We start from the raw sequence: 139,537 nt of genomic DNA, 5'->3' as shown, positions 1-139,537 counted from the left end.
AGTTCCGTGCGGAGAACTCGGGAGGGAGACGTGGGTTCACGCTGCGGCCTCGTGCTGGCCCCTTCCCCTCTCAGAGACTCAGCCTTTTGTTCCAACAGTAAAACGTCCTCACCTCTGTGCAGCTGTCACTGTTGACAAAATGTTTTGTAGCTCCCTTTTGCAGATAAGAAAACTAAGGTTCAGCCCTAGCCGGTCTGGCTCAGTGGATAGAGTGTCGGCCTGCGGACTCAAGGGTCCCAGGTTCGATTCCTGTCAAGGGCATATGCCAAGGTTGTGGACTCGATCCCCAGTAGGGGGCGTGCAGGAAGCAGCTGATCAATGTTTCTCTCTCATCATTGATGTTTCTATCTCTATCTCTCCCTCTCCCTTCTTCTCTGAAATCAATAAAAATAATAATAATAAAAAATTAAATTTAAAAAAAGAAAACTAAGGTTCAGAAAAGTCAATGATGTACCCAATATTCCCCAGCAAGTGAGTGGCAGAGGTGGGAGAGGAACCCAGGGCTTCTGATTTCGTCTCTAAAATCAATGCTATGCTGTCTCTCTCATCTTCCAGTCATCCCACACACCCCACTGCCCCTCTGAGAATCCCCTCCTCCCCCATCCCCAGCCCTGGGCCCCACCAGAGCCACCTGGTTCTGCCCTGGGGAGTCAGGGTGCAAAGGCCAGACAGGCCTCCCACCAGCATTCCAGCTGCCACTGGGAACACAGCTGTCAGCAGGGCCAGGAGAGCCAAAAGCCGCCTCCCAAGCAGGCCCACATAATTGGTACATTGTCAACTCAAAACAGAGCTGCTGTGGGATCTCGGGCAAGCCACAGTCCTCTCTGGACCTTGGCGTCTTCGTTGGCTGCCGTGGACGGGGCTGAACCATTTGCAAGGGCCTTTCAGCTTGGACAGTTGCCTAGGGAGTGGCCAGGAGAGGCGCGATGGGGGAGCCAGCTGTACCAAGATCCCCGGCTGGCCACGTGTGTGTCTCGGGTGCTTGGGGCAGCGGAACTGGGCCCCTGCCTCACCTATAGGCTGCGGTTGCCTCTGGTCCTTCTCTGAGCTCCCACTCTGGGAGGGTGTGCAGGATGGATGGATGGACAGACAGATGGATAAACAGAGGTGTGAAGGAGAAAAGGGAGAGAGGCCCTCAACCAGTGCCTAGCACCCCCTGAGGAGGAAGGAGAACAAAAGGCAGAAGGAGGCTGTCCCCCTACCCACCTCCTCTGTTTACTCCATAAACCTCTCCCTCTCCGGATGCTACAGGGCAGTCTGTGGGAGGACAGATGTGGGACAGACACATCCAGCAGGTGGTGAGTGCTGTGGGGTCTGTCCTATGCAAGAGGCGCCCAGCTCCCCTGTGGGGGCGAAGAACAGCCTCTGGGAGGGGTCACAGGCACTGAGCTCAGGCTTCTGGGGTAAGTCGGAATAGGCCTGGTGCAGTATGCATGCCTGAGTGTGTGTGTCTGCTCAGGCGCAATTACTGTCCCATTCTACAGAAATCAACACTCAGAGGTGGAGAGCTAGAGCCAGGCCTCACACCCGGGCCTGCCTGACTGCAAAGCCAGTGTTTTTGTGCTATGCCACAATGCCTCCCGAAGGAGCGAATTGCTAATGGTGGCATTTCCGATTTCAGATGTAGTGACAGCAAACTAGGGAAGAGGTTCTGGACAGATGGTTCCCAATCGGGTCCCTGCCTCAGGCTGTCAGGGCAGGCAAAGCGCCCTCCCCTCCATTCCTCTTGTGTGTGGGATGCAGGCAGGTCCCCCACACGCTCTCCTCACCATCCCCCTCCAGCCCTTTGGCCCTGCCTGGGTGACCTGCATGAGCTCAGCTTCCCAGCAGCCCTGCGGAGGAGTCAGCCAGGGCAGAGGCTGTCTCTGCCCTCTCACTGCTTGGCAGTGCCAAGGGAGGCGGGGCTGCAGAGGGGTTGGGGGGAGCTTCCCAGCCACCAGGCCTCCGGTCCTGTCCCCCAACTCAGGCGCCCCCTGGGGTTTGCTGCAAAAGAGGAGGCTGAGACAGGTGGTGCAGGGCTGGGGCACGCTGGTCAGGCCCGTCCCTGTTGCTGCAGCCTTGTTGAGCTGCCATTAACAAGTGGCCGGAGGTTGCCGTGTCTCCATGGAGACCAGACAGTCAGTGCAGCTCCTCCGGGGTGAGGGCCGTGATTAGTGAGTGTCAGCTTTGCCAGCCCTGCTCTTCCCACCGCCCTCCGCTGGGCTCAGAGACAACAGGCCTGAACAGGGGTGGTGAAGGACAGGGAGGGGGCTCTGGGCTCCCACAGGCAGGGGGCTCCCAAGCCCAGCCCCAGGTGCTATGTCTTTGTCTCCCCCTGTGGCTCCTCAATCCCCCCTGCCTTCCCTCCTGATCCATCTTCCACTCAGCCCCCAGGGCGAGCTTTCTAAAACACAAGCTGAATCTGACACTGCCTTCCTTAAGAACTTTCCATGGCTCCCCAGTCCCTTGAGGCTAAGAGTCAAATTCCTTATCAAGGCATTCAAATCCTTCCTTCCTTCCTTCCTTCCTTCCCACTTTCATACAGCAGGTATACACACAGTCAATAAAGCAAGCAAGGTCCCTGACTTGAAGGAACTTCCAAATTAGTGAGGAAGACACACTGTAAGTAAAGTACAAATCAACAGCTACCCGACTGCAATCACTAGGAGGGCTGGGAAGGAAATGGAGAGTGTGTGTTGGTAGAGAATAATTTTTTTTAAAAGAGTATTTGCTCTCTTTCTCTTGTTTTTATTTATTGATTTTAGGGAGGGGAGAGAGAAACATCACTTTGTTGTTCCACTTATTTATGCATATTCATTGGTTGCTTCTCCTATGTTCCCTGACCAGGGATCCAACCACAACCTTGGCTTCTCAGGATAACGCTCTAACCAACTGAGCTACCCAGCCAGGGTGGTAGAGAACAATTTGTGGGGGGTCAGCCTACCGAGGCGGTCCGCATGGCTTCTCTGAGGGGGCCATACTTTGGCAGAGTCGTGGACATTGATGGGGACCCACGCTGGGGAGACAGACGTGGAGCATTCCAAGAACAGCCTGCGCCAGGCCCCCGTCTCCAGCCCTGGCCTGCTCCTCCTGCCCACCTCCACCCCCACCCATGTTTCCTATCTTGATTAAAGGCATCAGGGCTTATCCAAGGGAGACGCCTCTGAGTTTTCACCAACTCTTTCTTTTCCCCTAGGCTCAGCTTTCATCATTCGTGTGTCCTGTCAGTTCTCTCACCATCTCTCTCTCCTCATTGCCACTGCAGACCCCACCATTAGCACTCCGGCTATCCCCACCCCACCCCCGCCCCCCGCGCCCCTCTAATGGGTTTACCCATTCACTCCTGGCTCATGCACGCATCTGGTCAGGGGGGTTGAGTGTCCTCCATGTGCTGTGTACTCTGCTGGGACCTTTGGACACGGCAGTGAGCAGGACCACACAGTCCCTGCTCTGGTTAGAGTCATTCACATCCACAAGTGCTGAGAGGAGGAGGAGGAGGAAGAGGAGGAAGAGGAGGAGGAGGAGGAGGAGGAGGAGGAGGAGAAGGAGGAGCCCAGAGGAGCTTCGAGGAGAAAGTGTGGTGAACAGAGACCTGAAGGAGGGGGAGAAAGTGGCTGGACAAAGGGAGAGGAAAGACAACCCTCATCCAGGAAAGAGCCTGTGGATGGGCGGGACGTAAGAGAGGTCAGAGCCTGGCCTGTAGGCTGGTGGGGAGCCACTGGGGGACTTTAAGCCACAGGGAGCATGCTCAGATCTGCTCCCCGACACCCAGTCTCTCCCCTTCCGGTCCACTCTCCACACTACACTTAGAATCATCTTTCTAAAACAGGCACAATCCTGTCCCTGCCCAACTCTGAACGTCCTGCTCTGTCCCCAGGCCTCTAAAGTCTAAACTCGGCAGCCAGGCACTTGAGGCCTTGAAACCGCCTTTCCAGCCTCATTTCCTATCACTCCTCCCAGCTGACGCTGCTCGGCCACACCCAGACAGGTCATATCCTTCCACATCTCTGGGCCTTTGTCCATGCAGTACAGCGGTTCTCAACCTGTGGGTCGCGGCCCCTTTAGGCGTCGAACGATCCTTTCACAGGGGTCGCCTAAGACCATCGGAAAACACATATATAATTACATATTGTTTTTGTGATTAATCACTATGCTTTAATTATGTTCAATTTGTAAAAATGAAAATACATTCTGCATATCAGATACTTATACTACGATTCCTAACAGTAGCAAAATTACAGTTATGAAGTAGCAACGAAAATAATTTTATGGTTGGGGGTCACCACAACATGAGAACTGTATGTAAGGGTCGCGGCATTAGGAAGGTTGAGAACCACTGCTGTAGTACATTCCTCCTGGAATGGCCTCCCCGCTTCCCCAGGTGAATTCTTTATCCCTCAGGGCCCGACATAGCTGTCCCCTTCTGCAAGAAGGATCTGACCCTGTTCCCCAACAAGAATCAGTTTTCAGTCTTCGCCCTTCATTACAGGCAGTTAACACTCATGGAATGCTCCTTCCTATGTGCTAGACTTTATGGAAGAGTTTTATGCTCGCGACATTATGTAATCCTCATGGCTACATGTAAAAACGTATCTTACCGTCATCCCCATTTCACACAGGTGAAGCCCAGGCCCCGAAAGGTTAAGTGGCTGGCCCGGTTTCCAAAGGTAGTAAGTGTGATTCATCTAGGGTCCCCAGAGCCTAGCCCAGAGCTCTACACACGGGAGCGGGGAGCAAATACAAATAAATAACTTCAGCTAGAACACTACTAGAGGGTTGTGGGATGGGCTCACAGAAGGTTTCTGAGGGTAAACTAAACCCCTCTATCTTGAGTGGATCTGGTTATCCTCCTGGGATAGACACCATGCCCAGCCAGCCCCTGACTCCTGGCCCAGCCCCAACAAGGATCTGCTGGTGACCGATCCTTGGCTAGCAACCCCCTTCAGGATCAGATCCAGCTTCCACTACCAGCTGTGTGACCTCAAGCAAGTGACTTTACCTCTCTGAGTCTGTTTCTTCATATTCTAAATAGGCAGAATAGTGCCTGCTCTCCAGGTTTGCTGAGAAGAGAATGGATGACAGCCATTCTTACTTTCTCCCAAGTGTTTACCCTGTGCTAAGCTGGGCTTTGCCATTTACTCTTAATTAGCTTGGCCCTTAGGCCCAGGCAACCAGGGAGGCAGGAGCCCCTGCGTTTCAGAGGGCCCACTCTAGCCCAGCTGTGTTAGGCTCTTCTTCACCAAGTGAGAAGCCAGATAAACCAAGAGGCCATGCACACGAGAGCACACCCCTAGCCCCTTCTAGACAACCTCTGGGTGCCCCGATCCTAGAGTCCCCTCAAGTAGCTTCAAGGGCCTGAATGGGCCATTGCCTCGTCTAGACCCCACGATCAGGGTGGATTCCTAGGCCTGAGAGGTGGCCAAGGGGCCACTCTGTTCTGGGGATGGGTGACTAGAGCTTGGACGTGCAGATGGTGGGCCAGGGAGAGATGGGCAAGGAGAAAGGCCTCCAATGTACCAGCTTGCCCTTACGAATCGTCCCCAATGCCCTTGAAGGCAGGAATTCGCAGTATTTTCGAGATGAAGAAACCGAGGCTCAGACTAGAGGAGCGACTCCAAACTTGTTCATTTTACTGCCTCTGAAGTGGCAGTGCGCCATAGTCACATACTTTACCTCTATTATCTCATTTAATCCCCACAACAACCCCATGATATAAGTAATGTTATCATCCCACTTCACAGATGAGGACACTGAGGCACAGAAGGGTTAAGGGACTGACCTAAGCTCACACAGCTCATAAATGGCAGATCTGGGAGTGGGGCCTTGGCAGTTACGCTCTTAACTAAAAGCTCTGCTGTTTTCCTGTTATCATAGTTATGACTCAGTTTCTTAATTTGGCTAGCAACCACTCTGCCTCAGTCACCTGCCTAAGGAATGGCATACAGGATAGGGGCTCTGAGTGCCCCCTAGTTGTAAAGCCAGGAAGAGGCCGAAAAGTGATCCAAGCCGGAGGGAGGGTCCTCTGGAGGGAGCTTCAGGGACTGGAGCTTGACTCAGCTCCGCATCCTCTGCAGCCCAGCAGAGCCAGGCAGGGCCCCGGGGGCTGCTCAGAGAGGCCCCTCTGGCCTGAGCTCACAGCCATGCCCTGCTTCCCAGCCTGCGGCCTGAGAAGATGGTGCTTTCCCAGGGCCAGAGCCGAGGCGGCCCCCCACCCCCCCTAAAGCCCAGCTGTGGGGCGGCTGCCCAAGCTCCCGCCAGCCCCTCCTCTTCGACTCCCTGGCCAAGTTGCTGCTCTGTGGTCACCTGGACCCAATTTCCTCCTTCCTGCCTCCTCCCCTCTCTGGGAAGCGCCCCTAGGCTGCCCTGCCAATTTCCACAGGCTTCTCCCCCAGGAAGCCATGTCTGTCTCACCCCACCCCGCCCCCCAATCCCAGGTCTCCTGCCCCTATTTGGAACTCCAGCCGCTCTCCCTTCAGCCCCACACACAGAATCATTTGGACCATCCGCCCATTTTCCATTTGGTTCCTGGCTGAACACTGGGTCCCTCCAGCCAGACTTCGAGTTCCCTGCCCCAGGGCGGTGATCACATCCTGTGCTTCCCTCTCCCCCCACCGTGCCTGGCAGGGAGGAACCCGGAGCCAGAGTTGCCCCTGCTGCAGGAACTGAACCTCGATGCTCAGAGGCCTGGGGCCAGCATCACTGTTCTTCAAGGGTGTGAGGTCAACCTACGCCTCATTTTGGGTGAAGAGATCCAGGGAGCCCAGGGAAGGGAAGAGATTGGCCCAAGGTCACCCAGAGGTCAGGCCAAGACTCAAACCCAGGCCTTCTGACTCTAAGGCTCGGGCTTCTGACATACGACCTGCATCAAGTTTCTAACCCTCCCAGGCCCTCATCTCCAGGGAGGAGACCCAAAGAGTCCCTGACAACGTATTTTCATAACCCAGGGGGGCAGTTTTGCCCCAAATGCCATATCTGGAAAAGCTCCAAAGAGATTATTGGTCCAACCTGCCTCCGTCCACCTCCATTTCATAAACAGAGACCTAGAAAGCTGGAGTGACCTCTTCAAGATCACACTGAGCTGGAGCTGGAGCTGGAGCTGAGATATTAGATTCCACGTCCAGTTCTTTGAAGAAGAATTAAGCATCACCAAGTAATTCATTCATTCCACAAAGATTTCTTTTTTGAGAGCCTAATAATGCCTGTGCTGAGTGCTAAAAAAGGGTTAAAAAGAAAAGAAAAAAAAGACAGTTATAGCTGGCAGGAACATGAGGGGGCTTCCAGGTACAGGAAATGTGCAGCCTCAGAATGTTCTATGTCTGAATCTGGGTACCATTACATAGTGTGTGCAGTCTGTGAAAATTCACCAAGCTATATGTTTTGATATATTTCAGTGAAAGGTTTTTTAAAAGACAGTCACAAGCATTGAGCTCACAGAGGGACAGTACACTCGAGGAGATGACATACTAAACAAGTAATTACACAAATAATTATTTAATCACGAGTGTAACAAATGCTACAATAGAGGGTGCTATGGGCTGTGGAGTAGGAGGACCGGATCTCGTGCAGGAGTAGTCACGGAGGGCTTCTCAAAGGAGGTGAGGCCTAAGCAGGATTGTAAAGAAGGAGTAGGAAGTAACAGAGTGGGAATGAGTCTCAGTCCCTACCTCGAACCACACAAGAATTAATTCAACACGAATCGTGGACCTAAGTGCGAAAGCTAACACCACAAAGCCACTAGAAGAAAATATATGGAAATAGTTCCATGACCTTGGGACAGGCAAGGATTTCTTAGGCATCAAAAGCACTAAACATAAAACAAAATTGTCAGGGGATAGTGAGAAGCAGCCAAGACAGAGAAAACAGTATGTGTGAAGGCCCAGCGGAAAGAAGGGGCAGGGTATGTTGGAAGAACTGAGAAAAGGCCAGAAGACATGAAGCGAAGGCAGCAGGAGAGTGAAGTGAGAGAAAGTCCAAGAAGTATACAGGGCCAGACCATCCAGGGCTTCGTGGGTTGGGTTAGAAGTTAGGGCTTTATCCTGAGGAGAGTAGGCAAACAGAAGGGTTTTAAATTAGGGGAGTGGCAGGAGCAGCAATTGAAGCAGCAGTTGGGGAAAGTGTGACCTTAATCTAGGTTTGCAAAATTGAGTATTGCCTTCTTTGATGCACGCCAGGATTGCAAGGTGTTGCCTATACAGAAAGGAGAATAAAAGGAAACACTCCCCGCTCAGCAACCGGACAGGACAGGCTTGGATTCCGCTTCCTTGCAAACCAAGAAGTAGCTTTACAACTTGAAAAGTCACTTAATCCATGTGCTGGGATGAGGCAGGGCACTGCAGGTGGGGACTTGGGCTGTGAGGACGTCCTGCCAGGCCCAACCCTGGCCTTAGAGGAGCTGGAGTCTGCCAGCTCCCACCTACCCCCCCAGCTCTGGCTATAGCCCCACCTCATCCCTGTCCAACACCTCGGCCTCCGCACCTCGTCTCCCCTCTTTCTCACTCCCTTGGAGGATGGAAGAGTCTCCGCCAGGAAGAAAGAGCCCAGAGGTCAGGAGTTTCCTCCATCCACTCATGCACAAACCAATATGCCCCGAACCAGAGCTGAAGTAGGACCTAAGCAGTCAAGTACCAGCAGAGTCCAGCTATCTCATCACTCGGGTCTCCTCCCTGCAGGGACTCAAGAAAGGCACTAAGAGTGGTGACTTCAGCCGAACCGGTTTGGCTCAGTGGATAGAGCGTCGGCCTGCGGACTCAAGGGTCCCAGGTTCGGTTCCGGTCAAGGGCATGTACCTTGGTTGGGTCCCAGGTTCGGTTCCGGTCAAGGGCATGTACCTTGGTTGCGGGCACATCCCCAGTAGGGGGCGTGCAGGAGGCAGCTGATCGATCTCTCTCATCGATGTTTCTAGCTCTCTGTCCCTCTTCCTTCTTCTCTGTAAAAAATCAATAAAATATATTTTTAAAAAAATTTAAAAAAAAAAGAGTGGTGACTTCATTCAATTCAACCAACATTTATTGAGTACCTGCTGCATGCCAGGCTCTGTGCTGGAGTTGAGAAGAGCACTATAGCCCTAGCTGGTTTAGTTCAGTGGCTACAGCGTTGGCCTGTGGACTGCAGGGTCCTGGGTTCAATTCCTGTCAAGAGCACATACCTCAGTTGCAAGCTTGATCCCCAGCCCTGGTCAGGGCACGTGCGGGAGACAAGCATTTGATGTGTCTCTCTCACACTCTCCCTCTCTCGAAAGAAAGAAAGAAAAAAAGAAAGGAAGGAAGGAAGGAAGGAAGAAAGAAAGAAAGGCACTATTGTTCCTACTCTCAGGGAATTCTTGGGGTAATGGGAGAAAGAGTGCACATTACAAGCGCTTTATAGAGGTGCAAAGTGCAAGCGAGTATAGAGAGTGAGGCTGATTTCACTTGGGGAACAGAGTGTGAATATCAAGGAAAATTTCTACCAAGAGATGACATTTGAGTTGGGTAATAAAAAATTAGTAAGACTGACAGTAAAAAATGCCCTTGGTGGCAGAGGAAAGTATAAGAACTATAGTGACTGTTCAGAGTCTCAGGTACTGTGCTCAGCACCTTATGTATTCATTTCATCCCTACAATGATGCTAGGAGGTAGGTATTATAATTATGCCCATTTTCCAGTTGTGGTAACTGAGGCTTAGAGAAGGGAATTGATAAGTTTACAAACACTCACAGCAGGTAAATGGTGGAACAGAATGGAGAACCAGGTCTCTGCTTCTATGCTCTTAACTTCTACTATATACTAGTCTAGTGGCCTGGGCAAAGGACACGTGGAGGAGAGGGGCAGGAGGTGAGGCTGGAAGGGTGGAGGTAGGGGTTGGGTGGTGGAAGCCTTGATGAGGAGTGCGGGCTTTATCCAGAGAATGACGGGGAGCCACGGAAGGTTCGTTAGTGAGGAAAAGGGTAAAGAGGGTTGGCACCCCAATTAATTTTCTGTTTTTAGAGGCCCACTTTGAAGGACAAGACATTACAGACAGAGAAACCTGTGTAGGAGTTGCTGCAAAAAATTCCAAGAAAAGGACAGGGATTGAGGGATGAAGAGGAGATGCACTGGGGAGAAACTGCAGAATTGGGGAGTGACTGGCTCTGGCAGATGAAGTAGGAGTCAAAGATGATGTCCCAGAGTTTTGGCCTATGTGCTCGGCTCCAGAAAGAAGCCCAATAATTGGTCTTTAACAACAGAGTAGTCCCTCCTTATCTGTGGGCGATGTCCAAGAACCCCCGTGGATGCCTGAAACCACAGATTAGTACCAAACCCTATATATACTATGTTTTTTTTCCTATACATACATACCTATAATAAAGTTTAATTTATAAATTAGGCACAGTAAGGCGTTAACCATAATAATAAATTGAATAATTATGCCTGACAGGTGTGGCTCAGTGGTTGAGTGCCAACCCATGAAACCCAGAGGTCACTGGTACAATTCCTGGTCAGGGCACATGCCCGTGCTGTAGGCTCAACCCCCAGTAGGGGGCGTGCAGGAGGCAGCCAATCGATGTTTCTCATTGATGTTTCCATCTCTATCCTTCTCCCTTCCTCTCTCTCTCAAATCAATTTTTAAAAAATAGAATTATAACAACGTGCTCTAGTAAAAGTTATGTGAACGTGGTTTCTCTCTCAAAACATCTTATTGTACTATCCTCCCCTTCTCTCTTCAAGGAAGCACTTTAAGCTTCTTTTTTTGGCATGTCCAAATTGCCAGCATCACTACTCTTTTGCTGTGGGCCATTATGAAGTAAAACACAAGCACTGTGCTCCAGTGAGAGTTGATCTGATGGATAACTGAGGTGGCTACTCAGTGACTAACAAGGTGACAGGGAGTGTATACAGCGTGGGCACCTGTACGGGGAAGGACAGAGTGGGTCGGCGAGAGATTTCATCATGCTACTCAGAACGGTGCGTTGTTGAAAACGTATGAATTGTTTATTTCTGGAACTTTCTATTTCATATTCTCAGACCTCAGCTGACCGCAAGTAACTGAAACTGCAGAAAGCGAAAAGGCAGGTAATGGGGACGACTGTAGTCTACCAGGCACTCGCTCCCCTCACCATGGCTCAGCTCCTGTAAAACTCACTTGTGGAAGGTGCTTTATTCTTCGCCAAATACTCCTGTGCACTCGTTACGTTTATGTATTCCGTCACCTACTGTTTGTACACGGAGCGCTTACTGTATACCAGATGTTCTGGGAGCTGGGAATAGGCAGGAAACAAGCTGGCTTATTAGTGGGGTAATAGTTACAGCTTGGGGTCTGGGTTTGAATCCTGGCTCTGCAACTTCTTTGTGCTAAGTCCCGGCTCAGCCTCCAACTTGCTGTGACCTCAGGTGACGTACGGAACCTCTCCTTGTCTCAGTTTCCTCGTCTGTAAGATGGGGAACTAATGGTACCTGCCGAAGGGATGAAGTGGGTTAGGTAATACCTGTAGTCTCTGGCACCGGGGAAGCGTTCAGTCAGTGTCAGCTATTATTATTACAGGGTTCACGTTTAGTGGGGAGACAGATCCAATTACACAATTAATTATTTAATTACCGCAGTGATTAATACCATGAATACCCAGAAGCAGCACAGACTGGAGGTGGGGGGAGGCTCCCCAGAGCAGGGGATGGTTCTGCTGAGCCGAGCGGAGTGAGCAGGGGCTGGCCAGGGCGGCAGAGGGGTCTCTGAGTAGGCAGCCCCTCAGCTGAGAAGAATGCATTTCTGTAACCTCACCTCTTTGGAAAACAACGCTGAGAAGTCAGTCAGGCGAATACTCTGCCCCCATTTTCCAGAACGGGCACTGAGATCCAGAGAGGAACAGCTAAGTCATTGGCTGGTCAGTGACCCCACCTCCTGGTAGATTCTCTGCCCTCACTGATCCAAGGGGCTGGAGGGGACAGGCCTGAGAAGAGGCCTTTGTCCCTTTGCCCGCTGGGGTGGGAGCAGCAAGAGCTGAAGCCGCAGCTGGCCACCAGCAGCTGTGGCGGCCAGAACTGCATTCCTTCCCCTGCCAGCAGAGCAAGCCCAGGCTCATGTCAGGGACTGGAACGGTTCTTTTTGTCTTAAAAAAAAAAAAAAAAAAAAAAAAAGGCACTTTAGTCAACATTAAGCTTTCAAACAGACACAGCTCCTAACTGTCCTCCCTACGCCTGGGTCTCTCCAACTCCCCAGGGTAAACCCCCAGGCAGCCAAGTTTCTGGGAAAGGGAATGAGGCCTGGACTTGGAGTCCAAGGACTTCGTGATGAGTCCTGGCTCCGCTTCCAATTTGCTGTGTGACCTTGGGCAGGTCACCAGCCCTCTCTGGGCCTGAGTGTCCTCTGCAAAACAGGGAAGGGAGGGTTGGATGACATCAGGTGGGGTGGGGAGCACAACAACCGGCTCCAGCCAGCTGTAGCAGCTTTACTGCCCTTCAAGTTTGAGGCATTGGGGCCTCAGGGGTCCGGAAGCTGGGGACAGGCAGCCTTTCATCTCTGCTGGCCCAGGGTCGCTGCAGGTTGGCAGGCCCCACATCCCGAGATCGCGTTTCAGGCTCGAAGGGGCCTTCCTGTGACCTCAGCCGGCCAGCCCTGCCCCTGCCCCCCTCCTCCCCATTCTCACCAGAGGAAAGCAGGCAGCATCCCGCCCAAGGTCACCAGCCAGCAAGTGGCTGTCCTTCGGCCTGCCCTTCCCTCCCACCCAAGGCAGCCCCCACCGGACTCCCTCTGTAAAGCCTCAGGTCTCCTGGGCCATTAGGAATCTGCCAGGCAAGGCGTGGTCTTTTTCCTCTCTCTTGTTTCTTGGCTTGTTTTCCCGGTTCTCCAACAGCCGCCTCCTGCAAAAGCCTCCGGGTGCGTGTACAGGAACATTTTTCTTGAGAGAGAGCGAGAGAGAGAGAGAGAGAGAGAGAGAGAGAGAGAGAAATGTAGCCATATTTTGGGTAAAAAAGCAACCAACTCCTTAATCCTTCCCTGTAACCTCTGATTCCTCGACTGGGTTGGCTCCAGCCACGGGGAAGGAAGGCCCTGCTGGGGTGAGAGGTCTGGGCTTGTGTCCCGGCCCAACCCATCCTCACCCGCCTCTGTTCTTCAGAGTCTGGTCTGATTTCTAGAGCCAGAGCACAAGCTGCAGGGCTCAGCAGGGCTGAGAAAGCATGGGCGGCTGAAGGGGATGGCTGGGGCCTCTGCCCCTCTGCCCACTCGGCCACCTTCTATGGAGGTCACGAGATCAGGATTCACCCGTCATCGATCGCCTCCACTCCTGCTCTCATTCCTTCATTCTCTTGTGTGAATCCTTGATCTCTCCACTGCACGTTCCCCGAGCGCCATCTCCCATTTTGCTGCTTCATTGTCCAGCATGGTCTTACCTTTCTCTCTGTGGAAGTTATACACATTCACACTCCAAACCTTTATCCATTCAGACACCTTTGTAGGTGCGGAGCTTGGTGTCCCTGCACGTCTTGCTCTGCCTGCACAACTCTTAATGATCTGTCGCAGCCCCAGGCCTGGGTCGGTGCTTGAAACACAGGAGATACATGGTCTCTTGAATGAATGAATTCAAACCATAAATAAGTCTCTAGAAATATTCAGAGTGATCTCACAAAAAGGACATTTGATTATGACAAATCCCCATTAAAAGTGCCTTCCCAGCACCCTGAGAATCTAGTCCAGTTCTCCTTCCCACCACTGTTACCCACCAGCTCCATCTAAAGATTTCCTCCCTCCCCACCACGTTTTCTCTTGCCTCTGGGCCTTTGCAGGTGAAATTCCTAGTGCCTGCCACACCCTTCTCCACCTCTCACCTGCTGGACTCCCTCTGGCCTATCACCCTGTTAGATTACCCAGTGAGCAGAGCAGCCATGTGCTTAGGCACCAGCCAAGCAGGGGCTCTAAAAACATTATTTTCAGCCCGGCCAGCATGGCTCAGTGTTGAGTGTCAACCTATGAACCAGGAGGTCACAATTCAATTCTGATTGGGCTCGATCCCCAATGTGGGGCTTGCAGGAGGCAGCTGATCAATGAGTCTCTTTCATCATTGATGTTTCTATGTCTCTCTTCCTCTCTGAAATCAATAAAAAAATATTTTTTAAAAATTATCAAACATCAAATTATTTTTAGAAAATGTTGTTTGTTGTTTAAGAATATTTTTTTTTAATTGATTTCAGAGAGGAAGGGAGAGAGAGATAGAAACATCAATGGTGAGAGAGAATCATTGAATGGCTGCCTCCTGCATGCCCCCCACTGGGGATTGAGCCTGCAACCTGGGCATGTGCCCTGACCAGGAATCAAACCGGCGACCTCTTGCTTCCTGGGTTGATGCTAAACCACTGAGCAACACTGGCCAGGCTGATAATTTAAAAAAAAATTATTGAAATAGTGTTCATGGACAAAATCAGAACTTTTATTGGAGTTTCCTATTTTAATTTTTAAATTTATTCCAAAGAGGAAGGAAGAGGGAGAGATAGAAACATCATGATGAGAGAGAATCATCGATTAGCTGCCTCCTGCATGCCCCCTACTGGGGATTGAGCCTGCAACCCAGGCATGTGCCCTTGATCAGAATCAAACCTGGGACCCTTCAGTCCGCAGGCCGATGCACTATCCACGGAGCCAAACAGGCTAGGGCTCCTGTTCTTATTTTATAGTTAGTATTGCTTTTATGTTGACTTTATATATGGGCTGGGTGAGCAGTAGGTGACATAATCCGGCTCTGATCTTTAAGTCTCAGCCTAGACATCAAATACTCCTCCAGGAAGCCTTTGCTGAACCCGTTTAGGTCTCTTTTTGGTAGTCCCAAAGCTTCTCTGGATGCTTCTTTAATATGAATATTTTTACTTTACTTGTTGCTTTTTATTCCCCCCCCCCCCCCCCCCCCCCCCCGCACCAAATCTGTAAGTTCTCTGAGGGCCCAGTTAATATCTTTCCACCTCTATACCTGCAGCACCCAGTGCAGGGCCTGGCTCTCTAGCCTTAATTTATTCAATCCCTTTCGCAGGATCTGCACTATGCATCGTATTCTATGTTCCCATTTCATAACTCTGTTTGAGGAACTCCTATTCATTCTTCAAGACCCCACTCAGATGACCCCTCCTCTGTAAGCCTGTCCCAACCCCCAGTTAAGTTCTATGCTTCTGTGAGCTCACAGCTCCTGCTGAATTGGCATCTCCCTCTTTTAAAATTTATTTATTTATTTATTTGAAAGAGTAAGACATCAATTTGTTTTTCCACATTTATGCATTCATTTATGCACTCACTGGTTGCTTCTGTAGGTGGCCTGACTGGGCACTGAACCCACGACAATGGCATATCAGGACGGTGCTCTAACCAACTGAGCTACCCAGCCAGGGCTGGTGTCTCCCTCTTCTTTTTGTAATTTTTATGTATGTGTATTCTCCTTCAACAGATTGGGAGCCACTGGCAGGCAGAGACTGGGTGGATTGACTCTTGGGTCCCCACTGCCCTGTGTAGGCCTGGCCAAAGCAGATACCAATATAAGCTTGTTAAATGAATAGACTAAGAGATGTCACAAAGGAGGGAAAATTTAGGCAGGATTTTGAAGGTAGGAGGAAAGAGATAGATAAGGACAAATAATCCTACATAATAAAAGGCTAATATGCAAATAGACCGAATGGCAGAACAACCAAAACAACCCAACAACCGAACAACCAGTTGCTATGACGTGTGCTCACCACCAGAGGGTGTGCGTTGAACATACCAGGTGCTGGTTGCAGCGGGATGGTGGAGCAGGTGAGCAGGGGCGCCAGACCAAGGCAGGGCGCTGGTTGCTCTCACTGGGGCGAGCCTCTGGTGATTACTAAAAATTCTTTGTTCCTGTGCACCATAGTCCCACCCAGTGCTCGCACCCACTGCCAGTGCCAGCCCCGCTGGCAGCCGGTGCCAGAGCCACCACACATCCGCTGCCAGTGCCCAGTGCCAGTCCCAATCACTCAGCGGTGCAGGTGGCTGCCGGCCCGATAGCCCCTGAGGGCTTCTCCACCTCCCCCTGCTCCTGAGGGGCGCTCGGGGCAGCAGCTGCCACTCGCACCTGCTAATGGCACTGGCACCACTCGCACCCACTGCTGGCGCCGACCCCAATTGCTCTGCACTGTCAGCGGTGGGAGTGGCAGCGGGAGTGGGGCTGCCAGCATACAGGGACTGGGGGGGCCATGGTGGGAGGGGCCGGGTGGGGGCATGGAGGATGGGCCGAGACCCACCCCTGTGCCTACCGAAGCCTTGCGGCCCACAGTTCCTTTCAAGGTGTATGAATTTGTGCACTGGGCCCCTAGTATTAACAATAATAATGGCCAACTATCACTGAGCACACCATAGTGTAGTGGGTTAGAACAGAGATTATGTTCTGCCTCTTACTGGCTGTGTGACCTTGGGCAAATTATCTAATTTTTCTGTGCCTCCGTTTCCTCATCTGTAAAATGGAGATAGTAATGGTATCTACCTTATCAGGAATTAAAGAAGCTAAGATGTGCAAGGTGCTGAGAACTGTGCCAGGCGCACCTGGGCATGGTGTGTCTGCTGTCATTGCTATGCTCTCCGTTGCTGAGCACTTTGGTTGTGCCAGGCACTTTCATCTGGCATCGCAGTCCTCACAGCAGCCTGAAAGGCAGGGATTGTTGTGTCCTTTCACAAAGAAATGTGGTGTAAGCAGGCCACTCACTGGGTAAGTGGCAGAAATGGGATTTGAACCCTGGTCTCTCAGGCCTGCCGCCCACCAATGTTCCTTGACTGTGGCACCTGCCTGCAGGAGGAGGGGGAGGAAGAGAAGATGGCGCAGTGGGAAGGCAGGGAGGCTTCACTAAGCTGGGGCCTCGGGAGCAGACCAGCAGGCGCTTTTTCTAGAGCTTTCATTTCCGTCTGCCTCTTCTGAGCAGGTGAAAAACCCCACAGAGGGCTCTTCGCTGAGCTCTCCCCCTCTTTCTCCCCCTCCCAGCGCTGCCTCGTCCCCAAGCTGGGAGGGGGAGGTCAGGCAGGCAGCGTGGGGTGTGCAAGGGAGGGGAGTGAGGAGGTGGGGGAGCATCATTCCAGATCCTTTCCCTCCAGCATCCGCCTCGGCCCCATCAAAGGCACTCCAGGAGGAGAGAGCATTCCAGGTGGAAGGAATGGCAAATGCAAAGGCTGTGGATTAAGGATGTGGAGGCGGAGAAAGCCTTGGAGCTTGGCTGGAACCAAGGATGGGGCCCCCTGGGATTGCTCAGTGGAGAAGAACTTGTTTGACGAGAGAGGGGAGAGAGAGGAGAGAGAGAGAGAGAGAGAGAGAGAGAGAGAGAGAGAGAGAGAGAGAGAGAGACCAGCTGAGCTGAGAATTCTGCCAGAGGTAGGGTAGTTAGTGGCTGGAAACCATTCTAGACTCTGAGCACAGAGCTCTCTACTGTCTTCCCCTCAGATAAGGGGTGGTATGGAGGGGTCAGGGTGATTTTTTTTTGGTCTCTTCCCCTAGAATCCCCTTAGCAGGCTTCGCTCTGCCAGCTCTGTACCAGCCACTGACTTATGACTTCCTATGCAATTTCATGGTTTCTTCCCAGCTCTACAAGATCAGCAGTATTCACTCCATTCTGTAGATGAGAAAACTGAGGCTCAGCCAGGTTACATAACTTGCCCAAAGTCACACAGAGTGTAAAAGGCAGATCTTGGACTCGAACCCAGGACTGTTTTTCAGAGAAGGCTATTTTGCCTGTTATATTGGTTTGGGCTGCGTTCCCAGAGTGCTTGCCATCCCCATAGCAACCAGGAGAGGAACTCTTGTGCTGATAGCACTTTATAGTTTATGCAGGCCTTGTTTTTTCTGCTCCTCACAACAGCCCCAGAGGCAGGGCTGTTATTGTCCCTATTTCATAGATGAGAAAACTGAGGCTCAGAGAGGGGGTGTGACTTGGTCAAGATTACAGACCCATTAAGTGGCACAGTTGGGACTCAGACTCAGTTCTGGTGACTCTAAATATCTTTTATACCCCTGGTAGAGGAAGAGGGTCTGTTTCCTGCTCTTATCAGCCTCAGGGGACAAGGAATAGACCTGGGTTACTTTTTAGAATTGATGTGAAAGGAATGAGGGTTGGCCTTGGGAACCTGGGGACTTGCTACTAATAGTGAATAATTTTGTTTGTTTGTTTGTAAATCCTCACCCGAGGATATTTTTCCATAGAGAGAGTGGAAGGGAGGGGGAGAAACAGAGAGAGGGAAACATCAATGAAAGAGACACAGCGATTGGTTGCCTCTCGCATGTGCCCAGATCAGGGGTGGGGATTGAGCCTGCAACCGAGATATGTGCCCTTGACTGAATAAAATCTAAGCCTACACTCTATCCACTGAACCAAAGCAGCTAGGGGGCAGTGAATAATTTTATCCCTCTAACTCCAGGTGATAACTCTAATTCTTTGAATAGAAGAGGGAGGGCTTTCCCTCAAGAACAGCAAACCCCCCAAAATCAAGGTTTGATTTAAATTCCAGCTGTGCTGTTTCCTGGCTGGGGAGCTTTCGGCAAGTCACTTACCCTCTCTGGGTTTCCTTTGTCTCATTTGTAAAATGATGATAATAATAGGACCTGACTTGCAGGACTGGCTATGCAGATTTATTTATTTGTTTTATAATGTTTGTTTTTTAAAAAATTGAATTTAAAGAGGAAGGGAGAGAGAAACATCCATCGGCTGCCTCCTGCATGCCTCCTGCCAGGGATTGAGCCTGCGACCTGGTCATGTGTGGGACTAGAAGTCAACCAAACAGATGACCTCTAGGTGCATGGGATGATGCTCAACCAACTGAACCACACCAGCTAGGGCATGGCTAATGCATATGTAGCACTTAACACATAGTTGGCACATAGTAAATAGTCAACATCAGTGCTTATTATTACCACCATTAAAATGACAGCATTACCCCCTCTGAAAGCAACTTGTCTATCTTTATTGTCTAAAAGCAGAAACTACCTAGGCTCCTATTGCCAGACAACCTTCAAGCAAAGCCCCAGAGTCTTATCTAGTATAGGTAGTAACTGCTGATATCAATAATAATAATTATTATTAAAAATTAACATTCAGCCCAGCTGGCGTGGCTCAGTGGTTGAGCGTCGATCTATGAACCAGGAGGTCACAGTTTGATTCCAGTCAGGGCATATGCCCAGGTTGTGGGCTCAATCCCGTGTGGGGCCTGCAGGAGGCAGCCAATCAATTATTCTCTCTCATCACTGATGTTTCTCTCTTTCTTCCTCCCTGAAATCAATACAAATATTTTTTAAAAATTTAACATTCAACAACTGCTTACTATGTGCCGATCACTGTGCTAAGTGCTTCACGTTTATTCTTATTTAATCCTCACAGCTCTGGGAAATAGAAACAATTATGATCTCCATTTTATGGATAAGGAAACTGAGACTCAGATAGGTGACGTCACTTGCCTAACATCACTCTGCTAGCAAGTGGTATAACTGTGATTTGAACCCAGGTTTTTTTTTCAATCCTCATCCAAGGATATGCTTGTTGATTTTAGAATGAGGGGGAAAGAAAAACATCAATGTGAGAGAGAACAACAATTGGTTGACTTCCATTTGTGCTACAACCGGGGATTGAACCCACAAGCTAGGTATGTGCCCTTACTGGGAACTGAACCTGCAACATTTAGGTATATGGGACGACGTGCTAACCAACTGAGCCACACTGGCCATGGCTGAACCCAAGTTTGCATGGCTCCAAAGTCTTCTATGACAATTAAGGTCAGATGACAACTTGCCCAGGCGATAGCCTCTTTTTTTTAAAAAAAAATATATTTTATTGACTTTTTACAGAGAGGAAGGGAGAGAGATAGAGAGTTAGAAACATCGATGAGAGAGAAACATCGATCAGCTGCCTCCTGCACACTCCCCACTGGGGATGTGCCCGCAACCCAGGTACATGCCCTTGACCGCAATCGAACCTGGGACCTTTCAGTCCGCAGGCCGATGCTCTATCCACTGAGCCAAACCGGTCTTGGCGAGGTGATAGCCTCTTGCACCAGCTTTCTCCCAAATGCACCTATCTGCTGGAGGTTCACCTCCCTTTATGCCGGGAAAACCAAGCACCATTTTACGGAGTGCCCTCATGTGCCAGAATGCTTTGTACACATTTCCACGTTGAATCCTCACCTCCACCTTATGGCTCCCTATTATTATCCCCATTTTTTCAGAAGAGTAGCTGAGGCACAGAGAGGTGTAGTGACTGCTCAAGGTCACACAGTCTAAAATAAGATCGCAGAGCCAAGATTCAAATCCAGATGGGTTGGCCTCAGAGCTTGCACTCTTTCAGGAACTACAGTGGGGCCTTGACTTACGAGTGTCCCGACTAACGAGTTTTTCGAGATACGAGCCGTCTCTCGGCTGATATTTTGCTTTGCGTTGCGAGCTGAAATTCGGGTTACGAGCCAGCTTCAGATACCCCACCGCTAGTTGGCGCAGCGAACGTCACAGTGAACACCACAACATCAGCCCAGCATCACTGTGTCTCGCTAGTTCACTTTATGATTTGACATACGAGTAATTTGAGTTACGAGCTCCGTCACGGAACGAATTAAACTCGTAAGTCAAGGCCCCACTGTATCAGAAAAATATAGATGCCCTTGGAGAATAGCCCCACTTTCAAAGCTAGGTTCCCTCCCCTGCAACACCACGTTTGTTTAGGCCCCAGTGAGCTTTGTCCTCCCTTCCCATTGCCACGATCTCTATTGGCCTAGATGTCTTCCACACCCTCTCCCCAGGCCTGCAACACTTCTCTCAACTACCTGCTGCCTAGTTCAGCCCCACTCTAGACATCACCTCTTCAGGAAGCGTCCTCCAACCCCACCCCATCCCTTGACATTTGCTCTTATAAACACATTGCACTTTGTCTTCTTGTTCCTTATCACAGCTTCTAATTGTATTTTGATCCATCTGATCATTTGTTTAACAACTTACTTCCTCACCAAACTCTAAGCTCTATGAGGGTCTGAGTCTGTTTTGTTTGCCATTGTAGCTGCATCACTAACAGGCTGCCCTACATAGTTGGTGTTTAGTAATTTTTTTTTCCTGAATAGATGAATTTATGAATGAATAAATAGCTACTAGGCACTTTACACACACGTCTCATTAATTGCACAATTACTCACTGAGTCCTCACAACTACCTATGTTAGAGAAGAGGTAGATGAGGCTCAGAGAGCTAGAAAGTGGTTGAGTTTGGATTAAATGGAAGGTCAGTCTGACCCCATTGAATCTCTGCACAGCACCTGCTGTCTCCCCGCACCCAGTGGCCACGGACAGGATGTAAATAGTAATTGATTGTCAGACCACATGTCCCATTTTGAGCTTGGGGGTCATGACTCAGCCAGCGCTGGGGCCATGGACACCACCTGCTTGGTGGTCTCTGTCCTTCTAAAGCTGCTTCCCTTCCCGTCCCCCACACTCCCTTCGACTTCCTTTTTTTACAGAGAGGGAAAATGACTAGAAATTACAGCCAAGGCAGCCCTTCTGGGAGTAGCCATCCTGCAGTGAAAAGAGCACTATCCTGAGTTCAGAAAGACCTGGATGTAAATCCTGGCATGGGTGCTGCCCCCCGAGGGCCCACAGTGGCGTCACTGCCTCTCTTGGAGCTTGTGACCTCCTTTGGGATTCTGTCTGGGTTGCTGACCAACCTGTCATCCCTTACTCACTTCCGGATTCTTAGGATACCAGAAGCAGCTCAGGCACACCCGGAGGAGGATCACTTTTCCCCTGAAACCTTAGTGATTGATAATAGCTTTGGCGGGGGTGGGGGGTAGGGGTGCTGTGCCAGTCTTTGGTGACCAGAGAGATGGGAAACTGGCAGGGCACCCTCCAGACCCTCCCTGGAATGCTAAGGGTTTGGGGGAGGGAAGTCTTTCTCAGGGGACACCAGGCCTGCAAGGGAGACATACAGGAGAGGAAACCAAAATATACAGGTTTGAGTCCCAGGGTTGTTTCAAATTCCCTGGGTGACCCGGGATAAGCCATAGAGTTTCTCTTCTCCAAAACAAGAACACCATCTGTCTTACAGAGTTGCTCTAGAGAATTAAACGAGGTATCTTTGCCAACTTGCGAATGTCACGCGGATATCCAGCTGCAGCCTTTTATAACCAACAAGATGCACATATACCCACTCACGGGACTGCTCCTATTTCGCAGGACAAACTGAGACCCAGATAAATTCAGGAAGTGGTCTGAAGTCGCAGAGTTAGGTGGGGGCCATCTGATCCTGGCCTTTCAGAACCGTCTCCCAGTTCCAGGACCCAGGGCCTCCCCCCCGGATTGGATCCTGCAGTGGAGGGTTCGAGCCAGTGACTCACTCTCTCCACCCAACTTTCTGCCCCACCTGAGACCGGGAGGGAAGAGACAAAACGATGCGCAACTTGAGGGGTGTCCACAGCAAGTGCATGAGCTTGGCCCCTCCGCTCCACCAAAAACATTGGTTCTTTTTAACTCTAAGAAAAAGAATTCGCCTTTCAATACACTTTGCATGAGTTTTTACACTTTCTTAGGTGGAGTTTTCCTACTCTGAACTTAGGAGTTGATTTAACGTAATCGCCACCCCCTCGCACTTGGTTTGCCCCCCCGCTGTTTACTCCGATTGCGGAAGTAGCTCGGGTGGAGCTCCCGGGACAGTTCACTTGAGTACGTCTTTTGCGTGGCTATTTAACTGGCATTCCGTTCAGGCCAATGAAAGGCCCGGAAGCCCCAGGCGGGTGGGGCAAAGAGCCAATCAGGACCGTTGGCGGGGTGTGGCTGCGTCCAGGGCGGGGAATCGCGTAATGGCGGACGCGGGCCGGTGAAGCACGGCTGGGGGCGTAGCGCACTGACCGGTGTCCAGCAGTGTGGCAGCTGCCTGGGCGGCCCGCGGGGACAGACCCGAGGCGGAGAAGGGCGACCGGCCGGCCCGTCTGTCGCTGAGGGCGGCTGCGCAAGGCCAGGTGAGCAACAAGTCCCCACGGGGCGGCCCCGCCGGGAGGTGCTGGGCCCGGCCGGGCCGCCCCTCCCGAGCGGCGCTGGGTCCTGCGGGAGCGGGGTCCTCGCCTGTCACGGGCCCGCAGAGGCCGGTGAGCGGCCTGCGCGGGGCGGCGTCCTCCTCTCCACTCCCCTCCCCCGAGCGGAGGGATCCCGGAGATCCCCTCTGGGACTCGGAGCCACCGAGTCTGTGCGGTTTCGGAAGTGCCCGAACCTGACCCGGCGCTGCCACCAGCTCGCTGTGTGACCTTGGGCAAGTCCCTTCCCCCCCCTGCGCCTCAGTTCCCGATTTTTGAAGCGGAGACGTTGCAGTCTCATATGTACATGAGTTGGATCCCAGATCCTGTCTGAGATCTTGGGCAAGTTCTTCCCCAGGCGGAGCCTCAGTTTCCATCTATGGGCCATGAAGGAATTGAGGTGCTTTTTGAAGCGCCTGGCCTGCTAAGTTGCCGAATGGCGGCTGGACTGTGTGTGTGTGTGTGTGTGTGTGTGCGCGCGTGTGTATGTATGTGTGTGTGTGTGTGTGTACACGTATGTGTGCAGGGCGGTGCTGCAGAGTAAGGATAGTGGCCAAAGGGGCTTTTCCACGAAGACTTTGGACGGACCCCAGAGTGTGATGGAGTGATGTCTCGGCCCTCCAGGATCCTGGAGCCTCTGAGATGGGAAGTAATACATAGTTCTCCATAAAATCAGAAGAGGAAGGAATCCTTGGCGCCTCTTGGGGCTGTGATTGAAATTTATGCCCCAAAGAATTCAGGAAGAGGAGGAGGAGGAGGCGAGAACATGCATGGCGCTCCCTACTGTGTGTCAGACCTTTAGGCATCTATTCTCCTTTCATTTTTTTACAGCTGCCCTTGAGAATTTGCACATAAAGAAAACTAAGTGAAGGAGTTAAGTAACTTGCTCAAGATCACCCAGTAAGGTGCAAGGATAAGGTGTTTCCTTTGAGGCTCACTGGGCAGTGGGGAGGTCTCTGTCCACGTCAGAGAAGCTTGCTTTGCCACAAATGGGGTGAGGGGTCTGGTCCCAGACACTTCTGGCATGAAGATGAGCTGGGTCTTGATGTCCTCTTTGTTCAGTCTGTGAGTAGTTGGAAAAGACCATTTTTCTAAGTTGTCAGCGTCACTTTGAAGTGTGTTAGAACTCGGGAGAGCTCAGTTTGCATCCTGGCTGGCTGGCTTGTAGAAGCAAGTTCACCCACTATCTATGGTGGGTCGGCTTCACACTGGTTTCAGAGTGCTGCCAGCCTGGTAATTTTCCCTCCTCCCTATGAAGGCCAAGTTTTCTTGGGACGGAAGAAATTTCCCATTTGTTAGTTCAAATGTCTTTGGATTCTTGAGTAAAAAGTTCAGTAGACTTCCTCCGATTAAGCATGTTTCTTTGTGGTCCCTGTTATCAGAGTCCTAGCTGATTAAAGATTGTGGGCCTAGATTGGGAGGTGGCTGGGTACTATAAATTGCAGCCCTTACTTTTTCCAAACCTCAGGGCTTTCGGTTCATCAAAATGGTAGAATTGTCAATGTGTATTGTTCTCGGATGTCCATGGTAGGGAAGAAAATTGGAAGAGGAAGTTGCAGAGAAAGAGGGCGTTTCTTAGCAGTGGAGCCAATATGTATTTCTTTGTTTGAAATTCTAAAACCAGAAGGCAGCAACTGCAGGAGGAAGGAAGGAAAGGACTGTGAAACTCCCCCCCCCCCCCACACCCCCTCAAATATATGCAAGAGCTGTCCCTGTCCGACTCTGCTTTTACAGAAAAAATCAATTGTCATTTGTTCAGCGTTTAGAAATTATAATCTGGAATAGATCATTTTAGATCTTAAACTCTGAGATAAAATTTTTTAAAAATCAGAACATTTTACTGGGTACGGTATGTTACTTATCAGTAGATGATTCTTTTTCTCAACATAACTAACCAATTGCAGTCCTTGGTTCTGTTTTAACTATGATTTAAATTAGTGCATTTTAACCTTAGAGGAGTTGATCTAGGTATTGGATGATGCAAATGTCACCATCACTTAAAAAACACATAATGGTATTTTAGGGTTTTGACATTAGTTAAAAATCTCTTTAGTGCTTTGTTTTAAAGGATTGTGTACTGTGAATTACTTATAAGACACTGAATTTATTGCATGTGAACATTTACCTTTATTCTCAGTATTGGTTATATTTTCCGTATAATATTTAATTTTAATTAGTATACCAGTCCAAAGTACCTTGTGGCTAAAAAAAAAAAGTTCTTGGGGCTGCAGGTGTTTCTGAATTTAGAAGTTTTTGGATTTTAGAAATGGAATATAGTACACATACTGTGGTTATGTAACATTCAGAGAGGTATGGGGCAGCACCTTGTAATCACACACATTACTATTTCTGTAGTAAAATGTCAGACTATTCGAACCAAGTGGGATGAATAAATACTATAAATAGCCTTATGTCATTTCACATCAGGTTTTGCTGCCAAATGAATAATGAAAAACTTGTTTTTTGTAGCCTTTTGGATTTTGGAATTGAAGTTAAGGGATAGTGAACCTCTATGGATAAAACATATGATGACAAGAACAATTACAAGAAAAAACATTGTAAACCAAGCTAATTTCAAAGCCATGGGTTCTAAGAACAGTGTTACATAGAAGATATATTTTTGTTTGTTTCATATAATAATCTTATTCTAATATGTGCCAATGTGCATTTTTCCTTAAGTACTAAAAATTGCCTCTTTTTTAAAATATATTTTATTAATTTTTTACAGAGAGGAAGGGAGAGGGATAGAGAGCTAGAAACATCGATGAGAGAGAAACATTGATCAACTGCCTCCTGCACACTCCCCACTGGGGATGTGACTGCAACCAAGGTACATGCCCTTGACCAGAATCGAACCTGGGACCCTTGAGTCCGCAGGCTGATGCTCTATCCACTGAGCCAAACCGGTCAGGGCAACTTCTTTTTTTTTGAGGATCTGTTTCTGATGATCCCTAATCATTTCTTTAAAATGTATTTATTTATTTATTTTTGTTAATCCTTACCCTGGGATATTTTTCTCATTGCTTTTCAGAGAGATTATAAAGAAGGGAAAGAGGGGAAGAGACAGAGGAGAGAGAGAAAAAAACATCGATGTGAGAGGGACACTTTGATTGGTTGCCTCCCAAACAGACTCCAACCCAGGCTAGGGATGAAACCTGCAACCCAGGTACATACCCTTAACAGGGAATTGAACCCGAGACCCTTCAGTGCGTGGGCCAATGCTCTAACCACTGAGCCATGCCAGCCAGGGCCAAAATTTACCTTTTAATACACTCAGTGGTCAGTGTTTTAGATGTTTGACTGACACCCTATTACCTCCACCCCCTTTTTATTTATTTAATATATTTTTATTGGCTTCAGAGAGTCAGGGAGAGGGAGAGAGAGAGAGAGACATCAATAATGAGAGAGAATCATTGATTGGCTGCCTCCTGCATGCCCGCTACTGGGGACTGAGCCCACAACCCAGGTATGTGCCCTTGACCGGAATCGAACCAGGGACCCTTCAGTCCACAGGCCGATGCTCTATCCACTGAGCCAAACCGGCCAGGGCCTCACTTCCTTTTTAATGTTTTTATTGATTTAGGGAGAGAGAAAAACATCAATGTGAGAGAGAAATGTTGATCGGTTGCCTCTCCTGCAGGTGCCTTTTATGGGGATCAAACCCCAAAACCTGGGCATGTGCCTTGATTGAGAATAGAACTATCGACCTTTCAGTGCCTAGGACTACGCTCAACCAACGGAGCCACATTGGGCAGGGCTACCCCTCTTTTAAAAAAAGTAATTAATAGTGTCTTACGCTCCTCTTTGTATAGCAATTAAGAGAATTGCACCTTTTCATATAATTCAGAGAAATAGTTAGGTGAGGATATGTAGATTCACGTTTGCAGAATTTAAAGCTGATGGTATTTAGTATAAGTTATCACTGCTGGATGGTATTTATGTCAAAAATTTTTATTTTTGCCCTAGCTGGGTGGCTCAGTTGGTTGGAGCATTGTCCTGTACACCAGAAAGGTTGCAGGTCCGATTCCAGGTCTGGGCACATACCTAGGTTGTGGGTTCAATCCCTGGTTGTAATGCATATGGGAGGCAACCCATCGATGTTTCTCTCACATCAATATTACTCTCTCCCTTTCTCTCTCTCTCAAAAAAAAATTAATAAAACACAACCTTGTGTGAGGATTAAAAAAAAAGAAAAAATTATTTTTAATTTATGAAGCCTCCACAATTTGCACATCTTGGAAAAGAGTTTTCTAAAATACGTTTAATTTTGAGTATTTTTATTTTAAGTATATGCTATATGAGAAGTGTGAGTTGACTAGTCTTATGAATTTGGGTGATTTCTTTAAATGGCCAAGGACCTCTAAGAGCATATTTACAAAAACTCAGTTTACTCTCTACTTTTCTTGAACATGCTAACTATAGACTGTGGTGACTGGGATTGTTGGAAGTTAAAGAATTATTTCTTTCTAAAAGAAGTTCCATGACAGCATGAATTTGAGAGATTCTGAACTTCAGGATACCACATATCCTTATCCTTCTACTTGGGGGTCTCCACAGTTCCCGAGAACAATAGAAGATAGAAGGAGCGTAGGAAGGTATAGCAGAAGTTGCAGGTGGGGTTGGTGTACAATTGGACCAGGGAATAGGAGCAATTCTTATCCACATTACTCCAGTTTCTTCTATTTCATAAGCACAGATAATATTGTAAAAGGATTACAAATTAGTGGACTAACATCCTATACCAAGACTGTTGTGATTATTCCTCAAGATAGGAACTCTGTCTTATACTTCTTTTGTATTCTGTAATGCCTAAAGGCTAGGGAACCAAACTTACCTTGCGTCAGAATTTACCATTTAAAGATATTCATATCTGGCCTGGGAGCTTCGATGTCAATGCACAACCAGGATTGAGGACCACTGACAAGCACATTATAGGTGCTCAGTATATACATATTGATTAATTCACTGGCATGAATTGGGTAGTGTGAAAGAGGCCCCAGATTTTTTTATAAAGTAAAATAGCTTTCCAAGATACCAACACACATCGATCAGTTGGCAGATCTGGACCCATAGTCAGTTCTTTGCTAGCTACTCTGCCAGCATTACCACCCTGATTTTATGACCCAGGCATGATTACTCTCTGTGTCAACAGGCTCTTCAAAGTTTTGTTTACTTCTCGAGTGGTGGCCTTACTGACTAAGATCTATTTGGGTGATAATTGCTAAATGAGGAATAGGTAGAAGTACAAGAATTGTTGGGGTTTTGGGTGAGCGAGGTGGACTGCTAGACACCAGTGATGCCAGGGGAAGAAATATGGAAAGTTGTAATTTGACTGGGTCTCCAACACATAATACAGTGCATGGAACATAATTGGTATTCTATAGTTTTTTGTTGACTGAAGAAATGAATGGCTCTCTGGAAAGAGGCATATGAGTTGTGAAATAAGATGCCGCCTACTCATCCTTCAGAACTGAGCTAAGATGCCATCTAGTCCATGAAGCATTTTCAGGAAAAGTTGAGTGACGCCCTTGTATGTTTTTTCCTTCCTTAAAGCATTTATCAGATTATCAGATCTGACATCAGACAAATTATAAAACTCTTTCCTTAAGGACCAGACTGTATTGGTTTATTTTTGTATGATTGGTGTTCAACATGCAATAAAAGATGTAATAGATGCTAAATTATGGCCTCTGTTTTCTTCATTTTAGTAGGCTTCTCTTTCTTCCAATTCATGGTCTTTTTTAGTTCAGATCAGCAAATATTTATTATTCTGAGAGGTAGGTCTTTCTTGAGTACTGGGGTAGAGTTTCTCAACCTTGGCATTATTGACATTCTGGGCTGGTAATTCTATAATTGTGAGGGCTTCTGTAATTGTGGAGGGCATTGTAGCATGTTCAGCAGCATTCCTGGTCTCTACCTACAACTTGTGACAACCAAAAATGTCTCCAGATATTGTCAAATGTTCCCTGAAGGGCAAAATTGCCCCCCTGTACAACTAAATCAAGGGTAGGGGTGGAATATAGTTATAGAGAGAAGTGAGTATAAATGTCCTTAGATGTACACTCATATTCCTTCTTTCTAGTTATATAGTCTCTTGTCTCTGACTTTTGGATAAGAAAGAAAAATGAGGGAAATCAGGAGGTGACAACCTTAAAATAGCCCCATTATTTTTATTCTGTTCAAATTTTATTTGATTTGATTTAAATATATTAGAGCAGTGCAGATAGCTGAATTATTTATGCAAACAGATCTATGTAAAATCAGTCTCTAGCACTAGAGTAAAGAACTACTAGGATATTACTACCTTGCATAAAAGACTTTTTCAGAAAAGTTCATAGCTGAAAAGTTGAACACCTAAAGAATAGTCAGCATTGGTTTTAGAGAGAACTTGCCAGCACTTGTCAGGATTCTTTGCTAATTTTTGAGTTTCATGGCTAAAATGTATCTTTTGATGGCCCTGTATAGATACTCTATAACTCTAAAAAAACATCTTTAGGCCCTGGCTGGTGTGGCTGAGTTGGTTGAGTGTTGTCCCATGCACCGAAAGGTCTTGGATCCAATTCTCTGTCAGGACACATATCCAGGATGTGGGTTCCCTGATCAGTAACCCACAGGAGGAAACCATCCATGTTTCTCTATCACATCAATGTTTCTCTCTCTCCCTCTTAAAAAAAAAATCTATGAAAACATATTTAAAAAACAAAACAAAACACATTTACCCAACAAGCATGTTTTTCTAAGCTCATTGTTTTTTGTGATAGGTAGATTGGTCAAGGCTGCAATCCTTGGTCCCTTTGGGCATTCATAAAATGATGACAAGTTAGTAGTAACATTTGGGGATTTCATTCTTCTTTGGTCAACTTTCCACAAATAGCGTTATAATCATTCATGTCTTAGTAACCATTAACGTGAAGTTGAATGAATGTTTTTTTTTCCCTGTTCCCTTAGAAGTTATGAATGGTTCTCTAGAGAATTCAAATGTATAGTTATGAATGGTATCTCAGAATAGTTACCATTTATGTATATGAAACACTCTTTAATTCAGAAACCAAACAATTGAATTAGAAACAAGAATTGTTGAATGCTTGCAGAGGAAATGATGTTCAGATATAGACGTATCTCAGAAAATGTTGATTTTCGTCATGATTTCCTCACACTAATAAAGAAATTGATTGCCTGTGATATTATTTTTCAAGCTGTTTTTCTTTTTTGGCAAAATGTTGAAAAGTCTGAGACATATTCTCTTAGTTATAAGAAGAATTCCATTGGAACAGAATTAAGTTTCTTAGTTTTAGAGTGTAGAAGACATTTTGGGAAGAAGAAATGGTTCATCTTAGTTCCAATTTGAGTGAATATGTGTGTTATATGCACACATACCTACTTACACACATATACATGATGGCAGCATTTAAACTTTGTAACTGACATAGTAAAGTAACAAGAGCAGTTCTTTTACTCTCAAGCATTTAGAATTGAGAGCCTTTTCTCCCCTGATAATGCCATTGCTCTAGCAAGTACTCAGTCTATAAACTTTCTCTCAAATTGTATCTTGAGAAATTGTTTAACTGTGTAAGAGAAAGTCTTATGTCATGCCCATTAAGGTTCCCTTCTATTCACAATTGAGAATGGGAAGTAAATTTTCCTTTGTACGAATACGGATAGTCTTTAAGGAATAGTATTTCTGATAGCAAAGGCATCTGTGGAATTATGAGAAGTATAAGACCAACCTAGCCCCCTCTTTATTTTTATTTTTTTCCCTTTATTTTTAAAGCTCCTTCAACATTCATTGAGTGATAATTTGCAAAGCACAGTGCTCCCACTTTGATCTGTGCTATTACAGTCAGTCCTCAGCACTTGAGATAAATTCTATTATATTAGTAGCTACATTTTATAGATAAACAGGCTCAGAAAGGTTAAGTAACTTCCTTAGAGTCACTCAATTAATAATGGATTTGAGATTGAACCTTGTCTTTTTTTTTAAATCTTCACCTGAGGATATTTTTTCCATTGAGTTTTTTAGAGAGAGTGGAAAGGAGGGAGAGGAGGGGGAGAGAGAGAAAAACATCGATGTGAGCGAGACACATTAATTTTTTGCCATTTGCAGGTGCCCCAATGGGAGGGGGCGGGGTAGGGATTGAGTCTGCAACCGAGGTATGTGCCTTTGACTGGGAATTGAACCTGCAACCCTTTGGTCTGAGGACGGACATTCTAACCACCGAACCAAACAGGCCAGGGCAAGTAAATTTTTTTTTTAAAAGATGTTTTTATTGATTTGAGAGAGAGAGAGAGAGACTAAGAGATAGAAACATCAATGATGAGAGAGAATCATCCATCAGCGGCCTCAGGCAGCAACTCAAGCATGTGCCCTAACTAGGAATCCAACCGTGACCTCCTAGCTCATAGTTTGACACTCAACCACTGAGCCACACCAGCCAGGCTCCTGTCTTTTTTTAAATGAGATCTTTTAAAGGTAAAATTTACATAAAGTGAAATGAATATATTAATTAGATGAGTATATTAATTAGATGACTTTTGACAAATGTAAACACGTGTAGCCAACATCCTAAACAAGAGAACATTTCCATACCCCTTCAAAGTTTCCTCACATCCTTCCAGTCAGTCCCCATTGTCTTTTAGGCAGCAGCCAGTGTTCTGGTTTCTGTCACATATTGATTTTGCCCGTTATTAACTCACAGTATGCACTCCTTTTTTGTCGGAATTCTTCTGTTCAACATAAAGTTTTTGAGATTCCTCCACATTGATGTGTATATCAGTATGAACCCAAGTCTTTTGATACATATCTAGAGTTCTTTCCAACAAACAGTAGCTTCTAATTTGCTTATTCGTATATCATATCCATTTTTATTTTTGCTTTGATATTCACGTGTAATTTATTTCCTTTCCCTAATATCCTAGATTTATTTGTTTATAAAATCTCTTTGAAATTACAAAAGTAATACATGCTCATTGCAACAAATGACACGACCAGAAGTTAATAAAGAATGAATGTTTCCGCCCTCACCAGTTTGGCTCAGTGGGTAGAGTGTCGACCTGTGGACTGAAAGGTCCCAGGTTCGATTCTGGTCAAGGGCATGTACCTTGGTTGCGGGCACATCCCCAGTAGGGGGTGTGCAGGAAGCAGCTGATCCATGTGTCGCTCTCATCAATGTTTCTAACTCTCTATCCCTCTCTCTTCCTCTCTGTAAAAAAATCAATAAAATATATTTATAAAAAATAAAAAAGAATGAATGTTTCCTCAGATTTATTTTTATTTCTGCCTTTTTCCAATTATGAAAATGAGTGCTCTTTGTAAAAAAAAAAAAGAAGAAGAAAAAAAAAGCCATATGAAAAAATAAGAAGCAGAGAATAAGAATCACCCATAATCCCAGCAGTTAGCATTTTGATATGTTTTCCTCTTTCTCTGCACTTTGCTTACCATAGCTGAGACCATAGTTCAGGGATTTTTAGGCTTCCCTTCTTATATTAGGCTTGTCATATCCTTATTAATCAGTTCTTGTTATTTCAGTGTTCATGCTTATGGCCACCCTAAATCTAAGTAGCTGGTAGGACCTTGGCTGGGTTGGCCTTGTCAGGCAACATTTTTGAATACTCAACCATACACTCCTTCATCACTAACCTCATTCTCATATATCCAACACCCAACATTTCTTGTAGAGTAGGAGGCGATAATAGTTTTGTGGTTATGAGTGTCGATTCTGGAGTCCTTCTATTTGGGTGCAGATGTTGGCTTCTCTGCCAGCCCATGTTGCTCAGTGGTAGAGTGTTGACCCAGGAACCAAGGGGTCACTGGTTTGATTCCTGGTCAGATGTCCTGCAAGCTGCTCCCCTCATCCCCCTCACCCCCTCTGCCTTGGGGAACGGGGATCAAGCCTTCAACCTGGGCATGTACCCTGACCGGGGACCTCTTGGTTCGTAGGTTTATGCTCAACCACTGAGTCACACTCGCCGGGTCACTTGTTGCTTCTTGTATTTGCCTTGACTGGAGATTGAACCCGCAACCTTGGCATATTGGGACAATGCTCTAACCAACTGAGCTACCTGGCCAGGGCTGAATTATTATTTTTTATATTCTGTACTTCCCATCTGAGTAATGAATTTTAGCACTTTATTTACTGAATTGGGTAGTAAACTATTAAGTTTTTTGTTTTGTTAATTCTTACCTGACAATATTAATCCTCACTTGAGGATATTTTTTCCATTGCTTTTCAGAGAGAGTGTGAGGGAGGGAGTGGGCGGGGAGTGAGAGAGAGAGAAACATTGTTGTGAGAGACACATATTGCCTGGTTGCCTCTTGCAGGTGCCCCAGCGGGAGGTGGGAGCAAACCCACAACCCAGGTACATGCCCTTGATCAGGAATTGAACCCAAGACCCTTTGGTGCACAGGCTGATACTAACCATTGAGCCACCGGCCAGGGTGAGTAAACTATTATTTTTTTATTGGTCCTAATAAAAGCAATAGCTGCTGAGAAGTAAGTATATACTATGTGCCAGGTGCCTTGTCTCTCCCTACACCAAACCTTCAAATTAGTTGTTATTTACAGATGAGAAAAGTGAGGCTCAAAGAAATTCAGGAATGTGCCCATGGTCACACCGTTAGAGTACTGGGGCTAGAATTCAAAACCAATCAAACTCCCTCCTTTGTCTCTCTGTCTCTGTCTCTCTCTCTCTTTGACATTTCTGATTCTAAAACCTGGGCTTAACATTTTTTAAAAATAGACTTTATTGTTTCTTTAGAGTTCTGGTTTATAAGTTCTAAGATTTGGTGCAGTCTCTTTTTACTATTTCATACCCTCTGTTTCATATTCAAGTGTCCTTTATATATCTGTATCTCTATTTTTAAAAAACCCTATGCATGCAGAAGCTTCTCTGTCCTTTGGTCTTTTTGGATACCTTTCTAGATCTTCTTTCTTTTACCTTTTTTTGTGCTATGGTGACTACAACTGCACATTCTATTCTAGGTACGGATACACTTTGGTTTGTAGAAGAGCAGGATAATGTGCTCTGTGTTTCCACAGCTTTCATGACAACAGCTAGCATTTTGTTGCCTTTTAGTAGCTGTATTCAGGGAAAGTCCAGGGACTCGGAAACGCTTTTCTTTAGAGCTCATCACCTAATAATTATAGTTTGGACTATTTTTCCATTTGCATTACCTTATTTTTGTCTACATGGAAGCTATTTTCCACATTTCTCAACATGCAACTTTGTACCATCATACTTCTAGCTATTGCTGTAGAGTTATCTGCAGATTGAGAAAATTTCACTAGTTTTTTTCCTAGATAATTTCTAAAAGTGTTTTATTCAATGTCAACCCCTGGGTGATCGCTTTGTTTATGCATCTTCATCTAGAGAAGGAACTATATCGGACTCTTATTTCTGTTTCTAAATTAATTCTCGGGGGTGTGGGGGGGTTAGTCTTCTTAAGTCATTTATTTGCTGTTTTCAGTAGCCTTTGGAAGAGGGTTTTAAAAATTCTATCTAATTTTTATTATAACATGTGTCCTCTCACTTCAGGTATGCATATGTGTTACTGATGTCTTATAAATTTCCAAAGTGGCTGCACCATTTTACATTTCCACCAGCAGTGTATGAGCCAATTTTTCCACATTCTCACCAATACTTTTTATTGTTTTTTTAATTATAGTCATCCTGGTGGGTTCAAAGTGATAACTTAGGTCTTGACTTGTATTTCTCTAATGATTAATGATGTTGAACATCATTTCATGTGTTTGTTGGCTATTTGTGTATCTTCTTTGGAGAATGTTTATTTAAATGATTTTACCTGTTCTTTTTTTTTTAACATTAAAAAATATTTTTATTTCTTTTATTATTTTTTTAAATCTTTATTGTTGAAAGTATTACATATGTCCCCTTTCCCCCCTCTTTGATCCCCTCCAGCCTGCCCTCTTATTAATTTTAGAGAAAGGGGAAGGGAGAGGTAAAGAGAGTGCAACACTGATCAACTGCCTCCTACACGTCCCCTACCAGGAATCAAACCAATTTCTTTCTTTTTTTTATTCTAGTTTTCCTCATATAAATTTTAGAATACCTTTTAATTTTTATTTTATTTTTTAAATCCTCCCCAAGGATATTTTTCCATTGATTTTTAGAGAGAGTGGAAGAGAGGGGGAAGGACAGAGAAATATCGATGTGTTTGATTGGTTGCCTCCTGCATGCATCTGGGCCAGGGCCTGGGCTGGGGAGGAGCCTGCAACTGAGGTATGTGCCCTTGACCAGAATCAAACCTTGGATCCTTCAGTCTGCAGGCCGATGCTCTATCCACTGAGCCAAACCCGCCAGAGCCAGACTAATTTTTATTAATAAATATTTCATTATATATCTTTCAAATACAAGTATTTCCCCATTGGAGCATAATTATATCAGCATTGTCACATCCCAGTATCTTTAAATATCCAATCATGTAAGGAGTTTTAAGCCCTGGGCGGTGTCGCTCACTGGTTAGAGTATCGGCCCATGAACTGAAGGGTTGAGAATTCAGTTCCCAGTCAAGGGCACATACCTGGGTCGGGACACTTGCAGGAGGCAACCAATCCCCCCCACCCCCTTCCACTCTCTCTAAAAATCAATGGAAAAAATATTCTCAGGCCCTAGCTGGTTTGGCTCAGTAGATAGAGCCTTGGCCTGCGGACTGAAGGGTCCTGGGTTTGATTCCGGCCAAGGGCACATGCCCGGGTTGCGGCAGCCCATCAGTGATTCTCTCCCATCATTGATGTTTCTATCTCTCCTCCCTTCCTCTCTGAAATCAGTAAAAATATATTTTTTAAAATATCCTCAGATGAAGATTAAGAAAAAATAAATTTTAGGCAGCGGTGGGTGGTAGGGAAGGTGTATATGATATGATTTCCATTTTTAAAAGATTAACCCAGTTGTTGCAAACAAAGTGGGTTATCTGGGAGCAGGAATTGATTGTTCCAGGTAATGCTAGATAGTTCAACTAGATTGATGGAAAAAGAAATGGGAAGTGGTTGTATTTTGTATATATTTTGATGATGGATTAGATATGTGGGTCAAGGAGGAAGATAAGGATTGATCATGCCTTCCTTCTGAAAATTCTTTTCTTAGCTTTTAAGACAAAGCATTGGTCTGATTTTCCTTCTACCTTCCTTGATACTTCCTTCCTTGTCAGTCTCTAGGTTGTCCTGTGACCTTGCCTCTCTCTTTGTGCTTTTGTACTGGGAGGTCATCTATTCTTTCATGTCTTCAAGTATAACCTCCATGTAGTAACTCCCAAATCTGTATTTCCACCTCTCAATCCCAGTTCCAGAATTCTTTTTAAAGAAAATAATTTAAAAGTAACTTTTCTATTGCAGTTGACATACAACAGTCCCAGAATTCTTCTGGATCACGCCACCTGGATATCCCTTTTGCATCTCCAGCTTTTTGTGGACTGGTTGCTTTTGGGAACTAGTGGTGAGATTTGTATAGCTTATTTCCTCCTTGCTTGGGAGATGCGTCTATAGGTTTTATGGATGGATGTTACACCTTTTATACAGGTTTTAATGATGGAGCCTTTGCTTTTCTAAGAAAGGTGCTTAGCACACTTGGGCAGCATTTTCCTTCAGGGCCTTGGCTTCCTCATAGGTTAAAATGTGAAGGTTAAGCTTATCTTCTGCCCTGCCAACAATCCCCCCCCCCCCCCCCCCCCCCCCCCCCCCCGTCTTCCATGATGTGCTCCTCTTTATCCTGACTCACATGTTTCATTCATTCAGTCAGGACTGATATAGGACTGCCAGCATACCAAACATTGGCTTCACTATTTTCCCAGATCATTCAGATGTGAGGCCTTAGTTACTGTTGACTTCCCTGAACACCCTGTCTCTCTTCACGCCAAGACACTCTCAGGCCCTTCCCTGTCTTTTTCTCCCAGTACTCCACTTCAGATCCTTTGTTACCGTATGCCTTGACTGTTGTCCCTACTTCCAGTCTTCCTTTCCAGCTCTATTCTGTTCTGTGTTTAAGTGAGATGTGCATCATCTTCCTAAATATTCTGTAATCTGTGATTCCATTTGTGTGACTCTTATCATTTAATGACTAAAGTATAGACTCAGCCTGATATTTGAGATTCTGTGATCTGACCCAGCTTGTCTTTCCAGTCTTGCTTCCCACTACTTTTGCAATACTGCACTCATCTTTGTTCCCTAGAAATAATCTCATTATATTTTCTGCTCACACTGTCTATCCACCTTCAGTATAATACTCCTTGACTCTGCTTGCCCCAATCCGGACTTTTTTTTTTCTTCTAATCCTCACCTGAGGATATGTTTCCATTGATTTTATAGAGGAAGGGAGAGGTAGAGAGACAGGGAGGGAGGGAGAAAGAAACATCGATTGGTGGCCTGCCCTCCTCCTGCACACACCCTGACCTGGGATGGAACCTGCAACCTGGGTATGTGCCCTGATTGGGAATTAAACCCGTGACCTTTTGTTGTATGGGATGAAGCTCCAACCAGTTGAGCCACATTGGCCAGGCTCCTGCCTATTTTTTTTTTAAATTATTTCTTTTGTTTTGTTACTCCTCACTCAAGGATATTTCTCCATTGATTTTTTTAAAATACATGTTTTTATTGATTTCTTTTAGAAAGAGAAGAAGGGAGAGGGAGAGAGAGGAATAGAAACATCGATGAGAGAGAAACATCAAAGATCAGCTGTCCCTACTGGGGATCAAGCCTGCAACCTGGGCATGTGCCTTGACCAGGAATCAAAGTGGTAACCTCTTGGTTCATGGGTCGATGCTCAACCACTGAAAAATCAATGGAGCCATACCAGCCAGGCTCCATTGATTTTTAGAGAGAGTGGAAGAGAGAGGGAAAGGCTCCTTCATTGAATGATAAATGAGGAAACTAGAGTCTAAAAAAAGTAGAGTGATTTAACCAAGGTCACATGAATTTAACAGCATGATCTGGCCTAGAACCCTAGCCTGGCTCTTTGCTCTATGGCATTGCTATTTTGTTTTGCTTCCTCTACCTAGCTTCTAGGACAGGTGGTTAACTGTATTCGTGCTTTGACTCTAGGACAGCGGTCAGCAAACTGCGGCTCGCGAGCCACATGCGCCTCTTTGGCCCCTTGAGTGTGGCCACGAAGTTTCAATCGCACTGTACATGCGCGCCCGCACGTGGTGTTTTGTGGAAGAGCCACACTCAAGGGCCTGCAGTTTGCCGACCACTAAGACATCAGGAGAAATAGTTTTTTGTTTTGTTTTTTAATATATTTTTATTGATTTCAGAGAGGAAGGGAGAGGGAGCGAGAGGTAGAAACATCAATGATGAGAGAGAATCATTGATCGGCTGCTTTCTGCACACCCCCCATTGGGGATCAAGCCCGCAACTCCGGCATGTCCCCTTGACTGGAATCGAACCCGGGACCCTTCAGTCCGCAGGCTGATGCTCTATCCCCTGAGCCAAACCAGCCAGGATGAGAAATAGGAAATTGGTTTTGTGGGTGATCACTGGAGGTACAATCAGAACTCATTAATTTGGGCTAATTGGGGTAAATCCTAGTGAGATTGTTGTATGTTGTTTTTCTTTAGGTGCAGCTGTTACTTGGGAGTCATACAGTAGCTGAAACTAGGCTGATCGTGTTACCAGGTTATTTTATTAGGTAGAGGTCCTTGGACCTGGTTTAATGAATGGCTGAGAATGAATGGCTGAGAATTAATTGTATGTAAATTAGACTCCTGAAATACTTAAAAACAGTTCGTTAAACATTTTCCCCTGCAATCTTATTTACACTGTTTTCTTAGCCAGTCTTCTTTATTAGAGTGCAGAGGTAAATTTCAGCTCAGGTCTGAATTTATCTCAAGTTTCAAATGTGTGGAGTTTGTATTAATAAAGTGTTGCTGCAAAGTTCAGAGAATTTTAGAAAGAATATTTGAAAAAGTGAAGAGGAAGAGCATCTGAGCATGAGACATCTGGCAGTTTCAGCCAACCAGGATGCAACTCTTTGCATTTAAAAGTAAGCTGGCCAGGCCACGGTGTCTCAGTTGGTTGGAGCTCTGTCCCATGCACCCAAGGGTTGCAGGTTCGATTCCTGATCAGGGCACATACCCAGGTTTAGGGTTCAGTCCCCTTTGGCGCATGTTTACACATGAGGAGGCAGCCAGTCTATGTTTCTCTCTCACATCAATGTCCCCCCCCTCCCTTTTCTCTCTCTAAAAACGGAATGAAAACCATATCCTCAGGTGAGGATTTAAAAATAATAAAATAAATTTATAGTAATATAAATAAATAAAATTTAAAAATGCATTTGAGTGGCAAAGAGCTTTCAGAAAGCTTCTTCACTTTACCTCAAAAGCAATCATCACCTTAGGGCCTCACTCAGTGATACTTGTGTATTGAGAAACAGAGGGTCCAGGTATGTGAGGGTTGACTGTGTTGCCTGTTGGCTCTGTAGCACAAAGTAAGTCACTTGACCTCTCTGAGTCGTAATTTATTCATCTATAATAAGGTAGTTAAAATTGGGAGTGGTAATACATGTTTTTTTTACCTCATAGATTTCTTGTGAGATTCAAATCAGCTAATTAATCAACTGATATAGTAGATACTTATTGATTTAATGAGAGATGATATGAAAGTGCTTTTTTAGCTAGAAGCTTTGTATGACCCTAAGCATTATTAGAATCATATAGATTAGGTGTACTAATACATACTAATGATCAGAAGCAAGACAGCAGAAGGAGGAGATTTAAGAAGTCTATCCAGAACTTTATAGCCATTTTACTACAAAGGCATATAGCCCTCACACCGCAGGGCCTCTGAGAGCATCACAGTTTTGTAGCATAATTCCACTGTTGATGTGAAGACCCTGAGTTACCAAGAAAAGGTTAAATTATGATTAATATATTCTGTTTAAGAAATAATGGATATGCTCAATATATTTTACAGTGTTTTTTCATAAAATGGCTTAAAAAAGCATAGTATCTAAAGAATTATTTCCATGATCTGGCAATTCTATCTTATGTGGAATCAGTCATTCTCCAAAAGCAGCTAACAACTGCATTAAATGCCATCTGCTGCTCTATGTTCTTTATGTATATTTTCTCCTCTATTTCTCCCAATATCCCATGAGATAGGTACTGTTATTAATCTCCATTTTACAGATGGAGAAACTGATATACAAAGAGATTAAGAAATCTGCCCATGATTCTGGATTGGGATACTGGGTTGAGGGGAAAAAAATCCTATAAAGAACATTATTGGGATGCTGGTAGAATTTGGATATGGACTTTTTGTTAGTTGATAATGTGTCATTGTTAAATTCCCTAAGTTGATAATTGTACTATAGTTTGTTCTTAAGAGTTGACTTTGACTCCCTGAAGTATTTAGAGATATGGGCACCATGTCAGCAACCTATTATCAAATGGATAAAAAATTAGTAAGAATGGCAGCACCATGTCTGCAACCTATTATCAAATGGTTAAAAAATTACTAAGAAAATTATGTGTGTACTAGTATACCCTAGCTGGTTTGGCTCAGTGGATAGAGCGTCAGCCTGCGGACTCAAAGATCCTGGGTTCGATTCTGGTCAAGGGCCCATGCCTCAGTTGCGGGCTCAATCCCCAGTTGGGGGCATTCAGGAGGCAGCCAATCAGTGATTCTCATCATTGATGTTTCTATCTCTCTCTCCCTCTCCCTTCCTCTCTGAAATAAATAAAAATATATTTAAAAAAGGAAAGAAAATTGTGTGTGTGTGTGTGTGTGTGTGTGTGTATGTGTAAAGAAAGAGAGAAAGTAAAAGTGGCAAAATGTTCATTGGTGAATCTAGGTGAAGAGCATTGGGGAGTTCTTTGTACTGTTCTTGCAACTTTTCTCCAAGTTTAGAATTATTTTAAAATAAAAAGTAAAACAACAAGAAATTTCCTGAGGTCACACAGGTAGAGTTTATATAATAACAGGGCTGAGATTTGAACTCAGGCCATTTGTTTCCAGAAGCCATGTTATTCTTTCTTTCTTTTTAATTGTCCATCAATTCTTCCCCCCCACCCCCCCATTGATTTTAGAGAGATAGTGGAAGAGAGAAACATCTTTGGGTTATTCCACTTATTTATGCATTCATTGTATATTCCCTGACGGGATTGAACCTGCAACCTTGCTGTATTGGGAGGATGCTCTAACCAACTGAGATACCCATGTTCTTAATCACAGTGCTATTTTGCTGTTCTATTCATGGTGTTAGATAAATGAGGTAAATCTATACTCAATGTTATATAATTGAGACTTTTGCGTGGATTCTGAATTTTGAACTGTTGTAGCAGTTCTGCCTCCTGGTTCTTCAAGGATAGAGTTTTTATGTAACTTTTGTTATTGTTAATCTTCACCCATGAGTATTTTTCCATTGATTTTTTTAGAGAGTGAAAGGAAGGGGAGGGGGAGAGAGAAAGAAAGAAATGTTGATGTGAGAGAGACACATTGATTGGTTGCCTCCCACACGTGCCCTGACGGGGCCAGGGATCAAGACTGCAACCCAGGTACATGCCCTTGTCCAGTAATCGAACCTGCGACCCTTTGGTGCTCTAATGACTGAGAAACACCGGCCAGGGCAGGTGTTCATATAATTTATTGTGTGGACCAGTTCACTTAAAAAAAAAAAGACTTTAGAGAGAGAAGAAAGGAGAGAGAGAGGGAGAAACATCGATGTGAGAGAGAAACATTGATCGGCTGCCTCCTATACACACCCCAACCAGGGATTGAACCTGCATGTGCCCTGACTGAGAATTGAACCTGCAACCTTTAGGTGTACAGGACAAAGCTCTGAATAACTGAGCCACACCAGCCAGGGCTAACCAATTCACTTTTAAAAGTAAAAGGGGCCCTAGCCAGTTTGGCTCAGTGACTAGAACATTGGCCTGGGGACCAAAGGGTCCCAGGTTCTCTTCTGGTCAAGGGGATATATCTTGGTTGCAGATTCCTCCTCAGGGCCTCATGCAGGAGGCAACCAATCGATGTGTTTCTCTCACATCAGTGTTTCTCTCTGTCTTTCCCTTTCTCTTCCACTCTCTCTAAAAATCAATGGAAAAATATCCTTGGGTGAGGATTAACAACAACAAAAAGAATAAAAGGATATACTGTTAATTACTCTGAAATGATATAAACCAAGATGGATGGACATCCTAAAAGGATACTTCTTGGTAGAGTCCAGTCTTAACAAATATGATAACATATGATAATTGCTTCATTATAATTGAATTTTGTTTACCATAGATTCTTTTTTTTTTTTTTTTAAATATATTTTATTGACTTTTTACAGAGAGGAAGGGAGAGAGATAGAGAGTTAGAAACATCGATGAGAGAGAAACATCGATCAGCTGCCTCCTGCACATCCCCTACTGGGAATGTGCCCGCAACCCAGGTACATGCCCTCGACCGGAATCGAACCTGGGACCCTTTAGTCCGCAGGCCGACGCTCCATCCACTGAGCCAAACCGGTTTTGGCTACCATAGATTCTTGTGTACACAATACAGACACTTTTTTTCTCCTGCCAACAACAAACCTTCACCTAATGTGTTTTCATATTTTCTCCTCTCCATTTTGTTAATTCTTTTGCTTCTTTCTAGACCACTTGGGAAGTATTCTTTGTCAAACTCCATTTCCTCCAAGTTTGAAAAATACCAACAGGAATTTCTGTATAACTTGTCCAGTTTTTTAAAATTTTAGCATTTAAAACCATAAATACCCTAACATCTTCATTAACATGATTTCTGCAAGGAGAGGAGCTGGTAAAATGCATCTGATTTACTGGATTGGCAGAGAAGTATTACCATTGTTAACTTCCTATAGATATTTGGGAAAACCTTATTATATGGTAACTGGAGGCTGTTAATGTTTGTTAAAAAGTATTATACCAGTTTAGAATCAAAGGTGTGTGTACTGTCTCATTGAACAATTGCTCAGGCAGTGTCCATTGTCATTCTTCTAATTGTACTTATTTGTAATGTACTCTCCTGGAGCTGTGTTCAGGTAAAGATAGAAGAACAGTATTTTTTGGTCAATCTCTAAAAAAGCTTTCAAAATTATTCTAGTACAATCTGCTCTGGGTATTTAAAGATCAAACTGCCTCTTTGTTTCTCCTTCCTCATACAGAATGTACTTAACCAAGTACATAATCTACTAGGGCAGGAGAGGGTGGTATAGGGCAAGGACACTAGAATTTAAATCAGAGTTTTCATTCCCAGTTAGCTTTTATGGTATTAAGGTTTGAGGAAGGAGTGGATAAAACTAGCTAGCATAACTTGTTTGTTTGTTTATTTATTTTTGTAACTTGTTTTTTAATAATTAAAATGACTTATTTTTATTAAATTGTTTAATTTGCTTTCATAGTAACAAGTCTTAATAATTACATTTTTATTTTATTTCAAAGCTGATAAATTTATTTTATCTGCTGATTTTCTTTAAGTTCAGTATATTGCTTCATTTTAACAGGTAAAAAAATTTACATTTAATTTAATGAATAAGAGTAGCCTCTGAAGCTAATATTTTACTGAACTAAAAAAAATCTTTATTTTAAAGACAAGGGCAAATGTCACTAAGGTCAACCATGTATTAATCAAAATCAACTATTACAATTATATAAAACCTGTTGAATTATCAGTTTTGTATTTTTTATTTGACATAGGAAATCAACAAATACTTTTGAGAACACATTATATACAAGTGATTATGCTAGACATGATCTTTTATTCTTTTTTTAAATGTATTTTTTATTGATTTTAGAGAGGAAGGGAGAGGGGGAGAGAGAGAAACATCAATGATGAGAGAGAATCATTGATTGGCTGCCTTCTGCATGCTCCCCACTGGGGATCAAGCCCGCAACCCGGGCATGTGCCTTTGACTGGAATCAAACCCAGGACCTTTCAGTCTGCAGGCCAATGCTCTCTCCACTGAGCCAAACCGGCTAGGGCATGATCCCCTGTTCTAAAGAAGCTTATATTCTAGGAACACAAAGAACATGAAAATGTTGCAATATTGTGAAATCTCAAAGCTTTGTGTCTTGGATTCTTTTTTAAATTTATATTTTATTGTTGACAGTATTACAGATGTCCCCAATTCTGCCTCCTTCGCGCGCGCCCCCCCCCCCCCCCCCCCCCCCCCCACTTCTGGCCTTCACTACACTGTTGTCTGTGTCCAGGGCTATGTATGCATACATGCATATAAGTTCTTTAGTTAATCTCTTTCCACCCCCCACCCCTCCACCCCCTTTGGAGTCTTTTCTCTGCCATTATTTCATTCTTCTAGCCATTTTGTTTTCATAACAATATATTTTGCTAATCATTTTAAGGAATATATGGTTGCTATGTTGATTTATTTTAAAATTTAGATAAAAGAGACAAACTAGTAGCAAAAGATAACTTACCAAGATGACACAAGAAAAATTGGAAAACCTTTAGCTTAAGTAAATTAAAGTTGTAATTAAGCAACTTCTATAGAAAACACCCTATCCAAATAATTCCCAGATGAATTTCAAGGTACAGGCTAAGGTTTTAGAGTCAGTTATAAATTCCACTTTTCTGTGCTATTGTCCCCCATTAAGAAAGTGACTGAATAGTTTACATTTTCTCTTCCTGCCCTTTGTGACGTGGGTCTCTATTAAAGGGACCTAATTGTCACATTTAAAAAAAAATTGATTTCAGAGAGAGGAAGGGAGAGAGAGAGAGAAACATCAAGGATGAGAGAATCATTGATCGGCTGCCTCCTGTAACCCTCTATTGGGGATCGAGCCTGCAACTTGGGCACTTGCCCTGACCGGGAATCGAACCCATGGCCTCCTGGTTCATTGGTCGAGTCTCAACCACTGAGCGACACCAGCCGGGCCTAATGGTCACATTTTATTCTTCATTATCTCTCACTCCCTTTCTCCTTCCTTCCTTTTTCTCTGATTTTTTTCCTTCATAGTCAGCATGAGTCAGAAAGGACTTTTCCATTGTTTAGAGACTGACCACCCTCCTCCCCCATCTTTCTATCCACTTATCCAATATTTTATGAAGAATTGATGGGTGGCAGAAGTGCTGCTTAGCACCTCAGGATTAAAAGATAGTACCTTCCCTCAAAGAGCTCACAGCGTATCCCCATTAAAACTGTAATATGGGATGGATGCTATAATAGAGGAATAATAGGTGGTTTTGGAAGTGGAGGAGGGCTTGATTAATTCTTTCTGGGGAACAGGGTCAGGATGACTTTGTGGAAGCAATTACATTTGGACTGGGCAGGGAAAGATTAATAAAATTTCAAGAAGCAGGGGGGGGGACAAAAATGGTGGATATTCCAGGAAGCAGAAAATGTCTTGAATGAAGTCACAGAAGCATGAGAGTGCGGGAGGGCCTCTGTAGTGAACAATGGTTGAAGTACAGAGTATTGGAAAGGTATGGACAGAAAGGAGGCTAAAGAAGTATGTCGATGTCCGATAGTGAAAGGGCTTAAATACCACATATTTGCCCTGATCATTCTCTCTCTGATTTTTCTATCTCAATCTTGTTCTAAAATACCTTTTACCTTCAGTTCTCAGATGAAAAATTTCAGGTTTGCCTCTGTGTTAGGTATTAGGTGCAGGTTCAGTCCCTGGTCTGGATGCATATGGGAAGGCAACCAATCGATGTTTTTTTCTCACATCAATGTTTCTCTCTCCTCCCTTTCTCCCTTCCCCCTCACTCTAAAAGTCAATAAGCATGACCTCAGGTGAGGATTATAAAAAAACACACAAAACAAAAAAATTGAGGCCCAGAGAGGTTAATTTAATTGTTCTAGAGAGAAAGTTTCTCAGTAACCACCTAGTCTCAAACTCTATATAGAGCACTTTCTATCATCTTATGTTGATGTTGCAACTTTCTCATTATGTAGATTCTATCATTCAATTAGAAGTGTTTCCACTTGGATTATTGCCCCAGTCTTTCACCCCTTCATGTAGTAACTTCTCCCCACTGCTTCCAGAGCGCTTTCTAAATGCAAATCCATCATGTCACTCTCTGGCCTCAATCTTAAATAGTTCCCAATAGCCTTCTGCACACTCCTAGTGCTATAGTGTGGCATACAAGGCTCTCTGTGCCTCTGCTTCTGTCTCCCTTATTAGCTTCATCACTCATGACTTCCTGCACTTCAGCCACACCAAGCTATTTGCTGTTGCTGGAACACTGCCTCTGCACACTCTGCTCCCTCCACCTAAAACTTCTCTTAACTAACCTTTTTAGTCCTTTATTAAGATACCCCCCCTCTCTCTTTTTAAATATGTTTTTATTGATTTTTAGGGAGAGGAATAGAGAGATAGAAACATCGATGAGAGAGAAACATCATCAATCAGATGCCTCCTGCACACACCCCCACTGGGGATTGAGCCTGCAAACCAGGCATGTGCTCTGACCGGAAATCGAACCCACCAACTCTTGGTTCCTGGGTCAATGCTCAACCACTGAGCCATGCCAGCCGGGCAAGATACCCTTTCTTTACTTACCCCCCTCTGCCCCTAGCCAGAGCTGGATGCCTCCATAACCTTGAATTTATATTTATAGTCACACATCGCAGAATATTATTGTCCACTTTATTTATTTGTCACCTTCAGTAGCTTTTGAGCTTAATGAGGGCAGGGGCATTGTTGAATTATATCCAGCGTGTGGCACAGTGCCAGGAACATAAGGTTCATTGAGTGAATGAATGAAAAAACAAATAATTGGATATCACTTTATACAAATCCCACATATAGTTTGAAGTTGTCATTTGTTTGCTTGATTCTCACCAGCTCTATCCCTGTTTATAAAGGCAGGAAAGAAAGAAAAGAAAGGGAAAGAGAGAAAGGCATGTGGAGGGGGGAGTATAGAGGGAAGGGAAGCAGGAAGCTGATTTGGGAGGGAAAGGAAAGGTTCTGAGGCTTGTATCATTTTAGGCCAAGTGCCTGGTGATTTTAATGACAGCTTGGATTTCTTTCAAGCTTTGGACATGTGCTAATTTTGATGACTTGCCCTATTCTGACCTTTGTTAGCTTTTTTGAAAATGTATCTCCTTTGGCTGATAACTCTCTAATTTTTTTCTCTTTATATTAGAGAATAAGAGCTTTGAGGTGCATGAATAAAAGGGAGGTAGTGGATAGCTCATGTTGGTCAAGATGGCCTTGGTTTTTAATTTTTGATGTCTCTTCTCTGTACTAGATTAGACTCCTGATCAATTTCTAGGGCTTGGAGAGTATATGTATATTCTGTCTTGTGGTCTGGTGAGCTACTAGGAATTTTAATTCTAAAACAGAGGTTGAACTTGGGCTATTCAGATTGGGTTCTCTTCTCTGCTGTAAGACTGGAGGTCCAGACACCCTCCCCAGCCCCACCTTCAGAAGGGCCAAAACACAAGAGCCACTAACTGGCTTCATTCACTTGATAGATACTTATTGAGCATTCTTTCTGCACCTAGCCTGGTGATAGGCATTAGGATTAGGGATGACTGATCATCACCCTTAAAAAAGTCGCAATCTAGTGGGAGAGCAAGTAAGAAAATCAGTCATTTTAGCGCAGTGTGATGGGCTAGGCATTCACAGGATGTTATGGAAGTTTAAAGAGTGTGCAGGGGAGGGAGAGCCAACCTTTGGTGCAAGGCATGTCAAGAGATATTTCACTTGAGCTCAGTCTTGGAAGACCTTAGAAATTGGTGGGGGTAGTGGTGGGTGGTCAGACTTGAGCAAAACTATGAAGGTAAGGCAGGCTGTTGTGGCTCAGTGGTTGAGCTCCGACCCATGCACCAAGAGGTTGTTGGTTCAATTCCCTGTCAGGGTGTGCAGGAGGCAGCCAATGGATGTGTCCCCTCTCATCCATGTTTCTCTCTCCCTCTCCCTCTCCCTTCCTCTCTCTGTAAAAATCAATAAAAAATCTTTTTTAAAAAAAGTATGAAGGCAAGCCCTAACTGGTTTGGCTCAGTGGATAGGGCATCGGCCTGCAGACTCAAGGGTCCCAGGTTCGATTCCGGTCAAGGGCATGTACCTTGGTTGCGGGCACATACCCAGTGGGGAGTGTGCAGGAGGCGGCTGATCGGTGTTTCTCATTGATGTTTCTGGCTCTCTATCCCTCTCCCTTCCTCTCTGTAAAAAATCAATAGAATATCTTTAAAAAAAAGAAAAGTATGAAGGCAAGAGAGAACATGATGCAATGGGGAGCTATGGGAAGGTCTATAGACTTCATGGAAGGGTATGTATGTATGAAGATGTGATAGATGAGCCATATAAAGGGACCATATTGTAAATGACCTTTTCTACTTTCCTAAATAAAAGGGATTATCAAGTAGGAGTCTTTTCATTCATCCATTGTTAGGTGTTTAGTGTTTCTCTTACTGTTGTCTCTTGAGCAACTGAGTTTTATCATATTTTATTTCTTTGATTTGTTCTTTTTATGATACCTGAATTTGGAGCGTCTTTCATTTTATGCGTTAAGTGACTCCACTTTAAGTACTATCTAGTCAAACCCTACACTTAGGCATTGTGGAGTGGGTGACGTATAGCTTTTAAGGCAGTTGGAAGGAGGAGGATTTAAATGACCTTCAAAGGCTAATGTCAGGCCCCCATGTCAGTGTCACTGCAGTTCATGCATGCATGGAGAGTGGGAAAAGGAACTTAATTATGGAGGAGGGGAATCGTAACCCTGCTTGAATGAGTAGCTGAAGGGCCTGGGCCTGCCCCTTAGTCTCAAAAAAGACCTCTTATATTTGCTGCCAAAGAGGTCATAGGGAGAGCTCACATAAATACCACCCTCCCTCTTGGGTGTGTGAACCAGTCTTTCTTTTGCTTCCACAAATGCAGAATAAGTTCACCAAATAGTTTTCTGATCTCCATTGGGCAGAATTTGGCATCTTATTGTCCTCCAGAAAATCAGTTCCTTTAAGGCATGAAACATGGCAATTTTAGGTCAGCAGACATTTAATAACACCTTTTTACCTTTCAAGGGCCGGCCTCATGAGATATATTTTGTACAGAAGTACCAGTTTATTAAGATGAGACTTGAATCATTTACATCTTGAAAGGGGCTTAGTTTTAACTGCTGGTGTACCTTTTACCTGTGAAATTCTTGTCTTTTAATGGTGCTGTCCTTCAGGAGGTTTGTGATGATCAGATGTTAGGCTCCTGTCTTCTGGTAACATTTGGCAACTGTTCAGAAATCATTCCATTGTTTGGGATGAGGAAACCAACAGTGACCCATGTCACTATCGTTTCAGATTATAAAATAGCTTTCCACAATTACCTTGGATGACAGTAGAAGCCAGCCTTATGCAGTCAGGAACTGTTCCAACATGGCTACAGTCTGAATGACCAAAGGAGTAGTCACAGTCAGCCTCCTCCATCTCATTAATTTGTTTTGGGAAATGGTATCTGTGAGGCAGAGCTGTATCTTTGGCTCATCAATAACAGGGTCTAAAGGAAAATCTTTTTCTGTGAAATCCTTGGGAGTTGCTGAAACACTTAGTACTTTAATAAGAACTTTTTTATTTGGGAGGGAAAATGCTATACAAACATGGCCTCAGTTGTTGCCTGTACAACATATATATTCATGCAGTTCTTGCTATTTCTAAAGTTTGGGGAAAAGTTTTATGTTAATCTAAATAAAATTTTAATTTTTCTAAATACATATTCATATCTTAATACTCATTATTAGATTTTCTTAGGAGGTAGAAAAACAAAGCTCAGTCTTAATTTTTTATCTGTGTAAGCCTTTTTCCTCAATTTTAATAGAAGTTCTTAAGTGCCCAGACTATGACAGAGCCCATTTTCAAAGCTGTTCATAGAGATTTAGCTATGCAATTTATTTACCCTTGGTCACCAAGAAAGAGTAAAAACCAAAGAACCAGATGGCTACTGAGGGGAAAATGTAACAGCAAATTTTTGAGAGGCTAGAGACCAGAGAGCAAGAAGAATGCTGGGGGGTGGTCTTGGGGAGCTGTTATTGGTAGTAACAAAATGGAAATAAGTAATAGACATGTTAGGCTACTATATACTAAAGACAAAATTCCATTTTGGCTTGGAATTGTCTTTCTAAGGAAAGCCTTTGTGATCATTGGAATGCCACAGAATTCATCTGACTTTTTGTCCCATGAAGGCATTAGAATTTAAAACAGATCCTTTAACATGATTTATGGGAAACAAGAAATACCAGTTCAATTAGGGCAGGTGGTAATATTTAAATACCCTTCTCTGTGGGATGGGACTGTTCCCACCAAAATTGTTTGTGGGTAAAATCACAACAAAAATCCACAAAGTACAGCTATATGTATATTTAAAAAGAAACATCAGTTTCTTGCATTTTGCTAAGTGTCAAAGGTTAACTTAAAATATTAATGCTGAAAAGATTAATTTAAGATATTAAATCTAGGCAAAAATACATGTACATATTGTAATTACTTCCTTTTTACAATTAAAGTAATTGGATTGTATTTAATGACCTATTTACATTTAATAACTAAAAAGACTTATCTTTTTAGTATTCCCCATATGCAGAAAGAGGTAGGGAAAATTCACTTCTGATATAATTATCTTTACTTGGGCCAAAAAGGGAAAACAACTGTGCTTTTTAGAATGGTTAGAAGAATATTATTTTAAAACATACATATACAGTTTAGGAATTACCCATAGGAATGTATTTTGGTTCATTGTAAAAGAAGATGAAAGATTATATGCTTTAAAAAAGGAAGTCCCCAATGACAAGATTCGATGAGCTGAACAGTACACAGAAAATAAAACTTAAAGTGATTCTCAGGGACCCTATAGATAAAAGTAACCCGTCAGAAGTGATGGAACCCCAAATGCCTAGCTGTTTGAAAACAGAAATTTGTTTGAAAAGCATCTGAACATATTATCTGAGGCTGGCACTTTAAATGAGCCAGTGTTTATGTTGTTTAAAGGGAAAGTTGTGAAGCCTCTGAGCAGCTGGCTAAAACTGGGTGTGGAGAGGGAGAGAGCAGTGTGTTATCCTCATTAACACCATTTCAGTTCTAGGGTAAATATGTCAGGAAGGTTTTCTTGTGTTAACCTACAGTCTTTTTTTCAAGGGGGAAGAAACTAGTCTGGGGCCTGGTGGCACTTGTATATGAAAAGGAGAAATATGGGCATATTTGTCTAACTTCTTGTTCAGGCATTTTGTGAAGAGTCAGTGCAGTGTCGTGGAAAGAGCATGAAGTTTGGACACAGATGGGCCTGGGTTTAAAAGCTGTGTGACTTTGATAAAGTTACAGAACCACTCTTAGTTTTCAGAATGCTACTACTTAACCTTGAAGAAGTGTTTCGAGGGTTAGAGATATTGAGTGGACACTATAGGATACAAAGAAGTTTTTAAGAATCCCACCTTGACTCCAGGTAGCTGCTGTTCTAACTACTACTTCTGTTAGGTTTAGAGGTATTTTGTTTCTCAGTTCCTGTACTCAGAGTTGTACACTCCAAAAACCTGTGCTACAAAATAGAACATAGTGACTGCCATTAAAAAAGGTCAGCATAGCTTTTTGGAACTTTTGGAGAGGGAGACATGATTTCAGACTAGAAGGGTCAAGGAAGGCTTCTCAGAAGTGGTGACATTTGCCTTGGGCCTTTAAGGTGAAATGATTTTTGTTTTGTTTTGTTAATCCTCATTTGAGGATCTTTTTCCATCGATTTTTAGAGAGTGGAAGGCAGGGGGAGAGACTCAGAGAGAGAAACATCAATGTGAGAGAGAACATCAGTTGTTGCCTTCCGGCACAGGCCTGAGCAAGGCTTGGGATCAAGCTTGCAACCGAGGTATATGTATGTGCCCTTAACCAGAATTGAACCTGGGACCCTTCAGTCCGTGGGCCAACGCTCTATCCACTGAAAAACCGCCTAGGGCGGATTTTTTAATTTTTATTTTTTAAAGAAATGCCACAATCCAGATGATCCTTTTGAGACTATTTTACGCCGAGACCGGTTTGGCTCAGTGGATAGAGCGTCGGCCTGCGGACTGAAGGGTCCCGGGTTCGATTCCGGTCAAGGGCATGTACCTGGGTTGCGGGCACATCCCCAGTAGAGGGTGTGCAGGAGGCAGCTGATTGATGTTTCTCTCCCATCGATGTTTCTAACTCTCTATTTCTCTCCCTTCTTCTCTGTAAAAAATCAATAAAATATATTTAAAAAAAAAAAAAAAAAAAAAAGAAAGAGACTATTTTACTTTCAAAGTACCTAAAGTGAAAATACTGAATTGACTCTTGACTATGATTTTGTCTTAATTCTTAAAACTGGCATAATATAAGCAGGGGCCATCCATTTCTTTCTCAGGATTTGTCTCCACACTCCTGGAGAGCCTGTCTCAGAAGGTAAGAGGCCCATCTACTACTAGGCCTCCACTGAGATCAAAGAAAAGAGACCAATTAGAAGAGACCTTTGTGTAATGCTCTGTGCTATTTAATTTGACCTGCTCTCCTTAGATTGTTTCATTACCATTAGGAGGTGAGTCCAAACAAACTCAGCATTCCTTTGAATTAGTAATAACGAGAGGTGTCAGTTACTGAGTACCTACTGGGTGCTAGACACCCCTCTAGAAGGCTCACATATGTTATCTCATTTTATCCTTAAAACCATCCTATGTGGTTGGTTTTATTTTTCCCATTTTACAGATGAGGCTCAGAGATTAAGCAGCCTGAAGTCATATAACTAGTGACTCAGGGCATCCTTGATTCCTTTGACTGAACATGTCTCTAGGTTCACTATTGATTTTTAAATGTGGTTAGCACTTATATGAACATTAACTTTAAAAAAGAAAAGATAAACCTTTATTGTTCGTAATTGTGATCATTCAAAAAGATTGATTAAATATGTTATTCAAGTATGTTATATACTTACGGTGATGTTATCTTTTCTACTATATCAGTGGTTCTCAACCTTCCTAATGCCTCGACCCTTTAATAAAGTTCCTCATGTTGTGGTGACCCCCAATTTCATTGTTACAAATTGAACATAATTAAAGCATAGTGATTAATCACAAAAACAATATGTAATTATATATGTGTTTTCCGATGGTCTTAGGCGACCCCTTGTGAAAGGGTTGTTCGACCCCCAAAGGGTCTCGACCCACAGGTTGAGAACTGCTGTACTATATGCTCTGCTTATTTGATTTCAGGACACCTACTTTTTCCTGTTATGTCTTTCTTTTAAAAATATTTTAAACTTATTTATTTATTTCAGAGAAAGAGAACGAGAAACATCAATTTGTTGTCCCACTTATTTATACATTCATTGGTTGATTCTTGTATGTGCCCTGACTGGGGATGGAACCCCCAACCTTGTTGTATGGGATGACGCTCTAACACTGAGCTACCCGACCAGGGTTCCTGTTATTTCTTCTAAAAGTATTCATGATAAACACTTATTAAAGATAAATTGAAATTAATCTGACTTTAAGAATTTTGCAATACCTCTTTATGATTGGGGGCCCTGCAAAACTACCGAGGAAATCAATTCTGACTTGAACAGGAAGCACGGGCCTGTTATTCCTTGTAGAAGGAAAATAAAGGAGGGGAAAGCCCCGTGATTACCCTGTCTTTCTGTCTAAATCTGTGTTCTAACCATGGAGCAGGGTAGGGGATCTCAAGCAGAGCATGTTGGTCTTTTTGAAGAGACAGAGATTATAGTTCAGGAGAGGCTGAGGAATCTAAAAGCTGTGAGGTGGAGTTCTGGAAAGGTGAGAGCTGTGCAGAAAAATTTGCTCTAGGAATCTCCTCAGGGTCCCCTTGAGTCTTTGCTGACCTCACACAGGCCTGGGGTCAAACTCCAGGAAGTTGGGGAAAGATGACCAGGAAGCTGTGAGCTAACTGGTTCCCAGAGCAGGGAGGTGTTCGAGTTCCTACCAGCCAGAATGAAGAGCCCACGTTGCTCACTGGGAATGAGATGGTAGAAGGTCCACATCTTTGTACTAGAGTTAAAATAGTCACAGGATAAAGACTGCTGTAGACCCACCCTAAAAAAAGCTTAAAAACAAGCCTTCAGAGGTACCAAACTGAATGAAAAGTAACTTAACTGCCTACCAGAATAAAGCTTAACATTCTTGAAATGAAGACAACAATACTAAGTACTCAACATTGTGAAATCACAATGTCCAACATCCAATCAACAGTTAACAGACTCGCTCAGTGATTGAGTGTTGATCTATGAACCAGGAGGTCAGGGTTCGATCCCCAGTCAGGGCACATGATTGGATTGCAGGCTCAGTCCCTAGTAGGTGGTGTGCAAGAGGCAGCTGATTGATTTTTTTTCACTCACATCGATATTTCTCTCTCCCTTCTTCTCCCTTCTTCTCTCTCTCTCAAAACAATAAAAACATCCCTGGCCAGGGGGGATCAGTTGGTTGGGCATGGTCCCATGCACTGAAAGGTCATTTGTTCTATTCCTAGTTGGGGCACATGCCTGGGTTGTGGGTTTGATTCCCCCAGTAGGGGACATGCAGGAGGTAGCCAATTGCTATTTCTCTCTCACATCAATGTTTCTCTTTCTCTCCTCCCTCTCCCTTCCTCTTTCTAAAATCAATAAAAATCCTATATAATAAAAGGCTAATATGTCCCCTTTGACCGGGAGTTTGACCAGGGAGCGGGGCCAGCCAGCCAACCTCCTGTGTCATCGTCCCCGTCACACACACACACACACACACACACACCGCCTGGCTGGACCTGACCTTCTGGACCTAACCCGTGCACGAATTTGTGCACCGGGCCTCTAGTATATTATAAAAATAAAATAAATAAAAACATTTTTTATAAAATAAATACTGGAATATGGTTTGTGTCTGTTTCTGTCTCAATCTCTGTCTGTCTCTTTTTGTTAATCCTCACTTGAGGGTATTTTTCCCATTGATTTTTAGAGAGAGTGGAAGGGATGGGGAGAGAGAAAGAGAGAGAGAGAAAACATTGATTGGTTGCCTCAGCTGGGGCCAGGGAACAAACCTTCAATCCAGGTATGTGCCCTTAACTGGGAATTGAACCCAAAAGCTGCCACTGAGCCACACCAACCAGGGCTTGTCTCTATTTCTGTTATTTTTGTTATTTCCATAGTATTGTTTGGTGAAATTTGAATATTGTAAGACAGTTATAAAATCAGCATTTGAGGGTTGGAGAGAACTTTCTTTTTTTAAATCCTTACCTGAGGATATTTTTCCATTGATTTTTATTTATTTTTAAAATATATTCTTTATTGATCTCAAAGAGGAAGGGAGAGAGATAGAAACATCAATGATGAGAGAGAATCATTAATTGGCTGCCTCCTGCACGCCCCCTACTAGGGATTGAGCCCACAACCTGGGCATGTGCCCTTGACCAGAATCAAACCTGGGACCCTTCAGTCCACAGGCTGATGCTGTATCCACTGAGCCAAACTGGCCAGGGCAAGGTTGGAGAGAACTTGTAAAGATCATCTTGTCTACTCTCACATATTATAGGAAAAGAAATATTATATTTCATTGATTCTGAGATGTATATTTTCTTTACTTAAAAAAAAAAATCTTTATTGTTGAGAGTATTACAGATAGCTCCCTAGATCCCCCCATTGCCTCCCTACACCCGGTTCTGCCCTGCCCCATACATTTTAACTTCTCTTGAGTCATGATGCAGCTTAACAGTTAGTGGTATCTTAGATTTGATGGAATATGGTAAAAGCCCATTAGGATTGTGGCTTCTCCATAAATTCTTAGTGGTACAGTTCAAGGCTTCTGTTTATATTACCCCCACCTGGAAAACCTTTCTCTCTTTATTTTTTTATATCCAAATTCTGCTCAGATCAGATTTTTATCCCAGGAAATCTTCTCAGTCCCTTTAGTTCACAGTAATCCTTTCATCTTTCCTATTGTCATTATTGACTACATCATTTATTTGATATTTGAACTTAACTATTTATTTGCTATACTAGAGGCCCGGTGCACAAATTCGTGAATGGGTGGGGTCCCTCGGCCTGGTTGGCAATCAGGGGCAATTGGGGCCGATTGAGGCCAGCCAGGTTGGAGGGGGGCGCGGCATGGGAGGTTAGCTGGCTGTGGGAGCGCACTGAGCACCAGGGGGCAGCTCCTGCATTGAGCGCCTGTTCCCTGGTGGTCAGTGCACGTCATAGCTACCAGCCAATTGTCCAGTCCTAACGGTCACTTAGGCTTTTATATATATAGATTGTTACTTTGGTTTTGTCTTCTCTTCAATTATAAGTTCTTGGAGTCAAGGGAGGGATTTTATACTTCTTTGTGTCTTCTAGTGTCTGCTTGATAAATATTCATTGATTGATTAGAGTACTATAATTAGTAGTTAACCATTAGTACAACCTGAAGCTTATTAATGTTCTTTAATGGTGAAGAGAACCACATATAAAACATTTAGAACAGTGCCTGGCCCATAGTTAAATGCTAGATAAATGTAGAACTAGTACTACCAATCACTATCACCACCACAACTGCAATAATCTATTCTGTGCCAGGCACCATGTTAAGCATTATATACATACACTAGTGGCCTGGTGCATGAAATTCATGCACATTAAAAGGATTAATTAGAGGAAATATTTTAATATTGTTCTTTGTTCTTTCTCTAGAATAGAAGTGTCAAAGATGAAAGAAAATTAGTAAAATGCATATGAAAATCTTCCTCCTGTCAGAGTCTGGGGCACACCACAGGACCCAGAGTCAAGTCCCCGCCCACCCACGTGTGCCTCAAAATCGCATGAGACCCAGACCCAGCTGGGCCCCCCCCCCACCCCCGCCATTGGGCTAGATCCAGACCTGGCCGGTCCCACCCTTGTCAAGCTCCGCTGGGGCAGGGGGGGCAGCCTGAGGTCCCCTGGCCCAGCACAGGGCGGGGGATGTACCTTGAGGTCCCCCGTCAAGTCTGCCGGGTTGAGGGCGCGGCCTGAGGTCCCCCGTCAAGCCCCATGGGGGCAGGGAGGGGGCGCAGCCTCAGGTCCCTGCTGATTGCTCGTTAAGGCTCATTATGGGAACTCGGCCTCCACTATGGGTGCAGCCATCTTGTGTTACGGAAACCCCTTCCCCACTCCACTATGAGCGCTACCATCTTTGTTGCAGAATGACGGTTAATTTTCATATTCCCTCTTTATTATATAGGATTATTTTATTTTTCTTCACAACTTTACAAACTAGGAATCATTATACTAATTTAACAGTTTAGGAAACAGACCAAGAGATTTGACTGCTTGCCAAGGTCCCCAAATAAAATTTGCCAGTAGTGGTTAAAACCCACACCTCTGCCTCTTACTGTCCATGTTCTTGCTGCTCTGTGCCACTGCTTATTGGGTTATGAGGGCTTTGGTAACAGCCCAGTAAACAGGGTAGAAAGACAAGAATGGGTACGTACTTTCCCCTCTGCTTAAGAACTTTTTCTTATAAATACCATGTATTGAGTGGTGAATAGACCTTGTGAGAAGTAGATGTACGCTGCCCTTTGCTGCAGACTCTTAGTTGCTGGAGGCTTGGCTGTTAGTGACAGGTGCGTGTGTGACACTTTTTCAGGAATGAATTCTTGTTACAGATAGCAGAATGGAATTATATGTCTGTCTGCTCCGTGATTCCACTCCTAGTGTTCACATGTAATTGTGATTGCTAGGCCTCTCTCCTCTCTTAGTGTATTAAAGAGTCACATCCAGGACTGCTGCTCTGCCTGCTCCATGACCACACAGTGTGTTTGTATATTGCCCTGAGCTGTCAGCAAAACATTTTGCTGAATATCCTTTTTTGTTGTTGCTCTGCAACCTTTTTTCCCTGGCCTTTCTCAGTTGTGTAAAGTAAGTTTCTTTTTTGGCCTTTCCATCCCAAAGAGGGAGCAGTTACTGCAGAGAAGCTTGAAGTATGAAGTGAGGCATCATAGAGATTAAAATGAATGGTTAGACAGCTGGCAGGATGAAATGAGACTTTCTTGGTGCCTGGTGTGTGATTCGGCTCTGATTATCTCCTTTCTCCCTCATTTTCAAACCTGCCTCTGTATCTAATCCACCAGTGGGTACTCCAGTACCTTGTCTATAGGGAGCTTAACCTAGTGCAGTACTCACTGCTCCTTGCAGGAACCAGGAAAGAAAGGTTACAGCCTAGCCCCATCCTCTCCATCTCTGAGTAAGGCAGTAAAGTGGGATTAGACAATCTTCCATAAAAAACAACTGTGTGTTTCCCATATGGTTGCACATGCCCAGGTTTGGCTTCCTCCCAGGTACTCAAGCCCAGGTACTTGGAGAAGAATGCATTTTGTATCTTCTTATCTCAGATTTTTGAGCACCACCAACTGGAATTCACTCTCTTCTGTCATTGGATATAAATAAGAAAGGAAGCTCTTAAAAATGAAGACTATTGGTATCTGTTATCACAATATTGCAAGTTATTGACATATTTCTAGTAATTCTGTGCACTGATTTGTTGAGGTTTGATACTTTTTTATGTTGGTATTTATTTTTCAAAGCAACTTAGTTGTTTTTCATGTTAAATTCCTCTGTGATTATAATGCTCAATTGATGATTATAGCTCAAAGAAATCTGGTACTTGAGTATCCACAAATGTTAGGTAAAATTTCTCCATTTCTGAATGAAATCATTTATAATTTATATTTATCTAATCAGAGTAAAGGTAAGCCCATTTAGATGGGTAGTATGGAATATTTCAGACCATTCCATTTTGATGAATTGGCTATTGCTAGAAATTGGCATTAAACTGCGACAATAAAATGAACTTTGTGTCTGTGACTGAAAGTCATCAATGATAACATTGTAGACCCTGTATAATTTAAGTGGATACATAGCAGGGAACTTGAGCCAAGATAGAGATACAAGAAATATTTTATGTGAATAAATCTTTTCTTTGGAGTTCAGAACAGTTTGCAAACAAAAATCCCAGTTTCATATAGCATCTTTTAAGAGTTTTTTTTTAGTGCAGCTCACAGCTGAACTAGAGGATGAATTGAGACTCCCCTCCCCACCCCATCCCCCCAATTGCCAGTCATCATTAGACTAAGGACTGGAATCCAGGTTTCTGACTCACAATTTAAATGTATTTTCCTTTGGACAACCAGATGGATCCTACTCAGAGGAAAGCCTAATTTTGGCCATTTAAGAGGCAGTTTTCTATGGAATAGGTGAAGCTAGAAGAAACCAATTTTGAATGGAAAATGATCCCCCCCAAATTTTAGTTTTAGCGCTTGAAGCATAATAAAAGTAAGAACAAAAGGTGGTATTTCCCACAAAAAAGATAATAGGAAATTACAGAATTACCAGGTGTGAATGGTCTTTGATAAATATACAGTGTGCTCAAGAAGTGAGATATTGGCCCTGGCCTGTTTGCTCAATGGTTAGAACATCCACCTACAGACCGAAGGGGGAGGCAGCCAGTTGATGTATCTTTCTCATGTTGATGTTTCTCTCTCTCTCTCTCCCTCTCTCTCTCCCTCCTCCCTCTCTGTCCCCCTACTCCTCCTCCACCATCCCTCCCTTCCACTCTCTCTAGAAATCGATGGAAAAACATCCTCAGGTGAGAATTAAAAAAAAAAAAGTGAAATACTAGAATATAGAAGTCCAATTTCCTGGGCTGCTTTCCCCCAACCAAATCAGGATAAGAAGAAGCCTTACATTTATTGAATGTAGGTCCATAGCTGGTATTCCTTTATGAAATTAGAAATTTCTCCTTGTTTCACATCACAAGTAAGCTCTTTTTTCTTGTTTCTCCCAATCAGATACTTTCTCTGTCCACCTTGGGAGTTCCATTTCTGTCTTACTCTTTTCCACATTACTCTAGTGACCTAAACTAATTTGTCAGTAACACCTTGTGTTTGGAGAGAGTCTGGTTATATTTGTAGGTTCAGCTCCACACTGAATTTCAACAGGATGTGGGTGGGTGTGTGAGTCTATAATGAGGCATTCCTGCTTGTGGTTGTTGCATGGTAGTGAGGATGGCTATATTCAACAGTAAATTCATACTTCTTTAAACATTTTAGTAGATAAACTTAGATTACAGTAAGCCTGTGTGCTGGCTCTCATTTTTAAGGTAAATGATTATTTGACTTTTCAATTGGAATTCTTTATGCATATTCTTTAACATAAAGAATCTTATCTCTTGAAAGAGAAAACTGGTCTACAAAGTAAAGCTCTTCTCATATGCCCCCATCCAAAATGCTGTTAACTATAGAACAGTGGGAAATGCTGAAGTGAAAGCAGAAGTCCTAATTGCCACATACAGCATCCCCACATGTTGTCGTCCCCTGCTATTGCTGATCAGCTTTTTGGAGGTATGTTTCAAAAAGGAACTGTCTTGAAAGGCATTTCTGTTGTTATGGTTATTGGTATAGCTCAGATATACTTGTTTTTGGATGCGACTATAGAAATATAATGTTATCTAAATGAAGTGTTTATTTATTTATAATAAACAGTTAGTAATAAACATTATTGCTGGGACGAGCAGTCATCTGTCTTCTGTCCTGTTAACAACAGGAATTCAGAATATGGGTTACAAATGCCTCCTCCCTCTCACATGCAGCCTTCCTTTATTACCTTCTTCCACCCTACCAATTCCTACTTCCCACCTCCTTCCACTCCTGCCCCAGTCTGCAGAATTTCAGTAATTAGTTTATGTGAAATGAAAAAGGTTGAAAATCGCTGGTCTAGACCAGTCAGTATACTGCCAGGCTAGGCTAAGAAGGAATGCCTGGAGTCTTTTCTTTGTTCTTCTCATTCTTGAGTCCCTTAGGCTGAAAATAGTCAGGCGTACAGATGGGGTTTGCTGTTGAGCCTGGCTGGATGTCTAGAACTGGTCCAAAGCTTTTTTTTTTTTTTTTTACTTTTATGGGGAGCCAACTCCCAAATCAGTCTGGGAGCTTCCCAGGGTGTAAATAATTGAACCTCGGGACGCTGTGTGAACCATACTTTGGGCCATTCTGGATCCTGCAGGTTCTGGTAACTAGATGAATCTAGACTGGAGAAGGGCTTGATTCATGGCCATGATTCACCTAAACCTGCCTCTGACTTCGCTTCAGAATGCAAGTGCATATTAGCTACATGAGGAGGTTATGGCAGGTTAGGCAGAAGCAAACTCAGAGCTTCTGAAAGGTCATCTAGCTTAGTCCCTTTATTTTGCAGATGAGGAAACGGTAGCACAGAGCGAGAATTATCTTTAATTTAGAAGGCATTGTAAAGTCATTCATTCTGACCTGTCAACATCAACATCTAGAAATGTCTCCCCTAAAATGCCTGACAGCTGGTCACCCAGAGGATGGTCTGGGGAACTCATAATTTTAAAGAGAGAATAGCTCTAATTAAAAGAGCTAACTGAATTGAAATCTTTCTCTGTAACTTTTATCTTCTCAGTGGTTCTAATTTAGTTCCTTTCCCATGTAACAACCCCCAAGGTAAGACCACTTCAAACCCCCAAATTAGCAAATATCACTATAGCATATACTTTTCTTTTCTTTTTAATATATTTTATTGATTTTTTACAGAGAGGAAGGGAGAGGAATAGAGAGTTAGAAACATCGATGAGAGAGAAACATCGATCAGCTGCCTCCTGCACACCTCCTACTGGGGATGTGCCCGCAACCAAGGTACATGCCCTTGACCGGAATCGAACCTGGGACCTTTCAGTCCGCAGGCCGACGCTCTATCCACTGAGCCAAACTGGTTAGGGCAGCATATACTTTCCTTAATCAAAGTACAGCTGAAAAAGAACTTTATTGAATCTATAAAAACATGGCATTCTATACTCTTTCATATATTTAAAACTTCTTTTCTGAGCTAAGAATCACTACTTTCTTAGTTTTCTTCACTTTCTCTTCATTTCTATAACTGGCACTAGTATTTAGCTCTTTCCATGAAACTTTTAAAAAACAAACCTACATTTTATCACTTTGTTAGTCTAATTGTACAAAACTACCAGGAGTTTTGGTAGCAGAACTCACCCCTGTAACCTGTCTGTGATTTCTATGGTCTCCTTCTTAGCCTGTGAAGTTTCCCAACTGGTCTCCTTACCCTCCAGCCTTCTCGTGCCCAAATATAAATTCTTTGCTTCTGTTAGAATGATTTGTCTAAAATGCAAATTTGATCGTGTTAACTTCCTTAATCCAGTGGTTCCTCAGCACTCAGTGCTTCAAAAATTTTCCACTAAGTGACAACTGATGATAGAGGAGCCTTTCTCAGCTGGATTTCCATGAGAGAATTAATCCCTGATACCATTAGACATCCATTGTATGTAAATGTATTACTTTATCCAGTGCATCTGGAATGATGCTAGTTATGTACAGTCTTAAGGAGAATTGAGAAAATAGTCACTCAGATAATTTTTTTTTGTTCTGTGGTTCAGATGAGGAACCCAGTATGAAAGAGTGGAGGAGAGAGAGAATGTTATGTTCTTCAGTAGGTCCAGAAGCATGACTCGGAGCCACCTCCAGAAAAAAAACCTACCAAATTTCATTGAAGTCTGGGGTTTCATCTTTAAATGTATGTCACTATTGCGTTCTACTACATAGTAAGTCCAAGGATAAAAATGTTTTAAAATACTTATCAGTGAAAAAAGTTGATTTTCCAGGAAGATTTTCCTAGGGTTCGTAGAACTACAAATAACTACATTTTTTACCCCCGTGGTGGACATTTTACGTATGCTATATTACTTACTATCTCTAGGAAAATTACCCCAGATCACACAGCTAGTCAGGTGTCAGAGTCAGTGTTCTAACCCAGTATGTCTCAACTCTACAACTTGAAACTGAGTTGAGAGTCAAGAACCTAAAAGTCTTTGCCCATTTCTAAGTTTATCTTCACCAGAAGGTAGGATTTTTTTTCGTGGTCAAATTATTATTGTGGTTCAGATCATGAATAATTCCATACTTTGTATGCAAAACATAACTAACCTTGATTATCCAAAACAAAAGTAAGCAATGATGCAGGTAATTCCATATAACAGGGAATCTTGTCTCTTTTTGGTGGCTCTGAAACATATTAAATTACTTTTTTTTTTTTTTTTTTTTTTTTAATAAATCTTTATTGTTCAGATTATTACATTTGTTCCTCTTTTTTCCCCCCATAACTCCCCTCCTTCCAGCTCCCACCCCACCCTCCACCCTCACTCCCCACCCACTGAGTTCATCCATAGGTGCATGATTTTTGTCCAGTCACTTCCCGCATCTCCCACACCCCTTTTCCCCCAAGAATAGTCAGTCCATTCCCTTTCCATGTCCCTGATTCATTATAGTCACCAGTTCATTCTGTACATCAGGTTATTTATTCACTTGATTCTTAGATTCATTTGTTGATAGATGCATGTTTGTTGTTCATAATTTGTATCTTTACCTTTTTCTTCTTCTTCCTCTTCTTAAAGGATACCTTTCAGCATTTCATATAATACTGGTTTGGCGGTGATGAACTCCTTTAGCTTTTCCTTATCTGTGAAGCTCTTTATCTGACCTTCAATTCTGAATGATAGCTTTGCTGGATAAAGTAATCTTGGTTGTAGGTTCTTGGTATTCAGCACTTTGAATATTTCTTGCCATTCCCTTCTGGCCTGCAAAGTTTCTGTTGAGAAATCAGCTGACAGTCGTATGGGTATTCCCTTGTAGGTAATTGAGCCTCTTTCTCTTGCTGCTTTTAAGATTTTCTCTTTGTCTTTTGCTCTTGGCATTTTAATGATGATGTGTCTTGGTGTGGTCCTCTTTGGATTCCTTTTGTTTGGGGTTCTCTGCGCTTCTTGGACCTGTAAGTCCATTTCTTTCACCAGGTGGGGGAAGTTTTCTGCCATTATTTCTTCAAATAGGTTTTCAATATCTTGCTGTCTCTCATCTTCTGGCACTCCAATGACTCTGATATTAGTCCGCTTAAAGCTGTCCCAGAGGCTCCTTACACTATCTTCACACTTTCGGATTCTTTTTTCATTTTGCTTTTCCAATTGGGTGTTTTTTGTCGAATCTTTGGTTTGATTCTTGAGCTCCTCTGGTCTGCTATTGGGTATAATATTCTTTATTTCAGTCCGTGTATGCTTACTTTCTAATTTCTTTATCGTAGCATCGAGGGTCTCATTAGTTTTCGTGAGGCTCTGCACAAATTTATGGCAAGCCCTCAAAATTGCGATTCTTAGCTCCATATCCTCCATTTCTGTCATGTTTTTTTGTCTCCGCATCTTTTATGCTTTCTTGGTGCACCCCCTTGTGGTCTCTGTGCGCAGTCTTGTTCTAGCCAAGCCTTAATTGTTGTAGTTAACACTAGAGGGATTTGACCACCAGGCCGACTGGCTGTGGAAATCAGCTGTGGGAAAACTTCAGTCCTCAGGGGAGGTGCTAGTCCAGCCCTTGCCTGAGGCGATCGGCAAATGGCTGTGCGCAGGGTTTGGGTGGGGCGGGCTCAACAGGGCGGGGGGAGGGAGCAGCTATGGCCGCTCTCAGTCCGTCCCCAGGGGCTCTGCCTCTCTGTCCCAGCAATCGCTGCAAACCTCGGAGGGGCCGTAGCCAGACAGTCCCGCTTCTCCCGTTTGAGTCTGGGTCCCTAGAGACTCGCCCGGATCTGTAGCCCAGAGTCTGAGACCCGCTCCTGATTGAAAACGACAATCGCGCCCTCAGCCGCCACCCGCTTTGCGCGCGCACCCTCACCACCGCACCGCCGTACCTTTAAATTTTCCACACTGCGCCTCCGCTGAGCGTTGGAATGCTGTTGTTTTTGCTTCTAGTTGAAGAGACTCTCCTCAGCCAGCCTTCCCGTGGTTCTGGTTGATGTCCGCTCCGACTTTTAGTTGTATTTTTGAAGTGGTTGTCCACGGCGGCAGTCTCCGGTGTTTACCTATGCCGCCATCTTCGATTCTCTTTCTAAATTACTTTTTAAGTAGCAGATATACTTTTCTAATTGTTTTGTCTTGGTGGTTATTTACATATTATCATTTCTTTTTTTTTTTTTATATGAAACGCTTCATGAATTTGCGTGTCATCCTTGCGCAGGGGCCATGCTGATTTTCTCTGTATCGTTCCACTTTTAGTATATGTGCTGCCAAAGCGTGCACCATATTGTCATTTTTTGAGTACTCTTTAGCTAGTTATAGGAGCTGGCATTTTTGGCAAGAGGAAGCCATCTTGGTATTGAAAATTTGGTTTTAGGTAAATCCAACCCAGGTGACAGAATTGACTCCATTTGTGTCTGCTTACCCAAAGCACTTGGGAAAACATAAATGCTAAAGTACCAAGGCCTTAGAAGTTGCCCCTTACCCCCTGCCTCCCCAATCTGGCATTTACCTAGCCATCTGGAATCCAGTTTCTGTTAGGTGTTCAGAGAGAACTTCTGGAATGCCCTGTCAATGGCCACATTCAACACAAAATTTCAAGGAGATCTGGCTCTTTTAGCTCCTCTGAGAAGCTGGAACAAGACTGAAATTATTGCTAATGGAGGGAACCACAGTGGCTGTTTTCAATCATCTCAGACTACACCTTTGAATTTCTGGTTCTTTCAGAAAGCTTGAAATATGGAAGTCTAAGGGCATCCCGAGGATGGTGTACAGAGCCCTGTGAAGTTCTTTTGTTTGTAACCTCCTGCCTCCTTTGCTGTTCTAAACTTTCTTTTCACCATGAATTACTAAAGATTGCATCTTAGTACCCAATGTCCTTTCCATTAAGTAAAAGAGGAGGAGAATTAGACTAGAAGGAAAGTCCAGAGTTAGGGTTAGAAAACCTACTGAGTCAAAGGGGAACTTTGCAGAGGAGCGGAATGAAAATTATTTCCTTAGACAGTAGACAAATATTCAGGAAACACCTCTGCACCCCAAAGATAGGCACAGCTGCCACACAGTGCCTATTAAAGGGAGTTTCAGAGTTATGAGCAAACAGCTGATTCTCTTGGTTCTTGGGCTGTTGCTGTTGGTGACAGGAAACCTTGTTCCCCAAGCTGCTGGCTTCCTGTTTTATTTTTACTCTTAGCAGATCAGAATGTCCATAACAAGGAGCAGTCTGTTCCAAAGGGTTCTACTCCCCCTTTGAGCCTGAAGGGCTTTTACTTTTTTTTTAACTTTTGGTTGGACAATATGCTGGTTCACTTTTAAGATCTATGATATTTAGTTTGGTTTAAACATTTTGTATTCACAATCAACTTTTTGGTGATGAACTGGTGTTATAAGATTTGATGTAAGTAAACCTCTATTTTACTTTTTTTGTTGTTGTTTAAAAGAAGTTTGCAGTATTGGGGACTTGGGTATGTTGCCTGTATGTTTCGCCTTTTTACTTAAAGTGAGTCTGCCATTTTCCCTAGCATGAATATCATTAGACTGTTTTGGATAGCTTTAGTTTTACAAAATAGGGAAATAGTGTGCCATGGCTGTAGTCATATCCATTTTGTTGAGACTAAAACCTGCTTCTATCCTTGTAAAGCTAGGAATGTGGTCATCTAACTCTGAAACAATAGCTCAAAATGAACCTGAAGTGCTGGGGGATTTCCTAGGGAAAGGCGCTCAGCCGACAGGATAAGAAACAGTAACTGGAAGGTTTCCAGATCTGCTCCAGACACTTCCTGCTGTCTCAAGAGCCTTTGGCCCAGGTGTGTTGAACCAGATGGGAGACAGAAAAGGAACTGTTAGGTAGAAGGAAAAGGACTAGGGAATCTTAAAGCACAGTTTGCTCGGCATCATGTTTGACATATTGAACATGTAAATTTTTCCTTAATATTCTTTCTGTCAATTTACAGACTGAACTTTAGCAGTGCTAATAGATACTGGCAGCTAGTATTTAGTTGTACATTAACAGTCGTTCATCAGGGAAGAACTGGAGAAATTATGTCCTGATGTAGATCCATGGAATCACTATTGGTAACTTAATTTCATTGTGGAGATGAGATTATCAGATGACAAAAGCTCTTTTTTGATCCTTTTAATTGATCAACTGGAATCTGATCTACCCTGGACACCCCAAGAATAGGATCTGTACCTTCTAGGATCTGCTAAATGGGCTGTTTTCTGACCATAACTCCTTGCCTCTGGAGATTCTTGTTGGTTAGAGCATAGTTGTTTTATGTTTTTAGTTTTTTTTTAATGCTGTCTGTAGTACCCAGCCAGCAGTCACCAGTGCAGGATCTCTGCACTTATCCAGCAATCCTGTACCAAACCTTAAAAAGGTGGTAAGGTGGTGGTTGGGGGAGGTATTGAGGGGATTCTTTATATATATATATATATATATATATATATATATATATATATATATATTTTATTGATTTTTTACAGAGAGGAAGGGAGAGGAATAGAGAGTTAGAAACATCGATGAGAGAGAAACATCAATCAGCTGCCTCCTGAACACTCCCCACTGGGGATGTGCCCGCAACCAAGGTACATGCCCTTGACTGGAATCGAACCTGGGACCCTTGAGTCCACAGACTGACGCTCTATCCACTGAGCCAAACCGGTTAGGGCAAAGCGGGGTGGGGGGGATTCTTAAAAAAAAAAAAAAGATAGGGAGAGAGAAGATTTTTTAAAGCTGTTTTAGATCAGAGCAAGACAAAAAGACTTACACTGCCCTAGTGTGCCTGGAATTTGTGGTTGAGTAATACTTTCCCGTTATTTCTTTTTTAGGTTGTTTTTCATCATTCAGAACATTGCCTGAAGCAGGTCCACCATGCCGTTAGTAACGAGGAACATCGAGCCAAGGCACCTGTGCCGTCAGACGTTGCCTAGTGTTAGAAGCGAGCTGGAATGCGTGACCAACATCACCCTGGCAAATGTCATCCGACAGCTGGGCAGCCTGAGTGAGTGCCGCAGAGAGCCTGTGCTTTGCCCTCAGGGGTCGTTGGTGCTCTTTATTTAGTTCCCTTCTCCTCCTGTGTAACTATTTCTCCCCCATCTGCCTTCCCTAGGTAATGCAAAAATGTAACCCACCCCCTCTCCCCCAAGAGAGGCTGCTTTTTGGTACAGACTCTTCCCCTCAACCCTTTCTTCATCTGCCACCACCCTCTAGGCTCCCTCCACCTCCCTCTCCACCTGCTTCTAAAGAAATCTGTAGGAAGGGTGGCAGGAAGGGCTGCAGCAGAAACTGCAGATGGAATGACAGAGCAGAATTCTGTGTGTGGAAAGTGGGAGGTTCACAGAACAGTATCTTGGGTTGGGGAATGTGCCTGTAATTGCACGAACTGTTCAATGTAGCCTGACTTTGTTGAAGCCTCAAATGTGCCAATAGTCACATCTACCCGACATCCCCCACCCCCTTCTTCCCAAAGAGGAGTAAAGCAAACATGCACTTAGAGAGATTCTGGCTGACTTGTCTACCCTGGTACACATTTAATTGTGCTGCAAGCCCCCAGGTCCAAGTTCAGGGTACAAATTACTTCTGCAATCTCCGGGGTATTGGGAGTTTTGCAAGCTGCATGAACACACAGTGACACAAATTGTAGCTGGAGCCATTCTTCTCTAGGAGGAGGATGGGGGGAGGGTGTAGTCCAGTCTGTTTTGGAGCTGAGGGAAAGCCAGCTCAACTGTATCTTTTTTTTTTTTTTAATTGGCAAGAATGAATGAGACTGCCTTGGGTGGGGTACATACATGTGGTTTGGATTTCATTCTGAATCAAGCTGACTTTGTTTGCTTGAAGCTGAGGTATGGGAAGGGCAGATGCTTAGATAGGCTGTGCGTTTGTGTAGTGCCACTCCAGCTCCCCATAAGAACCTCCATCAACATGGTATTTTAGTGATCTTCCTTAGCAAAGGCATCTTGGTGTGAATTATTTCAGACATTCACTCCTCCTGTCGCATCACTGTCCTTAGTAAAGGCAGTGGAATAGTATCAAGAAAGCCTGCATTCCCCCAGATAGTAATAGACCCTGCCTTTAAAACAGGGGCCTGAGGAGACAGAGCGCAGTGACCAGATGATATATGGGGTCTGAGATTCCTAAGCCTTCACCTAGCTCAGAGGCCATCTCGGTTGATCCAGGACTTAGGGAAACCTGGATGGGCGCCACGAGGAAACGAAACCCTGTCGATGCCTGCCTTACACAAAGGAACGTTGACAGCAGTGCAGCTGACAAGGAAGCACATGAAAGCTGCAGAGTGCCTCACTGCTTCTTAAAAGCATCATTTCTGCCTCTGTCACCCTGAGTAGGCCAAATGGGTGGAAGGCAATCACACACTGGTTCCTTCTTCATAGGACAAAGGACATCTAGCTAATGATGCTGCTTATTCGCACTCAGCAGGAGGTAGGCTCGCTCTCAGGTGTTTTTTCAGGGTAGTGTTGATGGATGACATTGCTCACTCTCCCATCTGTGATCAGACCACTCCTATCTTAAGGAAGCTGATCTGAGGGCCAGGATCAGCTTGTGCCTACAGAAACAGGATTTCCTTACATCGTGGGGCTAATGACCCTTTATTCATCCTATAAACATCTATTGAACATACTTTATGTTCAGTGCTCAGGGGATACAGCAATGAGAAATGGTCTCTGACCTTAGCCGGTTTGGCTCAGTGGATAAAGTGTTGGCCTGCAGACTGAAGGGTCCCGGGTTCAATTCTGGTCAAGGGCACATGCCTGAATTTAGGTTTGATCCCCAGTAGGGGGCATGCAGGAGGCAGCCAATCAGTGATTCTCTCTCATCATTGATGTTTTTGTCTCTCTCTTCCTCTCCCTTCCTCTCTGAAATCAATAAAAAAGATTTTTTTTTTTTTTTTTTAAAGAAAAGAAATGGTCTCTGCCTTCCAGGAGCTTATAATCTACCAGAGGAGACAGAAAAATAAATCTTAAGGGGAGAATGGGGAGAGGGTGAGAAGGAAACTCATATTTGTTGACTGCCTACTTTATGCCAGGTTTTAATAGGATCTTGACATACATTATCTCATTTAATCTTCTCAATAATCCTGTAAAAATAGATGATATTTCTGTTTTTTCAGATGAAGGAATGAAGGCTCAGAAAAGTAGGATAACTTGCCTAGAGAGACAGTAGCCAGTAAGAGGCAAGTCAGTCTCTGCTGTGAGTTGCTAAGTTCAAGGCTCCTTGAAGATATCGCTGCTCATCAAGGATTTCTCATCTCAGTCCCCTGCACTCTGTCTCTGCCAATAGGGCCCTGGTTCAGACCTTTGTTGACTCTCACCTACACTATTGCCCTAGCCTCCTTCTGGCTTCCCTTTCTCTGATCAACCCCTCAATCTATACACCAAAAAATCTTACAAATCTTAAGCCTATACCCCTGCCACAGTTGTCTACCAAACATGCAAATATCACTTTTTACTTTTATAATTCGGAGTTGTTTGAATTTTTAAAAGTTAAGGCTGTGCCCTAACCGGTTTGGCTCAGTGGATGGAGCGTTGGCCTGCGGACTGAAGGGTCCCAGGTTCGATTCCGGTCAAGGGCATGTACCTGGGTTGCGGGCACATCCCCAGTGGGGGGCGTGCAGGAGGCAGCTGATTGATCTCTCTCATCGATGTTTCTGGCTCTCTATCCCTCTCCCTTCTTCTCTGTAAAAAATCAATAAAATATTTTTTTAAAAAAGTTGAGGCTGTGTTAACTTTTGTAGTTTAAAAAGTGTTTTTAAACGAAGAGTACAAATGTTAACTATTTATCTCCCCTGTGCCTCACTAGGGAATTACCTAAAAAGTTCCTTGGTCTGTCGTCATTCAAGACTCTTCAAGACCTGCTTTCCTTTCCAGCCTCACTTTCTACAGTCCATCTTCTCCCATGTTATAGTCTTTTTAAAGGATTTAAAAGGAACAAAGGAAAAAACGGGGGGAAATGGAGGAAGAAAGAATGAATTACCAACTCCTTGTAGTTCCTCATAGAGCATACTCTTATACCTTCATACTGTTTCCCCTACCTGGAGAGCCCTTGCCATCTTTATAGCTGATCTTTAAGGCCCAGCTCAGGGATCTCCTCCTCTAAATCGGACTAAGTGCTCCTCTGAGCTCCTATTACATGCCTGTATTATTACCTATCACATTAGATTGAAAATTATATATCTTAGATTAAAAGTTCTTTGAAGGCAGGAATCATGTGTTGTTCGTCCTTGAACCCCAGTCAGTGTCTGTCTTATATAGTACTTGGCACCCAGTAGAAGCTCAGTAAATGTTTGTTGAGTGATTCATACCTGTATTCTCTTCACCATCGCATGCTGTTGGTGCACAGAGAATACAAGGAAGGAAGGAAGGAATACTACCTATAGTGAGTAGGCACACAGCTGGGGATAGGCAGGGTCAAGGAAGGCTACATAGAAGAGATTCCATTTAAACCAGACCTTGAAAGATGCTGGGATTTCATCTAGCAGAGAGGGATGCAGGAATGGACTCCTGTGTGCTTCAAGCTCATGGTTGGCCTCATGTATTGTACTGTAGCCAGAAGTGCTCAGTCTAGTAGGGAAGGTGTGATTATGGAATGGATAAAGCACCAAACTAAAAGTTCCATAGCTGTGGATTGCTTTGTGAGAGCATATCCAGAATTCATATTTTCCCTTAGTGCCGTGAGATTGGTGTTTCACTTATTAGGCTGCCATACCTTAGGAAATAAAGGCACAGCCAGCAGCACGTTTGACCACCCAGGAGGGTGCCGCCCCCATTTGGGTCATTAAGAAATCATGCTCTGATGTTGACTTTAATAACTAAGTGTACTGGGGTCATGCCATTTGGGGGAGGGAGGAGCTTCAAGAGTCCCACTCAAACTTCAACAAGAGTAGCTTCACATTTTAAAAAACTCAGTTTTACCTGTTCCAACTCCATGAAATATTTAGGTTGAAGAGTTCCACTGCAAAGGGAGAAAAATGATGACTGATTTGTAAAATGTGATGTCCATTGTGAATGTCCCGATGTGACAGTGGGTCTGTCTTGGTAATCTGAGTGAGTGAAATGTAACTCTGAACAAGGCACTCTGGTTTTCTCCTACAGTTGTAGTAATTTTCAGTACTTGAAGAATAGGGACTATCAAATTACTGACTGGAATTATATTTAAAATTTCTTCTAAGCATACAACATGATTTTTAGATATTCACACCCTTAAAAGTCATCTGATATGGCTGAGTAATATAAGACTCTCATTGTAATAATTTACATTTAATCCTATGACAACTTGGTGAGGTAGATACAGTTATCCCTGTCTTACAGATGAGGAAACTGACGCTGAGAGATAGTGATTTGCTGAAGCGTGCACAGGTGTAAACAGAAAGAAACCGAGACTTAATTTTTCTGGTTTGAAGTCTACTGCTTCCATGTATCATCTTTGGCTCTAAGCACACCTTGGGCCTGATGGGATGTAACAGGGGGAAGCCTTCACACCACCTCACTTTCTCTTCAGATAGCATTCTCAGTGTTGCCATTCTTATATGTTGGGTTTCTTTGTAAGATTTTTATCTTGAAAACCACTGTGCCACACAGTAAGCCTCTGCTCCTTCTATCACTGCTCCCTTCACTGAGGAGCAGGACATCCTAGGTACTCTCATGTGACCTAAAGATGAGTTACTTTGGGGTTTTCTTTTCCTCCAGAACAGCTGGATGGACAACAGATATTTTTGAGCCTGGTTTGTTTTCCACACATAATGTTGCATGTTTCTCTGCTCTAGCCTTACACTCCCAATTTTCTCTTTCCTGGATGAGCAGGATCAGCATGGTCTGAGCTTGTCAGCCAGTTTGAGTCCTTTGAGCCCAGGAGCTCCCCATACCTGTTACCACAAAACCGTTCAGTATGCAGAGACTTGCTCCTTTCCTTGATTAGAAACTCCTCATTGACTAAATTTACCAGCAATTCAAAATATGATTAGTCTTATCCTCACTTTCCAGGTTACACTGGAAGGTGAACTACAGTTGACCCTGAAGGTGCAGTTTTGGACTAATCCGCCCCCCCCAGGCATGGACTAAGCATAAATGAAGTTTAGAACCTAAAAATCAGAGTCCATTTTAAATAGTTCTCAAAGAAATTATCTTTTGGTTGAACATGGTCACTTATGCCTGCCTTTACTGTGCAAGTAAGAAACTCACATGGTATATTAGTTTATATGCACCACTTTTCATTCCTACAAGAATGTGCTTTGTGGCTTGGAGTGACAATATGAAGGTAGCATCAAATTGCTCTTCTGTTTCTTTGGCTTGCATTCTCCTTGTATTCCGGGGTTGAAAGTACAGAAATTGATGGAACTCTTTTCTTTTTCTAAAAACAAGACATTGTGGAAAGAGACCACTGGTATGTTGTTTTTTTCAGGGGGGGCTTGAAAGTTTTAGCTTTTCAGTTTTTCCCTGAGATATGGATTTGAAGGATATAACCTAGAGCAAAGACTTTCAAAGCTGTAGGTTATAAAACATAGAATAAGCTTTTCACCCCTTAGAAGAAGTTGTAAGTCTCTGCTGTGAGTTGCTGGTAAGTTCAAGGCTCCTCGAAGATACCACTACTCATCATGGTTGTTCAATATACTTTTGAGGCTCCACTGAGGATGTAATGTCTTATTTTTCATGTTAATTTAGACACCTAGAAGATCCTTCTAACTTCCCGTCTGTTTTCCAGAACCATTTACAAGGTGCTTTTACAGAGTAGCGAGGGGTTAAGGGCTATAGGCAAAGGTGCAGACATATTGTCTACCTTCCAGGATTCATTTTTTGTATTATACCTTTCGATTTTATTCAGATTGCTTTGAGTTTTGTGACTCTTCATAGTTTGCCAAGAAGACTCAGTTGTAGAACATACGCAGAGTGCCCAGCTATGGAGACTATGTCTCTGTCTCCAGAAGCAACCATCTGCATGTAACCCCAACAATCCTGAGGGAGAGGGAAGGCTCTTTCGGAGGTGGGGAATATGCTCTTTAGTAGCCAGTTTTTCTGACCTTTTGTGTCACTTCTATGCACTAATGTGTTGGTTTCTTTGTTCAGGTAAATATGCAGAGGACATTTTTGGAGAGATCTTTACTCAGTCAAATACCTTTGCCTCTCGGGTAAGCTCCCTTGCTGAGAGGATTGACCGCCTACAAGTTAAAGTCACTCAGCTGGATCCCAAGGAAGAAGAAGGTAAGGAAGCTGAGCTCAGCATTTGCAGGCTCTGCTGAGCAGTTTCTTATAATTTTTTTCCTGATTTGTAAAAAAAAGTGAGAGGAGAAATCACAGAAACCTATGGAGTTCTGCTTTGAAGTAGCACAAGCTTGGGTGGCATAGAGACATCTTTTTAGCTCGACCACACTCCCACACACTCCCTCTCTCCCATTCCCCCAATTCCCTCTTTCTCAGATTCCCCCTCCCCCAGTCTCACTCTGCTACCATAAAAGTACTTGGAAGATTCATTCCTCCTCAGGAGAGGCCTGCTAGATCTGGCCACATAGTAAACCTTTGTGTTGCCTCATTTTGTTCCGTCTGAAATGGCTGGGCTGCTGACAGCCTTGTGGGGCTTCCCCAGAGGGGGAGAAAAAAAGCCTGGCTGCAGACAGCCGCAGCCAAGAAATGTAGCAGCTGAGGCCTCTCCGACTGGTGTGACTCAGTGTTTGCTCAAATAGCCTGTCGTCCATTTTCTAATGCCTCCATCTTCTCTCAGTGTCACTACAAGGAATCAACACCCGAAAGGCCTTCAGAAGCTCTACCACTCAAGACCAGAAGCTTTTTGACAGAAACTCTCTCCCCGTCCCTGTCTTGGAAACATACAACACCTGTGATACTCCCCCACCTCTCAACAATCTTTCCCCTTACAGGTAACCCGGCTAGCTCCTCCTTCTTCTGACCTGTGGTTAACAATATTAGATTGTCTTTTTACTTAAAGATATTGTTTATGTCAGAGAATTGTATCAAAGAGCTTGCTACCTACCGCAGAGTTTTTTGTGGCAGCAGAAACTAACATTTACCACATAAACAGTTGTCACTTATGATTGTTTGGTTTCTAAAATTCTTACATTGAAAGTTGGCTATATTTTTGTATGCCACAAGTTCAGTTTGATATAGCCAGATCCATCTTGGATTCCATCCAAGGAATTTAGTTATTGTAGAACCAAAAGGACTTGTTACAAGGCAGTCCTATAGTACATCCCAGGGGCAGCATTCTAGCAGGCTCCCAGTTACTCAGAAACCACTAGATTACCAGATGTTTGGGCGCGTTAGTGGGGCCAGCCTTGTGGACTGGCTGCTCTGGGCCCTGGGGGTCCTTCCAAAGCTTAAGGAGTGACTGGCATGGTTCCAAATGAGTATTGTTCGCTTTTTGAACATTCCCCTTGGAAAGGAACTACACTGCTGTGGCTGGACTTTAAAAAAGAAGGTAGCCTTGTAGACACCTTCGAGCCCTTCTCCTCTAACGGTCTGGTAATGTTATCCTGCAAATAACCACTGAGCAGGACAGAAAGTAAATATTTATCTTGCTTGCATCCATAAGTATCTTTGAAACAGGTAAAAAGTAATTACAGCTAGCTGGAGGCAGATACCTTCTGTGGGACATGGGTATCCTACCAACTAGAAGGCGGGCAGGAGGGGCCAGTGCACAGGATTTCACGGACACCTGCTGATCCCGGAGCCTGGAATAGGAGCATGGTAGCTTCTCACACAGATACTGAGAAAGTACCTGGCATCTATCGTATATTATTATTGTGTGAAATTATATTTGTCCCTTGACTTTCAAAGGGACTGGCTATCATAGTGGGCAGAGATTTGACTCGGCAGGCTCTATTACTTAGTTGGGTTTGGGCAGTGGGAGTACACAATCTGATAATATCAAAGTGAGTATGATATAGGGTGTGGTAGGATAGGATAAACAAACAATATAAAACAAGTTTCTATTTTAGATAAAGGTATTTTCCTCTTTGATATTATTTCAGTTATCTGAATTTGGCTTAACATAAATGAGTGGAGGTGTAGCTAACACAACAAGATTTAATATAAAAATCATTAGTGTTTGATTTGGAAATGCTTTTTGTGTGTTGTGATAGAATTGGAAGCCAGGATATAGAATTGCCTTTCCAATTTGTTTTAGTTCAGAATAGTGTTAAAATAAATGTCCCTAAGTACATGCTTTCTGGAAAGTGAGAGAGACTTATGCCAAAGTGTAGGATTCCAACTAGGATCGTCGAGTCTGGCAGATAACTCTTACCTTAACACTCAGTAACTCACTCTATTCCATCACAGCCACTAAGAGATGGCAATTAAATCTTGTGGTCATAAAACATTTGGCTATGTGTTCGCAATAGGGCCCCCTCGTAGTTGGGGAGCTGGGGGTGCTGGGTGGATGCTGAGCTATTCTAGAAGGGAGCAAGAAGGTGGAGTACTCTGGTTATCTGTTTTCACAGAGGAATATCAGCCGCACACATATACATTGATATGTGTATATGTATACATATGTACACATGTGAACCTAACATTGTGTGCACAGGTTTCAGGTGGGTGGGAGGCCACTAATGCTTCCGAGAGAGCCAGGGTAATTGGTGCAGGGAAAGGGAACCAGTGGCAGAAATCCCCTCTGATATGCCAGGATATCTTCAGGGAAATGTCAGAGGCCATGCAGATCATTAGAAATAATCGGGATCCCTGCTGCTATAGCCCATTCTTTTCCCTGACCATGCAAATTCCTCCACCAGGAATTGAAAGTAAGGCTAAGGTTCTTGAAAAGCCAGATAAATAAAGAGGTGGCATTGAAGGGGCATTGGAACGCTGGTATGGGAGAGGAAGTAGGCAATCAATTTGAATGACTTGATTCCTGAGTGTGAAAACTGCTAACTGGTAGGTATTTGGAATATTGGATTTGGTTAGGAGCTCATCTGTCTGCTGACAGCTACTTGTCTTCATTTCTATCCCAGGGACGATGGGAAAGAGGCACTCAAATTCTACACAGACCCTTCGTACTTCTTTGATCTTTGGAAGGAGAAGATGCTGCAGGACACCAAGGATATCATGAAAGAGAAGAGAAAGCATAGGGTGAGGGGAAAGGGGCCTCTGTTCTGCACATCAGTAGGCACGATTGTGGAGGGGGGATAAAAAGGAAGCCAGTCTTATGTGAAGTAATCATTCTGAGTGGCTGCTTGCTTGGATGCCAGGTGAAACACTTAAAAAATGTGTCCACTCCAAGCACAACCAAGATGAAAGTATAAATCACACCAGAATTGTGTTTGTTCCCCCCAGCACTATTAACAATAGTATATTCGGGCTGAGTTTTAGAAATTGACTTTTCTATTCACCATTTATTTCTCTTGCAATTTGCACCTGACTCTGCTGGACACTCAAGCTAGGCTAGTCCCTTCCCTGCCAGTTTTGCAGCTCATTTCTGAGAGATCAGCACAAGGCTCTACAGTGTTTGATTTGCAACAGGAGCAGTTTAACACCTTCAGTACCAGTGGGTAGTAGAGGTGGGGGGGTAGGCCTGGTTTTGGGAGATGCTCCCCTTAGACTCCCAGGGATGTGTGTAAGCCTTTGTGACCGACCAGTTGCAGCCTCACACTCCCATTAGCATGGCTGCCAGGAGGCCCAAGAGAGTGCCAAGGGCTAGTGCAGCTGCACAGGCTGAAGAAACCCTCGTTGGTTGTTTTGTTTTAACCATTTTCTTACATCTACCCAGATGTCTATAGCTAACATTACCTCTCATCTCTCTTCACTGACCGTTGAGGCACAGTAATTCTATTATAAATTCTGTAGTTACTATATGTTGTCCAGGTAAAGCATCTCTTGGGTGTGCATCCATGGAGGTGGATGGAGTTGTAGAGAAGAACATTGGAAAATGTTTTACAAAGGATTTTCTGGGTTTTTTTATTATAGAAAGAAAAGAAAGATAATCCAAATCGAGGGAACATAAACCCACGTAAAATCAAGACACGCAAGGAAGAGTGGGAGAAAATGAAGATGGGACAAGAATTTGTGGAATCCAAAGAAAAGCTGGGGCCTTCCGGGTAGGTGATGCTTTTGTGTGCTGTTGGTAGCATTCTTTGAAGGGGCTGGGGACCTCAGTCTGACAGCTTTAGTGTGACACCTTTCACACCCCCTGAAGTCTGGCTGTATGGCTTAGATTGATATCACTGTTAACTACTTTAAAGTGCATCCATCTGGTGATTAAAATTTGCTAAGTTAATGAAGACTCAGCAGTTTAAATGAGGTGACGGAAGTGGTGTGGGGAAAAAAACCATGGCTTCTAGTGCCCTCACTCTGCCAGGCACTGGCACAACTAAGGGCCTCAAAGGAAAGACTGGAAGGGAAAGAGAAGTGGTCTTGGGAGCCCTTTTCCTCCAGAGCATTGAGTTGAAGGTAGTGCCTAAGCGCCGGGCCTTTCACAAGAATGGGGAAGGCCCAGCAGAGAATTCGTGCACATCACCAAAGCAACTTTTCAGTCAGCCTTTGTCAGTCTCAGGAGAGAAGTTGGCCAAGGGACTGAAAGCAGGTCTCAGAGACAGTGTGGGAAAGGTCGCTCAGCCAGTATTGAGGCCATATATCTCCATGGAGAAATAGTAGATGTCAGTCTGACCCCATTTCCCAATACCAAATCACACTAGAGGTCTAACAGAAAAAAAGAATGGTCTGAAAGCTTGGTTTGATGCTTATCCTAGTGCCCAACCTGTGTGACATTCAAAGTCAAGTCACCACAACTGCTTGGTGTGAATGCCACCCTGGTTTTCCCCTAAATACATTGCATCCTGACTGTCAGAGAATCATACCAGCCCATGCCAGGTGTCTAAGAATGATAAAAGGGAAGAGTTGAGTTGTTCTTGCTTTTAGAAATAACTCTACCATGAAAATTTTGACTTTTAAAAATCTTGACACTTCTGACACTTGTTCTTTCTGGATTAAGAGATTTGTTTTAATGAGTGATAAAGATGGTGAGAGGAAAAACGAACCTTTCTCTCTACAGGGAAATCAGCCCTGAGGGTCCTCCATTACCTTCACCTCCCAGTAAAAGGGCCATTTTATTCTGTAATGTCCCATCCTGTTCAGAGAGGCCCTTGTCATAGGTTCAGTGACTCTTAAGGCCAGAAGCTTGCATGTTCAGAATATGCCTACTATTTTTATTTATTTTTTAAATATATTTTATTGATTTTTTACAGAGAGGAAGGGAGAGGGAGAGGGATAGAGAGTTAGAAACATCAATGAGAGAGAAACATCAATTCAGCTGCCTCTTGCACGCCCCCCACTGGGGATGTGCCTGCAACCCAGGTACATGCCCTTGACCGCAATCGAATCTGGGACCTTTCAGTCTGCAGGCCGACGCTCTATCCGCTGAGCCAAACCAGCTAGGGCTTAAATATATTTTATTGATTTTTTACAGAGAGGAAGGGAGAGGAATAGAGAGTTGGAAACATTGATGAGAGAGAAACATCGATCAGCTGCCTCCTGCACACCCCCTACTGGGGATGTGCCCGCAACCAAGGTACATGCTCTTGACCGGAATCAAACCTGGGACCAGTCAGTCCACAGGCCGATGCTCTATCCACTGAGCCAAACTGGTATGGCAATGCCTACTATTTTTAAAAAATATATATTTTTATTGATTTCAGAGAGAGAGGAAGAGAGAGATAAAAACATCAATGATGAGAGAGAATCATTGATCAGCTGCCTTCCGCACACCCCACACTGGAGATTGAGCCCACAACCCAGGCATGTGCCCCGACCAAGAATCGAACTGTGACCTCCTGGTTCATAGGTCGATGCTCAACCACTGAGCTATGCCGGTCAGGCAGTATGCCTACTGTTTTGTGGGGTTGGGTTTGTTGTTGTTGTGTGTGTGTGTGTGTGTGTGTGTGTGTAATGGGGTTGGGTTTGTTGTGTGTGTGTGTGTGTGTGTGTGTGTGTGTGGAAGGGGTTCGGTTTGTTGTTGTGTGTGTGTGGAATGGGGTTGGGGTTTGGTGTGTGTGTGTGTGTGTGTGTGTGTGTGTGTGTGGAATGGGGTTGGGGTTTGTTGTGTGTGTGTGTGTGTGTGTGTGTGTGTAAGGGGGTTGGGTTTGTTGTTTTGTGTGTGTGTGTGTGTGTGGAATGGGGTTGGGGTTTGTTGTGTGTGTGTGTGTGTGTGTGTGTGCGTGTGTGTGTGTGTGTGTGTGTGTGTGTAAGGGGTCGGTGAAAACAAGGACTTTGCCTCCCGTTCCCCTGTTCTCCAGCAGGTTTGGAATTGGGTTGCGTGGCTGGTCTACCTGGACATGCTTGTTGGCGAACCTATAAAGAGATGTGTCAAGCCTATAGGGCTCCAGGCCTTGGGGATTTTTCATATCAGAGCATCATCTGATTCAGTTAGTTCCCTTTAGCTCTCTTCTCCTTGGGGTCTATTTTATTTTATTTTTTTAGAAATAAATTTCTGTTGTTTAAATATATATAATTTTTTTCTATTTTAGAGAGAGAGGAAAGAAAGGAGGAGGGAGAGAGAGAGAGAGAGAGAGAGAAACATCAATGATGAGAGAGAATCATTGTTCGGCTGCCTCCTGCACGCCCCCTACTGGGGAGCCTGCAACCCAGGCATGTGCCCTGACCAGGAATCAAAGGGCGACCTCCTGGTTCTCTGAGGTCTATTTTAGAAGCATTCTTTGTGGAGATGGGGCAGGGGGAGCATAACAGGCCGTATTTTGCTAGCTGCTCTTGGTGTTTTTGTGCTTGTTTGTACGTTTGTTGTTGTTCACCCAGAGCAAATTTACCCACAGCCCAGTGCTCTGAGGGGCAGATTTTCATAAGGCAAGCCCTGGCATCCTACTTTAATTGGCAGCTCATCTTGTTATTGATAAGAGTGCTGGCGGAGAGACCACGCCTAACAGCCACCAGCACCTTGGATTTGTCCTCAGCTTGCTTTTGCAGTCAAATGCCTCCTTGGCCTTTGAGCACTGCAGAGGCTTGCCGACCTCAAAACCAGGCTGTGTGCCAGTCACGTGTTTACAACTAGCTCATTAGCCTTGGGGCTTGGCTTTGCCCTTTGCCACAGACAGACTTGGGGATTTGGGTATAGGCTGCTCCTAACATTTGGGAGAGAATTTAAAAGAACTGCTGTGTTTGACAAGCCCAACACTGAGAAAGGAACAGCATGGTTTTGATAATCTGGTTTGAATCCCATTCCTCAAACAATCCAGCAGAAGTACCTGGGAGATGGTAACAATGGAACATTTAGTCCTAAAATAAAATTTCAGTATAACAAACTATATGGGGAATATACTTATTTTATTTCTCTTAATAGCTTTTGTATCAAATGCATTTTGGTGGGGTCTTTTTTAAAAATGGGAGTATCACTTGGACTTTTTAGAAAAGTTTTAAAATTGAGTTTTAAAGAGAGAAAAAGGAAGAGGCGGAAGAGAGAAGCATTGATGTGGATCGAGGACCAACCAAGTGAGCCACAGCAGCCAGATGTTTTAAATGATAGTTTTCGTGTTGGTTCATTGTCAGGTATCCACCCACCTTGGTGTACCAGAACGGTAGCATCGGCTCTGTTGAAAATGTGGATGCAAGCAGCTACCCACCACCACCACAGTCAGACTCCACTTCTCTGCCTTCTTCCTTCTCCGAGGAGAGCTTACCGCCGCCGCCAGCAGAATTCAGGTAAATGGTGGGACCTTTTCCATCTACTCTGGGTGGCTAAAAACTCAAGAACAAAATAAGAGTTCCAAATCCAGGCCAGGACACTAAAATAAGTTCAGGAAACTCTGTCTAGATAATAGAAATAATTAACATGTATTATGTGTTTGTAAGGTGCCAGGCATTATACCAAACAGTATATATGTTACTAAATTCCCACAAGAATCCTCTTGAGACAGGTACCCATTTTACAGATGAGTAAATGAGAAGGCACAGAGAGGTCAATGAACTTACCTAAGATCACTGAGCCAGTAAGAGGCAGAGTCCAACCTGATTGGAAAGCAGGTCAGTCCGTCTCCAGAGCCTGTGTTCTTTACTACTGCCTATACCTGGAAAGATAGAAGTCACCAAACTTACCTCTTGCATGTTTCTTAGCTTTAACTCCGCATGAATTGAAGTGGTATAATTTACCGCCCATAAAATACTTATTTATGACACCTTGTCCAGTTATCTAGGAACTTAGCAGTCACCTTTTTCTTCTGTTGCTTCTGGTTAATTTCACTGTTGGATAGACTCTCCAGAAAGAATGAAACAAAGGGAAAGAGAGATGAAAGTTAAAATCTGTTCATTTTGATATTCATCCGTGTCCCTGGCAGAGATACACAGGGGAAGAGTTAGAAGGTCATGGCTGACAAGGGCTCTGAGGAGTGTTCGGGTTTGTTTCCTCACAGTTACTTTTCCCTTCCTGGTGCCTGGTACACTTTTCTCCTCTGACACTGTTCAGTCAGAGATTGGATATGTTGAGGACCCCTCAGATGGAAACCTAAAGCAAATGCTCTAAGCATCCCACCCCGCCCCCTTCTTCTTGGCTCTTGAAACCACTAATCCCAAACTCTGCCTCCCAAATCACTTCCTGCCGGCTGTCCTGTCAGATGCAGCTAAGGCTTGAAGGTCTGTGGTAAATTGCAAGATGGTAGCTTTTCTAAGGAGTAGCTGTTGGTACCGGGCAAATACAAAGGTGGAAAAGAAGCCCTCAGCCTCACCCATGGCCTGAGAGCCTGCAGCCGAGCATACCAGACCCAGGAGAGGTGCCACCTAACCCTCTCGCAGCCTGGGTTAAGTTTGGTGGCACATCCATTTCCTGTCTCTGCCGACCCTCAGACCCTCCATTCTTTCTCAGGTTTTTACACATGAAAACTGAAAGTACCACTGCCTAAATCTGTACCCCACTCAGGTTTGGTCAGCTTGGCTTGAGTTCCTGCCCTCACAAGATCTAGTGAATGTTAATAACCTGAGGAACAGAGGGTGGGTGGGTGGTGGTTGAATTTTTATTCCAGTTCTTTCTTGCATGCCTTTGTAGCCCTGGCTCCAGGATTAGACTGGCCGTTCCTTTCCGGGGGGTTCAGGAGAGTGCCTTTTCTCGGAGAGCTGGAAGTTTGAGGGGAACTAGGAGGTGATCTTGGCTCGCCCTTACCTGTATAGGAATCCCAAGTCTACTTCTTTCAGGTAGTTTTTCTCTCTCTGCTTAAGGCTCCTCTGCTGATGGGAAGGAAGCTCATTACTTTACAAGACTGCCCATTTGATATTGGTCTGTTCTGACTATTTCCATTTTTTTTCCCTTTTGAACCACAATGAAATGATATAATCAACCAAAATAAACCTAGGCTTATAGAGTAGCTTACCTATAGGTAGTATTTGCTTCCTGAAAGTGATGGGTCTTTTTCTTTGTCCTTTTAGCTACCCAGCAGACAACAACCAAAGGGCATCTGGCTTAGCTGGACCCAAAAGATCCAGTGTGGTCAGCCCAAGCCATCCACCACCAGCTCCTCCTCTGGGCTCTCCACTGGGCCTCAAATCCGGCTATGCTCCACCCTCGGCCCCTCCGCCTCCGCCGCCAATGATAAACGTCCCTCCCCCACCTCCACCTGGAGGACTTGGGTCCCCAGTGACCCCACCGCCACCTTCACCACCCTCTTTCCCACCTCACCCCGATTTTGCTGCCCCTCCCCCTCCTCCCCCACCGCCGGCAGCTGACTACCCGATCTTGCCACCACTTCCCTTATCCCCATCAACAGGAGGGGCACCCCCTCCTCCCCCTCCTCCTCCTCCTCCTGGGCCACCTCCTCTCTTTTATGGTGGTGCAGATGGCCAGCCTGCCCCCCCTCCACCACCACTTGCTGATACACCCAAGTCCAAGTCCTCCTTGCCTCCTGTGAGCGACGCCCGCAGCGACCTGCTTTCGGCCATCCGCCAAGGTAAATCCAGTGGTGGGTCCAGGACAGGAAGCGTCTTTCTGCAGCTGGGATGACTGGTTGAGGGTGGGTGAGGGGTTTGCGCCCTTCCCGGGGAGTAGCTTTCATTGGATGGGGAGAGATTGGGACCCAGGCCTAGGATCAGCCTGAAGAAAGTCTCACCCTAAAAATAGGGGGATTTAGATTTCTTTCCACCCTGGTTTAACGTAAAGAATTCTTAACCTGGGATCTTTGAACTTCTTGAAAATGTGTGCTTTGTGTGTGTGTGCATCCGTTCTGTAGCCCAGAGAACAAGAATCACATCTTGAAGGTTCTTGTTCAGCTGAACTCAGTCATTCCTTGTCCTTCACCTTTTTGCCTTTCGTATCCTTCCTGCGTACCCTCTCTCCCTCTTTCTCACCCATTGCCCTCTCCCCCTTTTTCCTATCCTCCTCCCTCTTTTGTCACCGTCTCTCCCCTCCTCCTTCCTCTCCCTCATGGAGCATTTATTCTCTTCGTCAGAGGCCGGGTTTGATACCATGGGGCTAGAGTGGTTTCTTCTGCTTGGGATTCCCCAGGAACTGAAGGATTGTCTAGAGGAGACAACCTAGGGCAGCTGAGCTCCGTGGTAACTGATGAATCGGGCAGACTGTGTGCTCCTAGGTGGGTGTGGTGGCCAGTCCCCCTCCTGAGGAGCAGCCTCCTCACTGGCCTGAGAGCGACAGTGGGGAAGGTGGCAGGCTTCTGTTCAGAGACACCTACAGCACCAGGGCCACCATGTCATAAACCTTCACCTTCATTTTTTTCTTGCTTCCTCCTTTCCAAGAGGATCCTTCTTTTTCACTGTCCTTTCCCATATTCCACCAGCCAGTGGCCGTTCCCCCTTTCTCATTCCTGGATCGATTCTGAGACCGACTCACCTTCTTCAACCTTCTGTCTCTCTCTCTCTCTCTCCCACCAGGCTTCCAGCTGCGCAGGGTGGAGGAGCAGCAGGAACAAGAGAAGCGGGACGTGGTGGGCAATGACGTGGCCACCATCCTGTCGCGTCGCATTGCTGTTGAGTACAGTGACTCAGAAGATGACTCCTCTGAGTTTGATGAGGACGACTGGTCGGATTAGCTCTTTCTGCCTGCTGCCTACCTCTTCTCTTTTCTTCTTACCTGCCTTTTGTGATGCCTACCCCAACAGTCCCAGAGGGAAAGGGGGAGGGGAAAAATAATTTCAAGGGGCCAAAGCCTTCCCTGAAGCTACCAAAGATATATCCATGTGCTTCCTCCAAATCAACATGTGTTTCCCACCTCCCACAGTCAGGCCCCATGGGGCCCCTGAGGGCCAGTAGCTGAGATGTTCTCTTCCCTTCATATTGAAGAGAAGGGAAAACCCCAAAGCTGATCCCTTTGAGTGGGTGTAAATTGGAGTTGGTGCCTTTCCCTAGGAGCCATTTTCCACTGTGGTCTCCGTAAATCCTTGCCCTCAGCTACTTCGAATAATGCCAGCCGCTTCGTGGTCCTAAAGCCTGCATGGACACAGCTGGCCCCTTTCCCATGCCCTGGGAGGTCGGCAGGCTGCGTGCCCAGCAGCCAGACTGCTGCACCCTTCTGCCCCGATCAGCAGGGCGAGGCTGCCTTTTGCTAAGCTCTTTCTGTATCTGGATCCCCTTTATTCCAGGAGCCATCGAGCCCCTAAAGAAGGTCTCAACCCCTCTGCCCAGAAATGATGCCTTTATGAGACTGAGGTGTTTGCCTCCCCCCCAGGTCCCGTCTCCTGAGTGTGGTGTTTGGGTTTCCTTTACATGCCTCTCCGTTGTCACCAGGTGCCTCTGGGCACCATGGCCCAGTTCTGACCTCTGATACCCATGACCAAACTAGCCCTGACACACAGGGATCTGGGCCTCTGCAGGATGTCAGGAGCCAAGCTTAGAGACTGGGAACTGCAGCACTGGAGGAACGGGGGCACGCCTTGGGCCCTACCCTCTTAGTGATGCTGAAGTCTACAGATGGGAAGTGACTTGCTCAAGGTCGCGCAGTTGGATCGTAACAGGGCTAGAGCCCAGGGTTTCTGATCCCAGGTCACCTGTGCTTTCTGGGACCAAATAGTGGGCACCTGCTGGAGCCTGGGCAGAGCATCCTCGGCTCTGCTGCTTCCGACCTCACCATAAGGGGGGTCCCAGCAGGAGGGCTCGGGGCCTGTGCCCGGCCCTCAGTGCTGCTCAGACCCTTGTGGCCTCTTGTAATTCTTTGCTTCCTCTTTGCTATCTATCTACCAGCCAACTGGCCTTGGGAACTGCCCGATTGGGGGACTAGAGGTAGTGAGAGAAGGAAGGGGGTGGGCAGCTCTGACAGGTGCTGTTTTCAATTCCTCTTCAACTCCTCCCCCTTTTATTTCCCCAATTTCTGCCAGAGGTAGAAACTTCAGTCCCTCAGGCTGGCAGCGTGGCAGGGAGCTGCCTGGGGCCTGGCAGCCCTGAGGAAGGCTGAAAACAGGGACTGTAGGTCTTGTTTCCAGCTCCCCTCCTCACTCCACAGTGATGTTCCCGCCCTTCCTCCCCCTTTTTCCCAGAGCTAATACACAGGTGCTATTATTCAGAAAAAACTGGTCAGCTTTGGCCAGCAATGAGGTTTCTTCTCTTCTGCCCCAACTATTGTGTAGCCTCTTATGCTGAAACCGGCTTCTCCTGGCTTCTGCTTTCAGAGCCCTGAAACAAAGAGAAACAGGATCTGTCTGTACCCCGCACAGCAAATGGTTGTAGTAATTGCCAAAGCCCTCATAAACCCTCCGGCTTGAGGAGAGTGTAATCATGGGTACCGCGCTGTGCCCGGCTGAATGCGCCCCCTCTGCCTCAGCCCCCTCTGCCTCTTTTCCTTGAACTCGCGCCTGTGGGGCCAGCACGCCCTCCTCCTGGGCTGCCTCAGAGTGCCCCTCCCCCTCCCCCAGGTCAGTGTCTCTGGCACAGGGCCAGCACCTGGCTAGTGCTGAGCATGCCAGGCTGTGTGTGTGCCCCTGCCTCGCTTCCCACCTTGCACTTGGAAACTGAAGGTACATTCTTCAGAACCCTGAAATGGCTGTTGAAGGTGTCCCCGCTGCAGCCCAGGAGTGGTGGAGAGGCAGGCGGAGGGCAGTGGTTCTCCCAAATAGGAGTCCTGGGGCCTGGCCAGGCCAGGGTTTGGGCCTAATGGCTTTGACTAAATTACTCCCATCCCCCTCCTTCCGGAAAAAGGGGGAGTCAGTGCCACTCGCTATCGTTCTGCTCTGACCTTGAAGGGGGTGGTGTTGGCCTGGCTTCTGGAATGGACAGTCCGCTGTGGAAAGGTCTGGGGGCAGGAGGAGGTGGGGAGGGGCACTGCCTGTGGAAGGTAGGATTAGATCATTAGCTCAGTGACCTCCTAGGGTTTCGATGTGCTGTGTTCTCATCCTACAGCTGGTTTGGTAATGATCTGCAAGTCCCGGAGAGCAACAGCATAGCTCTGCCTGACGTTCTCATTAAAATCTATGCAGCCAAGCTCTGTGCTTTGTAGCAGCCGGCTTCCTCGGCTGGGGGGTGGGAGAACGGGGGAGGGGTGGGCTAGGACCCAGTCAGCTGGGCTCTACTTATGCATTGGTACACCCCCCCAAAATGCTGCTTTAAACCCAGGGCCCTTTAAAATGATGAAGGACCCTATGCAGGTATAATCATGTGTCTTTAGAATCCTGTAATTGTGGAATGCAAAGTTTAGTGATTATTTAAACTGGGCCCAGGCTGGTAAGCGTATGGAACAATGGCCCATAAGGACTCTTAAGTGCTAAGGCCAAGAAACCACCTCCCTTTCTGGTCGGCTCAGCCGAGGGAACCTGCCCCCATTCCTGGGGCCCAGGGGCCCAGCTTCTGACCGTCAGGCAGTGTCAGAAGTGATTGGTGGCTTTGCCCAGGTGGTGAGATGAGAACATTCCAAAGGAGCCGCCTGGGGGAGGGGGCAGGCTCTTGTCCCTCGGAAGCTCAGAACAGCAGGCCCGAGCTCAGCTTGCCTCCAGGAGCTCGAGCGCCCTCAGAAACGACCTGGCCAATGTCACCGCAGAGCCGCGCGGTGTTGTCAGGCTAATGTGAAATCTCTTCCCGTGGCGCCAAGCTTCTGGCTCTGCAGCGCCGGCTTGGACAGATTGAGGTCTCTTGGCTTTGGTGACCCTCTGCTTAAGCATTCCCACCGTGTCCCCGCTCTGCTCTCCCCGTGCCTCCCGCTGCAGCCCCCTCCCCTGGCTCGGCCTGGGGGTGGGGCACTGCCCCAAGGCCAGGGCTTCCTCGGGGCATCGGGCTTTGAGCTCTGCTGGGCTCCAGCTGACCTGGGGACCAGGTGTTGCCCAGGGATGCACCTGGGTCTGTGCCTCAGTGAATCATAGGGAACAATGTTATTGTATTGACTTCCAGTTAACTCACTTGAGAAACTAACCAATTTTTACTTACTGTCTAGAATGATGTCCCTGTAGGAGAGTGACCGTAAAAGTGCCTTCTTTTCTCTGATGTAAACATTCAGAAGGACCTGGACCAATGGATTCTTGGGCTTGTGTTCCACATCAAGAGCTTAGGGAGTGAGCACATATGTAGTGGGGTACAGCCTAAAAATGGGTCCCTTCCCCCCTTCCCCTCCTGAGGATGGAAAAGGAGCTTCGGTTAGAGATCCGAGCTGTGGGGCTAAGCCAAACCCCTAAGTGCCCTTTCCCTTTGCCCTACTGCTCTCAGGTCCTTAGCAGGTGCCCAGTACCGTAAAGCCCTGTGGCTCCCAGTCTGGCCGCGTTTGCTTCCCTGCCAGGCTCATGTGTGTACATTAGCTCCCCGGTGACCTGAAGATTCCATGTAACTGTATACACACGAATACGTAAATGCCAATGTTTTAAATAATTTGATAAAGTCTTTGTAGCCACTCGGCCACCTCTGGTGTGTGTGTGTGCTTGATGGGAGAAGTGGTTAGAAGCGGCAACACAGCCAGCTCCCAAGGGAGGTCCAGTGTGCGCGTGCGGGGGTGGGGGGCAGCAGGCCCAGGATGTGGTGGTGCACCCTGTGGGAGGTGGGGATGAAGGCAGGAAGCCCAGGTCCCCAGGCCCCCTCAGCTAGCTGAAGGGAGTGTGCTGGGACCAGGGGAGACGAGCGGCTGGCAGCCCCGTGCTGCAGCAGGAGAGGAGCACAGGCTGAATGCTGATGCCGCCTCCCAACATCTGGCCGGCATCTTGTCTGTTTCTCAGACCCAAGCAACTTACCTTAAATAGAACAATTTACAGTGGAATCCGATAAAAGGTTTAGGCTGCTGCACGCCCCTCTCCCAGGCGAGGGGGCTGGGTGTATATTCTGACCCAAAAAATGACCTGCCCAGGAAGCAACGGTTGTGGTTGTTCCGAGCACAGCTGCTGTGGTCAACTGTCCCTGGGGGTGACTTAGGAACAGACACCCAGTTCCGGGCCCAGCAGAAGAGGGGCGGGAGCAGGGTTGGTGGCTGGTCATGCCTGCGCTTCGGAGAGTCACCCACTGGCGTCCCAGGAGAAGGGGCAGAAGTTTTGAATTGTCAGCAACTGCTGCGCCAGCCACTCAGCTCATCGCTGAAGGTGGGGGTCCAGGGGAGGGGGCGTGGGAGCCGCTCGCCCCTGTGGAGGCCCTCGCTCCACCCTCCTGCACAGGCCTGTGTTTAGTCAGCACTTGGCTTCCTAAGGCTGGTGACTGACAGGCAGCCAGACGCCTGCCCTGGGAGAAGACAAAATGGTGTGGGAGCCGCCCTTGCTGGGGAATTGGAGGGAAGGAATGTGGTTCTGGAAGCCAGAGGTCCGAGCTTCCATTCCGGCCTCTCCACTGGAGCTGTCCCTCTGCACGTCGCTTCCCCGGGGGCTGATCCTGAGAACAGGAGCGTTCACCGAGTGCCTACGGCCGCCCCGAACGGCAGACATTTTGTTTCAACCTTAGGAGGCAAGGGCCCCCCAAATTGCACATGAGAAAAACAGGTTCAGAGGGGTAACGCGAGTTTGCTAAGATCACATAACTGGCCGGGAACAGCCACCCTTCCGAGCTGGCGCTCTGTTCACCGTGCAGCTTAACAGCGTTCAGAATCTGCAGCTAGAATCCCGGTCTTGGGTGTCATAAGGGGCATGTTAAAGGGTTTCCCTTTTTGTCTCTCCACTTCCTGGTGCCAGTTTTACAGGTAATGGTTAGTTTTGCTTTTGCTTTGAAATCAAGGGAGCTAGACTGAGGTTCCAGCTGTTGTAGACCTTCAGAGTTGGAAATACCTGCCCCCAAAACTCCCTGGGTTTCGGATGGGGCTTCCCACAGACACACCCGACTTAGTACGGGCACACACACCTGTTCAGATGCACACGTTCATGCACACTCAGATGTACACACACAAATAGGTACCTACACACGTCAGTGGGCACAGGGACACTGGCACACCCACAGAGCCCTGCTCTTGTGTAAACAAAGACATCCGCACACAGTTACAGGAATACACAAAATCGCAGGCAAACCTCACAACGTGCTTGGGAGCCACCCCTCCCTTCTCACTGCCAGTTCCTCACTGCCCCCTCCTGGCCACCCAGGGGCCAGGGCAATCTGGCTCTATTTCCTGTAAATTCTGGGGGTGGTTGTCAGCTAGTTCCCCCCGAGATCACGAGGTGGAAAGCATTTTCAGGTGCTCAGTCCCAGGAGATGAGGGTGTCTACAGGGGGTTCTGAAGCTGGAGGACAAAAAGCCTTTCATCTCCAAAGAAACCATGTGGTTGAATTGTCAGGAGTTCTGCAACTGCACACACGTTCTCACACATAGAGAGGAGCGGACGTGCTGGCTGCAGTCAACAGATCTGTAGGCTCCCACCTTGCTCTCCCTCTCTGGGCCTCGCCTATTTAGATAGATAGATAGATAGATAGATAGATAGATAGATAGATGATAGATAGATAGATAGATAGATAGATAGATATAGATAGAGACATAGATATATAGATATAGATAGATATATAGATATAATGATTTCATAGAGGCAGGGAGAGGGAGAAAGAGATAGAAACATCAATGAACCCAGCTGGTGTGGCTCAGTGGTTGAGCATTGACCTATGAACCAAAACAAAAGGTCACGGTTTGATTCCCGGTCAGAACACATGCCTGAGTTGCAGGCTTGGTCCCCGGTGTGGGGCGTGCAGGAGGCAGTCGATCAATGATGCTCTCGTCACTGATGTTTCTTCCTTTCTGGGAAGGAAGGAAGGAAGGAAGAAAGGGAAGGGGAAAAGAAAAGAGAAAAAAGAAAAAAGAAAGATCAGAGAGCATTATTAATCAGTATGTGCCCTGACCAGGAATCAAACCATGATGTCCTGGTTTATATGTCGACACTCAACCACTGAGCCACACCAGGTGGGCCTCACCTAGTCAGTGAGGAGCTGACCATGATGACATAGGCAGGCCCTTCCACTCTGGCATCTCATCATCTTCGGAACGAACACCTCCCTAGACGTGTGTGCCTGAGTAAAGCACATCCATAAACATGACCCCTTGGTCTCCTCAGACCAGGCCTGGGCAGGTTACCAACACAAAGCTTTTTATTCCTATTTTACAGTTGAGAAAATGATGCACAGAGAGGCATGGTAACTTGCCCAAAGTCACACAGCAAGTTGGTATCAAGCATGGAGATAGAAACTCTTTTTTCCAATGCCCCAGGTTGCCTACAACCGAGTAGAATACTCGGTGGGCTTGTCTCAGAGCCAACGAGACAGGAGCTACAGAGGCTAAAGCCGGAAGCTCTGCCAGACAACTTGGAACGTGGGTGGGTTCCACCACTCCCCACCCCACCAACAGACTGCACCAACCTTAAGCTTCCTTTCCCTCTGCAGAGCCAGCGGCAGGCTACCGGAGTTTCTCCCTATGCTGTGGTCACTTGTAGCTTGTTCAAGTATTTACATGCATGTGAGTGGGGTGCACATGCGTGCCTGGACTCCACAGTGTGCACTCGCACATGTAGGTGTATGGTCGTGCATGCCTGCAAATATACTTAGGAGAACATTCATAGGCATGTGTAGTATGTATGTGTTTGCAAGCCTGTACATGTGACTGCATTTGTGTGTTTAGGTAAAGTGTGTGTGTTTTTTTAAGTTTATTTATTGATTTTAGAGAGGAAGAGAAACAAAAAGAGAAACATCAATTTGTTGTTCCACTTATTAATGCATTCATTGGTTGATTCTTGTATGTGCCCTGACCAGGGATTGAACCCGCAACCTTGGTGTAGTGGGACGACGCTCTAACCAACTGAGCTACCAGGCCGGACTCGAAGTGTGTTTTGATGTACATATAAATGGTCTCAGGATATCTGGCAGGCGCATTTATGTACATGTCAGATTTTGCTTGCATGCGTACTGGGTTTGTTCATGAGTGTACTTGGGTATGTGCAAATGTTCACATTCATTTGCGTGAAGAAGAGGGTGAGGCATGTCCATGCACACGACTGGTGAGTGTGTAAATGTGGAGGAAGGGATGGCTTCATAGGACTGTATATATGTGGATCAGAGGAGGGCCCTCACAAGAAAATACGATGTTGGTGTTCCCCTAGCCCTGGTACAGGGGTGCCCCGCCTGGCTGCAGTCAGGCACTGGCTTACAGCACCCTCGCCCTGCTCCTGCACTCTATTCCCCAGACCCATCCTGCCTAGCCAATTTGCAGCCTCTTGCTCCCAGCTCCTGAGAAGGCCTGCAGCAAAGTCAAGGGGCTGGTGGCCAATTAGCGAGGGGGTTAATCAGGGATCTGGGGACCCCCGGGGGGTGGGAAGCCAGAAGGCAGGCATTGGGGTTGGCAGGAGCTGCCAGGAGCTGCCGCTGCCTGTCAGGCTGGAGGAGGGGAGAGGCAGGGAGGGGAGGCTGAACCAGCTCAGCTCCATGGTGCTGGAAACCAAGGGCCTGCCTGTGAATTCATGATTGCTGAGCATCGACAGCAGCGGGGAGCCTGTGCAACTGGATCCACTGTGTGCAAAAGGGCAGGTGCTGGCCTTCGTTAAATGTGGTCCTGTATGCAAATGTGTACACATGACTATGGATATTATCTGTTTACAGGTACAGTTTCATGTCTACATATGTGGGTGTGCAGATGGGTCTGGGACTGCATATTCAGACCCATGTGCACACACGTATACAAGGATAAGTCTGTGTCTGTGTGTATACACATGTATGCAAAGGTAAGTGGGTGTTCCTACATGCAACCATGTGCACATGAAGTTGACATGATCTGTATACATGTGTGCAATGATATATCTGTGTACAGATGCGTGTACCAGTGTGCAGATAATCTGGTTACACTTGCATGTCTGGGTGAGTATGCATGTGTGTATTCTCTGAACAGCGAGCGGCCCAGACCACCATGTGGGCCTGCATGCACGTGCCTGAGTGCAAGTGCCTGTGTACACAAAGGTCTCAGCACGTAGGGAGCTGGGCTATGGGGGCTGGAGGGCTCCAGGTTCCAGAGGAGAATCTGACAGACAGACTTGCCGCAGCCCCCAGCCCCGGGAGCCTGTTTTCCTGCCTGCAGAAGCTGTGAGCCCGTGAACTCATCTTATATTAATAGCTGCTGTCTCCTCACTTATTGCAGGGAGAAGCGGTCATGGCCCCAGCAGGGGCTCAGCACTCAGGCTGCCCCCCCCCCCACCTTGGGAGGAAGGGGAGAGATGGGCCCCACCTCCAGGCAAGGGCCCACCCCAGCAGGAAGGCATGGCTCTGGGCCCCAACCCTTGCTTCCCCCAGTCCAGGGGGCCCAGCTCACCCTCCCAGACCTCTGTAGCTGGGTGGGGTTGGAAAACTGGCAGAGGCAGACAGGCTGGAAGTCTTGGCTACCCACCCCCAACACACACACACACACACACACACACACACACACACACACACAGGCATGCGGTCTTGAGCAGCCCCAGGCTGCGCACCAGATGAGTCTGAGGCTGAAAGAGACATAGAAGGCTTCAGTTTGAGAGGCAGACATGTCCCTTCTCTCAGGGACCCTCAGCTGGAGGGGGAACACACAGCCTTGCCTCCAGGAGCCCCCATTCCCGCAAGGAAGGCGAGAAGTGCAGCAAGGTGTGTTATATAAAGCACGTCACAGTTACAGGGCTTAGCCAGGGAGGCTTCCTGGAGGTGGGTGCACAGGGAGATCCTGAGATGCATCTGAGGAATCTGAGGAGAGAGGAGCCATCACGTGGGCCCACAGGCTTCAGCTGGAGGCAGGTTCCGACACCCCTCAGGGTGGGCCCAGGACCCAAGGCAGAGACTCCAGATGCAGGCCCTAGAAATACCTCCTATCTACACACCACACCCAGACAGACAGGGGGTCCATGGGATGGGGGCCCACCACAGGCCTTCCCAGATGGGAGTCTGGCCAGCATTAAGCCCTGCTAAGCCTGCAGCCAGAAGCTGGGACGGGGAAGCCAAGGACCCGCCTGCCCAGGGTGGGATGGGCACTGGTCGCTCTGCTTCTGGGCCTTGGTAGGGGCTTCTGTGGAGCATGGGGAGTCCGTCGGAGGCCCTTCCCCACACCACTCTCCTGTGTGAGTTTGAGCAAATGGCTGTTCCTCTTCGGGCCTCAGACTCCCCAGCTGTACAATGAAGGGTGGGCAGGGTGCTCTGAGGGCCCCATCTCCAGGCTTTGGCCCAGGGGGCTGGGAGGTGTGCTAGTCAGAGCTTCCTCTTCAGCCACACCTCACACTGGCTTTTGCCCTTTCCTGGTGAACACACTGTTTCTGGTTCCTAAACCCCTTAACTCAGGGTCCTACACACTTAGTCTTCAAATGCACCCAAAGGCACACGCACATGCTTACCATCACTCACCTTTGCATAAAAAAGAAGCAATCCCAGCTCCAGAATTTCAAGACCCCACCCAACTACCTCCCAAATGTGGCCACTGGCTCAGAATGAACCCCAACACCAGTCAGGGGCCAGAATGCCCTAGGTCCCAGGCTTGGAAGGAGAGGCGGTGAGAGGCCAGCAGATAGAGCACAAGCCCTAGAAACATGTTCCCTTGGTCCATTCACCAGTCCCCCTCATCCTCAGTTTTCTCATCTGTAAAATGGAGAAGATATTACCTGTGTCCTGGGATGCTTGTTAGGCATAAATGAGGTAACGCATGCGGTACACTCAGCACAGTGCCTAGCACACAGTATATACCCACGATTAGAATGGGTTGATGCTAAGGAAAGTAACAGCTTTGAGTATATACTTCATGCTAAAGCCCCAAACAGAAGCTAATGTGGGCAGGGATGGAGGGGGGGGAGGGCATCCTCAACCCAAGAAGCTTCCAGCGTTCTGGTTCCTGTCCCCCAGGGAGGTGGGGTCCTTGTCTGGCAGTACCTGGGTCTGCGAAGAGGGGCCCATCAGATTAGCATCCTGGGGTGGGAGTGTCACCTGCCAGCCACACTCCACCCTGGATCTCCAGCTTCCCATGTCCCCCAACAGGCACCCAGGTGTGGGTTAATCCTCCCATCCCATGGTTTCTCCCGTCAGGCCCCGCTCCATTCCCTCCGCACACAGACAGCAATATTTATTACAAAATCAGTTTTTATTGAGGGTTGGGTCAGGGACAGGAATAGGGAATGCCCTGGGGGCCATACCCAGATTGGCAGAGAGGGTCAGGTGTTGGCTCGCATCCTGCCTCCTCTAGGGCACCTCAAAGTGAGGCCTGGCTCTCAGGCCTCGGCTGTGGCGCTGGACACCAGGCTAGAGTGGAGTTGGGGTTGCCACGTTTTATCCTGGCTGCTTGGCCAGGCTGGTTTTCCCCAAACCGCCACCAGAGGGCAGCAGGCCCCCAGCGCAGAGGAATTCTCGGTTGCTCAGGTGATGGCTTCTTAAAAAAATAAAAAACCAGAGGCTGGTGTGTTCCCCTCACAAACCCCAGAGGGGCGGGCCTGGGGAGAAGGTTCTGGTTTATATGATCTCTTCAATAAAAAATAAGCGAAAATAATAACAAAATACGTGGTTTCTCTTTCTCCCTTCCCCCCCCCTCTAGGAACTGAGGTCAGAAATGGGGGTGTGGGGACCGGGAGTACCCTGGTATGGCCTGGATTTCAAGGTGTTGGTCTCTTTTTCCCCCTTATACCCATAAATAAATTCATAAATAAATAAATACTAGATATTCTCTTTGTGCACACACGTATATATAGATAAATCTTTTTCTCTTTCTCCTATCTAGGCAACTGAGTGGCTAAATCTCTGACTCTAGCTCAGAAACTCAAAAGTAAAGTGACATGATCAAGGTCAAGGGAGGGGGAGCCCAGGGACCTGAAATGGCACTGTGCAGCACCCAGCAGCATTCTGGAGCTCCAAGCCAGCTGGGCTGTGGACTTTTCTGAGTGGAACCCTGACCATCTGAACATTCTAGAACCATGGAGCCAGCTGGGCCCTGCAGAGATCTGAACAGAATCCTGTGAAACACCCCATGTCCTAGAACTCCAGAACTAGCTGGGTCTTGGGGGTGCGGAGCTGGGGGGTTGGAACAAAACCCTGGAGGACCTCACATTCTGGAATTCTGTAGTGATCAGGGTTGAAGGGTCACCAGTATGCGACTAGACATCACTGGGGGAACGGGACCGGAAGGGAATCTTGGAAGAGGAGCAGCAGCAGCAGATGGCCCATAGTACCTTCTGCACATCCTGGTTGCGGAAGGCATAGATGATGGGGTTGATCATGGAGTTATAGGTGGCAGGGAGCAGGGTGAGATAGGTGTAGAGAGATGGGGAGTGGGCATCGCCCAGCAGGCAGTAGACGGTGAAGGGCAGCCAGCAGGCGGCAAAGGTGCCAAGCACCACGGCCAGTGTGGCAATGCCCTTGCGGGTGGCCACATAGTGGGAGGCAGGCAGCAGGTGCCGCTGAAGGGCAATCTGCTGGGCATGGCGGCAGACGATGCGGCAGATCTGGGCATAGAGCTGCAGCATGATGCCAAACACCATGAAGAAGGCAACGGCCAGGACCACCAGATGGTTCTTGGAGAGCGGATATACCACGCCGCACATGGTTGGGGTATCCAAGCAGTTCCAAGCCAGCACAGGCAGCAGCCCCATGCCCAGCGCACCCCCCCACACTAGGGCCAGCATCACATAGGTCCGAGTCATCGTTGTCTCTGAGTAGTAGGTGAGGGCATTGTACAGAGAAAGGTAGCGATCTACAGTAATGGCCAGTAGGCTGCCAATGCTGGCGGTAAAGGCCATTGCCAGGACGCCAACCAGCACCAGGCTCATCTCAGCTGAGCCAATGCAGAAGACAGCGGCAAAGTGCAGGACCAGTCCCAGGCCTGCCAGCAGGTCTGCAATGGCGAGGCTGCCCACGAGCAGGAACATGGGGGCACGGAAGGCGGGAGTTCCCACGATGATGGCCACCACCAGTGCGTTCTCGCAGGACACCAGGGTGCCTGAGATGCACAGCACCACATCCCAAGCCCTGGGTGAGGGCAACGGTGCGGCTGGGCCTGTGGGCCCCTCTGCTAATCCCATGCTGCTCACGTTCACATTGCCTGGGCCAGCGGAGAGCCACGCCAGCGGGCTGCCTGCACCCCACATCTTGGTACCTGTAGGAGAAAGGCCCTGTGAGAAATTGGCAGGGTTAGGTGCTGGGTAGGCGGGTCTACAGGAGCTGAGGTGCCTCTCTGGATACTTGGTGGGAGTCTCTCCACAAGATGCTTAGCTGGTCCCAGTGTCTTGTCCCCACACTCATGCCCCAGGATTCCTTCCAGGATACCCGAGTCCCCTCCCGTGTTCCCAGGCCAGCACAGGTCTCTTTTCCTGGGGATCCCTGTCCTAGTATCTTCATCTCCCTTCCAACTCCCTGGGTCCTGCAGGCCTCTTCCTTCCACGTGTGTGACTAGAGCTCAAGCAGCTGAAGGACTACCACAAGTAGAGGGAGCTTGTAAGATCCCGGAGATGCTGGGGAAAGCAGCACTGGGGGAGGGAAACACATCTCAAGACTGAAGGCAGCTCTGCTCCCTCCCCATCAGGGAGGATGACGCTCAGTTTCTGAGGCTCTCCAGACCCCTCAAGATTCTCAGAACAGCCAGCCCCAGGCCCCGCCCCTAGGGAGTGCGGTGACGCTCTCGCCAGCCCCCACCCTGCACTCCTAGGGTGACAACACCTGGGAACTCAGCTCTACCCGCACACATACCCGCCCAGATTTCTGCCCAGGCCGGACCCTTCTTTCTGGGTCTTTGGAACAGACACCCCCTGCTGGAAGCCGGAATCCTGAGGCAGACCCCTCCGGCCCAGACACCTGGACCTTGGGCCTGACTCCGCCTCCTGCCCGGAAGTCTGGATCCCTAAGTCAGACACCGCCTCCTTCCCAGACTCCTAGGTCCTGTCCAGCCGCCTCCTGCCAGCCCAACCTCGGATGACCATCAGTTCCCCAGGGCCTCGGGTCCTTGTAGGAGCGCTCACCCCCCGCCGGGGCACCGTGTGATGGCGCTCAGCACCCGGTCACTGGGTCCCACCTGCTAGCCCAGAATCTGGGTTCCAGGTCTTGACCTCCGACCCTGGCCCGCTGCTGGGAGCCTGACAGCCGCCCCAGCGCCCCAGCATCCTGCGTGCCCTCCCGGACGCCTGGTGACCGCGGCGGGGACCGATACTCACCTCTCGGGTCCAGGCGTGGCCGGGCCGCGCAGGAAGGTTCCAGTCGGGTCTGGGCAGCGCAGGGTGTGAGCGGACCACGGGACCACAAGCCCCCCGCAGCCGCGGGAGCAGCGGCGTGAGTCACCCCGCCCCGCCCCGCCCCCGGCCACCGGTTTGGTGACGTCAGCGGCTCGGCGAACCAATAGGCGCGTCGCGCTCGGGCGCAGAGCGCGTCGCGAGGCATATTAATGAGGCCTCGCACGCCCGCTCCCCCATTCATAAAAAGCGCCGTGGCCGCGGCCCCGCCCCCCCGGCTTGGCCCGCGCTGCCCTTGACGCGGCGCCCTCTGCGGGCCGGGGGTTTGGGGGCGCAGGTGGGAGAGCCTTGGAAACGTATCAGAGGGGCTGCGGGGGGTGGGGGGGGGGCAGCGGAAAGGGGCCCGGATAGGCCAGGGCGTGATGGGACCCTCAGGTGGCAGAGGAAGTCTGACGAAATCCAGGTGGGTGAGACCGAGTGATGGGTCTCATGGCCTCCCGGGTGAGGTGACGGAGACAGGAGCGCGAGGGAGCCTCGCGGGGAGGTGGGTGGCAGTGACGGTATGAGCGTGGGGACAGGATCTTGGGGGATGGAGGCTGAGGATGCTGACGTCGAGGGAAGCCTCCAGGGCAACCATACAGTGTGGGAATGACTGTGGCATGAGGGGGTGCAGAGATCCCAGGGTGGCAGAGGCAGCGGCCAGGGAGGATGGAGTGTCCAGGGGACGGAACTTCGGGTCACCATGACCCTGTCACGGATGCTGAGTACTGAGGTGACAAAGCTACTTCAGTGAGGAGGGCTGTGGGGTCCTCCGGTGACGAGAGCAGGTGGCTGTGGCAGGGGCCCGGGGTGATGGACAGGGTAGAGGGTCTGGGCTGACAGTGGTCAGGCAGGAAGTTGCTTCCGGGGCAGGTCTTCATGATGCTGAGGCTGGGCGACCTCACTCGTGCCGGCTCAACAGCACCCTCACAACACAGGAGGGCTGAGTCTGGCACGATTTCAAAACCTGAATTATTTATTCAAGAATCTGAAAAGCCAGCAGCATAGTGTGTATGTGGGGGAGTAAGGGGAGGGAGGACTTCCCCGAAGCAGCTGGAGAGAGGGATCCAGGAAGAACTTGGAAGCAGAAAACCTGGCGGCTCAGTCCCAGCACAGGCCCCTCTCCACCGCCCATCTCGGGCATCCTGGCCGGGGGGCATGGAGAAGGAGGCCCACCCTCCCCAACGCTGTCTGTCCTTAGTCCCAGATTTCTCCAGATGGGACAGCTATGGCCAGTCCTGGGGGAGAGCAGTTGTCTCTAGCTTTGATCCTCATTGGAATCATCCAGGCCCCACTGAATGGAGGAGGGAGGAATCAGGTTAGGGCTTGAGGATACCAGAGAGACACAGATCCCAGGCCCCAATGGACTTCTCCCACAACCCCGCACCACTGCAGTTCCCACAGTTACTGTGGGGAAGGAGGGAGGAGTGGGTAGGCCAGTGGCAGGCTACATGGGAAGAGGAGAGGGCTGGGCTAGGAAAGATAACCACTCCGGTTGGATACAGTGAGTTTAGGGTGCTTAGCAGATGGAGATGGTCAGGAGGGTAGGCTGGACTCAAGCCCCCAAGCCTCCATTTCCTAGCTGTGTGACTTTGGATGAGCTGCTTAGACTCTTTCTGTCTGTTTTCTCGTCAATAGATAGGGATAAAGTTAGTATCTACCTTGTAGGATTGTTGGGAAGGGCCTGGCACGTTGCCAGCACTGGCTGTGTGGGCTACCAAGGGTATCACTGGCAGGAGGGCACCCAGGAGGAATGCAGGCGGTGACTGAGGTCAAGGGGTAGATGACACCACCTAGGGGAGGAAGCAGAGAGTGAGGAGCCTCGGGGAACCCCGCCGTTAAGGGCACAGACTGTGGATGAACATATTCCTGTTCCTGGGCCTTTGCACTGGCTGTTCCCTCTGCCTAGAACCCTTCCCTTCATTCAGGTCTCTGCACCCACGTCACTCCTTCCGCAGCAGGCTCCCCAACCTCTGTCCTAGACTAGCACTCTCCCACAGTGCCTGGCATGTAGTCGATACTCAGCAAATATCTTGTTGACTGGATAATTAAACTAAAAAGCAACATCTAGAAAAAGAGAAGGAAAACAGAGAGTAGTAATACCCATGGTGTCAAGGAAGGTGGGGTGTCAGAGAGAGAGAACTAGGGGCATCAGTACCCCAGGACTCAGGTTTCCACTTCCTCCCCCATCAGAGCTGGGTCCCAACAGCTGTCCAGCTGGTCTCAGAGAACGGTGAAAGGTGCTGGGAGGTTGGCAAGAAAGGTGTGTATTACAGACTCTCTTCTGCTATTCTGAGTGGCAGTGATTGTTGTTGTTTATTCATAGTTTACTAATTAGCTCATGAAAAATCTGCACAATCACCACTGATTAAGTCATTGCAGAATCTTTACTCCTTCTTTTTGCACCAGTATTGGCCTTTCCTGTAGCCCTGATCGTCTTCATTCTGTTCTTGCATTCCATTCGCTGTTTTCTTGGGGTATTTTTCTTCTGTAGGTCGTGTCTTGCAAGCTTGTGTTTGGGTTCATCTTTCTTTACATTCAAGGAATCACAAATAATGTCAAAGCCAGTTGTTTTACCACCACCAAAGTGGGTTCTGACTCCAAATATAAGATGAAATCTGGCTCGTTTGTCCCAAATTTCTGTCTTAGCTGCCACTGCCTCCCCAGGGGGAAGGACATCAGTGACTGTGGAGTTGATTAGCCAGTACTTCCTGATCCAGGGAGTTACTGTGTCATTCATGGGGGAAGTTGAGCCTCAGGCAGTCAGGGAGGATAGAGTGCAGTGATATTTCTAACCCTGAGATCCAAGAGACTCAAGTGAATCCCTTTCATGCTCCAAAACTGCCACCATGCCAACAGGCTAACTGAGGCCATCAATGCCAACCAGGTCTCTCTTCTCCAAAGATCTGCCGTCTGGACGGAGAGGCAGCCCTTCTTTCTCCCTCCTCCTCGGCTCTAGCTCCTTGCTTCTCCCCACCATCGACGCCTCTCCAATCCTTCCCACCTACCAGGTACCAAACCAGAGCCCAGTGCTTACAACAACCCTGCCTCCCAATTTCATAGGTGAAGCCCATAGAAGCAGAAGGTCTTGCCCCAAATCACAAGTAAATGACAGAGCTGGGGTCTGAAGCCAGGGCTGTCTGTAACCAAGTCCAGTGTGCCTTCCCTTGCTAGCCTAGGCCACCATCTCCCCAGAAGTGACATTTGACCAGGAATGGCAACACCTGAAGTTCCCCAGGTGACCACCAGATGGCTGTGCGCACTCAGTTCCAGGTGAGACTTCTTTACTGTGGGTGGAGGCTCTCAAGGGAAGTTTGTGTGAGACCCAGATAAGATCCACATAAACTCCTTGGCCAAGCACAGAGAACCTGGGCATTCTTAGCACAGACCATTCATTCACTGACAGCTCCCTGGGCTTGGGTTTGAGTGGAGGCTGTGGACAGAGATGATCTGGTCATATCCTGCATTTTCAACATTCAAGAAGTATTTATTGAGAATCCGCTATTTGCCAGGCATTGTTCTAGGCACAGAGGACACAGCAATAAACAAAAATTTCTGCCTTCTTCTTGGAGCTTCCAGTCTAATGGGGAGAGATGGACAATCACAAACAGATACTTAATATGATATCGAGTAGGGACCCCCTCGAGGGTCTCACAGACCAGTGGGACAGACAAACATGTACACAAAAAATCACACACGACACAGTATGGTTATTTCATAAACACCTACTTAGCCCTATGTGTGCTGGGAATTAACTACGGAAGAAGATAGACTTTTTTTTTAAATCCTCACCCAAGAATATTTTTTTCCATTGATTTTTAAGGAGAGAGGGAAAGACAGAAAGGAACACCAATGTGAGAGAAACACATTGACTGGTTGCCACCTGCACAAGCCCCAACCAGGGCCAGGATGGGGAGGAGCCTGCAACCAAGGTAAGTGCCCTTGATCAGAATCAAACCCGAGCCCCTTTGGTCTGCAGGCCAGCACTCTATCCACTGAGCCAAACCGGTTAGGTCAGAAGACAGACATTTTTCATGCCTTCATGGAACTTACTAGTACAGCCTAGGGAAGAAATGAGTAATCTGGTTTATGTTCTGAAGGAAAAAGGAGGTGTCATGATGTGGAATAACCAGGAGCCCTCTTTAAAGTAGGGAGACCACGGAGTGGGTCCTTTGAAGAGAGAATAGAAGAGTTTCAAGGAGCGAGCACAGCAAGTGCAAAGTCTATGAGGAGGAACAGAGTTGAGGAATACAGAGGAGGTGAATGAGCTGAGGGGTAGGAACTGAGCTCAGGGAGGTGGGTGGGGTAAGGGGCTGAGGGTAGGGAGGGGAAGATCATGTAACTCATGGGGGTCATTGGTGGGCTTAAGCAGAGAGGGATATGATTTGACTTTCATGTTCCAAGGATTGCTCTGCCTGCTAGGTGGGAAACAGACTGGAGTGGGGGAGCAGAAGCAGGAGCCCCACTAGGAGGCCTGCAGTCACCCAGCAAGAGATGGTGAGGAGGGGAGTGCTCTGGTGCAGGAAAGCAGATGGATTCAGCTCTACCAGCTAGATGAGTGCTGCAGCAGCTCAGCCTAGCTCTGAGGCAGTGACACAGGGCTTCCTGCAGGAGGTGGCCCTTTAGTGGTGTCATGAAGGATTAGCTTGCCAGGCAGATGGAGTCAGAGAGAAAGAGGACTCTCCAGGACAGAACAGCTATAGGATAAAGGCGAGGAGGCATAAGAGGCACGGAGTGTTGGGGGAGGGGCTAGTCTATTTTCTTGGGGGAGAGGAAGGTGTTGGGGTAAGCCCAAGACATGCTGGAGAGACTTATAGAGCCAGGAATTAAAGGGTGGTGGAGGCCAAGCCATGATTAACTGGAAGAGATATGGTCACATCCATGGTTTCAATAGAGCCCTGCACTATGAGGGCCAACTTGGGGACGGGCCCAGAGGCTGAGGCAGTGAGGCCAGCAAAGAGAAGATGAGGTAATAGGATCAAGGAGATATGTAGAGGCAGGGGGTGAGGATGAGACCATGGTTTCCACTCGGGTGACAGGGGATAGAGGGACCCTCTTCGGTGGGGAAGAGGGACCAGATGGTTTCAGGGGCCTGAGGCCTACTCAGGTGGAGGTGCCCAGGAAACAGATGGACCCAGAGGAGGCATAGCAGGGGGGAAAGCAGCCTCTGGCCATTGGGTCCTGGCCTACATCCTGACACAGACACACACACACACACACACACACACACACACACGCCACTGTAATCGTGTGCCCCGGGGCAGGTGATGCTACTTCTGAAACCTGCAGTTTGGTGATAACAAAACCCATACTAAGAGGGTAGTGGGAATTCGATGAGAAACTGCAAGTAAAAGCTCTTTGTAGAATGTACAGTCTGCTGGGAAGGGAGCTGGGGAGGGAGCACGAGGCTGGAGATGGAGTGATACTCGTTGGCTTTCAAATGGGCACTGATGGCAGAGGAATGACTGAGCTGACCCAGGAGAGGCAGAATAGGGTTCAGGACGGTTGGGCCACTAGCGATGAAGGAGGAAAAGAAGCAGAGGGCGGAAGAAAGGGAGGGGAGAGGAAAGGAGAAGGGGGAGACGAAGAGGAAGAGGAGGCCCTGGCCAGTGTGGTTCAATTGGTTGGGCCTCATCCTGTGCACCGAAAGGCTGTCAGTTAGATTCCTGGTAAGAGCACATGCCCAGTTTCAGGCTTGGTTGCCAGTAAGGAACATGCAGGAGGCAGCAAATTGATGTTTCATTCTGAAAATTAATAATAATTTTTTTTAAAAAAAGAGGACTAGGAGGCATTCTCTAAGGAACCCGAGAAGTGGCTGTAGTGGGAGAAGGACCAGAAGAGGTCGGTGCCAGGGCAGGAGTCAAGGCAGAAGGGAAAGTGTGAAGAGGCTCAACTGCCCGTCACAATGAGACCGGTGACTTGGTCAGAGGGCGCGGTGGGCTGGAGGCAGACGTGGTGCGCGGAGGGGCAAAGAAAGGGGGGTGCAAAGATTGAAGCCAGGTGGCAGCTGGAGCCGGGCCCGGCTGGAGGGCGCACTTCACAGGGCCCGCCTGCGCCGAGCCCGGGAGCCAGGACAGTGACCTTGCTCCCGATACAGATGTTGCCATTAACTCGATAACTAGTCGCTCGCCTTTTCTGAGCCTCAGTTTCCGCACCTGTGAAGTAGGGATAACTCGCTACTCAGCGGTTTCCGCGATGCTGCCGCTGGGGGCCTCCAGGACCCGGTCGGCCACCAGTCCCGGACCCGCCCTCTTTTGTCTGAGCCCCGCCCCCGCCCACGGAGCCCCGCCCACCTGACCGCGCCCACCGGCCACACCCTATAAGGCCCCTCCCAGGGCCTCAGGCCACGCCCCCTGGCGGCGCCACGGGCCCTGCGCACCTGGCCCCGCCCCCGCCCCCGGGTCTTGTTCCGCACACCCCGGCGGAGCCGAGTCCAGAAGGGACGCGCCGCACCAGCTCTCGGCTGACCCCCCGCCCCCGCCCCGCGCCCATGGCCCTGCCGGGACCCCGAGCTTTACGGGCTGCGCTCTGTGGCGGCTGCTGCTGCCTCCTCCTGTGTGCCCAGCTCGCTGTGGCTGGTAACGCGGGCCGGGGTCTGGTTAGGAGCGGGGGCCGGGGAGCGCGCCCTTCATCCAGCCGCCCTTCCAGGAGCAGTCGGGCTGGAGGGGTGGGGTGGGGCGCGGAGGGGGCCCCGGGGCTGGGTAAAGGCGGCTCTAGCTGAGTGTGGAGCCCCGGGTATGTACATAGTAGGGAGCTTCAGGTGTGTCTGAGGGAGGCAACTTCACATGTATCTGGGAACCCAGGTACCGGTATAAGCAAAGGAAGGGGACTCTGGGTGAATGTCAGGGAGGCTCTAGGTGTGTGTTGTGTGTTTGTGGAAACTCCGGGTGTGCAGGGGGGGTTTAGGGATCCAGGTGAGTGTATGTGTGGGGAGAGGCACAGTAGTGAGGAAGGGGGGCTGCAGCTCGCATTCAAGGAGTTGCTTCCGTCCCACTCCCAGGTAAAGGAGCTCGAGGCTTTGGGCGGGGAGCCCTGCTCCGAATGAACATCTGGCCAGCTGTCCGCGGGACCTGCAAGCAGCTGAAGCTCTGCGAGCATTGTGTGGAGGAGGACAGAGCGCACAACCTCTCGGGCTGCGTGTGGGAGCAATGTCGGCCCGAGGAGCCAGGTATGGAGTGTAGCTCTCCCCGAGGTGGGTGCCCAGTTCTGAACCCCAGGGCCTTGGGCCCTCTCCCCACACCTCTCCCCTGCACTCTCTCCCACCAGGACACTGTGTGGACCAAGCTGAGGTGACCCCGGAAGGTTGCTCTGTCTACAACCACTCCGAGTCGTGTCCAGGTAGGGGGCTCCCACTGGCCGAAGCCAAACTGGGGGGTGGAGGAGGCTGAGGTGTCCCAGCCAGAGCCTGCGCTCCAGGAGAAGTCCGTCTCTCGGGGAGCAGACCATGCCTACCAGCACCTGGGTCCAGTTTCCGTTCTGCCTTCAGCTCACAGAGAACTCCTTCCCTCTCTGGCCTGTTTCCTCGTCTGTAAACTGGTACAGATGGAGGATACAGGGCAGGTGTGTGGAGCCGGAGGGGCAAGGGTAGCTCTTCTCATCTAAAGCACAGTGAGGACTTGGGAAGTTCAGAAGCGAACAGGGGAGGGCTTTCTGGAAGAGTAGCATGAGATGACCCTGAAAGGTCGAGATGGAGAGAGGGCACATCGGTGGAAGGAACCGCATGAACTAAGGCTTGGGAGTGTGTTGGGTGGATTTGGACCTGGGACAGAGGACCTGGTCTGAGTCAGAAGCCCAGCTGTAGGCCCGGCCTGGGGTCTTGATGGGAGTCAGGGGATGGGAGAGCCGGGTTTTTATGGATTCCCTGTCTCTTTAGCTGCCCACCACCACCCCACCTATGAACCGAAGACAATCACAACAGGTAGGTACTACCGAGGGGAGCTGGGCAGCGGCAGGACTAGAGGTGCAGGGAAAGGCAGAGCTGGGCTCAGGCACTGACAGGCTTTGTGACCTCAGACCTGTGGACCTGTGACTTTTCCCTCGAGCCTGTTTCCACGTCTGTAAAATTGGTTGGGAACCACCTTACATTGTTGCTGTGAGGATCTTATGAAAGGTGTGTCGCCCCTATTCAGTGTCTGATGGAAGGAAGGCGATAAGCAATGGTGGTTCCAATCCCTTCCCCCCAGCACCACTTCTGAGAATCAGGGTGACCCCCTCAGGGACCTGCGCTTGGTGCTGAAGGTGTATGGCTCAGTTTGCCAATGAGATGTCCACTGTGACCACCCGCTGGTCCAGAGAAGGTCACGAAGCAGATCCCCAGCAGAACAGAGGCAAGAACCCCACCCCTGGGCCCCCACTGCCCCTCGGAACCTGGAGTTCAGCAGGCTTGGCAGGGCTGGCTGAAGAGGCTCTTGGTTAATTAAAGCCAGAAACGTGATCTCGGGGGCTGAATTATTGATGGTCATCTCCCTCCAGCTCGGCCCCAGATCAGTCTTGTGCAGCTCATTTCTTCCCTCTTCTCTCCTCTTCCCCCACAAAGGGCTCCCTGAGCTGCAGCTGGGACCACCTTTGCCCTTCATATTCTCAGACCTCCTAACACAAGCCACCCCCTCTGGGGAGTGGGCCAGCTCCCCGCGGGGCCCCTGTCCACTACCCCAGAATGATCTCCCACCACCAGCCCTGCCCTGCCCTGGGCACCGGGCCCAGGGCCTGAAATCAAATCCCTATTGAGAGTGGATGGCGAACGTGGCACAGCTGGGAGCCACCCAGGCTCCGTCTGACAACCGTGGTCCCTACGGTGGGGCTGGGGAAGGGTCAGGGGACACTGTGTACGTTTGGATTATGTCCTAACTGTGAGGAGACTCTAGGCAGGTCTGGCCCTCAGAACCTGGCTTCTCCCTCTGACACACATCACCTAGTCTCCATGTATCCACTCCGTGTGGGAGACCAGGGTGTGGGCCTCCCCTTCTCCCTCTGCTCCCTCCCTTTCTAAGTTAGGGTTCTGACATGGGGTAGCTCCAGGGTCTCAGAAGTACTGAAAGGGGACCATATCATCTGTCCCTGGACTTTGAACCCCGAGATCCAAGGTCAATAGGGACCTGGATGTCTGAGTCCTGGGTCCGTCCTCATCCTCTTGGGCCAGTGTGGGAGGGGAGTCTGGAAGGGAGCTCCGTTGCCATCTGGCCCATGTGGTCAGGAGGCTGAGGGTGTGAAGAGCATCCAGACACAGAGCAGTTCAGGAGCAGAGCCAGGGCTGGAGCCAAGGCCCTGTCCCCACACCTGCCTGCTGCTCCGGCCCCCAGAGTGAGGACTGGGGCCTCCAGGTGGGGGTGACTGGGGTAGGCCTGGGGTCCTGTCCTCGGTGGCCCGCTGTGACCTCTGCCCTGCAGGGAGCCCTCCTGTCCCCGAAGCCCACAGCCCTGGCTTTGATGGGGCCAGCTTCATCGGAGGCATGGTGCTGGTGCTGAGCCTGCAGGCGGTGGCCTTCTTCGTCGTGCGCTTCTTCAAGGCCAAGGACAGCACCTACCAGACACTGTGAGTACCTGGCTGCCAGCCAGCGGAGGCCGGCTCACTCCCCCACCCCGCTCCTGTCCCTTTAAGTGACAGTGTGCCGTCTTCCCTAAGGGCAATGACTCCCTCCCAGGGCCCCCCATGTGAGTCACACCCCTCACCTCCCTCCCGCTGTGGGGTTCTCTCTGCCAGGTATTGACTCAGCCTGGGCCTGGTTCTGAGAGCCCAGCTGAGCCCACTTGTCTTGCTCCCTCATGCTGCCAGCAGGGAGGAGAACCAGTAGGTGACAGCCCAGGCGCCACTCGGGCCTGCAGCTCTGCGGCCTTGGCAGGACCTTGGCTGTGTGTGCGGTTTGGTTTTCCTCTGCGCAGGGGAGCTGCTCAGAGGCCCCTGTGTGCCGTGTGTGCTGTGGGGCGGGTCACTGCAGCCTCCATCAAAGTGTTTGCTCTCCCAGCTGCTGCCTGCTCTCGGGGGGTGGGGTGGGGGGCCTCAGCCCAGCTGAGGCAGGGCCCCCCGCCGAGTGCCCTCTCTGTCTGGCCTCTGCAGAATCTGACCCCCTTCAGGCCTGGATTCCATACTGAGGGGAAGGAGGACAAAGAGGCGGCCCTCTGGGGGGCACTGGGGGGCACTGGGGATGGGAAGAACTTTGGCCACCAATTTCTGGCCCCGGAAGGCACCGAGCAGTCTCTTTGTCAATACCTGGGCCTGGTACCTGCAGCTGAGAGCATCCGTCAGCCGCCTCCTGCCTCATCTGTCAGCCCTGTGGGCCCCTCTGGTCCCTGCTTGGCACTGGGCCTGTGCCCGCCTCTTCCCACCAACCTGGCCTGGGCACTGCCCCGAATAAAGGAACTCCTTCCAGCTGTGCTTTGTGTCCGTGTCTTGCCCTGTGTGTGGGTTGGATGGGGGAATGCCACTATCCCTTCCTTAGTGGGAATTCAGCCTCGGACAGTTGCTGTCACTTTGAAAATATTTCCATCTGTCATACGTGTTAACCCCTCCCCGCCCCTTTACAGATAAGAGTACAGCAACTCAGAGAGGTAAGTGTACCTGCTCCAGGTCACACGTGGGACGGGGCAGGGCTGGGCTGGAATCCAGGTTTTTCTAGCTCCCGGTGAGCAGAACTTCAGAACTCTCTGCAGAGGCATCTTCCAGGCTCTCAGCCAAGGTGGAGGCACGCTGTAACTCTCAACAGCCACTTCCTCACTCAGGCCCTGCTGGGAGGCCCCCCCCATGCCCTCCTCCCTCACTTCACCCCCCCCTCCCCCAATCCCTGGGCCCGGAAGTCTTCCCTGACTAATAGCATCTCCCAGTGGGGGCGCTAGGAAGTGGGGAGTTCAGCCTGTGGAACCTGACTGCTCTGTGTGAACGGGAGCACGTTATTTAATAGCTCTGGGCCGCAGTTTCCTCATCTGTCAAGAGGGGTAACAGCAGTATCCATCTCAATGGGACTGGGGAAGGTTCAGAGCAGGCGCAGGTGCCCATCTGCTTCATGCCAGCGCACCCACCCACCCTGCCAGCTGCGCAGCCTGCAGCCAAGCCTTCTGCACCTCTTCTCCAGGGTCCCCGCTGCACGTCCACGGGGAGTTCTGGCTGCTCCTGGCCTCACAGAGGGCTCACCTGCCTACACACCACGCCATCAACACAAAGCAGGCCACGCACACTTCCACCCGTACCCCCACCCTCTCAGACAGCCTCCCCTTGAACCTCCAGCCACTTGGATCTCTACCTCTTGTTCCACGGCCTGTCTTCCCGCTCCAAGCCTTTGCACATGCAGTTTCTCCCGCCTGAATCACCCTCCCGGCTTCTCCCTTCTCCAACCAGCACTTAAGAACTGGCAGGGCCCTAACCGGTTTGGCTCAGTGGATAGAGTGTCGGCCTGCGGACTGAAAGGTCCCAGGTTCGATTCCGGTCAAGGGCATGTACCTTGGTTGCAGGCACATCCCCAGTAGGAGGTGTGCAGGAAGCAGCTGATCGATGTTTCTAACTCTCTATCCCTTTCCCCTACTCTTTGTAAAAATCAATAAAATGTATTTAAAAAAAAAAAAAAAAAAAAAGAGCTGGCAGGGACAATGCCCATTCTCTCTGGGAGGGAGGAAATGCCCCACCTCCTGCTGGCTCTCCGAGCAGTTAAGAAAATTCACTCATTGAATGTTTTCTTTTTCTAAAGTAGTAAATGCCAGTAAAGAACAAAAGGACTATACAGAAGTTTATATAAAGAGTGAGAATTGCCCTGGCCAGTGTTGTTTAGTGGTTAGAGTGTCGGCCCACGTAACAAAGGGTCGTGGGTTTGATTCCCGGTCAAGGGCAGGTACCGGGGTTGCAGGCTGGATCCTTGGCTGGTCTGGGCGAGTGCAGGAGGCAACCAATTGATGTCTCCCTCACATTGATGTCTCTCTCTCTCTCTCTCTCTCTCTCTCTCTCCCCACCCCCTCTCCTTTCCCACTCTCTCTAAAATCAATGGAAGCCCTGGCTGGTTTAGCTCAGTGGTAAGAGCACAGGCCGTGCACCAAAAGGTCTCAGGTTCGATTCCCTGTCAAGGGCACGTACCTGGGTTGCAGATTTGAGCTCTGAACCTCCCCCCAACAGTGGCATGTGTGGGAGGCAACCAATGGATGTGTCTCTCTCAGATCGATGTTTCTCTCCCTCTTTCTCTCCTCCTCCCTCCCTTCTACTCTCTCTAAAAATCAATGGGAAAAAATATCCTCAGGTGAGGATTAACAACAACAACAACAAAACAAGTGAGCCTTGCCCTAGCCGGTGTGGCTCAGTGGATAGAGCGTCGGCCTGCAGACTCAAGGGTCCCAGGTTCGATTCCGCTCAAGGGCATGTACCTTGGTTGCGGGCACATCCCCTGTAGGAGGTGTGCAGGAGGCAGCCGATCAATGTTTCTCTCTCATCGATGTTTCTAACTCTCTACCCTCTCCCTTCCTCTCTGTGAAAAATCAATAAAATATATTTTTAAAAAAGAGTGAGCCTTAGCCGGTTTGGCTCAGAGGATAGAGCGCTGGCCTAAGGGTCCCAGGTTTGATTCCGGTCAAGGGCATGTACCCTGGTTGCAGGCTCCTCACTCACCTGGGCCCTGGTCGGGGCTCCTGCAGGAGGCAACCAATCCATGTGTTTCCCTCACATCAATGTTTCTCTCTGTCTTTCCCTCTCTCTTCCACTCTCTGAAAATTAATGGAAAAACATCCTTGGGTGAGGATTAAAAATAAAAAAAGAATCGCTGTCCCACTGGTCTCACTCCCCAGAAGTAACCATGGTTCGCGTACGCTTCAGACCTTTTCCTGTGAATTCACAGCATTTGGCTTCTTTAGTACACAGAGGGACTGTGCTATCCTAGTACATATTGTTCTGCAACTTTGCCCCATTCATTATCCACCAGATTTGCCTATGACTTGTCCACATGGTGATAACTTATTGGCCTGCATCCTATCAGTGTCAGTGGGTCATTTCCACGTTCGATATCACTAGCGTAAACAGCGTCGTGATAAACAGGCTCGTCACAGGTCTTGGCACACCAGTGGGAGCGTTTGGGGAGCACTGATTTCCAGAACTGGAACTTAGGGTTCCTCAGAGCATCCACGTCACAGACCCATCCTGCCTGGAAATTCGGCCTCCCCTTTCCTGAAGCCCCATTGTACTTCAGCCCGCCCCACCCCCACAGGCTCTGGGTCTAGCATAGAGGAAGCCCTCAGGGAGGGTTTGATGAATGAATGAATGATGAATGAATGATGAATGAATGAATGAGATTCCCCTCACATCCCTTACCACTGTGGTCCCTCTCCAGCTCAGACCTCACTCCTCACATCTGGATCATGGCTGTTGCCTCCTTGCTGCCTGGGCCGCCCATGCAATTGGCCTATATTAGCAGCTGTTTCCCGGGCCCAGCCAGGGGCTCCCCAAGGGACTGGAGGGTGGGCATGAAGTCACTTTGCTAAGGGTCCCTCTCTCTGGTGGAGGGCATGGGGCTTGGGCAAAATCGCTGGGGCTCTGGGCATCTAAGTGCCAGAGAGACCACAAGTCCTGTCCTGTCCCCGGGCCTCAGTTTCTCCTGGCTTATTCCTCCATGTAACCAACATTTGTTGAACACCTGCCTTGTACCAGGCCTATAACCCCGGGCCAATAATAATGACTATGACTGTGTGAGGATCAGAGGCGGCATACAAACTGTGCCCAGGGGGACAGGCCGAGTGCAGCAGCTGCCGATAAGTGGTAGCAGTGGTCACTAGCACTGCTGACAGGATCGGGGGACGATTCCTAGTGAAGGTGACCTTAGGGCTGGGGCTTCACGCACAGGCACTCTCTAGCACAGTGACAGTGAGGCCCCAGGGACGGGGCGGGGGGGGGGGGGGGTGAAGTGGGGGGAGGAGGGCAAGGGGGGGCCTCCCAGCAGGGCCTGAGTGAGGAAGTGGCTGTTGAGAGTTACAGCGTGCCTCCACCTTGGCTGAGAGCCTGGAAGATGCCTCTGCAGAGAGTTCTGAAGTTCTGCTCACCGGGAGCTAGAAAAACCTGGATTCCAGCCCAGCCCTGCCCCGTCCCACGTGTGACCTGGAGCAGGTACACTTACCTCTCTGAGTTGCTGTACTCTTATCTGTAAAGGGGCGGGGAGGGGTTAACACGTATGACAGATGGAAATATTTTTCTATCTCTCTCTCCCTCCCCCTTCTCTGCAACACTGGGCTTCACAGTGGAGGCGAAGAGAAGGGCATTCCAGATGGAAGGCTCAGAACAGGCTGAGGTTCAAAGGCGGAGAGTCCCCTGTGAATGCAAAGGTCTGGAGAGTTGGCCCGGGAGCCCTGGCGGCCAGGATCTGAAGTTGGACTCTACCCCAGGTGAATGGGCCAGGGATAAGGCTCATCCTCTTTGGGGCCCAGGGAGGAAATGCCCCACCTCCTGTCGGTTCCAACCAGGGTGGAGTGTCCGTGGGGAAAGACAATGGACGGAAGTCTTTCTCTGTGTTCTGCCACCAGCCTGGCCCCCTTATAAACTGGCGTCCTCTCTCGAGGGCACACCAGTGGGAGAGCAAGATGGGCCTCCTGCGGACTCCACTGTCCCTTTTGCTCCTCCTGCTCAGGGAGCCTGCCTGCCTGAGGACTGAGGACCACCCCCGCTGTCCAGGTAGGGTCCTAGGCTTCGCTAGCCTCAAGGAGGAGGTGGCAGTTTGACAACCTGGGCTCTGCAAATAGATGCAAAGAGTGCAGAGCTTGGAAAGCTCTTGGAGGCAAGTATCCCGACAGCTAGAATCTGGGAGATGGAAAGGGGACCGCAGAGAGGCCTGGGAGAGAGACATGCCCACTCCCCCATGACCACTCTGTGCCCACCCGGCCCCACATCTCCCTGCAGAACCCAGGGAACTGGAAGCCAGCAAAATTGTCCTCCTGCCCAGCTGTCCTGGAGCCCCAGGGAGTCCTGGGGAGAAAGGAGCTCCAGGCCCTCAAGGTGAGTGATACCAGCGAGCGGGAGGGGACCTGGGGGGAGCTGGGAGGCTGCTGGCAGTGCAGCAATAACTGCTAAGAGACCACGACAAAAGGGCCAGGAACCTGCTGTATGCCGGGCTCCAGGCGGGGCGCCCAGCGTCCAAGGTCAACTCTATGAGGTGGGTGGAGAGTTCCCCCCATTTTACTGAGGGGAAAGTGAGGCCCCAAGAGCATAAGGCCTTTGTCCACAGTTACAGCCAGTGGAGGGTGCAGCTGGGATTGGACTTCTGGCTGCAAATCCCTGTTGCTTCTGCCCTGGGTGTGGAGTGGGACTTACAGCATCTCTGTCTCTGGATTTCAGGGCAGCCTGGACCACCGGGCAAGATGGGCCCCAAGGGCGAACCAGGTGAGTGTGTGGGACCCGGGCCTCTTCTTCCTTTGCTCTGTCGCTCAGCTAGAGAGGGAGGGTGCTCTGCAGGGCTGCTGCTCAGCCGTTGGCTGTGACTGCCTTCCCGCAGGGGGTGGAATGGGCAAGGTTAGAAGGGCCTGGGCACCCTCCCCTCTGGTGGCTGGCGGGCATCCCCTCGGGGGTACGCAGACCTTAGAGCCAACACCCGGTCTTTCCGTGGGACAGGAGATCCAGCGAACCTGCTCCGGTGCCAGGAGGGTGAGGCAGCTTGCAGGAGCCGGGGACTTGGAACCAGGCGGTGCTGGGGTGCTGGTGGACCACCAGGCGTGGGCCAGCCCTAGAGCCCCTGTCCGGGGCCTGAAGGAGCAGAGTGGGCTCCTGAGGTCCACACTGAGCCTCTTCCATTGCCCATGGGTGGGGGCGGGGCATAACTGGGGCGGGGGGGGGGGTGGGGGGGGGGCGGCAGGCCCTCAGACCATCTCCCCTTCCCCAGGTCCCAGGAGGTGCCAGGAGCTGCTGAGCCGAGGTGCCACCTTAAGCGGCTGGTACCACCTGTGCCTCCCTGAAGGCAGAGCCCTTCCTGTTTTTTGTGACATGGACACCCTGGGAGGTGGTTGGCTGGTGAGTGTCAGAGACTCACAGGCCAGGCCCAGTGGGCAATTCTGCCCCTTGTCCCCTAGGGGGAGTCAGAGCCCACTGGAGACAGGGCATTTCTTAGAGTAATTCATTGACAAAAGTTGACGGTGCTCCCAGGGGACCTGAAGTCAGAGAAGGCTTCACAGACAAGGTGACAGTTGACAGGGCCTTAAAGCTGTATAGAAGTTCTCAAAACAGATGAGGTGCAGAAGGGCATCCCAGGTAGAAAGACAGGACAGTGCAGGAGGGTTTGGGGACCAGGTGGGTGAGCTGAGAGCAGGTGTGAGTGGTTGGCTGAGGTCTTCTGGTGCGGGTCAAAGGCCAGTTCGTGGAGGGCCCTGAATGACTAAGGATCGTGGGGGTAACTGGAGCCACGGGGGACTTTTAAGCAGGGATTTGCCAGGTCAGGCTTATGCTTTAGAAAGATGGCAGCGTGGAAGGTGCATTGTGCAGTGGGGGTCAAGAGTGGAGACAGGGCCCTGACTGGTTTGGCTCAGTGGATAGAGTGTTGGCCTGCAGACTGAAGGGTCCCGGGTTCGATTCCGGTCAAGGGCATGTACCTTGGTTGTGGGCACATCCTCAGTAGGGAGTGTGCAGGAGGCAGCTGATCAATGTTTCTAGTTCTCTATCCTTCTCCCTTCCTCTCTGTAAAAAATCAATAAAATGTATTAAAAAAAAAAAAAAGAGTGGAGACAGGGGCACAGGTTAAGAGGATGTCAGAGGCCCGGGCAGGAGAAGACAGTGGGTGGTGGCAACAACGGAAGTAGAGGCACTTGGACTGAAAGATATTGAGGAGGGAAACTCTACAGAGCCTGGGGACTGCTTGGCTTGACGGGGACAATCGGGGTGAGGCCAGGAGTCCAGCGTGGGCCTCCGGGGGTGACCTCTCCGGTATAATATCTTGGTTCTTATCTTAGTAAATTCAAGCAAGTTATTTTGAATCTGGCTCCCAGCAGGACTGACCATCTCAGGAAACCAGGAATGAGGATTCTATCATTTCAGTCTCCCCCAGGGTTTGCAAGGCTCTGGTGTGAAGTTGAGTGTCACTAACTAGGTGACTGGCACTAACAGTTAATAAGAGGATGTAGAGTCCGTCGATACACACACAGGCAAGGCTCACTTGGACTCACACTTTATCAATAAGCCCCAATCCAAAGAGTCCGGAGTGTTTGCTGCTTCTCCTCAGCCTACGTCCAGCCTGGAGGAGTGGCTGATGTGCCAGCCTGCTCTGCCTCCGTAGGTGTTCCAGAGGCGACAGGATGGCTCCGTGGATTTCTTCCGCTCTTGGTCCTCCTACAAAGCAGGTTTTGGGAGCCAGGAGTCCGAATTCTGGCTGGGGAATGAGAACCTGCACCAGCTGACTCTCCAGGGTAAGTTCCCAGCAGGGTCCAGGGAGCCTGAGGGGCATTCCTCTGGCATCGGGGCCTGAGGATTCCTCCTCCCTGTCCCCGCCCTAGGTACCTGGGAGCTGCGAGTGGAGCTGGAGGACTTTGATGGCAACCGCACCTTTGCCCACTACGGGTCCTTCCGCCTCCTTGGCGAGTCGGATCACTACCAGCTGGTGCTGGGCAAGTTCTTAGAGGGCACTGCCGGTGAGCGACCCTCAGGCGGGGCCCTGGGTTAGGGGCAAAGGTGAGGGAGGCTGGATACTTGCCCAGCACTGCCTCTGCCTCCATGATGACCCAGGACAATTCCTTCTCCTCTGTGGGCCTCAGTGTCCTCCTCTGAGAAATGGCAATCAGGAGGCCAGGTGGTACAGGAGGAGAGAATTTGGGCTCTGGAGGCAAACAGACCTGAGTTTGAATCCACCTCTGTCATTTACTAATTTTGTGAGCCTGGGCGAGTCCCTTCCACGTCAGAGCCTCGCTAGCTGCGCTGTAAAATGGACCAGGAGGCAGGAGGGAGGCGGTGGGACTCTAAGGTCTGTTGCGTGTTAGCGATATCTTCTTGGAAGAGGAACCAGGGGAGGCTTTTTTTCAGAGAAGCAGCAACTCTTGAGGAGAGACTTGAAAGAGGGAAGTCTGCCTCAGGGGAGCCCCCGTTCCTGCCAGCCATCTGAGAAGTCCCTCCCAGCTCTCCCTGGAGGGAGGCTGGGGATTCTGTGAGGGGACAAGGCAGCGGGAGGAGCTGGTGGCTTTGGAGCCACAGTCCTGAGTTCAAGTCCAGTGCCCTTGAGACTGGCTGAGTAACCTGGGGCAAACACTGGCTCCTTGGTGCTGCTTTCTCTCGGGGCCTGATGACACCCACCTCTCAGTTGCTCCGAGGCTCCTGGGAGGTCATCTCTCCCAGGGCACCCGGCACGGTGCCGCCTCCAATGTGCCTCCCATCCCCTCTCTGCCAGGGGACTCCCTGAGCTTTCACCACGGGAAGCGCTTTTCCACCTTCGACGCTGACCACGACACAACGGAGGGCAACTGCGCGGTGACCGTCCATGGCGCCTGGTGGTACGAAGCCTGCTATCAATCTAATCTCAACGGACCCTATGCGACGTCCCCCACCACTGCCCACAAGTACGGCATTGACTGGGCCTCAGGCCTTGGCGTGGGCCACCCTTACCGCAGGGTTCGACTCATGCTTCGCTAGGCATCCTGGCAACCAGCACTCTTATCTCTCCTGAGCAGCTTCCGGATGCGGATGCTCAGGCTCCTTCTCCCCCTTGCTAACTGCCTCTGCTCTCCCGTCCACATTTTAAAATAAAATCATTTTAACCCTTTCCTGGCTTCCAGTGACTGGGGAAAACTCAAGAGGGCAGAGTAGGGACATAGGTTTTAGCTCCATTCAGGGGAGACTTCTTTCAGTCAGGACGATGGGAGGCTCAGCCGCATAAAGCAGGAAGGCTCTCCTCGCTGGAGGTGTGCAAGCCAAGGCCCGGGGGACACTTAGGGAAGGACTTGGGACTCAAGCGTTCACTGACAGCGCCCTTGGGCCCTGTGGGTCCTGCAAATGGGTGGTTTTGTGGTAGAAATTGCACAGCTTCCTCACCCTCTCTGTCGCCCGTGCCTGTCCTTTCTAGGTTGTCTGTTTCCCGCCCCAGCCCTGGTTGTAAACCAAGTCCTCATCCTTGGCTTCTTCTCCATGGGTTCCACCAGGGGCTGGTTTACACTCAGGGTCAAACCCAGGGCCACAGGTGGTGAAAACGCAGTCACCGAGCTAGCAGTTATCAAGCCGTGGATTTGCCACAGCCACATTCTAGAACTTTTGAGCTAGGCGTGTCAGCATTTTGAAAAACCCTAACTCTGGTGCCGTGTCCCATATAGAAATTTTTTGATATTTGCAACCATAGTAAAACAAAGACTTATATTTTGGATATTTATTTTGTATATTTAAATGCCATTTAACAAAGAAAAATCAACCAAAAAATGAGTTTGCGTGTCACCTCTGACACGCGTGTCATAGGTTCGCCATCACTGGCCTAGAACGTGGCGGAGCAGTGAGCAGTGAAGCGTCCGCTGTCTGCAGTCTGACAGGGAGCCCTGGGAGTGCGTCCTGCTGGGTCACGTGACCGAACGATCTTGGACGCGTTACTCAACCTCTGCAAGTCCCCAGTTCCTGACTGCAGAGCCCATTGAGGTTTAGACCAGGTCGCTGCCGCACCAATTCACACTAAAAGGGTAGGGATTCTTGGGAATTTGGAGATGGGAAGCTGTTGTAGTCCACGGGCTGGAGTTCTGGGATTCTTCTCCAGGTGGGTAGAGAGATGCCGGTGCGGGGTCTCTTCTCAGGCCCCGTGGTGGCAGTAAGTGGAGGTAAAAAATCAGCAGATTGGTTTTTGGGGAAAGCAGGTGCCGAGTCCCACGCTAGGGCTGATGGCCTCCTGGCAGGTGGAGTCCTTCCCTGGAGCACAGCCTGCATGCTCTGGAGATCCATTTGTTGCACAGATCCGTGCCGGGCAGGGCCTGCAATTCACACCTCTTCCCCAGCCCTGGCCGCGCACACCGTCCGAGCTCCTGTGGTGAGCAGTCCCCAGTGGTTGGCATAGACAGTGGCACAGGCTGTTCCGGAAGTGGCGGGACTCAGAAGTTCTCGCTGGAGAGGAGGGAGGGGAGAGGCGAGTCCCGGGCTGCTAGGAGCGGTGCTGCCCCAGGCCGAGGGTGGAGCTTTCCTGGTCGCCGGGAAGGGCTGGGCCCGGCCTACAAGTGAGGGCAGGAGAGAGCGGCGGCGGACGCTTCCCAGCGGAGACCGAGCGGCGGACGGGGTCCGACGGGATCTCCCACGTGACTCGGAGCCGCGGATCGCCGGATGCCCCAGATTTCCCGGACCCAATTCCCGATTTCGGATCCTCAGGACCTTCCAAGCCGTAGCCTGGATTTCGCCCTGGACTCCAGATTCCGAGGAACGGGACCTTCGGCGGGACTTCGGATCTCCAGACCCCGTAGGAGATTCAGGATCTCAGGCTCCCTGGACCCGTCACCCCCGGCTCTGGCCTGGCCCCGGGTGCCCAGGACGCGCCCGACGCCCGAGCGCCCCCGCATGGCGGGACCGTGCCCGCCGCCCGGGGCCCAGGAGTGCGCGGGCAGCTGCTGGCAGGACCCTCTGGCCGAGGCGCTGAGCCGGGGCCCGCCGATCGCGCCGCCCCCCGGTCGGGGCTGCGCTCGGAGCCGGCCTCTCAGCCTGCTCTACGTGCTGACCCGGGAACCGCAGCCCGGGCTGGAGCGGGACGGGGCAGCCGAGGCCGAGCCGCTGCCCCTCCGCTGCCTGCGGGAGGCCTGCGCGCAGCTCGCGGGACCGCGGCCCCGGCCGCAGCTGCGCACCCTGCCCTTCGGGACGCTGGCGCTGGGGGACACCGCGGCGCTGGATTCCTTCTACAACGCGGGTGAGCGCGCCGGGCGCCCGGGCGGGGCGGAGCGCGGGGCCGGAGGGGGCGTGGCTCGGCGGCTCCGGGGTGGGGCGAGATGCGGCGAGGTCGGGGGCTGCACCCGGAGCTAAAGCTGAGGGCCTGGGGCGGGGACCCGAGAAAAGTGAGGTTTAGGAGGTCTGAAGCGCGGCCAGGCTCGGGTTAGGACTTAGCGGGTCCAGGCCGACTCCGGGGTTCAGGGTTGGGACCTAAGCATGTGGCGTCGGCGCGCGCCTGGGGAGCGGGGCTAGCATTGGGCCGGGGCTGGGAGCCGGCCTTTTAGGAATTGGGTTGGAGAACGCCTCCTCGGGACGATCCCGCGCGGAGTTGTGAGGGCGGATCCTGGGAGGTGGAGCGTGGACTCGCCGAGGGGCTCTGCGAACGGGGCTGGGGTTCAGGGGTCCTCGCAGACTACTTCGGAGGAGCGGGCTAAGGAGCAGAAAGGAGAGCGAGGGACCAACGGACTGGATTCTGGGCAAGGAGCTTAGGTTAAGAGGACCCCTTAACCCCGAGACAATGGGCGGGGCTGGAGGCGGGCAGATCGCTCGTGGGTGGGGCCCGAGGCGGCCTGTCCCTTCCATCAACCCTCACGCCCCGCCTCTGGATACTTATTTGTTTATCCAAGAGCCCTGGCGCCCGCGCTTGCCCTATGTTCCTAAAATCGCAGTCTAAAAAATGAAGGCCGACCGCCCTCGAGGACACAAAGACACGCACAGGGTTATAGACAGACAGAGTCACATAGATGTCAATACACAGGTCCTCACAGACCCTGTCACACAAAGATCCAGTCACAACCCCGCCCCCCTCCCACAGGCATGCATACACACGCACACACAGGCGCGTGCACACACACGCACGCACCACACACACACACATACACATACAGCACAGTGTTATCTACACACAATGCTGGTACCTTTCAAGAGACTGGATTGCGGACCCAGGGAAAGAAGTGGACTGAGTGTTAGCCCAACTCTTGCTTCTCAAATGGCCTAGAACAGGCTCTGGGCTGGTGCCCAGCCTCCTCTCCTCTGTGTAAGAACCAAAAGGACCCTAAAAGCAGGAAACGGAAGCCAGGAGCAAAGTTGGATCCTGCTGGAATCACACAGGAAGGCAGGCTGAGCCAGGATGGAGCCCCAGCCTCCTTCCCCTCCAAGCTGGGTTCCGGGCTCAGGGCCTCCACCTTGTGCTCGCAGACGTGGTGGTGCTGGAGGTGAGCAGCTCCCTGGCACAGCCTTCCCTGTTCTACCATCTTGGGGTACGTGAGAGCTTCAGCATGACCAACAACGTGCTTCTCTGCTCCCAGGAAGACATCCCTGACCTGCAGGCCCTGCGGGTAGGTGGCCAGGTGGCTGGTGGGGGCAGGCACAGGGCGGGGGTAGGGCCTACCCAGAACATCAGTATTTGTCTGTTCCCTGCAGGAGGACATTTTTCAGAAGAACTCAGTGAGCAGAATCCACCCCTCACTCCAATATGCCCTCTGACTTCCATTATAACCTCTGACCCATCACTACCTTGCCTGGCCTCCTCCGTCACCTAATCTCCCTAATACCCCTCAATGTCTGTGTGACTCTGCTCCCGATTGCCTTCCTTCCTGCAGTGTGTCCCTTTCCTGCTATTCCAGTTCCCACTGGTGCTGACCTCTGACCCCCTCACTGCCCCTCCCTAACCTGGTGCTGAACTCTGATCTCTACTGATTCCTGCCTCCCTCCCACCAGGATTGTGTTGGCAGCTACACACTGATCCCCTATGTGGTGACAGCCACTGGTCGAGTGCTGTGTGGTGACGTAGGCCTCCTGAGGGGCCTAGCTGATGGGCTAGTCCAGCCCGGGGTGGGCACTGAGGCCCTGCTCACACCCCTGGTGGGCCGGTTTGCCCGCCTGCTGGAGGCCATGCCCACGGACTCTTGGTAAGGGGGACCCAGAGAAGGTGCACCAGGAGGAGGCTGGAGAGGGTACAGTGACCTGGACAGGCCCCACCATCCCCTCTCCCTCCCACCCTCTCCTGCTCCGGGCATCAGTGGCTATTTCCGGGAGACCATTCGGCAGGACATCCGGCAGGCCCGGGAGCGGTTCAGTGGACAGCAGCTGCGGGAGGAGCTGGCTCGCCTGCAGCGGAGACTGGACAGCGTGGAGCTGCTGAGCCCTGACATCATCATGAACCTACTGCTTTCCTACCGAGATGTGCAGGTGTGCTGAGAGGCAGTCGGGCACAGCATTCGGTGTCAGACAAACCCGAGCTCATCCTGGCTGATGTCTCTGAGCCTGTTTGTAGTGCAAATGATTGAGTCACTGTCTCCCGTGGCAGTTGTGAGGTTGGGGCACGCAATGGGTTCTCCGTGTAAGGGGTGGTGTCTGTACTACCTGCCAGGCCTGAGGGAGAGGATGGGGGGTGGGAAGGTGGGGTGTCAGGGGTGGGAGGGGACCCCCAGCTCAAGGTTTTCCTCAGAGGCTGGGGCCGATGGGACCCACCAGAGGCCAGTTAGTGTGTGCTGTTCCCTCTTGCAGGACTACTCAGCCATCATTGAGCTGGTGGAGACGCTGCAGGCCTTGCCCACGTGTGACGTAGCTGAGCAGCACAACGTCTGCTTCCACTATACATTTGCCCTCAACCGGTGAGTGGCAGAGCGGCGCTCGGACATAGCCACGTGGGAACATGGGTCCCTGCTCTATGAGGTCATTGCTGTCTGAGATCAGTGCTGTTCAAGGAATTTGCTGACTAGGGTCACGCTGATGTCAGAGGGTCCTGTTGTTCCACTACTGCTGCCCAGGGTGCGGTGAGGTGGTGCCCTTGGGGAGGTCACAGCTGTCCAAGGTCACCTCTCTTCAGAGTCATTGCAGCTAGAAATCACTTCCATTTGGGATCACTTCCTCTAGAAAGGTCAGTGCTGACCAAAGTCACTGCCATTCTGTGCTCATTACTGTCAGGCCCCTGGAAGGGTCCCTGCTGTTCAGCATCTGGGGGTCCCCAGACCGAGTGGGACAGGGCCATCCGGCAGGTCCCCAGCCCATCTTCCCCCTCCCCTAGGAGGAACAGGCCTGGGGACCGGGAGAAGGCATTAGCTGTGCTGCTGCCACTGGTACAGAGAGAGGGCCCTGTGGCCCCCGACCTGTACTGCATGTGTGGCCGTGTCTACAAGGACATGTTCTTCAGCTCTGGCTTTCAGGATGCTGGGCACCGAGAGCAGGCCTATCACTGGTAAGGGGGCACCAGCAAGTGGACAGTGGGCTGCCGGTGGGGCCGTGGGCATCAGTCCAGCCTTGCATCCCTCTGCCCAACTCCCAGGTATCGGAAGGCTTTTGATGTGGAGCCCAGTCTTCACTCAGGCATCAATGCTGCCGTGCTCCTCATCGCTGCTGGGCAGCGCTTTGAGGACTCCGAAGAGCTCCGGCTCATTGGTGAGCCCCAGTTTTGCACCCCTGTCCTTCCAACAGGCGCCCAGGGCAGGGAGAGAGAACACTGGGCGGGAGCTAGGACTGAGGTCATCCCCTTCTGGATCTAGTCTGCCTGAATCTACACCTGCGTCCTCCTACCTGTCCTGGGCCCTTGTGAGCCCTTAAGCCCATGACTCTTTGTTCCTAAGCTCACATCTGTGTTCCTTCCACATGCACTTGTTCCCACACCCTCACCTGTGTCTGAGCTCCTCCTCCCACCCTGAGATCATGCCACACCTACATTTTCACCCACATCTGTGCTCCTGCCCACATGAAGGTTGTGGCCCACACTTGGGCTCTGCCCACACCTGCAGCCACACTCACTAGAGCCCATGCCCCTCACTCCCAGGTATGAAGCTGGGCTGTCTGCTGGCCCGAAAAGGCTGTGTGGAGAAGATGCAATATTACTGGGATGTAGGCTTCTACTTGGGAGCTCAGATCCTTGCTAATGACCCTATCCAGGTGGCACTGGCTGCAGAGCAGCTATACAAACTCAATGCCCCCATATGGTAAGTGGCCTCCTCTTCAGTCTTGTGCTCTCAGCTCCTGCATCTATGTCCACTGGCCTGAGCCCTGAGCCAAGGACCTGGCCCCTTCCAAACCAGTGCCCATGACACCTAATGCCCCATTTAGCCCACTCTCCCGGGCAGTGCTAGCTGGTGCCTGGCTGAGTTGACAACACTGTGCCCGCAGGTACCTGGTGTCCATGATGGAAACCTTCCTGCTGTACCAGCACTTCAGACCCACGCCGGAGCCCCTGGGAGGACCCCCACGCCGTGCCCACTTCTGGCTCCACTTCTTGCTACAGTCCTGCCAGCTGCTCAAAGCAGACAGTCCCCAAGGGGACCAGTGCTTGGTGAGGCCTGTGGGGTGAGGGGACCTGAGGAGGGGTCGGGCCCTTCTGACCTACCCCCCCCCCCCGCCCACACACACACCCTTGTCCCCTGCAGGTTCTTGTCCTGGAGATGAACCAAGTGCTGCTGCCTGCGAAGCTGGAGGTTCAGGGCATGAACCCCGTGAGCGCAGTGACCCTGAGCCTGCTGGAGCCTGAGACCCAGGTGAAGCCACCACTGAGGCCCCCTACTCACCACTAAGTGTATCTTCTCCTGAGCCTTTCTTCCATGCCCAGGCCCCTCTGACTCCCTTTCTTCTCACAGGACCTTCCCTCCAGCTGGACCTTCTCTGTCCCCTCCATCAGCGGTGTCAGGTGAGGGCAGGGCCTGGGGGCCTGGGGCAGTCGGGTGGGGCGCGCTGCTAGCCGGCCTGGCGCTCAGCTGTGCCCTTTGTCCCTTCCCAGCGCCTCCAAGCGGGATGAGCGCTGCTGCTTCCTCTACGCGCTTCCCCCGGCTCAGGACGTCCAGCTGTGCTTCCCCAGCGCAGGGCACTGCCAGTGGTGCGAAGCCTCTCGGGTTGGGTCGGGTCGGGTCAGGGCGCTCTGAGGGCTGGGATGTCCGGGGGAGTGAGGGAAAGGAAGGATGTGTCCCCTAGGTGCTCTCGGCACAGGAGGGGACACTGCGCCCAAGGTACCCCTCCGGCCAGTCTGACCTCCCGCCCTCAGGTTCTGCGGCCTGATCCAGTCCTTGGTGACGAATCCGGATCCCAGGGCGCCCGTGGAGGAGGCAGAGGGTGTGTGGGAGGTGCTGGAGGTGAGGAAGGGGGCCTGGAAGCTCGGGGAGGGGAAAGGGCTGAGGGCCCTGCTGAACCCCCATTTCACCCGCCCCGCAGTTCGATTACGAGTACACGGAGACCGGGGAGAGGCTGGTGCTGGGCAAGGGCACGTACGGGGTCGTGTACGCGGGCCGCGACCGGCACACGCGGGTACGCATCGCCATCAAGGAGATCCCAGAGCGGGACAGCAGGTGCGCGCTGGGCGTGCGAGCCAGGGTGGGACCAGGAACTGAGAGGGTCATGGGGGCGGGGCAGCAAGGGGGGCGCTGATGCCCTATTGGTCAGGCCCAAGTGGGCGGGCTCTTGGACGAAAGGGTTCGAGCCAATGGACCTGCAGTCAGAAAGGCAAGGATCAGGAAGGTCGGGATCTGGTCTGGTGGGGCCTGCGGGCTGAGTGATTAGGTGGGAAAGTCGGGGAGGGGATTGTGGGAGGGGCAGATCCTGGGGGCGTGGCCTGGCTGGTGCTGGAGTTGTCTGGGCATCTCTGTCCAAATCCGGCCTGTTCCTCTCTCCCTACCTGCTCCCAGGTTCTCTCAGCCCCTACATGAAGAGATCGCTCTGCACAAACGCCTGCGCCACAAGAACATCGTGCGCTATCTGGGCTCAGCCAGCGAGGGCGGCTACCTCAAGATCTTCATGGAGGAAGTGCCTGGAGGTACCTGTCCTCCTGCGATGGGAATGGAAGTGGGGGTGTGGGGCGTGGGGGTGTGGGGCGTGGGGATGGAGCCAGATAGGGGTGGAGAACCCTTAGGGGACATGAACCAAAGCGTGTGTGTGGGTGGTGTAGCCCACAATTAAGCTGATGCTGTGCAGTTGGGTGATGAAGTCTGGGCCACGGTAAGGGCGTGTCTGGGCAGAGAGCTGTGGGCTGGAGAGAGAGGGTGGCAATGATGACCTTGAACTGCACCTGCCCAGGCAGTCTGTCCTCCTTGCTGCGGTCAGTGTGGGGACCCCTGCAGGACAACGAGAGCACCATCAGTTTCTACACCCGCCAGATCCTGCAGGGACTCAGCTACCTGCATGACAACCGCATTGTGCATCGTGACATCAAGGTAAGCCCTGTAGCTGGCCCACCTTGGCTTGCTGGTGGGGGTTGGGGGGGAGGAGGAGAAGAGATATGGCCCCAGACAGAGGCTGGCAGTTTAGACTTAGCTGGCAGATCCTTTGCAAAGGGTGGGATATTCATCAAGAAGGTGCCCTAGAGAAGGAGACCAGATCTGAAGCCAAACCAGGTGTCAGCTCCCAGAGGGGCATAGTGGGATGGGAGGGGGAGGAGGCTGATAGAGGCAGGGTCAGATTGTGATTCCCAGGAGATGGGCTCCTGGGATAGGTTCCACTTCTGGTGTCAGCACCCCAGCTTAATGTCCACTGAGTGAAGTGTCCACTCTCCTCAGGGGGACAATGTGCTGATCAACACTTTCAGTGGGCTACTCAAGATTTCCGACTTTGGCACCTCCAAGCGGCTGGCAGGCATCACCCCTTGCACTGAGACCTTCACAGGTAACAGGTGTGGGGTGGTGAGTGGAGATGCTGACCTGGGGCAGGACTCTTGGGGCCTTCCCTGGAAGATGCTTCTCCTGGGCATGGAGTAGAGTTCATGGGGGATAGCACCCAGGGCAGGCGATTGAGCCAGGGCTGAGGTGATAGAATCTAGGGTGGCTGAGGACATTAAGTTTAGTGCCTGAAATGGAACCCAGAAGTGTTGCTGCGGACCAAAGTTGGTGGTGAATTCAGAGTGGCTGATGGAATCCAGGTTATAGGATGGAACCTACTGCAAGTGATGGAATCCATGGATGGGATGGATCCTAAGATGAGTGAGGAAACTCAGGTAGATGTTTGACGACCAGGATAGGTGATGGGAACTGTTTTGGATGACAGAGTTCAGGGTGGGTACAGGTGGCCAAAGGAGGAGAGAGCCCCTGCCGCTCCATAGCGATAAAGCCTAGGTGAGCATTATTACTACTGCTCCTGTCCTAGGGACCCTACAGTACATGGCCCCAGAAATCATTGACCAGGGCCCACGCGGGTACGGGAAAGCGGCTGACATCTGGTCGCTGGGCTGCACTGTCATCGAGATGGCCACAGGCCACCCACCCTTCCACGAGCTCGGGAGCCCACAGGCTGCCATGTTTCAGGTGAGACCCCTCAGGCTATGGCTCAGCAGGTGGGGTGGGGACAGACAGTGCCTTGCATGTCTCTAAACTTAATTCTTGTTTTCCCTTCCGGCCCCTCCCAGGTGGGCATGTACAAGGTACATCCGCCAATGCCCAGTTCTCTGTCAGCCGAGGCCCAAGCCTTCCTCCTGCGAACGTTTGAGCCAGACCCCCGTCTCCGTGCCAGTGCTCAAGCACTGCTGGGGGACCCCTTCCTGCAGCCTGGGAAGAGGAGCCGAAGCCCGGGCTCACCTCAGCATGCTCCCCGGCCCCCAGGTACTGCGTGGGTGGAGAGGGGTGCACACTGGAGTGAGCTGTGGAGCTGAGGGCTGACGCGGGGCCCAGGCTGACAGCCTTGTCCCTCCCTCAGATGCCACTTCAGCCAGCCCTCTTCCTTCAGCGGACTCCACCACCCAGTCCCAGACATTCCCACGCCCTCAGGCACCCTCTCAACACCCGCCTAGTCCCCCGAAGCGCTGCCTCAGCTACGGGGACACCAGCCAGCTCCGGTGAGAGCCCAGGGTCCTGGGGCGGGTTCACTTTATCTGGTTTTGTCCTGTTACTCCCTCCAGACAAGCCCTCTCTACGGACCTGGGCACCTGGACCACTTGCAAGGATGGCGCTTGGGTGCCTACCTCCCAATTGCTCTTACTTGTATTTCGTTAGGGTGCCTTCTCGGTGCCAGGTCTCTCTCTTATCCCTGTGAGAGAGGCCTGAAAGTCAAAGCCAGCGCCGGGATCCAAACCCTGGGGCGGAGGTAGCTGGTCGGTATTGCCGCCCGCCCTCCATTGGCCGCTCCCCATTGCACCCAGGGTGCCCGAGGAGCCCGGAGCCGAAGATCCCGCGTCCCCGGAGGAGAGCTCGGGGCTGAGCCTGCTGCATCAAGAGAGCAAGCGCCGGGCCATGCTGGCCGAGGTGCTGAAGCAGGAGCTGCCCACGCTGGCGGAGAATCTGTGGCTGGAGCAGGACCAGGTGGGCGGCCCGCCCCCACGCCCCCTGGTGGCAGAGCAACGGCAGGACTCCGGCTAATGGCCTTCCCCAACCCCAGCCCCTTACCAGCATCTCTCTTGGCTCAAATGGAAATACCTTCCTTCTCAGGAACCCCGTCTGGGCAGGAATCTTGTGGAGCAGCTACTGCACTGCCTCGGGGCGCACATCCACACGCCCAACCGCCGGCAGCTGGCCCAGGAGCTGCGGGCCCTGCAAGGGCAGCTGCGGGCCCAGGGCCTTGAGCCTGCACTTCTTCACAGACCACTCTTTGCCTTCCCGGATGCGGTGAGTGAGTGTTCTCACAGTTAGGGCTGCCCAACAACAGCTCATGAACTCCCTGTGCAAGGTCTTGATGTTGAAAGATTCCATGTCTTCTCTGTGACGACAGAGCCACCAGGGAAGGGACATCTGCGCAGTCCTAGCTTCCCAGCCCCTCCCTTGACTCCAAGCCGGTCCACCCCACTTGCTTCAGGCAGACTTTCTAGGCCTTTCCAACTCCAGCCCCACCTCTCTTTGAGGCTTAGCAGTCTCAGCGGCGCCATCCTCCCTCCCAGGTGAAGCAGATTCTCCGCAGGCGCCAGATCCGCCCACACTGGATGTTCGTGCTGGACTCGCTGCTCAGCCGTGCTGTGCGGGGAGCCCTAGCCGTGCTGAGCCCAGGTAGGCCGGGAGCAGAGATGGCCTGCCTGTGGGTGAGGGCGTGGCCCTTGGAGGCGTGGGGAACACGAATGCAGCTGGCAGGGGGTGTGGTCACCAGGCCTATCCCAGGCCAGGAAGGAGTGGGTGGGGGAGTGACCAGACAGACATCTCCCCGACTGACACCACCCGGCCAGTGCACAGAGCTCCCCACGCCCTCTGCCCGTGTCCGAGGGTCCCAAATGCCCGGCCTAAGCTCACCTCACTCTGACCGGCAGGAGTGGAGAAGGATGCAGTCCCACAGAGGTCAGAGGAGTCCAGTAAAGAGGAGCCCCAGCCCAAGCAGCAGGACACCCCAGTCCAGCCAAGCCTGCTCCCAGGGGAACGTGAGCAGAGCCCCCCACCTCTGATGGTGCAGCTGGGCCTCTTGCGAGCAGAGACTGATCGGTAAGCCCCCTGGGACCCATCCCTAGCCTCTGTGTGAGCGTCACCCCCACTCTCCCCTCCCTTCTACTGGCCTTCTGCCATCCAACAGGCTCCGAGATGTCCTGGCTGAGAAGGAGTGGGAGTGCCAGGCTCTGATGCAACAGGCTCTACAGCGGGTGGACAAGGAGGCCAGGACCTGCTCCCTGGCCTCAGGGCCCCCAGGTGAGCAGAGGACACTGATGGTGGTAGGAGACAGCTTCTGGCAGGAGGCACCCTGGGTTCACCTGATTTCTCCTTGACAGCTGCTCGAACAGTGGACCAGGGCCTGGTGCAGTGGCTACAGGAACTGGACGTGGATTCAGGCACCATCCAGAGGGTGAGGGAGAGAGTGCTGGCTACCCATGACCTCTACCAACCAAAACTCCACCTCTGCCCCTCTTTCAGCTCTTCTCACGTTTCCCCTCTGATACAGAGAATCTCAACATTAGAGGGACAGTTAGGATTCCCCTCCCATTGTAAAGAGGAAAAAACTGAGGCCCAGAAAGGGGTGGGACCTGCCCTAGCATGCCGGTAGTAAAACAGAACTAGGCTCTGATTCTCTGGACACATCTTTCTCTAATTTTAATCTCTCCCTGTTTCTGTGTGGGCATCTTTGTCCATAACCAGCTGCTGAACCACAGCTTCACCCTCCATGCCCTACTGACCTGCGCCACTAAAGATGACCTCACCTACACCCGCATCAGGTATGTCCTGCGCCCTCCAGGATGACCCATGCATATGGGATCGTGCTGGTCAGATCCCGACCCCCAGCTACAGGCTTGTCTGGTTTCCTCTCTGGAAACCACAGGGACACCAGGCTCCCTTGGGGACAGAGGGGGCATTAGGCAGACAGTGGGTACCAGAGAGCCCAGGGTCTTCTGGCTGAGCCACAGGGAATTTGCTACCCTCAGGGGAGGGATGGCATGCCGCATCTGGAGAGCCATCCTGGCACAGCGAGCAGGATCCACGGCTGTTACCCCTGGCCCCCAGGAGGCTCAATGAGGGCATCAGAGGCAAGAGGCCAGACCCGAGGACAGGTGACTGGAGAAGACGCCAGCAAGTTCTGACACACTCACCCCAGGGCCCGGGGGCAACTGGAAGGTGGTAGGGGTAGTCCAACCACAGAGATGCCCAAGTTCACTGAGTACCACCGGACAAAGACTATTAAACAGAACACTTTTGTACCTTTGGACTTCAGCAACTTCTGAGGTATGCAGGGGTCTTGGGGCCAGCTCTCTCGGGTCTTTATGTCTGAATCTAAAGTGCCTTCACCTGGCCCCCTGCACTTCCCTCACTCGTTCCTGTCATCACCCCATCCCCCTAATCCCAAGCAGACATCAGCCCCTCGTTGCCCTTAGAATAGACTTTATTGACTTCCACTAAGGGCAGGCCCTGAGATGGGGGTCCGGAGAGAGGTTTGCCAAGGCTTGTCAGGCACCTATGTCCTGGGGGCCAGGTTGGTTCGGAGGGGCAGAAGGCCATCCACCCACTCGCATGGTCGCTCCAGGAGTGTCTGCCACAGCTGCTTCTCCTCAGGTGTGGAGTCCATCCAGGGCACCTGGAGCCCGTAGCTGCTGCCTGGGCAAGGGTGGAGGTCATGGTCACGTTAACACCCCAGGTCCCAGGAACACCTGCCCGGTCCCAGATTACGCACTGACACCAAAGTTCACAAAAGGAAAATGCCCAAGGCCACTCAGGAAGCCCCTGCCTCCCAGCAGTGGTTGCCCCCGAGGGTCCTGCCCACTTACCGGTGCCCAGGCTGAGGCGTACGGCCCCCAGCTGGCGGCTGGCCAGGGCCCCATGGTCCCAGAGGGAGAGCTCAGCACAGGCCTGGCGCAGGTCAGCAGGCCGGAAGCCATCATAAACCATGGTGTGGTTGAACATGGGGCTGAGGCTCCTTCGCACCACCCTTGTCCGCTGGCGGCTGGCCCGGCTGTCATCAGGCAGCACCGAGCTGTGGGGGAGGTGGGCTGGCATCAAGCGGCCCCCCTTTACGCTCTCCAGAACCAGCCTAGACTCCCTCGCAATGTCCACGTCCTCTGGCTCCTGCCTGAGAACTGGCCTCCAACCCTCGATGCCCTAGGACTTTTGCACCAGCCTCCTCCCAGGTCTCCTGTGAGTAATGGCTCTGAAGTGGCATTTTGCTACTCCCCAACTCAAAGACCTTCATGACTCCCTGCTGTCCCTCAGAGTAATTTCCAAACTTCTTATAGCCTTGGGGCCCTTTCTGCAAGATAAAATATTGCTCAGAAGTACAAAACCTAAGAGAAAAACAACGCCTGGTTGAAACAGGGCTGGGATCTCAGAACCTGTTCAGCCTACCTCCATTCACTCTCTGAGGGTGGGACAGAACCTGGACCACCAGAGCTACCCGGAGCTTACTTTGAAAACCACAGAACTGCAGGCCCCACAGCCTGGCCTTGCAGGATCTCCATGAAAGGGCCCCTGGGACCCCCCCAGGTCTCAGCCTCAGCTCTCCAACAAGTTCTATAGGTGCCAGCCACTGAAATGCAGTCCTTAGAGGTGTCCTCAACTCTCCGGCCTCAAGCTGCCCCTTCACCCTGCTCAGAGGTCAAAGCCCAGACTAGGGGATCAAGGGTGGGTGATGAGAGGGGGTGGGGAGCTCCACTTCAGGCAAAAGGAAAGGTGGGGAGCTCCCAGGGCCCCTCACCATTGTATGTAAGAATCCAGGGATCCTGATCGAAGAGGCACCAGGTCCTGAGCTCCCTTCACCCAGAAGTGCAGCTCCCCGCTCGGGGGCAGTCCTGCGCCTGCGGAAAGGCCGGCTCAGGCTTCGGCCCATGGACAGAGCCCTCCCCGTTGTGGGACAGGAGTCCCCACCTCCCAGGGGCCCGGCCAGCTTGGTCTCTCCTGGGCGCCACTCACCCTCAGAGCCAGCGGGGACGTATTTGAGGGACAGAGAGAGCCTCCCGCGGCTGGGAAGGTCGTCAGGAGAGGGCAAAACCTGTGAGAGGGGGCTGGTCAGGGAGCAGGGACAGGACCCAAGGCAAAGAGGCCACAAGGGACGGGGTGGAGCCTCCGGACACCGATGGGGCCGGTGAGCAGGGCGGGCAGGCAGAGCCTCGAGGGAAACCAGCGAAGGTGGAGTCTGCGGGGCTGGGGAAGGCTCGGCGGGTGAAAACGAGATCTGTGCCCTGGGTCCCTCTGCACCGACCAGTGGCCTCACCCGGGGCTGCAGGGGGAGCCAGATGGCCTCGGAGTCCCAGTCCCACGTGTCCAGGGGCACTTCGACTTCGCCCAGAAAGATGTTGCGACCCAGGCTTTCGCGGTGCCACACGGACAGGCTCAGCACGCGGCGGGCGAGCTCGGCCTGCGGGACCGAGTACTGGGGACAGGCGGTGCCTTTAATGCGGGGCTGGTCCTGCCGCGTTCCCCGCAGGATGGAAAACGGGGGACCCCGGAGGGGAGGGCATTCGCGGGGGTCTGAACTGACGCTGCGCCCACCACTCTGGGCTCCCTGCCCTTCCTCCCGAGGAATGCAGGACGGAGGGACAGGCAATGACCCCATGTGGCCGCCCCTGCCCCCTGAGCCCTCGGCAGGGAGCCTGGTTGCTGAATGGGGGGCCACCCCGGGCAGCCTTACCCGGAGAGTCTCGTTGAAGACCGGGTTCAGATTCCGCTTCTTCACGGCCGTCTTGCGCTTGCTCTGCTTGTCCGGGAGGAGGTAGCTTTTGACGTAGCTGGTGGGGGTTGGGGAGGTGAGGACCAGAGATAAGGGGGCCGGTCCCGGGTCCCTCCCAGCACCTCCTCCCCGGCCTGGGGGCTTCCCCAGCCACACACACACACACACACACACACACACACACACTCACACTCACACACTCTCACACACACACTCACACACTCTCACACACACACACACTCACACTCTCACACACACTCACACACTCACACTCACACACTCTCACACACACACACACTCACACACTCTCTCACACACACACTCACGCACACACACACACTCTCACACACATGCACACTCACGCACGCACACGCACACACTCACACACACTCTCACTCACACACACACACACACTCACACTCACACTCACACACTCACACACACACACACACACACACACTCACACTCAGCTTCCGTGCTAGCGCTTTACAGGAGTCATCTCACTCAAACCCACGCCTCGCAAGAACGTTGCGATCCCCATTTGCAGACCAGGAAACTGGCCAAGACAGGTGGTGGGACTGGGCAGGGGTGGGGGGCGGTGAGAAGAGGCTCCGGACGCCCCGCCCGCCCGCCCACGGCACTCACGGGTCGGAGCGGCGGCGCCGCGCGGCGGCCAGGCCCTGGCATTGGATCACTTGCACGTGCAGCTCGGCGGCGTCCGGCTCGTAGCACAGCGCGAAGTGCACGGAGCCGCGCACCTGCACGGCGTCCACCTCCCCGGACAGGCTCAGCTGGCTGCCGCTCAGCTGGGGGCGCGGAGGAGGGGAGGTCAGGGCGGGGCGCGAGCTCGGGAGCTCAGGTGGAGGCTGGGGAGCCGGGGGGCGGGGGTTCAGATGGGAGGTATGGGGCAAAGCAGGTGATGCGGTGCAGGGCACTGCGAGGTAGCCGGCCCAGGGGCTGGAGGGTAAGGTCGGGGGCGAGGGAGGGTCAGGCGGGACTGAGTGTCAGGCTGTGGGGAGGGGAGGCCCCCCTCACCGTGGAGGAGTTGAGGCTGGACACGGAGGAGCTGCTGCTGAGCACGCGGTCGAGCGAGGGGCCGGGCCCGGGGGCCTCCTCCCCGTTCTCCAGGATCTTGGACGCCGCCTGGGTCTGGGGAGGGAGAAGTGTCGGGGCGCCGTGTTCCCTAGCCCCCGCCCCGACGGCGCTGGGCCCGGACGGCTCGCTCCCCGCTCTCGATCCGCTCCGGGTCTTGCGGCCGCCGGGCCGCTCCGCCTACCTGGGCCGGGCGGGGCTGCGGCCCCTCCTCTTCCCTGGCTGGCGGCTCCGGCTCCGGGCCCGCCTCCTGCTCGTAGACCTGTGCACCCCCGGGGCCGGGGGCTGGGGTGGGGCACAAGCTGCTGAACCAGCCCCTCTGAGCCCGCCCTGCACACGTTTGGAGAGGCTGGTTTGCAGCCCCATGACCTGAGGATCGGGGCCCTAGTGCTGCCCTGGGGTTGTCCGGAGAGACCACCTGCCCCCCCCACCCCCAAGGGGGGTGGGGAGGAGGAGGAGGAGGAGGAGGAGGAGGAGGAGGAGGAGGAGGAGGGAGGTCAACACAGATGGTTGGAGCCCCTTAGAGTTGCCTCTGATCCCCACGACCTCTCTGTGCTCCCCAGCACACATCCGCCCACTCACCTTCCTGGGCCTGAGGCTCCTCCTCATGATCTGATGCTTCTGGGGGGACATATGGTGAGGGGAGATCACGTCCCTGAAAGAAGCAAGGGGCAGAGGTCACAGTGGGAACTAGTGATGAAGGGTTAAAGGTTATGATGGGGTCATAGGTTAGGGGCTCCAGCTGGCTGCCCCCTTTTAGATTTAGCTCAGCCACCAGGGCAGGGCTGCAACCAGCTGCAGGACCCGTTGGACCTGTACTTCACACCCCATCACACTTCAGCGCCTGCCCGGCCTGACTCCCAGCGTCCCATTAGTGGGGGACAGTAGCATCTGAGTCCCGGACCGCGACCTGCTCAGTCCCTACTCCCCAGTAACAGCCAGATTCTGGGACTTTCTTAGAGGTCCATACTCCCATTTGACAGAACAGGATGACAGACACAGACCTGATTCTCAGGCTGGGTCTCTTTCCCAGCACATGCCACCTCTACTCTCCCGTATGTTCCTTTATTAGTTCATTCAGTCACTCATCACTCACCTCCGCCTCACTGAGCCTCTCCTGGGGGGCCTTGTCTATGAAGAGTCTAGGAGTAGGGAGAAGCTGTTGTCAGGGATGGGACCCCGATGACTGGTAGGAAACCCCCGCCCCCCGCCACTGCTACTCACCTGGGCTCCAATTCCTCTTCAGTCTCTTTCCCGGCAGCCTCGGTTTCCTTATTGCTACCCAGAGCTTGTTCTCCTGCATGCAGGTGAGAAGCTCTGTGAACCCCCCTCCACAGAGGGGTAGTACTGAGAGGTGGTACCCGACCAAAGGCACACAGTACCAGGGGCAGCTGGGACTGGGACCCAGGGGCCCTCTACCTGTCCACATACACTGGGTGCCCTGGCCTGCACAAGGCCTGCCCTGCCCTGAGGATCTCTCACCCTTGGAGCTCTTCTTCCTGCGGATAGAGGCTCGGACAAGGTCAGAGCCAAGGTGGGCATGGTGGTGCCTTCGGGCGCGTGCTTCCTGGAACCAGTCCCCCGTCAGGATTTTCAGCTGCCCAGGGTCTGCCAGTGAAGCCCGGAGCTTGCTGGAGGATTAGGAGGGGCGGGGGGCATGGCTGTTACCATTCACCCACCATGTGCCAGGCCCTGTACCTGGGGCCAGGGACACAATAGCAAATCAGACTTGATCCCTGCTCTGGAGGAGCTCAGGCTGGTGGGGAGACCGAGTCCAGAATAGACAAGTATATTATAGTGAGGTGGGTGCCATGATGGATATAAGAAGTGCCAGTTTTGCCTGTGGGAATTCAGGAGGGCTTCCCAGAGGAGGTAGCATTTGAATTGCCTCTAAAAGGACTAATTGGATTTCTTCAGGTAGAGAAGAAGAATTTATTCACTAAAGTGACTACTATGTCTAATCCCTCCTAATTTTATAAGGTAGGATTCCTTAGCCCCACTTTACAGATGAGAAGTCAGGTGAATTGCCCAAGGTTACATCGCTAGGAGGCATCTGTCCCCAAGCACTACTTGTAAGTCCTGTGCTCCTCTGCCACTGGGCTCCTCCAGGAAGCAGGAACGAAAGGTGGGTGTGTTCAGGGACAGCGGAGCACCTGCATGGCTCTAGTGGACACTGTGTGTGTCAGGGGTGGTGGTTACTGGTGGAAGATGAGATGGGGGAGGCTAGCAGGGACCAATCGGGAAGGCCTGTGGACCACGCTCCGGGCTTGCCCCTGACACATGATGCTGAGGAGCCAGGAGAGGGTTCAGCAAGGCATATGAAGGACGGATCTGAGGAGCTCCAGCTGCGGTATGGAGGGTTGGCCGGAGTGGACAAGGCCGGAGGCAGGGAGGCTGCGAGAGGTGATAAGCAGAGCTGGCCAGGGGTACAAGGAACCAAACGGCAAAAACGAGAACTACTCAGATATCTGACAGGCTGCAGGTTGGTGGGGGCAGGGTGGGCCCCCCGGTGCCTGAGGCCCCCACCTCTCGCCATGCCTCACCTGACGCGCCCCTCCTCCAGCTGGCGCAGGTGGGCATCTCGCTTCAGGACCTCGGCAATGGCCTCCTGCTCCTCCTCTGTCAGGAAGCTGAGGTCCAACAGCCCATCGGCCTCGGGCTCTGGCTCATGCGCCATGAGGAGGTAAGGTGGGGCCCAGAGCCCCTCTTGAGATGGGTGGCCCCTCTGAGGCATCAGCTGGGGCAGTGCCCCCACTGGGCACACATGGCTCCCTGGGGACAGACTTGGGGTCAGGTCAAGCCCTGCTCAAATATAGGGCACATCCCGGAGTTGACTGCCTCTTTCTGCCCAAATATATTCTAGGTGGTGGGCGGGATACCACCCAGGAAGGCTGAGGTCAAGGTGGCATGAGATGCACCCTTGGACACATGTGTACACTATACCGGGACACATGCGTACACACTGACACATGTAAATACACCAGTCACACATACACACTGATGCCTGTACAAGGACAGGCACACACACACCTGTTACTCCATGAAGGGCCCTATGTGGTCATGCCCAAACCAAGAGATGATCTAACACAGCTTTAAGCCTGCACACAGGCCCATGCCCACGAAGGGAGGCAGGACCCACAGGGCGGGTTCACCTGTACAAGAATAAGTCCTGGGACAAAGACTTGTCCCTAGATATCCACAGACCACACAGACCTTTGCACACACAGTGCTCCCCCAACTGGACTGTGAGCTCCTTGAAGGTAGGGACAGGCCTTCACCCCCAAAGCCAGTACTTTGCACACAACAGATGGTTGGTAAATGTTTGATTAATGAAACATTTGCACACACATGGGGCATGAACACACACAAAACACATACAAAACACACATATCTGCTCACCCCCCGTCCTGGAACCTCCTAATGTGGGTGCCCTCCCTCCACCCTTCACCTCCACCCTGCCCTGGCTCATTTGGTCTTCCTGTCTGAGGCAACCTCCTCCCCAGTCTACACCCCCAACTTCCTCCCCCCGCACCGAGGCAACGGCCGCACCCACCCACTCCCACAGACCAGGAATGCCCCAGCTGCCAGCCCTGCCCTTTTCTCCAGACCCCCTGAGCCCGTGGCTCTGGCCACGTGGGTCCCCCACCCTCCCTGACCCAGGACTTGGCTAGGGTCCCGGTGGTGAAGGCCAAGTGCTGGCAAAGCAGCTCCAGCTGCTCAGGTAGAATGGTGACTCCGGAAGCAAAACATTTGCTCAGCCCTGAGGGGCGTGTGGACGTGGCAAGGGGCCCATGACTGGGCCACGAGCAGAGCAGAGCAGAGCCATGGTCTGAGCCCACTGGGTGGTCTCTCCCATCCCTCCTGTCCCCTGCCATGCCAGGGCACCAGGCTGGGCTGCATGGGAAGACAGGTCCTGGCTTGTGCCTGCTGCCCGTGCCCTGTGCCCTCCCGGCTGAGTCAGTGTCCAAGCCCAAGCGAGCCCTCTCCTCGGCTGCCCCACCCTCACCTGGGAGCCTGGGGTTCCTGCATGTCTCCATCAGGCATTTGTATGGCCTGTGTGAATGCCTGCATGCTCCAGGTTAACACTAGCTCCTGCACATCTACTGTGTTCAAGGTACTGGGTGTTGCAAACGCATGGTTTGGGGCTCTTCTGTGGCTGCTGTGTGAGCCCACGGTGATGTCTCTGCTGAGTTGTGCTGTTTTGACAGTCGGTCCAGCAGGCATGTCTGGGTACTGAGGATCGAGAAGACTGTATATTTTGCTGAATATCATATCACTGCCTGTGTGTCATGTCACGGTGTGATGCTGACTGGTGGCTGTTGTCTGTGTGATGTGCTCAGTGACTCTCTGGGTGATAGTGTTGTATGATGTGTGCACTGTGTATTTCCTACTGTGCTGTATGTGTAACTGAGCTGTGTGTTGCAGTGTGTACTCTGGTACCCTCAGGACCACCAGGTGTGTGTATGTGTGCGCGTACACACATGTGCACACGCATGTGTATGGAGGTGAGAGGACATTCTGTAAAACTGACCCTGCTCTTGTCTTGTCGGTCTGCCTCGGGCTGGGCAGTGGGCACCTGAGCTCAGAATCCCCAGCAGCACAGGCCTTCCTGCTTCCCCTCTCCTTCCAGAGGCAGAATCAACAGGTCCTTCCTGCTCTGTTTCAACACTATGGGACAGATCCATGGGTCAATACAAAGGTTTCTCCATCTGTCTGGCTGTTCCAGTCTCAGACACACTCGTGCACCCCCCACCCCCCAAGGTCCCAGAGGGTGCTCAGGATACCAGGTGGCAGTGCCTGCCCTTTGGGACACTGGCAGGGGACCCCCGTCCTGAAGCAGGTTACCTGTAGGGATCCAGTATGGAGGGGACACCTTCGTAGGTGGCCCCAGCTCCCCTGGCAGCCGAGTTTCAGGGACCAGAAGAGCAGTGAGGGACTAAGGCTGACTCAACCAGCTGCCGAGTAGCTGCCCCACTAGGAGGAGGAAACACCTTCTCAGGAGGGCCTGATGCAAAACCGGGCCTGGATTCTGGTTCCCCAGGGGTGCGTGCGCCCTAGTCTCTGCTTTCAGAAAACCCAGAGCCGATTTGCTGGGCAGGAGAAGCCTGGGACTTGGCCCCAGCTCCACTGCCAACCTACTCTGTCACTCCTGTCACCCTTGGGCCTTGGCTGCCCCATCTGTAGAATGAGTAGCTGCCCACCCTCCCCGCTGAAGAGCTGATGGGAACTTGCTTTGAAAGCAAAGTTAGAAGCCTTTATAAGAACCAGGGTAATGGAAGGATTGCCCACTGCAGTCAGACAGCCCTGAGTAGCTCCTGCTCTGCTACTATGTGACTTTGAGCAGGTCTCTCAATATAAGCTGCAATTTCCTCCAGTGCAAACTGGGCAGCAGAGTGCGAAGAGCCTATTATAAGGGAAATGAAAGTGCCTGGCACAAGCTGGCATATAGTGGGTACCAGATGATCCCTCTCCAACATAGTCCCTTCTCACAACCACTGCCCCTCTGTGTCCACATATGCCTCCTGGGAAGTGCTGGCCACAGCAGCGAGGCTCCCACACCCTCTGTCCCTGGGGAATCCCTTTGGGCATCCCATTCTGCTCCCAGATTCTGCCCTACCCTGCGAATGGCTTTGGGCCCTAGATTACATTTACTTTAAGACCATGGACCAAGGCCACACAAAAGCTTTGAGACCCCACAAGTCTGCTTCATTCCACTCTGCCTGTCGTGCTGCTTGGTATGGATTGTCCCTTCTTGGTATGGATTCAAGGGCCAGACCCCCAAGAGAGGAGGTGGGGCCGGGAGAGGACTAAATGACACCCCACTCCTTTCCTCCCTCCTCAGAACTGGCTCCAGTAATGTTATCACCACTCTGAGCGCCTGGGGGGCACTCATCTGCCCCAGCCCGAGGCCCATCCTTCCCCACTTTTTTGCAAGTCAGTTTTCTTTTCTGAGCCTCTTTTTACTGATCTGTTAAATGGGGGTAATCCCTTCATTTATGGTTTTCATTACAATTCAATGAGATCCTTTCATAAATAAACATATGCAGGTACCACTGTCCTCAGAGCCTTACTGCTGACTACTCCCTGTCCCTTCACAGCCCTGGCCATCTGCGTTCCCTACCCCCCACTGCAGAGTGCTTCCCCGCCTGCGGCCACCTGCTTGTGGGCATGGGCTCAGTGCCTCTGCGCTGTGGCCAGCTGCTTAGTGCCCCAATCCTTCGGAGACACAGCCCCTCCCCACTTCCCTCCTTGTGCTCCAGCGATGCCATCTCACAGGGTGGTCCCGAGTGGGGGCTGCAGAGCCAAGCTGCTGGGTTTGAACACGGTGCTACTTGTCCTACCTCAGTTTACTTCTCTGCTTATTTGTTCATTAGTAAAACGGGGATGATACACTGACCTCACAAGCTCCGTGACAAGGCTGTCACACAGCCAGTACTCAGTAACTGCTGGGTGATTTTCATGGCCCCTGTTTATGTCCTTTCTCTGCAAGGCTAACTGAAAACCCTGCCAGGCAGGAGCAGGCCTTAAAACAT

The 139,537-nt window shown here is 49.6% G+C and overlaps 6 protein-coding genes and 1 non-coding gene across 13 annotated transcripts; 4 read left to right on the top strand and 3 right to left on the bottom strand.

The window, feature by feature from the left end:
* Positions 1-22,705: 22,705 nt before the first annotated feature.
* Positions 22,706-88,390, top strand: WASF2 (WASP family member 2). Of its 3 annotated transcripts, XM_070404480.1 has the most exons (10): positions 22,706-22,886; positions 33,256-33,372; positions 67,454-67,626; positions 73,700-73,834; positions 74,352-74,505; positions 76,591-76,708; positions 77,543-77,673; positions 81,131-81,283; positions 82,997-83,514; positions 84,452-88,390. In XM_070404480.1, exons 3-10 carry the CDS (start codon positions 67,497-67,499, stop codon positions 84,607-84,609), a joined length of 1,497 nt encoding a protein of 498 aa, XP_070260581.1. In that variant the 5' UTR covers positions 22,706-22,886; positions 33,256-33,372; positions 67,454-67,496; the 3' UTR covers positions 84,610-88,390. The 3 variants fall into 3 exon arrangements, with proteins under 3 accessions (XP_070260581.1, XP_070260580.1, XP_070260582.1); XM_070404479.1 differs by lacking the exon at positions 33,256-33,372; XM_070404481.1 differs by lacking the exons at positions 22,706-22,886; positions 33,256-33,372 and adding an exon at positions 65,854-66,020.
* LOC139004542 (U6 spliceosomal RNA) lies at positions 64,803-64,909 on the bottom strand. The gene has a single exon (XR_011470420.1). It is a non-coding gene; the product is annotated as a U6 spliceosomal RNA (small nuclear RNA).
* A 6,639-nt stretch (positions 88,391-95,029) lies between the features above and the next one.
* GPR3 (G protein-coupled receptor 3) lies at positions 95,030-98,116 on the bottom strand. Its single transcript, XM_070404478.1, has 2 exons — positions 98,067-98,116; positions 95,030-97,015 (listed from the first exon to the last, which is right to left on the bottom strand). Exon 2 carries the CDS (start codon positions 97,005-97,007, stop codon positions 96,018-96,020), a length of 990 nt encoding a protein of 329 aa, XP_070260579.1. The 5' UTR covers positions 97,008-97,015; positions 98,067-98,116; the 3' UTR covers positions 95,030-96,017.
* Positions 98,117-98,500: 384 nt separating this feature from the next.
* CD164L2 (CD164 molecule like 2) lies at positions 98,501-112,453 on the top strand. Of its 5 annotated transcripts, none has more exons than XM_070404477.1 (6): positions 98,501-98,544; positions 105,121-105,288; positions 105,387-105,458; positions 105,994-106,038; positions 107,507-107,651; positions 112,316-112,453. In XM_070404477.1, the coding sequence occupies exons 2-6, from the start codon at positions 105,162-105,164 to the stop codon at positions 112,362-112,364; spliced, it is 438 nt and encodes a 145-aa protein (XP_070260578.1). In that variant the 5' UTR covers positions 98,501-98,544; positions 105,121-105,161; the 3' UTR covers positions 112,365-112,453. The 5 variants fall into 5 exon arrangements, with proteins under 5 accessions (XP_070260578.1, XP_070260575.1, XP_070260574.1 ...); XM_070404474.1 differs by lacking the exons at positions 98,501-98,544; positions 112,316-112,453 and adding exons at positions 104,561-104,698; positions 108,174-108,491; XM_070404473.1 differs by lacking the exons at positions 98,501-98,544; positions 112,316-112,453 and adding exons at positions 104,561-104,698; positions 107,895-108,165.
* Positions 112,454-112,571: 118 nt separating this feature from the next.
* Positions 112,572-116,802, top strand: FCN3 (ficolin 3). Its single transcript, XM_070404471.1, has 8 exons — positions 112,572-112,745; positions 112,971-113,066; positions 113,406-113,450; positions 113,679-113,711; positions 113,947-114,074; positions 115,330-115,459; positions 115,547-115,681; positions 116,431-116,802. The coding sequence occupies exons 1-8, from the start codon at positions 112,655-112,657 to the stop codon at positions 116,670-116,672; spliced, it is 900 nt and encodes a 299-aa protein (XP_070260572.1). The 5' UTR covers positions 112,572-112,654; the 3' UTR covers positions 116,673-116,802.
* A 1,364-nt stretch (positions 116,803-118,166) lies between these two features.
* MAP3K6 (mitogen-activated protein kinase kinase kinase 6) lies at positions 118,167-129,453 on the top strand. The gene is made up of 29 exons (XM_070404469.1): positions 118,167-118,902; positions 120,120-120,259; positions 120,345-120,368; positions 120,642-120,832; positions 120,944-121,112; positions 121,431-121,537; positions 121,951-122,121; positions 122,209-122,321; positions 122,707-122,866; positions 123,051-123,213; positions 123,308-123,415; positions 123,515-123,564; positions 123,655-123,750; positions 123,916-124,003; positions 124,083-124,216; positions 124,553-124,680; positions 124,941-125,077; positions 125,420-125,525; positions 126,003-126,160; positions 126,262-126,454; positions 126,549-126,687; positions 126,991-127,150; positions 127,277-127,453; positions 127,723-127,828; positions 128,083-128,251; positions 128,340-128,452; positions 128,533-128,606; positions 128,897-128,973; positions 129,181-129,453. The coding sequence occupies exons 1-29, from the start codon at positions 118,329-118,331 to the stop codon at positions 129,269-129,271; spliced, it is 4,116 nt and encodes a 1,371-aa protein (XP_070260570.1). The 5' UTR covers positions 118,167-118,328; the 3' UTR covers positions 129,272-129,453.
* Positions 129,454-129,628: 175 nt separating this feature from the next.
* Positions 129,629-137,951, bottom strand: SYTL1 (synaptotagmin like 1). Its single transcript, XM_070404470.1, has 15 exons — positions 137,850-137,951; positions 135,548-135,776; positions 134,487-134,635; positions 134,229-134,301; positions 134,101-134,146; positions 133,587-133,659; positions 133,189-133,289; positions 132,948-133,061; positions 132,558-132,718; positions 131,874-131,970; positions 131,457-131,615; positions 131,156-131,234; positions 130,941-131,040; positions 130,018-130,223; positions 129,629-129,847 (listed from the first exon to the last, which is right to left on the bottom strand). Exons 2-15 carry the CDS (start codon positions 135,736-135,738, stop codon positions 129,708-129,710), a joined length of 1,689 nt encoding a protein of 562 aa, XP_070260571.1. The 5' UTR covers positions 135,739-135,776; positions 137,850-137,951; the 3' UTR covers positions 129,629-129,707.
* Between the last annotated feature and the right edge of the window lie 1,586 nt (positions 137,952-139,537).

The sequence above is a fragment of the Myotis yumanensis genome, unplaced genomic scaffold (assembly GCF_028538775.1).
Source record: "Myotis yumanensis isolate MYYU_CA2020_CCGP unplaced genomic scaffold, mMyoYum1.0.hap1 SCAF_2, whole genome shotgun sequence".
Lineage (NCBI taxonomy): Eukaryota > Metazoa > Chordata > Mammalia > Chiroptera > Vespertilionidae > Myotis > Myotis yumanensis.
Note: the sequence above shows the minus strand (reverse complement) of the source record. Positions and strands in the feature narration are given on the sequence as shown.

Coding starts and splice junctions, on each gene's coding strand:
- FCN3 (XM_070404471.1), top strand. CDS start 112,655: ATGGGCCTCCTGCGGACTCCACTGTCCCTTTTGCTCCTCCTGCTCAGG. Junction 113,451..113,678: donor GGGCCCCAAGGGCGAACCAG/GTGAGTGTGTGG, acceptor TCCGTGGGACAG/GAGATCCAGCGAACCTGCTC. Junction 114,075..115,329: donor CCCTGGGAGGTGGTTGGCTG/GTGAGTGTCAGA, acceptor CTGCCTCCGTAG/GTGTTCCAGAGGCGACAGGA.
- MAP3K6 (XM_070404469.1), top strand. CDS start 118,329: ATGCCCCAGATTTCCCGGACCCAATTCCCGATTTCGGATCCTCAGGAC. Junction 125,526..126,002: donor TTGCACTGAGACCTTCACAG/GTAACAGGTGTG, acceptor CTCCTGTCCTAG/GGACCCTACAGTACATGGCC. Junction 126,455..126,548: donor GCATGCTCCCCGGCCCCCAG/GTACTGCGTGGG, acceptor TCCCTCCCTCAG/ATGCCACTTCAGCCAGCCCT.
- GPR3 (XM_070404478.1), bottom strand. CDS start 97,007: ATGTGGGGTGCAGGCAGCCCGCTGGCGTGGCTCTCCGCTGGCCCAGGC.
- WASF2 (XM_070404479.1), top strand. CDS start 67,497: ATGCCGTTAGTAACGAGGAACATCGAGCCAAGGCACCTGTGCCGTCAG. Junction 74,506..76,590: donor AACAATCTTTCCCCTTACAG/GTAACCCGGCTA, acceptor TTTCTATCCCAG/GGACGATGGGAAAGAGGCAC. Junction 77,674..81,130: donor GAAAAGCTGGGGCCTTCCGG/GTAGGTGATGCT, acceptor GTTCATTGTCAG/GTATCCACCCACCTTGGTGT.
- SYTL1 (XM_070404470.1), bottom strand. CDS start 135,738: ATGCCTCAGAGGGGCCACCCATCTCAAGAGGGGCTCTGGGCCCCACCT. Junction 131,971..132,557: donor CGGCGCCGCCGCTCCGACCC/GTGAGTGCCGTG, acceptor AACCCCCACCAG/CTACGTCAAAAGCTACCTCC. Junction 130,224..130,940: donor CTGGATTCTTACATACAATG/GTGAGGGGCCCT, acceptor CCTCCCCCACAG/CTCGGTGCTGCCTGATGACA.
- CD164L2 (XM_070404473.1), top strand. CDS start 104,611: ATGGCCCTGCCGGGACCCCGAGCTTTACGGGCTGCGCTCTGTGGCGGC. Junction 104,699..105,120: donor TGCCCAGCTCGCTGTGGCTG/GTAACGCGGGCC, acceptor TCCCACTCCCAG/GTAAAGGAGCTCGAGGCTTT. Junction 105,459..105,993: donor CCACTCCGAGTCGTGTCCAG/GTAGGGGGCTCC, acceptor CTGTCTCTTTAG/CTGCCCACCACCACCCCACC.